At 39.9% G+C, this 144179-nt stretch overlaps 2 protein-coding genes and 1 pseudogene across 6 annotated transcripts in view; 2 read left to right on the top strand and 1 right to left on the bottom strand.

Annotated features, from left to right (window-relative positions):
- RPGR (retinitis pigmentosa GTPase regulator) overlaps positions 1 to 29533 on the bottom strand; it is a 73515-nt gene extending 43982 nt beyond the window's left edge. For all 5 annotated transcript variants that reach the window (XM_043459068.1, XM_043459070.1, XM_043459071.1 and 2 more), the window contains exons 1-11: positions 29348 to 29533; positions 26915 to 27040; positions 26382 to 26474; positions 24192 to 24254; positions 21587 to 21745; positions 20094 to 20243; positions 17046 to 17204; positions 11972 to 12127; positions 7287 to 7411; positions 4656 to 4841; positions 3457 to 3628 (exon numbers count right to left, since the gene is read on the bottom strand). In XM_043459068.1, the coding sequence (XP_043315003.1) occupies positions 3457 to 3628; positions 4656 to 4841; positions 7287 to 7411; positions 11972 to 12127; positions 17046 to 17204; positions 20094 to 20243; positions 21587 to 21745; positions 24192 to 24254; positions 26382 to 26474; positions 26915 to 27040; positions 29348 to 29510 (1552 nt within the window). In that variant the 5' untranslated portion in view covers positions 29511 to 29533. The remainder of the gene's footprint in view (positions 1 to 3456; positions 3629 to 4655; positions 4842 to 7286; positions 7412 to 11971; positions 12128 to 17045; positions 17205 to 20093; positions 20244 to 21586; positions 21746 to 24191; positions 24255 to 26381; positions 26475 to 26914; positions 27041 to 29347) is intronic.
- A 30469-nt stretch (positions 29534 to 60002) lies between these two features.
- On the top strand, positions 60003 to 126548 carry OTC (ornithine transcarbamylase). The gene is made up of 10 exons (XM_043460050.1): positions 60003 to 60289; positions 74788 to 74926; positions 77004 to 77085; positions 88181 to 88268; positions 107074 to 107227; positions 109217 to 109339; positions 116758 to 116811; positions 116892 to 117041; positions 119595 to 119732; positions 126380 to 126548. Exons 1-10 carry the CDS (start codon positions 60213 to 60215, stop codon positions 126437 to 126439), a joined length of 1065 nt encoding a protein of 354 aa, XP_043315985.1. The 5' UTR covers positions 60003 to 60212; the 3' UTR covers positions 126440 to 126548.
- Positions 90372 to 90493, top strand: LOC122434665 (annotated as a pseudogene).
- Positions 126549 to 144179: the final 17631 nt, after the last annotated feature.

Below are 144179 nucleotides of genomic sequence, written 5' to 3'. Positions count from 1 at the left end.
TCACAGTGATAGCAGGTTTTAAAATCTTTCTGAAAATTTAAAGACCCTGACACTGATAAGATAACAACTGCTTCATTCATATGAACAGAGAAACATTATTCCTTTGGGATAAATACTACGAGGTATCAAGCACTATGATGGCCAGTGCCCAAAAGATCCCCATCAACTTATACCCTCCTGCTATGCATACACTTGTGTAGTTCCCTTCCACATTTTACCAGGTTGGTCTGTATGGCCAATAAAATAAGCAGATCAATTTGATGTTACTGTGGCTTATGTCTCAGTCCTATCTCGCTCTCTCCACCTCCCCCCCTCTCCTCAGATCACTTGGCTCTGGGAGAAGCCATGCTGTGAGTATACCCAAGGAGAAGCCCATGTGATAAAGAAGTCCAGCCTCCTGCCAACATGAGTGAGCTTGCAAGAGGAGCATGAAATATCCTGACCCAGAATCACTGTTAGACTGGTCCTGGATTCTTGACCCTTAGAAACTGTGTGAGATAGTAAACGTTTGTTGTTTTAGCCTAAGTTTTAGGGTCACTGCTCATGTAGCAACAGAAAAATAGTACAGAGACCCAGAAACTTTCACAGAAAACCATAAGATTATTACATCATAAAGCAGATAATGGAAAGTTACAAGCTTCATTTGACCTTACATTTGTCTCAATTACTATATCCCCATTTAGCACATATATACTTATTTGAGAGGAGCTCCTTAATAAAGTCTTCACTGAAAATGCCAGTCCACAGTGCTCTCTCCCTTATAAATTCGTTCAATTCCAATGAATGAACAATCAGTTTGTCTTCATTCCATGTGAGGTATTAGGTAGGGGATACCAACTTAAGTAATTGCTAAATCTTAATGAACTTATAGTCTATAAGGGAATACAAAATATGTGATATAGGAGAATGAGAAATCCCATCCAAATGTGGGAGATGAGGAAAATTTTTCACTAAGGAGTTACAGGGAATGATGGATGAGTAGAATTCTGAGAGGTAGGGATGGAGGTAAATGGGGAAGAAAAGAAGTCTAGTGCTAACAGAAGCTGTGGAACAGCTGCCCTGAAAGCTTACCATGTGCTTGGGACAAAGGCTTTTATACATGTCAAGTTAACTTCATGATAATAAGAGAGGTAAGTGTTATATCCCCATTTCACAAATGAATACATTAAGGTTCAGTGACACTCTGCCTTCTGTCCTGATCTTTCCCTGGAACTACTCTTGTCAGGATCACCAAAAATGTCCAGGATGCCAGATCCATGGGATGCTTCTTTACACTCCTTTTTCTTGAGCTTTGAGCAGTACTTTGAATTTGTGACCCTAGTCTCTCATTTCCCTCCTTCTGCCCTACTGGCTGATAAGGTTGAGAAAAGTGGCTTTGCTGGTCTTCCCTCTCTTACCCTCTAAGCGTCAGACAGTCTCGAGGCAAAATGCTGAGTGCTCTTTTCTACTTCCATGAATTATAAATACCATCTCCACATTGACGGTTTCCAAATTTCTATTTCTTGTCCAGACCTCTATTCTGAATGTTATGCTTTCATTTTCAACAGCCTGCTTGATATTTCTACTTGGATGCCTCACAGGGATCTCAAACTCAGTTTTTAACTTTTTTCCTTCAAAGCAGTCAACCACCCTCCTGCCTACACATCTATGTGTAATTTATGAACAAGTTTAACAAGTTCACCTGGTTCTATGTGTAAAATATATTTCCCATGGGCTCACTTTTATATCTACTGTGAACACCTTAGGTCTGTACACCATCATCTCTTGCAAAAGGTTCTCAAGTTTTCTTCCCACCTCTAGTCTGGTATCCCTGCATCCACATGTAGGCAAAAATGATCATCTTAAAACATAAATGGGATTGGAGCACATTACTCCACTGTTTAAAATCCTTTAATGACTTTCTATTACACTTAAGAAAAACACTCAAATCACTTAGGCCTCTCATGGCCTATAAAACCATGATTTTTTTTTGCTGTCTCTTTTTCCAACATCATCTTGCCCTGTCTTTTCCTTCACTCTTGATTTTCCTTCACTCACTTTCTCTTCAACCCCAATGATCTTCTTTCCTTTTCCTATAGACTGCCTTTAACTACATTATTTTCTTTGCCTGGAATAGACACATCCTCTCTCTTTGTGTGGTTATTTTCTTACCCTTTGTTTTAGCTTAAATGTCACCTTGTCATCCATGTCTTCCCTAACCTCCTTATCTCCATAAGAAACACTGAAGTCTGCAAATAATTTAGAAAAAGTCACATTATATGTTGGATGTGTGCTCAGTCACTCGTGTCTGACTCAATGTGACCCCAAGGACTATAGACTGTCAGGCTCTTCTGTCCATGGAATTTTGTAAGCAAGAATACTGGAGTGGGTTGCCATTTCCTCCTCCAGGGATACAACTTACAAAATACTTATTAAGTTTGTTTTAGTAAACAGTCACAAGAAGATAAGGGATGGCTTTTCCTTTTACTCTAAAAAATTCTATCTTCACATTCTAATCTCTGGAAGTGGCAAACAACTTGCCCCAAACCATAAACTTGTCTTTTCCTTGCACACACTGTTGTCAGAATCTACTTTTCCCAGGTACAGGGCTGAAGAGTACCAGTGATTCTTATTTCCAAAGGAAACACAAAAGTTGTGGCAAGATGTAAGAAACCCTGCTCCTTATCAAGGTCCTGGATGTAGGGAATATTCCATTCCCATGGTCTACAGTCCTTGCCTGAGTTCCTGACCCTTTGTTACCTCAACCTTTTCTGTAGGTTCCTGAGCCCAAAGATATTAAAATGATCTGTCCCACTGTTTTTAATCCCAGATGCCCAGATTATCTTCTTAATTCCAAACCTACTGCTTACTCTGCTTTCCTAGTCCTGGCTTCCTGCCCCGTCCCTATCATCTGAGCACATGCCATGCGGCAACATAAACACATTCCTAAGATACATATAGTTAATAAATGTTGGCGCTGGCATCTGCTCCCAGATCAACTGGACTCTACATCCCATACTCCTAGCCATGATGCTATATTGCCTAAACACATAACTTCACATAGGGCCAAAAGACCTGTATGCAAATCCTGTTCATTTCATTTATAAAACTGAGTAACCTTGGGCAAGTCACTCAATCTCTTCAAAGCCTTGTTTTTCTCATATATAAAAATGAAGAATCTAACTCCCACCTATTTCGGGTTGCTTCTGGGTTTAAAGGTGATAATGTAAGAGAAGGTGATATGTATGTTATACACTGCTCTATAAAGATACGCTGCTGTCATCACATGGGATTTTTAAGGTCATCAGAGATGCTTTCTGTTAGTCAGAGTATTCCTGGATTTGAATTCGAATGAGATGTCAGTCTCTAACTAGGAAGAAAACAATTTAAGTGGAGAAAATATCTGAAGATGAACATGAAAACAGTAAGAATAAACGGTACATTTCTTCTGAGAGCAAGCAGAGCATCAAATGTTACCTGGCTCCATTGGGGGCGGAGAGTTTTCATTTTCAGTCATCATTTTCTCTAGCAGGTTAGTTGTAGACATAGAGAAAGGAACTAAGCGAGGCAAAAAACAAATGGGTTGTGGGGAAGTCCCTTCAACTGGAGGTAGTGTTCCCGTCATTCGAATAGAGTCTGGGGATTTCTCCTTTAAAGCAAACAGGTTAAATAGACTGTTAGATGATGTCATATATTTAATATTGATGTAAACTGCCCTGAGGTTGCAAAAACTATCGAAGAGAGAGACTTCAGATTGGCCAACATCCTACAATGTTCACTCTTGAATAATCCCCAAGGGCTCAAAAATGTTTTGTTTTGTTGCCTCTATGTCTAAGTTGCTCTAAATCGTCAATCTGGAGCTATGTTTTTCACCAGATGGGAAAAGTGTATGTGTGTTTTCTCTGCCTTCCCTGAAAGAAAACAGTTACTCAAGAAACACAAACCAACTACAAAATACTTACGGGATATTTCTTAATTTTTCCATATATACTTTTTCATAATAAAAAGCCAAATGTAACTTTTTACCTCTAAAGGCATACATTTGGGAATTTAAAGTAATTTTTATTTAAAAAGGAATGTCTCCTTTAAAAATTACTTGGGATTTTACTTTTTAAAATATAAGTGTCATTGTAATGATCATTTTATTTATTTTATTTTTTTTTGGTGATGATTTGTTTTTGTTATTATTACTACTTTTTTTCTTTCCATTTATTTTTATTAGTTGGAGGCTAATTACTTTATATAATGATCATTTTAAAGCACAGAATGAGAATCCCTAAATTTAATTAAGAAAGAACATTCCCTCTTTCAACCCAAAGTCCTTATTTTTTGTTTTCAACCTTTCATTACTTATACTATATAACCTTTCACTGCTCATGACGTATTAGCTTTAAAAGACAAAACCAAAATAGTAGTCAATTCATATACAGTTGAGACAACAATTTAGCAGTACCACTGTCTACAAAGGTTATCTATGATCATCTCAATTTTCTAATTTAACAGTTTAATTCTGAGTTTTCTTTAAAAGTTTGTAAGCCATTAATTCTAATCATTTTATATAGTAAATTTATCTAAGAAGATCCTTCTTTGGTTTAAAAAGAAAATAAATTTGTTTTCTTCCAGTTTTCTTTGCAGCACTAGACAGTCTTATTATATAGAACAGGTCACAAACGTACCCTCTCTCTACGGCGCACACGTGCTGATAAAGATCTCTGCAGCATGTTTTCTAAAGGTGGATCACTGATAGGCACAGATATAGCCGAAGGTAAGCAAGAATTATTTATTTCATCTGGCTCAACATCTTCTGCCATACCAAGTCGTGGAGTGGCAAAAACTAGCATGTGACATCCACCACAAGCAACCTGCAGCATAAATTCACCGATAAATTCATCGACATTGGCTTCAAACACAAATGGGTTTTTAGCAGTTTTTAGCTACAAAACATTAACTTAGCAGTAGACCTCCTAGACTGAATGATTGAATCTATCTCCTTCTCTCCCTCCACACACACACACACACACACACACACAACACACACACACACACACACACAAAACACACGAATTACAATATATATTCTTTAAAAACTATTACGGAAAATTAGACCAAATCTAATACATCATTTTACTTTCAACTGAATATATAGTATAGAGAAAAAACTATCTGGCACATTATATTTCTCTTCACAAGTTAGAAAATGCTATTTTAATCTGGGAGCAACACTAACAACTTGAAAAAAATCAGACAAGTTCTACTTAAATATAAGTGATCCATGGGTCATGTCATTGTACAACAAAAACCATCACAATATTGTAAAGTAATTATCCTCCAATTAAAATAAATTTAATAAATTTAAAAAAGTAATAAGGGACCCAAGAATACATCAGTCTCTTGGGATAAACATGTCTTCAAGCCTTTCTCTTTACGTGAAGGTTTCTTAAGTTTAATGCTTAAAAGCCCCAAAAGCAAAATGCAAGCATGCACAATGGTGAAAGAATGAAAAACGTAATCAACATCTTAAGGACTTTAAGAAATAAGTAGTTTTCAATAAAATGCTTAAAAAAACATTATGTAGTGTTTACAATATAGAGACTTTTGGTATCTTCATAGAGTTCTACATTGCAACATAGAATAGCATACCCTGAACCTTTCCTTCATAATATTTCCAAAGTTAAAATGGATCTGTTTTATGTATAACATTTAAAAAAATTATCTTCCCCATAAGATTATACAGGGGCTTCCCTGGTGGCTAGATTGTAAAGAATCTCTCTGAAATGCGGGAGACCCGGATTCAATCTCTGGGTCAGGATGATCCCCTGGAGAAGCGAGTGGCAACCCACACCAGTATTCTTGCCTAGAGAGTCTCATGGACAGAGGAGCCTGGAGGACTATAGTCCATGGGGTTGCAAAGAGTCGGACACAACTGAGCAACCAACACACACACCCGCACACAGGATTATAAGCTCAGTGAGTGAGAATCTGGTCTCAGTGTTCATCACTGCATGCTCTGTATTGCTCATCCTCAGTCCAGTATCTTGTACCAAGCAGGTATTCATCAAATAGGTGTCAAATCAAGAAATGGGAAGTGTTCCACAGTATGAGGCTCTGAGCCTCTGGGGAACAAATTCCAAGTGATATTGTTAGGGGAAGCACACTGACTGAAACTGTGCACCCTGGCCAGGCACCACAGTAACCATTTGCATGAGTTATTTTACGACAGGAGGTCCTGGTAAGGAACAGGGAACTAATAAGCTACCACCAACCAGAAGAGTTCAGGAAAGGTCAAAAGAAGACACCACATGTCCGACCACCTCCCAGAATCCTTCTGTCTGGCATCCATCTTGGCTGAACAAGGCATGCACCACTAGGAAGGACTCTGAGTCAGAATGACTGGCTAACGACAACTCGGAAACTAACCCCATCACCATAAAACCTGAGACTGCGAGCCACGTAGCAGAGCAGTTCTCCTGGGTTCCCTTACCCTCCTGCTCTCCACCCGGGCGCCCTTCCCAATAAAATCTCTTGCTTTGTCAGCACATGTGTCTCCTCGGACAATTCATTTCAGAGTGTTAGACAAGAGCCCAGTTTTGGGCCCTAGAAGGGGTCCCCCTTCCTGCAACAATATTATCATCAGTGTGTGTGTGCATGTGTGTGTGCCTGTGGTGTGTGTGCACACAGTTGCTCAGTTATGTCCGACTCTTTGCAACCCCATGGACTGTAGCCTGCCAGGCTCCTCTGTCTGTGGGATTTTCTAGGCAAAAATACTGGAGTGGGTTGCCATTTCCTCTTTCAGGGGATATTCCTGACTCAGAGATCAAACTCAAATTTCTTGCATCTCCTGCACTGCAGGTGGATTCTTTACCACTGTGCCACCTGGGAAGCCCTTACTATTATCACAGACTAAACAAAATTTTCATCTATCGTTCTTAATTGGCAAGTGTTAGAAACAACAGAGATATGGTGCCTAATGCGGACAATACTGAAACAACACTTAATCCAAATAGCACTTAGCTAAATAAAAGTATTTTCAAAACTCATTTATTATCAGCAGGATCTGAGGGTCTGAATGGTATCTAACCCAACAAACATTTACAGATGACTACTATGAGTGAGAAGAAACACTAGAAAAAGGACAGATTTTCAGTGTTGTGATGTCTGACATTTGGCCTTTAGGACACAAGTATATTCACTAGATAGAGCCATGATAATATTTCATCTAAATGTAAAAGGACTCATTTTCTATGAAATCCCAAAAGAATCAAATATAGGAATATGAACACGTAAACAGGGAAATGTGAAGCCCTTACCAAATGTACTATATACTTCAAAAAATTAGAACACAATGCGGGAACGAACTGATTGGTAAAATTCTCCATTCCGAGTCCCAGTTTTCCATGTCGACCGTCTCCAAAAGTATACAAAAGGCCTGATTCTAAAATGAAAAAAAGAGAGAATTATGAAAGTGTTACTTTGATGGATCTATTTGTAAACAGTAGATATATTAATTGACATTGCAATTTTCCCCTCATATTCTGCATTGAATTTACTCTGGTCCATTGATGTTTCCACACTATGGTTTCTGTTGTCCACACATAACATTAGGCAATAGATACCACGAGAATAAATCACTAAGCCCTTGGTGGCTTGTGAAGTTGAGACCCAGTCCTGCGAGGTGTTGTATGGAGCAGCAGCAATCCAGCATGAGCTCTCATGATAAATACCACCTTATCAAAGAGAAGGAGATTTTTGTATTCTGACCTTCTACATCCCAATTTATTTTCTTTTTCCCTCAGGTCATTGAGGGTTTGTCAACTCTGGCGCTACAGACATTTGAGGTTGGATAATTCCCAACTATATGGGTTTGTCCTGTGCCTTATGGAATGTTCAGCAATATCCATGGCTTCTATCTATTAAATGCCCGCCTCTGCAACTATGACAATCAAAAATATCTCCGATATTGCCATGTGTCCCCTGGGGAGACCAAAACACCACTAGACTGGATCAATCCTCTCTCTTACTTCTGCTTCGGGGTTGTGGAAAGCTCCTGAAGGAAATGCCATAAACCAACCATGCTGCTTGTTGGGGATACCAACATTGGGGGGAGGGTCCCCTGTACAGCCGGGCCCAAGATAATGATGAGTAATTTTGTCACCTCGCCAGTTAATCTTTTTGTCTGCGGCCATAGCAGCTAGTCTGAACCTTCACTCCTCAAGCCTTTCCTGCATACTCTCCATCTCAGGTGAGGTCAGTGCCATGGAAGCAGAAATAAAGGAAATGGTGCCAGTACAGGTACAGAGGAGGGGCTCTCCCTCTAAACCAGTGATTAGGAAAGGCTTTCAAACTGAAGCTGAAAGGATTAGGGTTTAGCTACAAGAGGGAGGGAGCAAAGAATTTTTCAGGCAGAGGCCAGCAGTACATACCAAGCACAGAAAGCATAACACAGTCAAGAAGCCGAGAGGCAACCAATGTGTGTGGAGCACAAAGGGGAGAGTGGTATGAGATGAGTCTGAAGAGGTAACAAGGAGCCACACTGCAGAGTATCTTATTAGCTCATATTAAGCATTTTTGAACTCTACATTATGAACAAGTAAAAGTGAAAGTCGCTCACTCATGTCCAACTCTTTGCAACCCCATGGACTATACAAGTCCATGGAATTCTCCAGGCCAGAATACTGGAGTGGGTAGCCTTTCCCTTTTCCAGGGGATCTTCCCAACCCAGGGATCAAACCCAGGTCTCCCACATTGCAGGCAGATTCTTTACCAGCTGAGCCACCCGGGAAGCCCAAGAACACTGGAGTGGGTAGCCTATCCCTTCTCCAGGGGATCTTCCCAACCCAGGAATCGAACCGGGGTCTCCCGCATTGTAGGTGGATTCTAAGGCAGATATTAAGAACACCAATAACCTAAATGAATGGTTTTAAGCTGGGAAATGACAAGATCATATTTGGGAACTTGCACTTTAAGATGGCAAAGTAACCGTATACTAAGAAAAACCAAGAGAATTTTCTGAAAAAATAACCATAATTCACTGAAGTGGCAAGTTCAAAACTTAATATATTAAAAACAAAAAGATTCCCTATAAATAACCAATAAACCAGCATTTAGATTCTCAATTTAGATTGTTATAATTCTTACTTTTAGGTATTTGTTTCCTTTCTTTATGTGTACTCCCTATTTTTGTTGCTTTCCTCCTCCTTTTTTTGACCCTGATTTCCTTATTCACAAGGGCTTCCCTGGTGGCTCAGCTGGTGAAGAATCCGCCTGCAATGCGGGAGACCTGGGTTCGATCCCTGGGTTGGGAAGATCCCCTGGAGAAGGGAATGGCTACCCACTCCAGTATTCTTGCCTGGAGAATTCCATGGACTTTGTAGTCCATGGGGTTGCGGAGAGTCGGACACAACTGAGTGACTTTCACTTCCCTTATTCAAAATGTTAAGGTTTTTTTTTAAACTTGAGTATCTTTAGCCAGAAAAAATAAGCTCTGATCAAGCTGTCCGATCACACTTCCAACCTCAGAGAGCTTTTAAAAACATGAACCACTGGCTATAATGGGGAACTGGTAAGAACTTTCTGATAACTCACTACATACCTCTCATTAGTCTTGAACAACAACAAAAAAATTCATAACATCTACTCCTGCGGAGGACTCACGACCAAAACAGTCAAACAAAATTAATAATTCAATTATTTGTGCTATAATTTCTTTCATCAGGAGGAAAGGTATTACAAAATTTTAACCAAATAACCTAATTACATGTTAAAGGATCTGTAAAAAGTGTATATTTACTATTGTGGTGAACCAAGGATGAAAGAGCAGATAAAACCAAGGAGGGTCTTGTAATGCAGGAATGGAAAAACCAGACCCTTATCGTCCTTCCCTCCTCCATGTTGTAACTATTAATGGAACAGTATAACCTGTCTCCCCTCCTACCCCATTCAGTTCAGTTCAGTCACTCAGTCGCGTCCAACTCTTTGCAACTTCATGGACTGCACGCCAGGCCTCCCTGTCCATCACCAACTCCCGGAGTTTACTCAAACTCATGTCCACTCAGTCGGTGATGCTATCCAACCATCTCATCCTCTGTTATCCCCTTCTCCTCCCACCTTCAATTTCCCCCAGCATCAGGGTCTTTTAAGTCAGTTCTTTGCATCAGGTGGCCAAAGTGATGGAGTTTCAGCTTCAACATTAGTCCTTCCAATGAATATTCAGGACTGATTTCCTTTAGGATGTATTGGTTGGATCTCCTTGCAGTCCAAGGGACTCTCAAGAGTCTTCTCCAATACCATAGTTCAAAAGTATCAATTCTTCGGTGCTCAGCTTTCTTTATAGTCCAACTCTCACATCCATACACTTCCCCCACCCAGTATACTGGGTGTATGCCTCATCCAATCAGCAAATGACCCACAAGACCCCATCCCACTCCTTGTACCCTGGGTATAAAAGTGTACTGAGGACCCCTATTCAACATCGGTTCTTCCTTGAGCTGGCCCACTGTTCTAACAGTGTCTCCCACTCTAATAAATTTTATTTTCCTCTCATTCTGTCTCATGTCTGGAAATTCTTTTCCAGTCTGCACCCAGACCACGACAACTATCAGTGGCAATTTAGATAGAGTTGATGGAAAATGGCAGTAAGGACAGAGAAACTGAGTTTAAGGGCCCAGCAGTAAGGCATACATATCAACAACTTTTCTGGGACTATGAATGAATAATTCTTTACATTGTGTATAGTTCAATTTCATGCTACATTAACAAGGACTTTAAGGTAGTAACAAGGATGTTCATTAACATAACAAGGATGTACATTAACAAGGACTTTAACGTAATGGGCTTCCTTTGTGGTTCAGATGGTAAAGAATCTGCTTGCAATACAAAGACCCAGGTTTGATCCCTGGGTTGGGAAGATTCCCAGGAGAAGGAAATGGCAATCCACTCCAGTATTCTTGCCTAGGAAATTCCACAGACAGAGGAACCTGGTGGGCTACAGTCCATGGGGTCACAAAGAGTCGGACACGACTTAGCAACTACACTTAGCGACTGTACTTTTAACAAGGACACTGATACTGGAAAACAGGCAACCAGTGCTCTCTGAAAGGTTCTTTGGGGAACAAGGGCCAGTATATGGCAGTACCTTGCATTTGCTGATCCCTACTTCCCCCAACCAGATACCATTAGATGAGCTCCACCATAGCAGAAACTTTTGTAGAGAAGGAGGAAAACACAGAAATACCAGTATCTGGATTATTTCAAATATTATATGAGTTACGACTTTTTAATGCTTTGCTTTTTCGATAGAACTGTGAGCTATAAATAAAAAAATTACAGAGCCTTTTGTTCCAAAGCAATTAAAATTGTGCAGTGTATGAATTATCTATGGGTGAGTCAGTCATTTTAGGGAAGCCCCTTTACTGAGTCCTACACTGGCAGCACCTAGTTTCTGTGGTTGAGAAGTAGGCCCAAAGCAGCATCTTCCCAGATAGAAGGAGAAACTACAGAGCAGGAGAGCGAGAACTGCTAGCACTGTGGAGAAAGTAGGAAAGTTACTCCTGAAAACACCTCCTAGTGGCAGAAGCATTCTAAGAATTTACTCAGCCTGAATGGTACTGTCAGATTGAACACGGAGAATGTTTTAAAATAAGTTCCTTCTTAGGAGATTTTCCTCTTGGTGTGAGCAGAGTTTAGAGCCTTCAAATCAATAGTTTCAAAAAGACTCCAGCTTTCTGCCAAAGTATAATACTATGGTCTCACCTCTGAGAGCACTGACGTATTTTGAGGCTCTAAATCTTCGGATCATTTACACTGATTTTAAATTGAACTAAAATATGAAAAAGGAGTTTACAACTTTATACATTGGCATATTAAACAAGGAATTACATTTTCTCACTTATTAATTCCTCTGTTTTAGTCAGATACATTCATTCTCTATAGTATTTATTTTGTAATAAAATATACCCAGTTCCATTAAGTATATTAACAGAAATTTGATCCATACCTGTTATCAAAGCTGTGTGATTTTCTCCACAGCAAACGTGACTTATTTTCTTATCCTTAACACTCTCAATGACTCTGGGTTCTGAAGTTTCAAAAATGAAAGTGCCAAGACCCAGTTGACCAAACTGTCCCAGCCCAAAGGTATACACGGCTTTCTCTGAAAAGGGAGAGGCAAATACCAGAAAAGGATTTCAGAGATACAGATACTGTCATCATTATATCTGGAAAAATGGTGATGGATCCTCTTCTATAAAGTACGTTAAGGGTCTCTCAAAGAAACACTCATGTAAGAATACCTAATACTTAACTATATATTCGATAAAGGAAGAGAAAAATGACAAGGTACACAGTTGTAACAATTATGTCATGGGCCTAATTCCATCTCTTACATATAATGATAGAAGGAACTGCTAAATACACAAAAGTCAGTGAAACCAAAAAAGTCCCTATAATTACCACTCAGTCAAAAAGCATCAGTTGTCATTAAGCTAATTCCTTTCACTGACTTAAATAAACGAATAGTGTTTCCCACAGAAAAGGTCCTTACTTTTAACAGTAGTTTAATGGAATAACCTATTTTAGAAAATAATCTCAGAGGAAAATCTGCATGAGAATTAAAACTTACAGCAGATATGCTACATTTATTCACAGGTAAAGCTCATTTAGAGCTTCCCTGGTAGCTCAGCTGGTAAAGAATCCACCCGCAATGCAGGAGACCCCAGTTTGATTCCTGGGTTGGGAAGATGCCCTGGAAAAGGGACAGGCTCCCCACTCCAGTGTTCTTGGGCTTCCCGGGTGGCTCAGATGGTAAAGCAGCCACCTGCAATGTGGGAGACCTGGGTTCGATCCACGGGTTGGGAGGATCCCCTGGAGGAGGGCATCACCACCCACTCTAGTATTCTTGCCTGGAGAATCCCCATGGACAGAGGAGCCTGGTGGGGGCCATGGGGTTGCAAAGCCTAGGACACGACTGAGCTACTAAGCACAGCACAGCACAAAGCTCATTTATTACGAAGTGCAATAATAATCAGAGGAGGGGAAAAGCCTTTCCTCTATATTATTTAAATTTTTAAAAAAATTTTATTGAAGTATAGTTGATTTACAATGTTGTGCTAATTACTGCTAGACAGCAAAGTGACTCAGTTATACATATATTCTTTTCATATTCTTTTCCATTATGGTTTATCATAGGATACTGAATATAAAATATGACCTTGCTGTTTATCCATCCTATGTAATATTAGTAGTTTTGAAGTGATTCCAAATGAACTCCAATAATTTAGTAAGTATTAGCTCATATAGTCTTGAGAAATGGAAAAGCCCAAGAACAGGATAAACAAGTGGCGACGTAAGTGTCCTTTTAGACACACAATGCTTCTGGGCCCCTGCCTCAGGAGGCACAGTGTCGACTGCATTGGTGTGCTTCTCCGCAGTGCAACACATTGCCTCTCCTGCTGCAGTTATAGAAGCGAGAGCTTCAGATTCAGATAGAAGCCCAAACCTTCATTACTACTAGCTGTGGCAAGCAGACAAGCTACTTAAATTCCCTAATGCTGTAAACTCTATCTAAAAGACCTGCTGCGAGGATTAAATGAGAAAACATACAGGAAGGTTTAAAAACACAATGGGACAGTCAGTAGTAAAAGAACAATTTTCTAAAAAGTAATTATCTAATCAACTCACCTTATTGGGACAACACAGGATACTGATGAACACATAACTATTGTCATATAGTTTTACATTTTTCTTTCTAATGTTTACTTCATGAATAAGACACAAAGATATTATTGCTTAAAGACAACACAGTGTCAAGGATATGAAGCCACACTGAGGCAATGGCAAAGAGACCTTTATTTTAGTGTAAAAAACACTATCTCTAGTAAAACTAATAATCACATAGCATATCTCCAATTCTAAACATTCAGCTTAATAGGAGGATGTTGGGTAAGTGAAAAAACTGTCTATCTCAAGCTGGCCAACAATTACTCCTAGTTTCTTGGGCTGTGAAATTAGGCTGTTCAGGCAGACTGAATCAAGTTACAAAAGTTTTGTCCTTATTCTGTTCCCTTGTGTGCTTGAATGATTAGCAATGACAATAGCTTCTATTATTTTTAAGTGACTGAAGACTCTTACCTAAGGACATTATATACAAAAATCAATATAATTTTTAGTCATCCCACCTTTGTAACATTTTTAACAATGTAATTCAATGTTAATAAATAATACCGTCTTAGGAAAACAGATTTGATTAGTTGGCTTCAGACAAATATTACTCTAATTTCACAGAATACATTTCATTTCACAACTAGATACTTGTGTAGCCCTGTAGAGATCTTAAGTTTGTCTAAATATAATCTGGAGAAGTTAAGTTCTTATTTTCTTTGAGGGTCCAGACTTCATTGTGAACCCAATCTAATAACCAAGCCTTTCTTGTCTTCTGATAACTGCTGTGGATGACATACAAAATGACATGGATCACTCGGTCTCACTTAAGTCTGTCCCAGTTCCAGTCTGATACTTTCTCAACAGCAATCCATCGTTTCCCTGACTATCACTACAACCAGTAGCTATATTGTGTAATCTATCGTAGTTATATAAAAATATCAAGTTTTAAATAAATTTATCAACAATGAACTAATTATCTTTAAAGTATTTTATTGACTTTAAGATCAGTAAAGTCGGATCTAAAGAGACTTTTAAGATCAGAATTACCGACACAAGAAAAAACAAAGCTGGGGAGGGCCTCCAGAGAATCATCTAATCCAAGCCATTCCCTTTAGTTAAGAGAACCATTTAGAACAGATGATTAGCTATTCTTGGCTTTATGATCTTGCAAAGTATCTGATAACTCTTAGGTATTTAACTTAGTACTTACTCAAACTGATGATCATACACTCTTTAGGTTCATTTCTTTATCAATTAGGACTAAATATTTAATATTTCTATCCATACTACTTCAGAACACAGGTTTCTCACCAGGACTGGCTCATAATAAAGCCTTCAAAGGTTCATGAATAAATTTTAAAAAATAGGCAAAGTAGTGAATCTTTCATACAGATAAATTTATACAATTTAAGGGGGTGTCTTTTATTATAAAATTAAGAGCTTTAAAATTTTTGTTTTGAAAATGACCCTTATTTTATGATATAATGGTGAAAACAGATTGCATTTTTCTTGCAATGTTCATATTTAGCCAAATGCAAACTGGAAGTTGGCAATCTTCTGTAGGTCCTCATATTTTCTTACAAAATAAAAAACTTAAAATATAAAAACTTTAATGATCTGTGAGATTCGAAAGTCTCCAAAAATCTGGAGAAAACAATCAGGTTCTGGCAACATGGCTTTTTACTTCAAAACAAAGCTCACAGAAAGCTAAATGTCTATTATACTATAAGAAACTATCACACTTATGTGCATATATGTGCATTTAAAATTTTAAGTATAATTAAAAGATTATCTTGAAAATATTTTATAATATATGGTTTAATGACACATTTTATATAGTCAACATTGCGTCCTTCAGAATAACTGTCAATTACCTAGTAAATTAATTCTTTCTATAATCTTGGTATAAACCTAGTAAATTAATTGGTATAAACCTTGGTATAAACCTAGTAAATTAATTCTTTCTATAATCTTGGTATAAACCAGAGAAAATACATGATGCAAGAATAAATTGCATTTCTGCCTACAGAATAAATTTTCAGATAATTTATAAAGATTAAAGTTTAATTCCTAGAATAAATCTTTCAGAAATTATATAAAAATTCACTTTATCAGCAGAAGTTTAAAAAAAATCTTAAACTTCAGAATTATTTCCAAATTTAGAGTGGAGGACCTGGAAAAAAATATTTCTCACATTGAAAATATTCCATCTGGAAATTGCAATTATGGGAAACCATAGCTTTATAAGCATGACCAGGACTAGAATAGGAAGTCAAGGAAAAGTGATGTAAGAGAGGAAAATCTAAAGATAATACACTGCTTAATCACCTTGCAACATTTAAGCAATATCTAAGAATTGGATGTTATTTAAAAATTTGTCTAGAACACTTCTAGCTTTGGGTTACTGAAGATTAAGTGGTGACTTCAAAAACTGTTTCTTTTTACTAAAAAGTATCATAATTATTCACTACCTAACTGCATTACCTCTATACTACTCATTTAAAATAAATCTAATGCTGAACAAATCTGGGAGCATCAATGTAAGCATATTAATAGGTAGTATATTTTAATTATATTGATTAGCATCCTAAGAAGTCACATATCATACCAAAAACAAAATTCAGAAGCCAAAAGGGACATTATCATTAAGGTTCTAACTCTGTATTCTTATCTGTCATTTAAAATCTTAACCCCCTTTAATGAATTACTGTAACAGACATAAAAATCACAAAGAAATCACCAAGTTAGATATTGTGAATATCAAAGAAAAGAATTACCAATGACAAGTAGAAAAGACTATTAACAAGGAGCTTCAAAATATACTTCAAAATACTTCAAAATAAAGTATTTCAGAAAAATTAATGTCAATTTTAAATATGGAATACATATACATGAGGAAAACAAAGTGTTCTTGAAAATAAGCTAAAAAAGTTATTTGCTTCCATTAAAGGTGTTAAGGTCATGAAAATGTCAATTATGTAAGCAAAAACGATTCAACAAGATTCATTTTTTTTCTACTTAGCAATATCTTCCATAGGCCAGAAATGTTAACTAACTATAGGAACAAAAAGTAGAGATCTTAACGGAAAAAGATGCAAAGTCAACTTACATGAAGTATCTGAAACATACAAACTCACTGAGGCAGAGACTTGAATGGTGGTTGCCAGGAACTAGGGTGGTGGAGAAGGGAGCTGCTAATAAATGGATTTCAGCTATGCAAAGGTGAAAGTTCTACAGACCTGTCATACCAGATTGTGCCTATAAGATAACATTACTGTATTATACAGTTAAAATTCTGTTAAGATGGTGGATCAGATGTTAAGTGTTCTTATCACAATAAAAATAAGCGAATGTTAAAAAAGGTTTTCATTAGGTACCACAGAAAGCAGGGAACGGAGCTGCACCCGTACCTGTAAGAACAACTGTGTGCCCTCCACCACAAGCAACTTGGATCACCTTCTCAGAAATTCCAGGCACCAGCTGGGGTACTTTGTGATTGACCAGGAGCTTTCTGGGAAGACCTAACTTCCCACTCTCCGGTTCTCCAAAGGTGTACAGTTCTCCCTCAGCTATTGAAGAAAAAAAAGAGGGATCGATGATGACAGAGACATGAACAAAATACTGGTCTTTTTGGTACATGTTCTTACGTTTGAAAAAAAATTTAGAAAACATAAACTTAATAAATCTGACCTTTCTTGAGATACTTAATAGTAAGGAATAAAGGTAGATTTTCCCTTCCTCTTGATTATTCTAATCCAAAATCTTCATGAAGAATTCATGACTATCACTACCAGTAACAACTAGAAAATTATTTTATCTGTTTCACAATACATAGACAAGATGATCTTACTTCTTCCACTTACTTTTAATAAAGAAAAATGTCTAGACATTAAATCCCCAAAAGGACATGGATTTTGTCTTGCTCACTATGATATTTATAGAACCTAGTAGTGTGTCTAGTCCATTAAATATAACACTTATTGCATAAATAATTGCTTTTCATGAAACTTTCTGTAGAAAACTCACTTATGTGTGAAGCAAATATGGTGAGTGAGCCTAAAAATGGCAGGTTTTACTCAGATGGCACTTTTTCCAGATAGACACTCCTACTAAGGAACTCATGTCATTTAATTGCTGCCTTGTCCATACCAATACTATTGATTTGCTTCTGTTATCACACTTAGCACACTATATTATGAGCTTCATGAAATCAGGAACTATTTTGTTCATTTCTATGAACTGAAGTGAGTCCTACAGAGCAGGAATTTAAAAACTGTGGTAAACACATAATCTAATCATAAGCTTCTACATCACTCATGCAGAAGAGGTAATACAGCACGTCTTGTTGTATTACTCGCATGTCTCCAAGAGAACCACACCACGACTGACTGCTGACTAACCCCTGGGAATGCGGCCCTTGGGTGTTTTCTTTAAGCTGGTGATAGGTGATTCTGTTACACACACCTGGAGAAATGAATTATGCCAGCTTAGCCAGAAGCTAAGAAAGGGCTGCTTTGCACAAACATCAACACTGATGATGTACACCTGGTTTCACTGTTGAAGGGCCTGAGCTGCAGGTACCATGACGAGTTGCTAGGAGGATGTGCCTACATGACCAGCCACCCACAGAAAAGCCTCAGACCCTGAGAATAGAACAGGGCTTCCCTGGGCAGAGACATCACACACACATCCCTGTAGTTCAGTGCCAAAGAGAAAACACATCTCGTGTGGCCCTGGAAGAGGAAGGACTGGGAAGTGCATATGGGACCTCTCTGAAGGATACGTATCTTTCCTTTGTTGTAATAAATCTTAGCTATGAGTATAACGAGCTGTCGAAGACAGAGCCCTTCTAGCAAATCAAAACCTAGGGAAGTTGTGTGACATCTAACACACAAGGTAGGTGTCACTTAAAACTTGGTCAAATACTGCAAACACAGCCAAACTCATTTTCTAGATTGATTTGCACAAAAGTGAAGTTTTCTGTACCACAACTTTTTCTGAAGTACTCAGCACGGAAGTGCTCAGTAAGTCAGCATGCCTCCCCCTTTCCCCATGCTTCTTGCTTCTCATATGAAAGGAATTTCTAAGTCTAGACAAGTCTCTTTCTACTACTGTCTGTAAATTCCTGCTGCTCCCCACATCTTCAATGGATGAATTGCATGGTATGTGAACTATACACCAATATAGCTACTTTTTTTAAAGGCATAAAACAGAAAACAAAACAAAAAAGTTCAATGTAATGCCTATCAGTTAAAATGATTAATTGCACTTGTTTCTCTAATGGCTAAAGCAGTAGTAAATAAAAATTGATACTGGCAATTTTATTAAGGCCTAAATATAAGACAATGCTTTATTTGTTTTTTCATGTGTTTTTTTTTCTATTTTTTGTTTTGTAAACAAAGTGAGCACAGACTATACCAATCTCAGGAGCCCTAAAGTTGGAAATAAGTTGGTATGTGGTATTGGCCCAAGGAAAACAATTTATCATTCATTCACTTATCTCCTTGTTCAACAAGATTTATTGATCGTCAGTTTCTTCAAGACACAAACTGACACAATAGTGAACAAAACTAGCCAAGTCAGAGTTTGCCTTTTCTTAGGGCAAACTACTACCAAGTCATTGGTAAAGCTGGGGGGCACTAAGATGGGACAATAAGCATTTTCTAAACCTGGATCTGAGGTGCGCAGAATAAGAAATAAATGTATAACTATTTAAGTGACATCTATACTGAGAGTTATAACTACTCTAAGTATAAATACTTAGAAAGATATCTAAGAGGATCCATAAAACTGTTTTCCTAGGGGTTTTTATTGTTAGAAAAACCATCAATAGGATGGAAAACCAAGATCATACTTTTGCTGTTACTGCTAGAGTAGATGGAGGTTGTAATAGAGTCTAGCATTTAAAATATTTTAATTAAGGTAAAGAAGGCTGCCAATGAGTCCAGGAAAAGGAGAAATTGGGGACCCTGAGAAAAGTCCCACTGAAGGAAAGCATATCCCATATTCCTTTTCCATCAAATCTTCAACCCTATTCCTACAATGAAAATCTATGACTTATGTGCTGAAATGATAAAAGCAAATTATCAGGCCAAGATCAGAATACATCAAAGTACAGAACCAAGCAGATCCAGAAAAAAGAGGCTCATGGGTCTTGTTTTTAATGGCAAAGAAATTTGAGAACCAACATTTAGAAGGGTTTTTTATATATGAAATTTATTTTCCTAATAGATCTAATTAATTCATTAAAATCAGTTAACATGTCAGATAGTTTGAAATTATAAACACTCATTATTAAAATGAAGAAACACTGTGACCAGAACAGACCAAAATTATTTCGTCAGGAGTACCATGACGATAGTTCTATAGAAATGTAGAATGTTATGTTATTTTATTATTAATTTAGTAATAACTTAGACATGGGAGATAACATAAGAAATTCAACTGTTCTGTCTTACTTGTTACAAAAGCTGAATGGTAATATCCGCAAGAGATCCAGGAGATAGGTTTTCCAATGGTCACTTGATGTGGGACACATATATTTGTTATATCTTGTAAACCAATTTGCCCTTCGGAATTGTCACCCCACATGAAAAGCTCGCCATCCTCTATAGATAAAACATGAAGAGGAAAAAACATTTTAAGAGGTAGCAGGGATAGCAAGTTATTATATTCCCAACAGAACATTTATTTTTTAATTTAGAAAAAAGATGTATCTTGAAAGAAAAGTACTAAAGACATTTACACCAGGGAACTACTTAACAGTACTATTTCTATTATGAAATGTTTCTATAATGATAAAGGATAGAGAATAACCTAAAGTATATCACTTTAGTCACACCCATATTTCTACCTCAGTAGCAAAGACAGAATATAATAACCTTTCCTTATTCTAAAGTCTCTAAACAGAAGATGGTTCCCTCCTTTCAAGCAGTCTACCTGTAACTGAACTGAATGCCGGCACTGCACATCTCCCAGACAAGCCCCAGGTCAGAAGGACTGGGACTACTCTGCTCTGAGAACACTGTGGGAATGACGCTTTAGAGGAAGAAAAAAATTAAATTTATTTTGCTAACTTTTTCTTGTACAGGTGAAAATACATAATCTAACTTCAGAGATTAGGAGATATATTAGCATACCTAACATCTCAAAACCAGGCTAACTTCTGTGCTTTCTAATAAAGGTTGTGTTGTCAGGGGGAAAAAAAACTAAGAGAAATATTCTGGAAAAGAATGATCAAGACTTATTCACTTGTATCTTTTAATTAAAAGTTTTAAAGTCTGAAGTGTTTCATGATAAAGCAAATAAAAGGAAATATGAAAATAAGAACCAAAAGGAGGAGGTCTAAACGCTAACTGTGTGGGTGAGAGAACTGAAAGGATGCAACTGCAGATCCGACTCTGGCTGTCCTGCCGGCCAGAGCGACAGTGCACCTCACACACCTCTCTGGACTGGAACAGAGAAGTACACGGCAGCTTCTTCAGTGAGACATGTTAATCTCGGCTCCAAATTTTAAAGAAATTTCTCATATGGGCTTTTGATAGGCAGAGCAGAGCGATGCAATGACCATTACAAACTATATTTTAGTAACATATATCCCGCAGATTTCTGGGATATTTCTGACAGCAACTTCACTAAAGCTGAAGTATAACTTTCAGAACATGCAACGAAGGTACCATTTAAGAATATCTAAAGAAACAGATGGAAAAAAAAAAAAGAAACAGATGGGTAGTACAGCTTAAAAGTTACTTAACAATTACCTTCTGTATGTATATAAGCATAAACTTGTAATATTTGTCATGATTTTCAGTTCTATTTTAAACGTCTTCTGAAAACACATGGTCAATGAAAGAAAACGAAACAGGACTGCTATCTTCAGTTTACTGATTTTGTATATCCTGGTCTGAAAAAAAGGGCTGTGTCCCAGTTTGAAATGGAAAAAGAGTCTTACCAGTCAGTGCAGCTGAAGAGTTAGACCCAGCAGACAGCTGTTTAATCTTATGCTGGGATGTAAAGAAACTAATTAGATGGAAGGCACTTCTTTCGTCAGTATCACCAAGTCCAAGCTGCCCTTCATTATTTCCTCCAGTAGCATATACTTTGCCTCCTCCTGCACATGGAAAAGAAAACATCAGTATATCACAGTCGTCATCTTTAGGAGACAGTCCAGTGTATACTAGATAGTCTATTACCAGTGAAGAAAAGTTGAAAGCTGGCATTATCCTACAATTTGGTGAACAGCTTCCTTTTGGTGTCAAAAATACAGCAAAACAAGCAAGGCTCTACATTTCTGTGAGATTTTATAAATTATTCTAGGGTTTAAGTAGCAATCGAAATGCAGAACTATTAATTCAGAGCAAAAAAGAGGAAAGTAATTTCCAAATTAGTTTATAATCCAAATCAAACCATTTTAAAAGAGATGTGGTTCATTAATTTTAACTTCCATACCCATTAAGGCTAAGATACAATAGGTAACAAATAAGTATTCAATAAAATGAGGCAAATACAAGAAGAATCTAATTAGAAGTGTGGAAACTCTATGTTGCATAATTGTTTTAATTTTCTATATTTAATTTTCTGCCTTCCTAAACAGGAAGGCAGTCCAGCACTGTGTCTAGGCAAGAGCACACAGGACCAGACTTTCTGGGTGCAAATTCTGGCTTGCCACTTATCAGCTGTGTAACTTTGGGCAAGCTATCCTTAACGTCTCAGTGTCTCATTTTCCTCATCTGTAAAATAAGATAATGATAGTGTCTACTTCATAGAGGTGTTATGAAGACTAAATGAATTAACATTTATGAAATTCTTAGAATAGAATCTGGGACACTATAAGCACTGCATAAATGCTAGTAATTTTCTTAATCACATAGTGTATCATTCCTAGATAATAAACACTGCCAGTAAGCTCTAAAGTAATGAAACGTAAAGATATACATATTAAAATGACTTGTATCTGTCATAAAAATGCACATGGCAGTAAAGCCTCACTAAATTATAGGGGAAACTGAGCACAAAACCATTCTGTATCAGTAAAAATTTTAAATTAGATATTATGTTAGAAAGAAATGACACCTAATTGAGGAAACAAGACTAGCTTTCAAACGGAAGAGGTTCGAAGGCCACAGGAAATTGAACCACACAATTTAAAACATATGGAGCATATCAGAGTTGGTGGAATGCTGAAGCAGTTCAGAGAATGACACAAGGAAAAAGTTGAATAGTCACAAAAAGCTCTATGGAAGAAGGAAGACTTACACTGGATCTTAAAAAGACAAAAATCTGAATAAGAGAAAGAGAAAAGACACTTTAGCAAAGGGAAAGTATTGAGTGAGGGCAGAGAGGTGAGGTGGGGGCTGAAGCAGTGAGAGCAGCCTGAAGACAGAAGCAGCTGTGTGTGCGGGATGGAGGTGGGAAAGACTGCTGGGTGGTCAGGGCCTGGATATCTAATTGCTCCAGCAGGATTTATTGGAAACTACCTTTCCTCATGGAATTGCCTTGGCACCTTTGTCAAATATTACTTGGGCATAAACATGTGGTTTTATATCTGGACTCTACTCCGTTAATCTTTGTCTATCTACTTACTAAGAGCACACTGTCTTGATCATTGTAGCTTTGTGTGTGTGTTAGTCACTCAGTCGTGTGTGACTAAGACCCCATGGACTGTAGCCCATCAGGCTCCACTGTCCATAGAATTCTCCAGGCAAGAATACTGGAGTGGGCTGCCATGCCCTTCTCCAGGGGATCTTCCCAACCCAGGGACTGAACCCGGGTCTCCCACACTGCAGGTAGATTCCTTACCCTCTGAGCCACCAGGGAAGCCCCACTGTAGCTTTACAGTAGGTCTTAAAATCAGGTAGTCCTCCATTCTGATCTTTTCAAAACTGTTTTGGCTATTCGAGGTCCTTGGCTTTTCCATATAAACTTTAGAATAACCTTGTGAATTTCTACACACACACACTCATACACACACACGGCCTGTTTGGATTTTGATTGGAACTGTGCTAACTCACATCAAAAGCCTTTTAGGAAGGGCTTCCACTCACCCTCTGAAAAGAAGAAGGAAGAGCAAGATAAGGAGCATGCGGCCCCTGAAGGTGTGCACACACATAAGGAGATGCTGTACCTTGACATCATCCAAGAAAAGAAGCTTTTTCTTCATCCACTTAACATTTATCTGCATATTTTCATAGGCAAACAAGTGTACTGTCCATTTCCATTTTTTAAAAATCCTAATCTTACTGTTACCAAGGTACCATTTCTATTAATTTTACAAAGTCACAAATGTTACTGGAGTGAGACCTTGGTCCTCAGACTGGACAGGAAGTCAAACAGATTGAATGAAGTGAAGTGAAAGTTGCTCAGTTGCATCCGACTCTTTGTGACCCCATGGACTATACAGCCCATGGAATTCTCCAGAGCAGAATACTGGAGTGGGTAGCCCTTCCCTTCTCCAGGGGATCTTCCCAACCCAGGGATCGAACCCAGATCTCCTGCATTGCAGTCGAGATTCTTTACCAGCTGAGTCACCAGGGAAGCCCAGAGATTGAATACTATACCCGTTAAAACCAGGGTGTGGTTCCTTCCGCAAGCAACAAATTTCACTTTTTCCGGTTTTAAAGCTAAAAATATAAAAATATGACAAGTAAGATATTTTATGATTATATGGAAATGATAAATAATCCAGGTCAAATGATGACCAAGTTGTAGAACAGATTTAAACCCAGGCCTGTCTGACTTCTAAGTTGATTTTCATAACTAATAAATCAAAAGTTTCTGGAGATAGTTGTGCATCATAATAACCAATGATGTTCTGAAAAAAAAAAATACAGATAGCTTAGCCTGACCCCTGGAGAATCTGAGTTAGTAGGTCTAAGGTAAGACCTAGGCATCTATATATTATTTAAAACTCCACAAGTAATTAGTATGTGCTGAGATCCACTGCATTGTTATACTGCCTTTTCTCCAACCTGATCTATTGCCTAATCTGGCATTACCATCATCAAGTTTACTTTCTACCTCACACAACAAAACACTAAGTTAACATTCATAGGCATTTGTTATTGTTTAGTCATACAACTACGGTAAAGTTCTTCATTCATTCATTTACATATCAAAAACATTTACAGAACATCTCCTAAGTGCTCAGCATAGGGGCTGCAAATAGCACTAAGACAGAGTCCCTGGCTCAAAGATCTCATAGTCTAGACAATCTTGTTAGCTTGTCTATTAGATATATTGGACTTCCCTAGTGGCTCAGATGGTAAAAAATCTGCCTGCAATGCAGGAGACCCAGGTTCAATCCCTGGTCAGGAAGATCCCCTGGAGAAGAAAATGGCAACTCACTCCAGTAATCTTGCCTGGAGAATGCCATGGACAGAAGAGCCTGGTGGGCTACAGTCCATGTGGTCTCAAAGAGTTGGACACAACTGAGCGACTAACATGTTCTTTACGTGTTAGTCTCAGATTTTTTACCATCTGAGCCACTAGGGAAGTCCAATATATCTAATAGACAAGCTAATAAGATTGTCTAGACTATGAGATCTTTGAGCCAGGGACTCTGTCTTAGTGCTATTTGCAGCCCCTATGCTGAGCACTTAGGAGATGTTCTGTAAATGTTTTTGATATGTAAATGAATGAATGAAGAACTTTACCGTAGTTGTATGACTAAACAACAATAACAAATGCCTATGAATCCACTTTCATCAGATTTTGAACAGTAAGCATAGTGGGCACTGTAAATAAACCCAAGGGTTTAGTAGCTTGTGCTCAATAAATATTTTTTGACTTAGTGTAATACTTTAAAAGTTCCACAACAATATCTACAAATAGCATGTGTGAGTATGTGTGTGTTCGTCACCCAGTCGTGTCCGACTCTTTGCAACCCCACAGAATCCGCCAGGCTCCTCTGTCCATGGAATTCTCCAGGCAGGAATACTGGAATGGGTTGCCATTCCCTTCTCCAGGGGATCTTCCTGACCCAGGGATTGAACCTGGGTCTCCTGAATTACAGGCAGATTCTTTACTGTCTAAGCTACCACGGAAGCATGGATATGATAAATTACACTGAAATTCTGAGCTCAAATAAAAAATCTGGCTACAAAGATAAAGAATCCTGCTCCTGTCAAGGAGTCTCTATCACCATTCAAGTATAGCTGACGTTCATGGGTTAAACCAGACAGAAGCTTTTGCACATAATGGCAAGAAAGCTTTGTAAAGGTATTATATTTTCTGGGACAATCCTGATTTGAAACATTTTGTCCTGTTGTTCTTGTAAGAACACTAGTACTAATCAACTCCTAAGTCTGATGTTTTCTTCAGCACATCTGCTAACTACATACAGCAGGGTAAAGTGTGTTTTATAAAAACCTGCAACTACATAGAACCATGATGTTCACAACTCGTAACAAGTGACACAGAACTCAAAATTGTTTGTTCTCTGTATATACAATAAGAGTAATATTTAAGTAGGTTTACAAAACAGGCAAAAAAAAAAAATAATGTTCAAGTACACAGTACTAAGGAATCATTATTCCCTTTGTGGTCTCTGGGTTTAAAATCAATGCAATTTTTAAATCCTAACATATAAAAGTAGTTCTGAATATCACATGAAAAATAAAGTTAAATGCCAATAATATTCAAGTAAATCTCAGTGAACAAAGAACTAAAGGCTTTATTGTTTATACTAAAGAATTACACAATCAATAGAAAAGTACTTTTAAAGTGATAAAGAAGAAAAGACCCCAAACCTTTGATACATGTTGGCTTGTTAACAGTTGCTTTTGATCCTAATCCTAACTGTCCCCAGTTGTTACTGCCAAACATGAAAAGCTTATTATTTCCTGGTGGGAAAGAAACAGAAATAATAAACTGAAGCATTTTCAACATAATGTGAGATGAAGTCATTAGAAAACAACAAAAAAGCTGTACTTAAACAATGTTATCGGTTTTACAGGTTAACTTGCCCATCTACCTATAGCTATATTCTGTTAGTTGTGAAGAGTTTCTAAGATTATACAGTAACAGTTTTTTGATGTTGTGAATATATTCAAATAGATTTATTCTAAGAAAGCAATACGCAAAGAAAATCACATGTCAGTATACTAAGGGAACTTAAAAGTCTTCCCTGATAAATCAATTTGTCAAAAATTCTCTGGCAAAGTAAAAAAACAAAAAACAAAAATTCACTTTCTATATATCTTCAACATGTTTCAAACAACATATCTACAATACTTAGGATTCTCTAAGTATTACTATCTTCATTTAAGATTTTAACACCTACCTGTAATAATAGCAGTATGTTCATCTCCACATGAAAGAGACATAGGTATATCATTTTTAAACCAAAATTTGCTGGGAATATTTCCAGCAAATCTGGTTTTTCCAAATGTAAACACAGCACCCGAATCTGCAAATAAATGAGACAAATATATGAGAGTTTTGATTTCACAAGTTTATGTTGCCCGTTAACTAAAATACTTTTCCAGTACTTTATCTGCTCCACACGGCCTACACCCTCCTTCTTCCAACTTAACTGTTTTACTCCCCAGACTTCATTCTAGTTTTATTTATAAGATCTAATAAATCAAGTAAATATTATCTGTTTACTGGTGTAAAGTAAGACATATACTGTCACAATGACTAAGAGTCCTGCTGCCACAAGGTGGACCATCTACTCCTTGGAAATAAGCTGATACCCTCAATCCCCCACTCACACTGGTGAACGTCGAACAGTCTAGCCTCTGACTGAAGGCTTTTCTCCACACACAGAAATAGGACAGCATTGAGTTTCATCAGTAACATTGTGAGGATGCAGGATGTTGAGATTTGGACATTCTTAAATGAAGTCATTAAATACTACCTGATAAGAGGAGTATTCACAAACTGGTTTACTCCAGTACTATTTTGGAGAGAGACCAAAAACTTCTATGAGATCCCAAAGGTATTAATATCTAAACACACACACACTATATGGGGAGAGAGACCAAAAACTTCTATGAGATCCCAAAGGTATTAATATCTAAACACACACACACCATCTAAACACACACACACACACACACACACACACACACACGCGAGACCAGATTCCGCTTTTGAGGAAACCTCAAGGAGGATGACTACACACAAAGAAACTAAACAGGTATCAGAAAGAAAGACATAACAAACCTAAGTATTAATAATAAATACTAATGCTCAAGAGACTTGCCACTGTGGAAAAACCTTTTGAGAACTGTGAGGTGTGTGAGTTCAAACCGATAATGATTTAGGAGGCCAGGTTCTAGAACAGGCTCTGACTTTTTAATAAAAGGAATAATTACAACTGTTTTGTCCTGCTCTGGCTCCCCAAGAAGCCTTCACCCGGTTACCCTCCCCCCAAGCCAGGGGGCCAGTGGCTCTGTGCTGGCCTGGCGGCATCTTCTGTCGATTGATACTGCCATTTTGTTTAGTTTCTTGTATGTCTCACTAGCTTGTGAACTCGAGGCAGGAACTGAATCACGTTTGAACCCAAGAGCCTGGCAGAAATGCAACGATTCTGCTCTAGTGTTTTTTTTTTCAAACTGTTGCTCCTGACCCATACAAGTGAAAGTCGCTCAGTGGTGTCCATTTGCCGACCCTATGGACTATACAGTCCATGGAATTCTCCAAACCAGAACACTGGAGTGGGTAGCCTTTCCCTTCTCCAGGGGATCTTCCCAACCCAAGAATCGAACCCAGGTCTCCTGCATTGGGGGCAGATTCTTTACCAGCTGAGCCACAAGGGAGGCCCAAGAATACTAGAGTGGGTAGCCTAGCCTTTAGCCAGACCTTCCTGACCCCAGGAATCGAACCGGAGTCTCCTAAATTGCGGGCGGATTCTTTACCAACCGAGTTATAAGGAGTGGGTCAGCAAATCAACTTAGTGGGTCATCTATAAAACTCCTAGAGGAGAACATAGGCAAAACACTCTCCGACATAAACCACAGCAAGATCCTCTATGACCCACCTCCCAGAATACTGGAAATAAAAGCAAAACTAAACAAATGGGACCTAATGAAACTTAAAAGCTTTTGCACAACAAAGGAAACTATAAGTAAGGTGAAAAGACAGCCCTCAGATTGGGAGAAAATAATAGCAAATAATGACCATTTTTAAAAAGTAAAGTATTACAGGAAAGATCTGAGCACATCCCAAGTGGCTAAAATAAGTACTGCTTCATGAAACGTCTATTTCTGTTACACAGAATGTACGTGGTACTCGGTCACAATGCCAAAGGTTATTCCTGAAGCTCAGGGGTAAAGTCTCCTAAAAACCACTCGCTAATGGCTCCCTCCTTTCTCCAATTTGTTTCCCCATCCTTTTACCGCACGTCCCCCGGTTAGCCAGTCTTTACTGCGTTCAATACACAACCGGGTTCTGAGAATCTCAAAGGAAGTACTTTGGGAAGATCATAGGGAGGTGAAAACTGCCCCTGCCTTCGAGAAACTATCTAAAACTTACTTTAAAAGAATTAGAAGAAAGACCGGCACCCCCTTCCCCCGTAGTCTCCCTCCTCTCCCTCCTTTCTTTCCCCTCTCAGTCAAGCGCAAGGGCGCGGCCAGACTCCGACCATAGTCGGGTGGCCGCGGCCCAGGCCTGTCCCCCGACGGGGCCGGCCCAGAGGCGGGGCCTGGCCGTCCGCCAGCCCGCTGACCCTCCCTCCCGGCCCGCCGCCACCGCCGCGGGCGCCACTCACCGGGCACCATCTCATCGGGTTCCCCCATGGTAATGGCGCTATGGAAAGCCTGCTCCTCGGCCAGAAAGTCGGCGGGGTCGACTCGGCTGGGCCTAAGGCAGTGCCTCAGCTCCCAAGCGGGCGCCGGGAGCCCCTTGGGCCCCCATAGCGACACTCCGCGCATCCGCGACGCCAGTGTTCCCGGAAGTCAACAAACGGCCGCTAGGGGCAACGGGGGCGGAGCGTTATGGCGCGAGGCAGCGTGGGCGCTGGGGGGAGGGGAGTGGAAGGTGGGCAGCCAGCGCGGCGCAGGCGCAGACTCAGCGGACGGTTAAGGTAGAGGCCGCGCGCCCTCTGGTGGCCGGAGCGGAGGTGTGGTCGCGCCGCGCGATAATCCCGGCCCGCGTCTGGATGGTGACCAACGTCACAAATGTCACACCCCGTCTCAAGCTACGTGACACAGGCAAATGTCAACATACAGCTGTGTTAATACTAGTACCTGTGACCATGTATAACTAAATGAGATAGGCGCTCTGCCCAACATCCTAAATCATATTTGTATCCCCATCGTCTAACCCCAAACCTGGTATATACTAGATGCTCATTAAATACGTATTAGATGAATGAGTCCTACTACAGCCCTGCAAGTTGGCTAATGTTACCCGTTTAGAGATGTGAGGATTATACGGTGGGAGAACTCGGGTCCAGTTTACCTAGTCCTGCTGGTAATCTGAACACTTCCTCCTCCACTACCACTACCCCCCCACCACACACACAGAAGGCTGAGGTTTCCTGAAATCTACAACTGACTTGAACTTGCACAAAGAGATTCACCCACACTAGAACACACACAGTCCTAGTATTAGCCAGATATGTCAACATTTTTCTCCAGTTTCTCCTGTGAAGGAGAAATGTTGCCAGTCATATTAACAAAGGATGGCCATCAAGCCATCAGGCACTTACCAGAGCCTCCAGTGGTGATCCCTGAGGGAATTTAGGATGGAGACGAAGGACCTACCCAGAGCTAAGCCCCGCCCCTCACTGCAGCCACCCACAAAGGTGCGCCCTGAGGGGCCTCAGCATGGGGAAGAACAGGATATTGGCCCTAGAGAGCTAAGGTGCATATCAAAGGAATGATTTCCCTGAGCACAGACTCCTGCATCTCCCCAAACACAGAAGAGAGCTAAATTCGTAAACTTGGGTTTCCCAGGTTGGCTCTAGAGGTAAAGAATCCACCTGCCAATGTGAAGGTTCGATCCCTGGGTTGGGAAGATCCCCTGGAGGAGGAAATGGCAACCTGCTCCAGCATTCTTGCCTGGAGAATCCCATGAACAGAGGAGCCTGGTGTGTTACAGTCCATGGAGCTGCAGAGAATCAGACATGACTGAGGGATTAAACACACACACATTAATTTGAGCTATCTAACAGTGAACTTTTGACTATCTGGTTTTTGTTATAAAACTCCTATATAATCCTGGCTCCTCCCTTACCTCTTTGGAACAGTCCTTCAGAGCTGAGAGGCTGTCTCCTGGGCTTAAGTCCTCAGGTTCATCCACCAAATAAAGCCTAATTCTCAACTTTTAGGCATGAGCTCTAAAATCAGACAAAGTTGGATTCAAGGATCCTGGACTTTCTATGTGTACTAGTAGAGTACCGACTTTCTCAGGGAGTTTGCCTGAGTTTTCTAGAGTTTGTAGATTAGGAGGGGGAGATTAAACTATCCAATATACAAATAATTGCTTACTTACAAAGCAAAGTGGGGGTTACTAAGAAAGTGTTTAAACCAGGAGCACTGACCTGGAGTAAGAGGTTAAGAAAAACTTAACTGGGTGAAACAGATCACCAGCCCAGGCTGGATGCATGAGACAAGTGCTCAGGGCTGGTGCACTGGGAAGACCCAGAGGGATGGGATGGAGAGGGAGGTGGGAGGGGGGATCGGGATGGGGAACACATGTAAATCCATGGCTGATTCATGTCAATGTATGACAAAACCCGCTACAATATTGTAAAGTAATTAGCCTCCAACTAATAAAAATAAATGGAAAAAAGAAAAACTTAACTGAAGAAAGGACATTGAATCTAAGAACTGAGGAAGGAGAAGCTGGGAGAGTAAGAGAGCTGCGGAGCAAAGAGGAAATCAGCTACCGAGATGTGTAAGGAGCTTGGCTTTTTCCAGGAGCTCAAAGAGGTAACACTGGCCCATGGCAAAGTGGCAGGATCTTGGGCCTGTTGCAAACCTGAGATTTTATCCTGAGGACAATGGGAAGCCACTGAGAGTTTGTAAAATGTGAATTGATGGAATCCGTTATATATATTCCTGCAATCACCCTACCTGGCTGCTTTGTAGAAAATAATTTGGAGCAGGGAGGAGGATTTGGACCTATTGCAGAAATTTAGATAATCGTCATGCGGGCTTAAAATTGGCACCTGAGAGGAGCAGACAGGTTCAAAAATATTTTAAGAAGGAGAATCAACAGGAAATGGTGTCTGACTATTGACTCCCAGGCAGGCCAGGGGCTCTTATAGCAACAGCAAAAGAAGGGCCCAAAATTATTTTGGAAAGAATTCAATATTCTGTTTGAAAAGCATCAGAATAGTCCCTGTGGGAAAATCAAAATTTAAAAGACTTACTTTAGTTATGATATGCTTTAGTTTGTTTTTTTCATTTCAAAATAGAGTTAAGCACATTTTTGTGCTGAACCCTCCCCAAAGGATTGATGCAACACTATTCCCAAGTTCCAACATAAGCAAATAGGTGGAGGATGGCGCCATTTACTGAGATGGGGAACTCAGAGGATGGAGCAAGAGGGGTTGAAATTAGGTAAGCAGAGGGTTTTCCCAGGTGGTTCAGCGACAAAGAATCCACCTTCCAATGCAGGAGACACGGTTCGATCCCTGGGTCGGGAAGATCCCCTGGAGGAGGAAATGGGAACCCACTCCCAGTATTCTTGCGTGAGAAATCCCATGGACAGAGGAGCCTGGCAGGTTACAATCCATGGGGCCACAAAAGAGTCGGACACAACTGAGGGGCTGACCGTCCAGCCTTGCCCACACTAAGACGTCAAAGTGGAAGCATGGAACTGAGCAGGCAATTGGTGAGCAGAAGCTCCAGGTGGAGTCACCCACTTGAGGGATGCCTGGGTCTGCATAGTGATAGCAGCCTTAGCAAAGACTGCTAGGTGAAAGTGAATACAGGATGAGAAGAAAAGAGAGGCTAGGATGAGTTGTGACAAAGGCTAAAATATAATCACCCAGCACCCAATGATGAAGCTGCAAAGGAGTCAGTGACCAGAGAGAAAGAGCATGAGGTTTCATCAGGAGGCTGTGGATAATCTTGTCACATGATGCTGAGAAATGATGTAAGGTGAAAACCGTCCACTGAATTTAGCCAAACGGAGATCATCATCGGGGTTGAAAGTAGCTGTTTGGTAGAGCGGTGACAGAAGAACGGTTATCGTAGTAGTTGGAGAGGGGGGACCCTGAGGGAAGGAAGTGAGGGTGAACACTTCAGAGACAGGAGAGGAGGAAATGAGGTGGATGGTGGGCTTTTGTGAAGCTTGGAGAGACCTGGGAATGCTGAGGGACAAACTGAATAGAAGGGGGGAAACCACAGATTCGGGAGAGTGAAGGAATAATCACTAATGGAAGGGAGGAAGAGACAGCATCCAGATCTCATGTGGAGGGACTGCCTTACTGAGAAGAAGAGACACTACTTCTAGCATAACGAGAGGAAAGGAAGAACACATCCTTTCACAATATACTACAGCTACACATGGTGGCTCAGACGGTAAAGCGTCTGCCTACAATGCGGGAGACCCGGGTTCAATCCCTGGGTCGGGAAGATCTCCTGGAGAAGGAAATGGTAACCCACTCCAGTATTCTTGCCTGGAAAATCCCATGGATGGATAAGCTTGGTAGGCTACAGTCCATGGGGTCTCAAAGAGTCGGACACGACTGAGTGACTTCACTTTCACACATACATCTACCATTCCTTGGTGGCTCAGATGGTAAAGAATCTGCCTGCAGTGCAGGAGACCCAGGTTCAATCCCTGGGTCTGGAAGATCCCCTGGCAAAAGGAATGGCAACCCACTCCAGCATTCTTGCCTGATTTGGGCTTCTCAGGTGGCTCAGTGTTAAGGGATCCACTTGCAAGGCAGGAGACGTGGGTTCGATCCCTGGGGCGGGAAGATCCCCTGAAAAATGAAATGGCAACCCACTCCAGTGTTCTTGCCTAAGAAATCTCATGGATGGAGGAGCCTGGTGGGCTGTAGTCCATGGGGATGTAAAAGACACATGACTTAGCAATTAAACAATAACAGCCCATATATCTATATCTACACAGTAATGATATCAAATACTATTGATACATATGATATAGATATCTCTCATATAGGATAATACTATGGTCTATTTCAGTCTCCTGCATTGTAGGCAGATTCTTCACTGTCTGAGCCAGCAGGGAAGCCCAAGAATGCTGGAGTAGGTAGCCTATCCCTTCTCCAGGGGAATTTCCCGACCCAGGAATCAAACCAGGTCTCCTGCATTGCAGGTGGATTCTTTATCAGCTGAGCTACCCAGAAAGCCCAGCCACTCATCCGCTCCTTAGCAAATCACGCTGATATACACAAGTCATCACACATCTGATAATAGGTACAACTCTTGGCAAGTTCTCCTATTAATTCTTGCTGTGACTCATTTATGGAGCATTTTGTGTCAACTAAAAATAGACACATCTATGAACAAGGAAGACATTTGATGGATTATACATCCTAGCTAAACTAGTTCCTTTCTCGACAGCATTCAACAAAACTTCCAAAGCCTGCATTTTGAACGTTATCACTACTCGGCTACTATCGCTGCTTATCTCTCTCTTTGGAATCAGATAAACAGATGTGTCTCCACTTTGAGAACATCACTATGAAATCCCATAAACATGTGAATTTACAAATTAGATTCTAACAGCTTCTTTTATTTCTGAAATTTTTGTAGTGTCCTTGGTAGCTCAGATGGTAAAGAATCCACTTATAATGCAGGAGACCCAAGTTTGATCTCTGGGTCAGGAAGATCCCCTGGAGAAGGGAATGACAATCCACTCCAGTATTCTTGCCTGGAGAATCCCCATGGACAGAGGAGCCTGGTGGGCTACAGTCCATGGGGTTGCAAAGAGTCGGACACTACTGAGAAACTCAGCACACACACACACACACTCCAAGATATATGAATTGAGGACCTACAGGTCCAAGGCTGGACTTTTATTTATAAAGAAGAAACAGAAAGGTGGGGATTACTGGGCTATTACCCCAGGGAAGAAAATTTGCATATTTCTTAATCATTTAATCTAGTATTTAAAAATCATTCACACACATACAGATCATCTACTGGTCTTGTTAAAATTTAGATTCTAATTTAGTGATCAGAGTGGGTCCTAGGAATCTGCACTTATAAACAAGTTTCCAGATGCTATCAATGCTACTGGTTCTTGGATCACACTCGGGGTAGCAAGGGATTAACTTGTGGAAGAGCATAAGTAGTTTATAGAAGCAGTAAAGGAAAAGGCTGATAAATTAGATTTTTGCTGTTCATTACTGAGTTGTAGCTGACTCTTTGCAACCCCATGGACTGCCAGGCTCCTCTGTCCATAGGATTTTCCAGGAAAGAATACTGGAGTGGGTTGCCATTTCCTTCTCCAGGGGATCTTCCCAACCCAGGGATCAAACCTGCATCTCCTGCACTGGCAGATGGATTCTTTACCTCTGTGCTACCAGGGAAGTCCCTGGTAAATGTAATTATGGACATTTAATGGATAAAGGATCTAGTATTCAGAATATGTATAGAATACTAACAAATTGATAAGAAAAAGACAAAAACATAAGAAAGAAAAAATGAGCAAAGGGCATTATATTAACAGAGATAAATATTCAAGTGGCCAATAAGCATGTAAAAAGATGTTTAATCTTACTGGAAATGAGGAGAATGCAAAATAAGTGATAATGAAATGATATTTTATATTCACATTATTGGCAATATAATAATATTGATAAGTGTTTTTAGGAATACAGGTAACTTGCTAGTGAGAGTGCAAATTAGTACAAATGCATTAGAAAATAATTTGTCAAAACTGAAGTTGAAAAGATAACCTGTCCCAAAGAGGCATACATGAGGATATACATCTCAGCATTGTTTATCCTAGAAAAAAGTGGAAACAACCTAAATGTCCATCAGTTGAGGAATGGATACTATTTATTCACACAGAGGACTATCATACAGCAGTTATAATGTCTGTACATGAGGTTTTATATGTCTGGACATGAGGAATTCTAAACAATTTCTCCGTTGAGAAAAATTTTAAAAATACAAAATATGTGCTATGTCATGCTATTTTATCTTATAAATTTTAAACACATGATAACTAGAATATTTGTGTAGAGACATGCAACATGATCGTTCATGGGAAGGACAAACATCATTTTAGGAAGAGTTATTTCCTCTGAAACAGGAAGGAAGGGTGAGAGATGAACAGTGAAACTTCACAAGTTTCAATCATGGTTTACGTCTTTCAAAAGAACAGAGATCTCAAACAAATATGGTGAAATGTTAACGTCTTTTCAATTAGAGTGGTTATGTGTGAGTGACTATTATATTATTTTCTGTACTAATTTCCTGTACTTTAATGTACAAGTGAAATGTTTTGATTCAGGAACAAAACAACTTATTTCTCTTAAAGTCAACATGATTGAGGCATAATTTACTTAAGAATGGATACACCCATTTTAAGTGTATACTTTGATGGGCTTTGACAAATGTATATACCATTATGCCATTTAATTACCACCCTAAGCCAGATATGTGTTTTCCTCCTCCACTTCCACCTTCTAGGAAAAAAACCACCATTCTGATTTTTCATCATGCACAGATTAATATTATCTTTTGTACAATTTCTTTTGTGTCTGGTTTCTCTCAGGAAAATGTCTTTGAGAAGATATCATCATATATTGGTAATTTGTTCATTTTTATGGATATACCTTTATTTCTCTGTTTACCTATATTGATGGACATTTGGGTTGTTTCCAGTTTGGGTCTCTAATAAACCAAGGTGCTATGGATATGCACAGGGTTTTTTGTGGACAGATGCTCAAACTTCTTTTGGGTAAACATCTAGTGACATTTGTCAATTTATGTATTGCAAATATTTTTCCTTAGCCAATGGCTTGCCTTTTTTCAAATTTTAAAGACAAGAAAAGGAAAAAATAAATAAAAGGAATTCCAGCAATGGACAAAAGTAGGAAGCTTGTACCAAAAAATCCAAATTTTAAACACATGAAAAGATAACTTACTATTAAAAGTGCAAGTAAAGCAATAATATTTATTTATTTTGCCTATTAGGCTGGCAAGGATTAAGAAGATTGCCAGGACCTAGTCAGCAGGAGAAATGAGCATATTTATTCACACTTTGTGGAAATTTGAAAAGGTGTGACCTTTTCAAAGGCAATATAAATTAAACATATTTTCTTAAAAGCATACAATTCTTACTCATCATACTCACTTCCGTAGATATGTGGTTCCAGAACTTTTTTTTACAGAAAGTTTGTTTTTTTACAGAATTTACAGAAATATACAAATTTGCACCAAAAATATGTACCAGGGCATTTATTACAGCATTGTTTAAGAAAAATTAAAGACACATAAAGTATGTCAATAAGCTAATGAATAAGTAAATTATCAGGCTTCCATACAACAGAATACTATGCAACCATGAAAATCAGTATAATGAGTTTGTGTGTATTTATGTGGGAAGATATCTAAGATCACATTTTTAGTGATAAAAACAAGTTGTAAAATAATATGCAGAGTATTACCCTACTATATAAAAGCAAATTAATAGATATAGCTACATGGATAGGTTTGATATACACATAGGTAAATATCTGGACCAACCTTTACGATGCTATGCAGTAGTGGTTACCTCTGGGGTGAGGAATTAGAGGGGACTTCTAATTTCTAATTCACCTATATCTGTATGGCTTTATTTTTTTTAATAATGAACAAATTTGCTTCTTCAATCAAAATAAAAGGTTTGAAATGAAAAATAATAAATAGAAAAGCTGATAGAAGCTGACAATCATAACAGCTAACATTTAATGATTATTTATGATGTGGTAGGCATATTTCTCAGCACTTTACATGTATCAACTTATTGAATCCTCACAAAACTCCTTGGGGTATATTTTATTGAGTCCATATTACAGATGAAGACACTGAGGTACAGAGAGATTAAGCAACTTGCTTATGATCAAACAGCTAGTAAGCAGTGGAGTCAAGATTTGAAGTCATACTTGTCTGTCTACAATACCCTAACTCTCGGGACTATGCCATTTGTCTACTGAGGAAAAATTAAAATATGTTAGGAAGGAAAAGGATATCTTAGAAGATCCTAGTTCATAACAGTCCTGAAAAACTGGCTACCCATTGACTACTGTACAAGTTGTGAGCATAAAGTAATAATGACTGTGTCTTTTTTTATTTTATTTATTTATTTATTTATTTTTGACTGTGTCTTTTTATTGGTTTCAATGTATACCAGATACCTTATTGGGGCCTTCTACTTACATTATTCTGTTTGGCTACAAAATATCAAAATATATCTGCAAATTCCTCATATTTTATCATCTTCAAAATTACCTCCCTGCTCCAAAATACCATCACCTCTCATCCGGGGTACTGCCATCATTTCTTTCTTTTTTTTTTTAATGGTCCAAGTTTTTATTTGTAGCACTAGAGTACAACATACATTATCAATTATCTGTTAAAGTCAAATATCACTGTAATTAGTTTTTTTAATTGAAATATAGCCGATCTACAATGTTGTATTAGTTTCAGGTTTACAGCAAAGTGATTCAGATGTGTGTGTGTGTGTGTGTGTGTGTGTATTCTTTTTCAGATTCTTGTCCCTTATAGTTTATTGCAAAATATTGAGTAGAGTTCCCTGTGCTATATAGTGGATCTTTGCTGGTTATTTATCTCACATATAGTAGTGTGTATATTTTTCTAATTATCCCACCACACCCTTTTCCTCTTTGGCAGCCTTAAGTTTGTTTTCTTTATCTGTGAACCTAGAGATTATCATACTAAGTGAAGTAAGCCACACACAGAAAGACAAATATCATATGATATTATTTATATGTGGATTAAAAAATAAAATGATACCAATGAACTTATATACAAAGCAGAAATATACCCTGCACATCACAGTGTCCTGCCTCCACCATAACAGTTTTCACAACCCAGGAGTCAGAATGATCCTTTTAAGGGAAATGCCTTCCTCTTTTCAAGACCCCCCAATCGCTTCCCTACTCATTCAAAATAAAAGGCAAAGTCCAGCCAATAGCCTACATCATTTGGCTCTCTACCTCAATGAGCTCATCTCCCATCCCAGACTCATAAGCAAGGAATCATTAAATCACTCTACATGTGTTAATGATCTGTAAGTGATTCTATTAGTAAGTATTGAACCAGTAATCAAGCTGAGTTTTGACACTGGTTACTGGACTCCCTACATTACACTGTACTTTGATAAAATGGTTATTTTTTTTTTTGCAGGAATATGAGACATAACATAGATATCCAAATGAAATTTCTCCTTCTCTGTGCAGCCACTTGGTCTAGCATTGCTGAAACTGCTGGGAATGTGCTTTGACTCTTTTGGAAGAGACTCTGGAGCCTGAGTTATGTTCTAGTAAAAAGCCATGGAGGTGAAAATCCGAAATCTCTGTACTTGTACTAGATTCATAAAAGAGATTTATTTTGAAGAACAATTTGGAACTTAAATGGATGAAAAATATTAAAGATTTTCAAGAAAAAAATATGCTTTGGGGTGACAAAGAGTGGCTGTAAAGAAATGGACTTGATGATCTCCTGTGACTCATAGACTAACTCAAGAGACAATTCGACAAGAAGAATTATGAGGGGTATATGGCAGTAGTTGTATGACTAGGTTATTTCCTAGATGACTACTTCTAAGGCTCGTGTGATGCAATGATAATGCCTTAGATTATGACACTCTTGTTTGTGCCAGACATTGGTTTAAGCACTCTATGTATTAATTAAGTTTGCCTATCACAGAAAACTGAGGTACAGAGAAGTTGTGACCTAAAGTTAGCTAAAATGTGGTAGGGCTGAGGTTTGAATACAGAGTCTAGTTCCAGAATCTAAGCTCCAAAAACTACACTATGTTGTTGTTGTTGTTCAGTCACTAAGTTGTGTCCGATTCTTTGTGACCTCGTGGACCGTAGCCCGCCAGGCTTCTCTGTCCTTCACCATCTCCTGGAGTTTGCTCAAATTCATGTCCACTATACTGCCTTTTGAAAGAGCACAGAGTAGGGGTCTTCAAACTTATAGATCACACATCTCATTCATAACCAACCAGAAACCAGAAAATAAAAGAGCTCGTCTATTTACCCATGCACCTCAACTTTCCTAGGTAGATATCTAGCATTTGAAGCTCTCAACTGGTAACAGAATCAGTGAAAAGTTGGAGTAATGAGGCTCAGAAAAAATAAAGGCAGAGATCGAGAAAAGGTACACAGCAGAAGCAATACGTGTGTGTATGCATGTACCAATATACTGTGTATATTGTAAAACATACACAAAAACTTAAATGATGAGATAAAGAATGCTGCTGCTGCTAAATCACTTCAGTCATGTCCGACTCTGTGTGACCCCATAGACGTCAGCCCACCAGGCTCCCCCATCCCTGGGACTCTCCAGGCAAGAACACTGGAGTGGATTGCCATTTCCTTCCCCAATGCATAAAAGTGAAAAGTGAAAGTGAAGTTGCTCAGTCGTGTCTGACTCTTAGCGACCCCATGGACCACAGCCTACCAGGCTCCTCCATCTATGGGATTTTCCAGGCGAGAGTACTGGAGTGGGGTGCCATTGCCTTCTCCAGAGATAAAGAATAAACATAACTAAAAGCTCTAATATTTGGTTTGCTCCACCAAGATGGATTATCTTGAGCATCCCCTCGGTGGGGGGAGGGGAGGATCACACACCTCAATTGAGAAAATAGGCTTGCAATTGCATGGTTTTGAATTCTGGCTTTACCACTTGTTACCTGAGTCATCCGGGCAAGTTGCTTATTCTTAGCCTCTGATTCTTTATCTGTTAAATCAGCATAATAACTCCTAATGTGCTTGAAACCTGTAGTGCCTGGCTTTCAGCGAGTTTTTTCCATATGGTTTACTTTCCCTCATAATACAAAATTCCCCTTATTTGCTTTATGGTCTGTGTCTTAAAATTCACTATTCCACTAATGAAGTTGGAAGCAGCTCTGCAGTTTGATTTGGTGTGTCTAGGTGGCGCTAGATCAATAGCTTTGTCATGCTGCATAATTCCAAACATTGTACTGCTGTCTGACAGCAAGAAAACTGTTGGGCAGAGACATGGAGAAGAACCAATGTGCATTTTAATTTGCACAGAACACTATAGGAACTGGGAGGAAGGAGGATTTAACGACTGTCCAGACACTCAAAAAATGAATGGCCCGACTGTTCAGTAATTGTGTATCTGTGAACAAAAGTTCCCTTTTACATGTGCTATTTGTCATTGCCCTTTTGATTGGAATCGGGCTTGAACTATAAGAGCATTTTGAACTATTTTTATCTGTGCCTTTACATGGGTACCTTTTCCTAACAGGGTCCCTTGGCTACAGTCAGCGACTGAAAATTTCACCTTTGACCCCAACTCTGGGCTTTTGTTTCTTCTTTCCCCTCCTCCTAGATTGCTAGGACTGTAGGGTTTCTTTGCAACAAAGCTAACCAGAAAATAAATATACTTGAAGGCATGTCAGTCAGGTTTCTGACAAACAGGTGAAACCTTCTTATTAGAATAATTTGAAATGGGTTTATTGACAAAGGAACAAATGTCAACGGGCTGGAAGGGGGTTGGGGCACAAACACAGGTATAGCCAAGACCCAGGGCTAAAGGCCAGGAACTGTTGCTCTTCCTTGGCCCAAAGAGATGGAGCGAGGGAGAGTTCATTGGAACTTGGAAGGAGCGTGGTATAAAGTAGGTCACCTTGATAGGAACATGCATTTCTATCAAGGAACAGCCAAGCTGGATGGACACCTGCTCTCACTATCCTTCTAATCTCTTCCTTCATCTTTCAGTTACATTCTTGAGAGCAAAGTCCTAGATGGGAACATCCAATTGGCTGAGGTTAGTTCACCTGCTAGATCACCCTCTTTGCTAAGAGGTGGGGACAGGAAATATTGTCTCCTTTGCTTCATCAGGGGCTTCCCAGGTGACTCAGACAGTAAAGCGTCTGCTTGCAATGCAGGAGACCAGGGTTCGATCCCTGGGTTGGGAAGATCCCCTGGAGAAGGAAATGACAACGCACTCCAGTATTCTTGCCTGGGAAATTCCATGGACGGACAGTCCATGGGGTCACAAAGAGTTGGACATGACTGAGCAACTTCACTTTCTTTCACTTTGGCTTCCTTGATGGGAACTGGACTGCTACCTTCTTTTAAGACTCACACACTTGGGAATTTCTAGATATTCAGAAGGGCTCAAAAAACAAGGCAGTTTTCTGTCTCCTCTAAAAAAAGACAAATCTCCATTAACAAATGACCTCCTAAATATCCTTTGTAATCTGCAGCAGTAAGACTGTCAGACAAAAGTAGAGATTTGGTTTTTATTTCCAGTTCTCTGTCTTTTCTCTCTCATTTCCTTCCTTCCCCATTTCCTAATCTTAGGAAGTTCCCTTTATCTCTCTAGATCTTTCTACAAGAAACCAGGACTAAGATCCTCAAATCTAATCAGGGGTTCAACTGTTGGACAGCCAAATAATATAATCAGCCCACCCAATAGAATGCCTTAATCAATGATTTCCTGATAGAACACCTAAACCCGTTGTGCTGTTAATATCTAAACTTTATTGAGCATGTATTTCTCTCAATACAATGTTGAGATTTTTTTTTTTGCAGCTGCTATTTATATAGAAGGGCTTCCCTGGTGGCTCAGTGATAAAGAATACTCCTGCCAAGTAGGAGACTCAGGTTTGACCCCTGGGTTGGGAAGATCTCTTGGAGAAGGAAATGACAACCCACCCCAGTATTCTTGCCTGGGAAATCCCATGGACAGAGGAGCCTGGTGGGCTACAGTCCATGGGGTCACAAAAGAGTCAGACACGACTTAGTGAGTAAACAACATTTACATAAAAAGTGTTTATGTTTATGTCCGTAACATGCAGTGTAGCATTTTTTTTAACAGATACAGTAATAAATGAAACAGACATAAGAGACTTTTGCTTTTTTGTGTGTATCACAAGGAACATCAATATTTCCTCTGAGAAACCCACTCACAATTTTCTTGAGACTTCCTTGTCTCCAGTCTTGAATCGTATTCCTTCCATGCACCTAATCATTTGGCCAAATTAACTAGTGTTTATGAATCAGAATAGACCCATGCCTCAGGGCTTCTCTCCCTCCAGGTCAAATGTCAGGAGGTATAAGGCTTGATACCTGGGAGCATTTTCCTTCTTCATCCCTTGGATTCAATATAGCTGTTCAATCTACAGTGAATCTTTCATTATTGTATCCAGACAATCCAAAATCACATTTCTCATCCTTGATCAAGCATCCTTAGGCTTTATTCTCACACACACTTCCCAGAGTTTTTCAACATAAACTAGATATCTGGGAGTTCTTTGGCCTTCTCTGGCTTTGACTTTGTCATTGCCAGCCCACTCCAAGGGCCATGCTGGAATCTGACAATCTTGGAGGTTGGTGGAGAAGGATGAAGTGAACTGACTTCAGCTTGCAAGGCAACTCCCTTAAGTAATAGAATGTCTTCAATCAAGAAAAGGACAGTTTCATCAGACAAGCTAAGGGAGATTTCTTGAGCTGACAAGGGAGATTCAATGAGACTTAAGGGTTCAGCACTCTTAGGATTCTCTAAATCCTCTCATATATTTCCATGTCAATTTTCCAGCATTCGGTCTAACCCAAATAATGCCAAAATGTGCACCTCAGAAACCTGTCAGGGTTGTGAATACCACTGACACTGTAATTCATCAGCACCCAGGATCAGACCAAAGTTTGAGTTTATCTTTGACCATCTCAGATCAGTGCAGGCCAATGACTTTTTCCCGCCATTAAGCCATACATTATAAGAAGCAGCCATTTCATTGGCTGTCATTGAACTCTTCATGCCCTTCATGCTATTCTTAAATCATATTCTTCATCAGCATTCCAGGTGGCCATAAGCAATGGTTTAAGCAGCTGTTTTGCCACTGTATTTCCGAGGGGGAGTTTTAATGTCATTTAATCATTCTAGATTTTTTTTTCATTTATTTTTATTAGTTGGAGGCTAATTACTTTACAATATTGTAGTGGCTTTTGTCATACATTGACATGAATCAGCCACGGAGTTACACGTATTCCCCATCCCGATCCCCCCTCCCACCTCCCTCTCCACCCAATTCCTCTGGGTCTTCCCAGTGCACCAGGCCTGAGCACTTGTCTCATGCATCCCACCTGGGCTGGTGATCTGTTTCACTATAGATAATATACATGCTGTTCTCGCGAAACATCCCACCCTCGCCTTCTCCCACAGAGTCCAAAAGTCTGTTCTGTACATCTGTGTCTCTTTTTCTGTTTTGCATATAGGGTTATCATGAAGCTGTGGTACATATACACCATGGAATATTACTCAGCCATTAAAAAGAATTCATTTGAATCAGTTCTAATGAGATGGATGAAACTGGAGCCCATTATACAGAGTGAAGTAAGCCAGAAAGATAAAGAACATTACAGCATACTAACACATTCCAGATTTTTTATCACTTTTCCCTAAGGGTCAGTTGCCTGCAGTTCGCTTTGTGGTACAGATTTCTGAATCAGTCAGAGTTCTTGGGGTTAAAAAAAAAAGACAGTGGGAAATCATCAGGAAACTCATAGAATTCCTGGAGAGGAATGCTTGATTAAAGTATGGAAAGTAGCGAGGCAAGGTAGCAGATTGGGTTAGGATGGTACTGCTGACTCTGCTGTAGTCCACGGCCACTGCTGGCTCTAGTCACTATGGCAAGAGTGTGCCAGTCGCTAGACACTGCCAGAAAGGCTGGTAGATCACAGCATTGTCGACTCATCTCCCAGGCTCTTTTTCCTTAGTCCTTCAAGATTCAAAGCCCCAGGTGAGAGAATCTGCTGGATCACGTGCCCATGATCTGACTTTGCAGGGGGTGGAGAGAGGGAGAGAATATTTTAACACCAAGGCTCTACACTAACACTCACACAATGAGAAATGGAAGGGGTTTTGGAAGCTGAGTACAGTAAGTCCCCTACATATGAACCTTCAAGTTGAGAACTTTCAAAGATGTGGACGAGCCTTCGCATGTCTAATCATGTAAGTTAGTGTTCGTGTGTGGTATATACATTGTCATGTGCATGCATCCTTTATGCTTTTGTGTACTTTACTGGACAAGACGGTGTAGAGTATAGTATCTTTATTTCAAGCCCAGGAAGTCTGGAAGCAGGTATAAAAGCAGCAGTGATGTAGCTGGTACTGCTAAGAAGTGCCAAACGATAACAATGGAAATAGAAGAGAAAATAATTGAGAGAGTGGAGTGAGGAGATAAGATGGTAGACATTACTTATTTTGTGTTTGCTTTTTATGTATTATTTGTGTGAAAAGTATTACAAACCTATAACAGTACAGTACTGTATAGCTGATTGTATTAGTTGGGTACCTAGGCTAACTTTGTTGGACTTACAAACAAATTGGATTTATGAATGCACTCTCAGAAGGGAACTCGTTTGTATGTAGGGGATTTACTTGGTGAAAATTCCTCCTACTCAATCATGGAAAGAGCTTTCACTAGGAGTCCACAAGCTGTTTTCTATTTCTCATTCCCTCACTGGCTTTCTTTTTCCCTCATTACCAGATTTTGAGAAAATCAGTGTACCTCTCTGGTCCTCTGGAGAAGAAGTGAAGTCGCTCAGTCCTGTCTGACTCTTTGCGACCCCATGGACTGTAGCCTACCAGCCTCCTTGTTCCATGGGATTTTCCAGGCAAGAGTACTGGAGTGGGTTGCCATTTCCTTTTCCAGGGGATCTTCCCGACTCAGGGAATGAACCCGGGTCTCCCGCTTTGTAGGGATGCTTTACCATCTGAGCTACCAGGGAGGCCCCTCTGGAGGAGAGAGCTGGACTAAGATATCAATGGTCCATCTATGTCTAACACTCTATGATCTCAGATCTCTGAAGAATCTAGTAAGAAAGGTGCTATGATTACATTAAAAGTTTAATAAAGGCAGAATCTAACATCTTTCCTTTTATCTAATGAGTAGTTTTAGAAGATCATTTTTGACACTGTTTCTCATTGTATGTGAAAGTTCTACATATGTCAACAAGCCATAATATGTATAGAATTCCTCTTATAATAGTAGATATTGAAGAATTTTGACCATACTTGCCTTTTGACATTTCATTTTTATTTCAATAGCTCCCTCAGTACCTGTCTCCCTCCCATCCCCCACCCCATGATCCCACCCAAGTTAAAATGTATATAAAAATCAAGGTGAACCTTAGGGAAAGCAGTGATAAAGGAAGTTAATATTCCAAGAGGCCTTAGGGTCTTATCAAGGTTGAATCATCAGTTTTACTTTAAATCTCTTATCTATCTAATTATTTCACCACTTTGATTAAATGAAGCTAAAATTGGTATTGATGAAAAGAGAAAGCACAATCAAAGAAGCAGATAAGCAAATAATTGAATGCAAATAACATTTAATTATACTCACTTAATAAAGTTAAGGAATAGTGTCAGGTGCCAACATTACTTTGTCAAATCAAAGGGCAGTGTTGGGATAAAAATAAAATCACAGATGGATTTGAAAATTGTAATCAATTTCAAAATCATTAAATAATACTTTTATATGAATTTTTTAAAATTAATTAATTTATTTTTTTTCAGTGGGTTTTGTCATACATTGACATGAATCAGCAATAGATTTACACGTATTCTTTTATATGAATTTGGTTCGAAAACAACCCTGGATCCTGGGTTGTGAATATGTTCAGAGCTTCTAATAGAAACCCAATTCTTTTCATCATGCCACATGCATTATTCATTTGTCAAATCCTACTAAAGTCCCTAGTCTTCCCTAAACACAAAGAAATAGGTGGGCTTCCAGGTAAGGCAATTATACTTAATTTAAACCACTCTCTATAGATAACCAACAAGAACCTACTGTAAAGCATAGAGAAATATATTCAATATCTTTTAATAACCTATAATGGAAAAGAATCTGAAAATACATATTTTATATACATATATATAAATCACTTTTCTATGCACCTGAAACCAACACAACATTATAAATCAACTATACTTCAATAAAAAAAATTTTTTTTAAGCTGTCCTATCCCAGGTAGCTCAGTGGTGAAGAATCTGCTTGCCAATGCAGGAGATGCGGGTTCGATCCCTGGGTCGGGAAGATCCCCTGGAGTAGGAAATGGCAACCCAACTGCAATATTCTTGCCTGGAGAATCCCATGGACAGAGGATCCTGGCAGGCTACAGTCCATGGTGTCACAAAGAGCTGCACACGACTGAGCGACCAAGCATACACATGCACATAGGTATCATAATAGGAAAATGAGCAAATAGCTTTTCTGTAAGTTGATTAAACAGTGTCTTCTAAACTCAATAATGTGTTTACTCTGTCCTTTACCTAATCCAAGGTTACCTGGATGATTTCTTCTCTCTGTCCGGTTCCCTGCTGCTCTGAAGCAGGGTGCATAAGAAACACCGGGTAGTGATATAAACTAACAAACACTTGCCGAAGAGATGTGGACTGCACATTCATTGCAGACAAAGAGCTCGCAGGTAAGGGAAGAGTCACTGATGTCATTAGAAACTGAAGATGATCGTGATGTGTTATTCTCATATGGATGCTGCAAAATGAATTTGCTCACATCTCCAGAGACATTTTATGTTCAATTGATTAGGGACACTGACACCAACTTTAGAAAATGACGGGGTTGTTTTCATGTCCCTCATGGCTTTGAACAAACAGGCTATAGTTGTAAATTTTAACTGGCAAAAAAGAGTAGGGTCCATGGTAGCAAAGAGATTTTATGATCCATTTTTATGATACCATTTTGCTATACTGGAAGGCAATAATGACTCTTGGCATTTAGAGAGTCCTTCATATCTTCAAAGCACTTAGTAATCAGTAATTCCTTTATCTCCCTTCCATCTCAAATGGGATAGGCTGGTTAGCTGGCAGGGTTTCAGAAGGAAAATACTATCAGACAATAAGAGATTAGAAACCTGAATAGTTAGGCAGTTGAAGTATTAAGGGTGAATAAGTCCCTGGTTTTTTCACCATTTAAGGGGAAAAGGGAAAGAGAGGACAACACATCACAGGTCTTCACTGAGAAACATTATCTTTGTTTCTTTCTTATTTCTGATTAGTTTAGAGCATAGCAATGAAAAAAAGTAGGGCACCTCCATACTTCCATTTAGGAAAGCAAAAATCATAAGGCAACAACTAGGGCAGGCATGGGGTCTCTCACCACATGTACTGATGCTAGTAACTAATAACAGCTAACATCTATTAAAAACTGAGAGAGGTGCTGTACTACAGGACTCTATATCCATCACCGCACTTCATCTAAACAACAAAACCAAGGGATGGGGCTGCTGGTACCACCAGTTAAAGAAAGGGGAAATTGAGGCTTAGAGAGAAATTTGCTCACAACAAAGAGCTCTCCAACAGAAATGGAATGACTCCCACATCCCTAGATTCATTCTCCTTCTATTGCTTCCCAGGTGATTTGTTTATCCCTTAGTAATAACATGGGCTTCCCAGGTGGTGCAGTGGTAAAGAATCTGCCTGCCAATGTAGGAGAACTGGGTTCAATTCCTGGGTCAGGAAGATCCCCTGGAGGAGGAAATGGCAACCTGCTCCAGTATTCTTGCCTGGAAAATCCCACAGACAGAGGGACCTGGTGGGTTACAGTCCATGGGGGGTCACAAAGAGTGGGACAAGATTGAGGAACCGAGCACTAGTAGAAACACACTGTAACAATTGAGGATGACCTGGGAATTCATGAACTCCAGTTAATGAATGCTGGAGGATGAGGGACTTCCCTGGTGGTCCAATGGTTAAGACTCTTCATTTCCACCACAGGGGGCGTGGGTTCAATCCCTGGTCCAGAACTAAGAACTCCCACTTGCTAGGAGGCAAAAATGAAAAAAAAAAAATGCAGGAGGAATGAAATCGGTATTGGTAAATGCCCAATCCCCAAGACCTAGATGCCAAATACTCAGAAAAATTCCAGGAAAAGGGCTTGTTTCTCTCCTGTTTTGGAGGCAAGATTCCCATAGTTAATCTTCTGGACGCTGGGTAGGTCCCATCTTTAGAAGCCACAGAATTATTACCAGTGGAGCAGCCTTAAGAGAAGAAGGCTGCGATTTCCTGTTGGCTTAAGGTGAGGACAGAGCCCTTCCTTAGCAGAGGTGGCCAAATACAACAATCATAATCAGGTCAAGTGAATTTTCCAAGTACTATCTAGAGGGAGACACCAAGAACTAGAAATGGGCATGGAAGTCGTTCACTAAGCTGTAATTTTTGAGAACATACAGTATATATGTCCTAAGCTCAGGAGAGAATATCCCTGTGGAAGTTATTATTGGGACAGTGCTTCTTTTGGTTTTGTTGTTGTTTTCTTTGCTTGTTTTTGGTCACGCCTCGCAGCACATGGGATCTTAGTTCTCTGACCAGGGATCGAACCCATGCCCCAGGCAGTGAGAGCACAGAGTCCTAACCACTGGATCTCCAGGGAAATCCAAGACAGTGCTTCTAAGCCAAGTCCTGGGCAGCAGTAAAGTGATCCCCATAACCTCACAGGGGCCCCACATCACTCAAACTCTAGAAAGATCTGGCTGTCCTAGGGAGCATCACGGATGATTGTTGAGACAGTGGTGAACTTTGAACGTCTGTGATTTCCCTGTTTGCTTAATGCCTGATAGCCTCTGGTCTGCTAATAAATCTCCTTTATGCACAGCTTGACCTCTATGCTTCTGAGGGGAGGAATTGGAATCAGCCTATGGGGGAAGAGAAGGCTGTAGGATTCTGGGTGGGAGCTTGAGTAAACAATAGTGCACTCCTGAAAGATAACCTCACCTTTTGTATCTCATCTGCCATTGACATAAAGGTTGGATCAGATTTATTTACCCTTTATCTACCTCCTGAATTTCGTGTGAATTTCCCAATCTTGTTTTCTAATGCTGAAATTTACCAGATAACAAAATAAAAAGCCCCAGGCTTGAAAACTTGAGATTTTTATCCTTATCTAAGCTCTGAAAAATCCTAGACTCTGCTTAAAATCAACAACTGCCAGAGTAAATGATTAACAGAAGAATGACTTCAGTGGAAATATAGTTTATAAGACAACAGAGAAGAGAGATTACACTTGAATTTGATGATCAGCATTTCGCGCTCTGGTTCAGAATTTTGGTCCTATGTTGGTCTTCATGTAGCACCCCGTCTACCTTCTTCATATGCCTTGGTTGAAAGGGTATGGTGGGAAAGGGAGTGGAGAGGGGATCAGAGATCATCTTCACTGATTTCACAATCTCCCTTAGGGCCTGCATGTTTGAACAAATACTTAGCAGTGAGGTAGCAAGAAAACACCCCCGAATCAATATTTCAATATTTTGACGAAGTCCCATTACCATCTGTTAATTAAAAAGTAATTTTCAGATTATCAGGTGCTCTGTGGTTGACATATTTATGAGTGGAGAGGAATATAATAGTAGCCAGCTGATGGGTGGTTTACTTCATAATTCTGATTTGTTTTCTTTTGTCAAGTCCTATGCAGATCCAGACCTCATAAGAATACATTTTTACAGTAGGGCACAGGTTTATATTTTATGATATAGTGGCTCAGATGGTAAAGCATCTGCCTGTAATGCAGGAGACCCAGGTTCAGTCCCTGGGTCGGGAAGATCCCCTGGAGAAGGAAATGGCAACCCATTCTAGTACGCTTGCCTGGAAAACCCCATGGACAGAGGAGCCTGGTAAGCTATGGTCCATGGGGTCGGTCCATGAGGTCACAAAGAGTCGGACATGACTGAGCAACTTCACTTCACTTACAGTTTATGAAGCACTCCAGGGACATTAATACAAAAGGATTTTTTGGATTCTTCAGCAAATTAGATATGACCAAGGACATAGAGAGCTCTTCATAAAAAGGAAGCTGTACATCCTTATGCCCCAACTGACCCTGCAAATCTAAACCTCTTACCTTAGATAAGACATCTCAAAATGGATCATAGATCTAAATGTAATTTATAAGGCTATAAATTTTCAGAAGGCATAGAAAATCTTTGTGACGTTGGGTTAGCAAAGAGTTCATAAATATAGCAGCAACAGTGTAATCCACAAAAAGAATTTGATCAAAATTTAAAACTTCTGCTCTGTAAGAGAATGAAGAGACAAGCTACAGTCTGAGAGAAAATATTTGCAAGTCGCATATCCAATAAAGGTCTTGTATCCAGAATATATAAAGAACTCTCAAAACTAAAAAAAAAAAAATCAGAAAACAAACAACTCAGTTAAAGAATAAAGTAGGGCAAATAGGCACATGAAAAGATGCTTGTTTCACTAATTATTAGAGAAATGCAAATCCAAACTACCTCACATTGGTCTGAGTGGCCATTATTAAAAAATCTACAAATAATAAATGCTGGAGAGGGTATGGAGAAAAGAGAATCCTTCTACACTGCTGGTGGGAGTGTAAATTGGTGTAGCCACTATGGACAACAGTATGGCAGTTCCTCAAAGAACTAAAAATAGAGTTGCCATATGATCTAGTAATCCTACTCCTAGGCATATATCTGGACAAAACTATAATTAAAAAAGATACATGCATCCTGACATTCACAGCAGCACTATTTACAATAGCCAAGGCATGGAGACAACCTAAATGTCCATTGACAGATGAATGGATAAAGAAGTGTGGTACATATACATACACAATGGAATACTACTCAACCATTAAAAGAATGAAATAAAACCATTTGCAGCAACATGGATGGACCTAGGGATTATCATACTAAGCAAAAGTAAGTCATAAAGAGAAAGACAAATGCCATATGATATCACTTATATGTGGAATCTAAAATATGACACAAAACAATATATCTTTGAAACAGAAACAGACTCACAGATATAGAGAGCAGACTTGTGGTTGCCAAGGGGGTGGGGGAGGGATGGATTGAAAGTTTGGGATTAGCAGATGTAAGTTCTTATATATAGAATGGATAAAAAACAACATCCTATAACATAGCATAGGGAACTATATTCAACATCCTGTGATAAAGCCATAATAGAAAAGAAAATGAGACTATGAAAAAGAGTATGTATATGTACAACTGAATCACTTACTGAACAGCAGAAATTAATACAACGTTGTAAATAAACTATACTTCAATAAAATTTTATAAACAAATAAAGTAGCCCAACTTGTTAACAGATACACCAAAGCTTCCCAGATAACTCAGGTGATAAAGAATCCGCCTGCAATGCAGGAGACCCCGGTTTGATTCCTAGGTCAGGAAGATCTGCTGGAGAAGGGATAGGCTATCCACTCCTGTATTCTTGGGCTTCCCTTGTGGCTCAGCTGGTAAAGAATCCGCTTGCAATACGAGAGACTTGGGTTCAACCCCTGAGTTGGGAAGATCCCCTGGAGAAGGGATAGGCTACCCACTCCAGTATTCTGGCCTGGAGAATTCCATGGACTGTATAGTCCATGGGGTCACAAACAGTCGGACACGACTGAGTGACTTCCATTTCACTTCACCAAAGAAGATACATGGATAGCATGTGGAAAGATGCTCAACATCATTAACCTTTAGGGAAATACAAACTAAAACCACAATTAGAAACCACTACATACCCATCTGGGCAGCAACTATGAAACATACTGATAATGTCAAGTGCTGACAAGAGCACAGAGCAACTGGAACTCTCATGCTTTACTGGGGGAACCACAAAATGGCACAGTAACTCTGGAAAATATTTTGGAAGTTTCTTCAAAAGTGAAGCATGTACTTCCCATGTAACCCTGCCATTCTACTCCTAAATATTTACCCAAGAAATAAAATTTCTGTTCACACAAAATCCCATACATAAATGTTTGTAGCAGCTCTGTGTGTAAGTTCCAAAACCAGGAAACAATCCAAATGTCCCTTAATGGGGAATGGATAAACTGTGATATACCCACACAATGGAATACTAGTCAACAACCAAAAGAAAGAAACTAATGATAAACACAGCAATACAGATGAATCTCAAAGGCATTATGCTGAATGAAAGAAACCAGTCTCAAAAGATTACATAATGTATAATTCCATTCACGGTACACTCTGGAAATGGCAAAAGTATAAGGAGAGAGAAAGCTCAATATGCCAGGAATTAGGGATAAGAGGAGGGTGTGACTACAAAAGGATTTAAAGGAAGGTTTTTGAGGGGAACTGTTTTGTATCTTGATTGTGGTGGTGGCTACATCAATCTATACATATGTTACAACTCATAGCACCACACACACAGAAGTTATTTACTGTGCTAATTCTAAAAGTTTAAAAATTACAAAGCATATTAAATACATTCATTTAACCAGAAAAATAGAGGAAAATAATATTGTTTTCATTGGCAGATAAGGAAAGTAACTTATGATGTCCAAGGTCATTCAACCAATAAATAGTAAGTTCTGAAGTAGAACCTGGACTTATGAAATACATGATTTTTTTCCTGTTTTTACACGAGTATTAAATTTCAAAAATCTAGCCAAATTTTGTATTAGTTAGCATGCATTTGGTTGTGTATGTGTGTGCTAAGTTGCTTCAGTCATGTCTGACTCTCTGCAACCCTATGGACTGTAGCCCGCCAGGCTCCTCTGTTCATGGGGATTCTCCAGGCAAGAATACTGGAGTGGGTTACCATGCCCTCCTCCAGGGGATCTTCCTGATCCACGTCCCTTATGTCTTCTGCATTGGCAGGCAGATTCTTTACCACTAGCACCATCTGGTTGTTGGTAACAAAAATCCCAATTTGGAGGGACTTAAACAAAAAGATCATTTACTATTTTATTTATAATTTTATCATTTATTTTTACTAATTTTTTTGAGCTGTGCTAGGTGTAGACTTTCTCTAGTTGCTGCAAGTGGGGGCTGCGCTTCCTTGCAGTGCTTGGGCTTCTCATTGCAGTGGCTTCTTTTGTCACAGAGAGTGGGCCCTAGAGCGCACTGGCATCGGTAGACTTGGCTCCTGAGCTCTAGAGCACAGGCTCAGTAATTGTGGCACACTGGCTTAGGTGTCTCTCAGCTTGTGGGATCCTCCTGGACCAGGGATCGAACTTGCGTCTCCTGCATTGGTGGGCGGATTCTTTACCATTAAGCCACCAAAAAAGCCCCTATTATTTTACTGAGTTGGCCAAAAAGTTCATTCAGGTTTTTCTGTAACATCTTATGGAAAAACCCAAGCAAACTTTTTGGCCAACACAATATTCAGATGGTAAAGAATCTGCCTGCAATGCGGGAGACCTGGGTTTGATCCTTGAGTTGGCAAGATTCCCTGGAGGAGGACATGGCAACTCACTCTAGTATTCTTGCCTGAGAAATCCCATAAGAGGAACCTGGTGGGCTACAGTCCATGGGATTGCAAAGGGTCAGGCACAACTGAGCGACTAAGCAGAGACAGCACAGCAATGCGTAACAAGGTGTCCAGTGGTAGGGACAGTTGTGAGATTGGTTGATTTTACAACTCAACGATGTCATAAATGATCAAGATTCCTTCCTTCTTTCACTCTGCCAAACCACAGTTTCATTCTAAGGCTGCTTCTCCTCATGGTCACAAGATACCTACTGGTTTCAGGCAGATATATGCTTCTTTATTCATATCTGGTGGAAGACAGACTACCAGCAACAATCCAACAGAGCTTGTAACTGAAGTGTGTCCTGCATGCAAATACTGTGGTTTCTTAGGATCTTAGAGACTCTAGACAACCTGCCATAAAAAGTATTTATGTAAATAGTAACCCTTTGAAATAAACAGAGCCTCTCACTGCAATTAACAGCCATATGTCTTATTTGTACAGAGCTCAGATTTGCAATAGATCTTTGGCAAAATAGCTATGTCAATGCTCTTAGACACTGCACCCCATGTTTGGTTGAAGCTGAAGGTGAAAGTCGCTCAGTCATGTCAGACTCTTTGCAACCCCATGGACTGTAGCCTGCCAGGCTCCTCTGTCTATGGAATTCTCCAGGCCAGAATACTGGAGTGGGTAGCCATTCCCTTCTCCAGGGGATCTTCCCAACCCAGGGATCGAACCTAGGTCTCCTGCGTCACAGGTGAATTCTTTACCCTTTACCATCTGAGCCACCAGGGAAGCCCATATTTGGTTAGCATGTTAAAATTTCCCAAGCAGTGTCATAGCCCATGTTGATAAAACCTTTAGTTGAGCAGATGAGGACCCTGAAGGTCTTAGAGGAGTCAAGCGACTTGGCCAAATTCACCATTAGTTAGTGACTCACCCGGAGATCACATTTGATCTTCAAACGTCCTTCCCATAATTCTTTCCTTTACGTAACATTGATTCCCTCTTCAGTGCTTAGATTTCACTAGGGAAGTGCCGTAGCACTTGCAAAGAAATATTGCAAGTTCATATATGATACTTTTAAGCTCTAAATGTCAGGAAATGATTTTTATATCCCTAATGGTGACATTTAGCTATTTGGAATTTTAGACCAAGTGTGATAGAATACACTTGAAATCCTGGAGTCTATGTAACTTCTCCATCTCTCTTCCCTTACCATCTACCCAATTGTCCTGACAGGTGGATTCTAAGCCCTAAATCTCTCTTGCATCCATCTCTAGTTTTCTATTTCCACCGCCCTAGTATGTTCTCAGGCCTTTATTATTCTATTTATTTACCTTCACTTGGAGGATATTTGCTTTACAATGTTATATTGGTTTCTGCTCTCCAACAAGGCAAATCAGTCATAACTATATATATAGTTATATATATGTATATCTTGTCTGTCTTGAGCCTCCCTCTGACCCCCTCAATCCCATCTTTCTAGGTCATCACAGAACACCAGGCTGGGCTCCCTGTGTTATACACCCGCTTCCCACTAGCTATCTATTTATACATAGTAGTGTATATATGCCAGTGCTACTTTCTCAATGAGTCCCACACAATAACCTCTCTTTGTCTCAATTTTCTCCCCACTGTACTTCTTACACAGTACTGCTGGATTAAAGCTTTCGAAACACAATGCAGACAATGGCATAGGTCCTCCTGTCTGCCTCAGCTCTAAAACTTTAATAATCTTCCTCTGGCTATAAATTCTTAATTCCATAATCTGGATTTCAAGGCCCTCAAAAATCTGGTTCCATTATTCCTTTCCAGTCTTGAGAGAATCCTCCTTTCTGGGTGGGAGTTGTCAGCTCACAATGACTTGCAAGAGTCAATCTTACACCTCTCTTCCCAACTCTGTGTTCAGTGATGTCACTTTGTAGCTTGAAGCCGTCCATGGTGGGACCATTTATACCACACACATTGGTCAATGCCACAAGTCAGAACTTTTTTTCTTTTTTGAAGAGCTGGTTATTAAATATTTAGCAGCATACCACCACCATACAGGGTAACCAGGACCAGACCTGAGAGTGTTTGAAATGGTATAGGATACAAAGATGTTGACACTGAAAGCCCAAATCAGAGATAGGAGGGCCGTGGGGAAACGAGTAAGAAGCAGAGCACTGAAAAACTGTTAAAAAGGTAGACCTGGGCAAAGGCTGGGTTCCCATAGAAGCAGATATTGAGAAAGGGATTTGGGTTCAAGTAGTTTATTTGAGAGATGATCCCAGGAAGCACTGGTACAGGATGGAGGGAAGTAAGACGGTGAAGGAAAGGCAGTTAATAGAGGGTGAATCGATAGGCAGGTGACTACTGTGGGCAATCAGGGCTTAGTCCCACTGGGGACCTATGGAAGGGCATGTAAAACATGCCTCACGGTTGCCCACACAGGACTGAGGAGTATGAGGACTTTATCCTCAGCCAGACAGCTGTAGGCCTGTGCAATAAGAAGTGATAGGAGTTCCCTGGTGGTCCAGTGGTTAAGACTCTGTGCTTCCCCTGAAGGAGGCCCAGGTTCGATCCTTGGCCTAGAAACTAAGATACCTGCATGCTGAACAATAAATCCAGAATTAAAAAAAAAAAAGTGGCAGGTATGCTTCCCCAACAACAAAAGTCATCACCCCCTCATCATGATCTCTGTCCTAGGAAACTCTTACAAATGATTTTTTTTAAGTTCATTTCTATGCCAGTATTATTATTGTATGCCAATATTATCCTAACCAGTTGCTGTTTTATGCATTTTATATAGTAAATTTCATCTGAAGTAATGAGAATCACTGCAGATGGTGATTGCAGCCATGAATTTAAAAGACGCTTACTTCTTGGAAGGAAAGTTATGACCAACCTAGACAGCAGAGATATTACTTTGCCAACAATGATCTATCTAGTCAAGGCTATGGTTTTTCCAGTGGTCATGTATGGATGTGAGAGTTGGACTATAAAGAAAGCTGAGCGCAGAAGAATTGATGCTTTTGAACGGTGGTGTTGGAGAGGACTCTTGAGAGTCCCTTGGACTGCAAGGAGATCCAACCAGTCCATCCTAAAGGAAATCAGTCCTGGGTGTTCATTGGAACGACTGATGCTGAAGCTCAAACTCCAATATTTTGGCCACCTGATGCGAAGAGCTGACTCATTTGAAAGACCCTGATGCTAAGGAAGATCGGGGACAAGAGGAGAAGGGGACGACAGAGGATGAGATGGTTGGATGGCATCACCGACTGAACGGACATGGGTTTGGGTGGACTCCAGGAGTTGGTGATGGACAGGGAGGCCTGACGTGCTGCAGTTCATGGGGTCGCAAAGAGTCGGACATGACTGAGCAACTGAACTGAATGCTTAATCCCAAACAATGATACTATGGATGAAAAGTTCAAGTAGAAGAAGAAAACTTTTGGGGGCAGGAAGGATTTTGTACCTGAAATCACCAAATAATAAGTGATTATTATTATTATAAGTGATTATTATATTAATCACTTATTATTATGGTGTGATTAATAATATGTATCAATAAATGTAATCACAATAATAATCATTTATGGGAAAAAAGACGATAAAAAATAGTATATTCCAATTATAGACTTATTCTCTATTTCCTTCATTTTGAATAAAATATTATGTCAGGAAATTTAAAAAAGAGTCGGCAGGTATGTAGGGGAAGACCAAATACCAAGGGGATACAAACAGGACATGGATGCTCATGCTTTTGTGTTTTTCATAGTGGGCCTGGTGGTGGCAGGGCTTCATTTAAATGGTCAAGGATAGAGTGGATCCACTCCCCTAATTCTTGTTACCCCACACACCCTATTTGTTCCTTTGGGTCTATCTTTTGTAGCCCCCCTCCAGTTTTGACAATTCCCTAATTCATTCCAGTTCATCAAGGATCAGTGCTACTTCCTCCAGGAACCCCACCTAATCCCCAGCCACCAGTAATGGAAGCTGGATGAGAGACCCTCCAAACTGGAGGTCCCAAAAGGCCTGAAGCAAGGGCACACGGGATAAGCCCTACTCTCTTGGTGAGGATGCACGAGGTCAGGGGACAGAGACAGAAGTTCTGCTCTGGAGTCATTCCAAGTGGTGAACTCCCTGTGGGAAGGGACTCATCGTTCCTGGTTTTCACTGTATCCCTCAGAGCCCGCCCAGCACAGAGCCCCGGCCTACTGGTGGTGGTGGCAAAGGAGAAGGGCTGGGTGAACAAAAGAACTAGGTCAGGAGTCAAAGCCGGCAGTTGAAGTGGAATTAGAGGAGTCATTGGGTTGGTCCATAAGAGCGCCTGGACGAATTCTGAGGACTGATGGCAAACCCTGTATGCTGTCTTTCCACCTGTGACCCAAATGTTCTTTGAAACAGCTTGTCTTTTGGGATTCAGTGAAATGACCTTTACGTTCATCACACTTGTGGTACAGCACCTCTCTTCCCGTCTCTCTGGGGGTGAAGTGGAGGGTAAGCTTCTCTTAGTCCTTTCTGGGAGACTGAACTCCTACCTGCACAGAAGGAGTGATTCAGCTTGTGAGTCACTTTGGCATCTCAGCAGTGCTGCCCACATTCTCTGCTGTGTGGCATGGCAGACTGCGTAGTTTCTCCCCGAGCTTTGTTCAGATGAATTGTTTGTGTAGGTAGCATCCTTGACTGAAGAGGTGGGCTTTACATTAGCACGCAGTTGAGTGCAGTTTGCCCACTTCTCTTCGTGTCTCCCTGCAAGCATCCAGTTTCCTTCCCTGTATTAGGTAGATCAAATTTGTTCACTAAAAGCTCTCCAACAAAAGGCCAATTTCTTCGCTTCAGCAACGCTTTTAAAGTGATCTTTTCAAACAGAGCTGCCATCTCGTCTCCCACGTGATGCATTCACTATCTGCTTTCTCACCACCACCACCACCCCCTCCCCGCCCCGCCTCTGCAAACAGTCTGCCTGGAATAGTCTTTCCAGAACAGAAGATGTTACAGAGGTTTGGAGATTTCAGTCTTTTCCTCTCTATCCCACCTCATCCTCTGTGAGTAGAAGGGAATTATGTCAATAAATTTCCCTGCTATTAATTATGACATCACATCACAACCCTCCCTACCCCTGAAGTGGCCATAGTTGGTTTTAAAATGACATTTTTTTTTGCATTCCACAAACATCAAGAAAGTGTTTATCTTGCCCTCTTACTCTGCTTCCCACCCTCCCCAGCTCAGAGTTCTCCCTTCTCTGTGATGAGGTTGCACTTTACCTGGACATCTCCAATAAGGCATCCCCTATAGGCGTCTATTATGGGTATTTATTTACAGATCTGTGACTTTTACCAAATTCTTAAGTCTGCCAAGATGAGATCATCTTCCTTCCCTGAAATTCCAGTCTCGCCCAGTATCCGCCACAGAACAGATTTTGAAAACATCCGATCTACAACTACGGATGAATGACTGAGTGAGTGTGAACCTCTGGATGGCCCGTTAGTGGTCCAGAGAGGCTACAAGGGGAGGAACATTTGGTACCCCACCTCCTCACTTATGCAGACGATGGGTTTCTACAGGAATTAATAGGCAGCTCCTTACTTATTGAAGACCTACTGTGTGCAAGGCACAATGGGAGCTCCAGGCTTGAGATCTTTTTACTCCATCTCCAGCCCCTCTCCAGCTTTTTTGCCACCAAAACAAACAAACAAACAAACAAATCTTCCAGGGCACCTCCTTCTGTTTGTTTTTGTGGATAGGCTGAGGCTTAGAGGGAGGAAAGTGCTATCACTGGAAATACTCAGGGATGTCATGTCTACATCTGGGGTTTTGCATTGCCAATTCGCATTTTCTGAATGAGTTATTTCTATGTACCTTCGCAGCAGCCAGCCCTGCAGTCTCTTGCATATATTATACGCTCAATGAGTACTTGTCAATTGATTTGGTGCAAGTATGTGACAGAATAAATATATTATGAAAAATGAGGAGTCTGAGCACCAAAAGTGTTAGGATTCCCACCCCCTCCTAAAAAAATACACAATGGTGGAGATTGGCTTAAAGTTCAAATGCTCTTGGACCCTGCCCTGCACTATCTCTAGCCTGGGGAACTTGATAAGATAGGTGAAGGGCAATATTACCTTTGCTCTCTCACTGTGATCGAAAGCACTCTTAGCTTTCAGGTGGACCCCACTGGCTACCTTGGTGTGGCGTTTTCAACAGCACAGAATCACCCTTTACACAATCAAAAGAAGATGCTGTTTAATCTAAGGACCCTGTTGAACAATGCAGCTCTTAGACATGGTCACAATTTCGTGGTTCGAAATTTTCGGTAAGTGATGGCCAGAGATTAGAGTCTGACTTAGGAGCCGTGGTGATAAATGAAGTTCTATTCTGCAGAGGAGTGCCACCTCCTAAAGCCGCTTTCGGCTATAGTGTTTCTGTTATAGTGGTAAGGTCTATCCTTATTGGAGACAGCTGTCTCTAATTCCAGCCGAGCTTTCATTTCTCAATCCCCTGTAATCAGATTTCACGGGGTGCTAGAGGGTGGGGTTGGGAAGGGGGGACTGTGGCAAGTATAACAGACTAAATGTTCTTGACATCTTCCATTTGTGTACATTCTAAGGGAGCAAGCGGCTGAAGGAAATGAGAGAAACTAATTTCCACGGGGCCTTCTGCTTGTATTTAGGTTTGCCTGAAAACAATATATCATTCTAGAGCATGGGGATTGATTCATTCTTTAAAAAAACAGACCCCAAAAGAATGATAAATACTTGCAAGCTGCTGGAAAGGAGCCTTGTATGTGATGATGATAATGATATTTTTAAAAGAAAATCTAAATTTGAAATTGATTTCTGAATTTTTTGTTAGCATGTGAAAGGAGGCTGGCTCTAATGAATTCATTAAAAAGCTACACCCTGGGACTTCCCTGGAGGTCCAGTGGCTAAGACTCCATGCTTGCAATGCAGGGGGTCCAGGTTCAATCTCTGGTCAGGGAACTAAGATCCTGCATACCTCAGCTAAGACATGGTGCAGCCAAATAAATAAAAATAAATATTTAAGAAAAAAAAGCTACATCATGCTCAGAATTAGTCAATTGGCCATGCATGCAGTCGAAGGCAGCGTGGAGCCTGTCCCCCAGGAAAGGAGACAGGGGTGATGGGTTAATCGGGGAAGCAATGTTATCAAATTTGGACATTGTTCCCAGAAGACTTCTGGAGTAGTTGCCTGTTAACATTCAGAATTTTCCCAGTGCCTCTTGACAAGCTAAACCAACCTCAAAATGACCTCAATGACTTCCTAAAGTTTGAAACTTCTAGTCTGAAGTTTTCTCCCACTGTTAGGAACTGACCCTGGGCCTCCCCTCTCTGGGCCACCTGACTGCTCTGGACTCTGTGGACTCTACCTTTAGCACCACTCATAAGCCAGAACGACATAGTAAATGATATTGTAAATTACACCCATAGAATTAGATGCAGTTGGGACCTCAGAGCTACAGAATAATGCCTTCTCTTATTTTATAGATAAGGCAAATGAGGTCCAGAGAGATAATGAGGTTTACTAGTTAGTGGCAGAGCTAGACAATAGAAGCCAGAGGAAAGCTCAGGTTTAGAGTCTAAAGAACTGGGTTCAAGGCCTGTTACCACCACTCATTGGCTATATGACCCTGAGCAAGCTACTAAAATTTTCTTTGATGTTGCTTCACTTACAAAATGAGAGAAAGTGTAATACATGTTCTACCTACATCACAGTGTGGTTCAATTATTTATTTAATAAATAGTTATTGAGCACCTACTTTGTGCCATGCTCTAAGCAAGGTGTTGGAGATACAGTGGTAAATAAGATAAAAAGTTACTTCATTCCAGACACATGAATTCACAGTCTAGCAGTAATCTGTAAGATAATTTGTGTGGAAACTGTAAAGTGACAGGCAAGTGTTCATTATTTTATCATTCCATCCCACTGAGTTACATCTATTAAGAGTGTGATGAAATTTTATTCCATACTTTTTTTTAACAAAGACTCATCACTGAGCTAGAAATAATCAACTGAATGAATAACCAAAGCTTGGAGCTTAAATTTATACTTTTCTTTGAAAATCACAATGATGATTTTTTACCATTGAAAGTGTTAGTCACTCAGTCCTGTTTGATTCTTTGTGACCTCAGGGACTGTAGCCCTCCAGGCTCCTCTGTCCATGGAATTCTCCAGGCAAGATACTGGAGTGTGTTGCCATGCCCTTCTCCAGGAGATCGTTCTGACCCAGGGATAGAACCCATGTCTGTTATGTCTCTTGCATTGGCAGTTGGGTTCTTTACCATCTGAGCCACCAAGGAAGCCCCCCTTTTAACATTATTACAGGTTAAATTTTTGCTAGTAAAACCTCTTCAAAGTATTTAGGTAGGAAATTTCCTGGTGGTCCAGTGGTTAAGACTCCACACTTCCATTGCAGGGGACACAGGTTTGATCCCTGGTTGGGGAACTAAGATCCCACATGCCACACAGTGCAGCCAAAACCAAAAATAAGAAACAAATATTTAGGCACTTTTGGGTATTTATTAACATTCTATTTTCTATATCCAGTAGCCAGACTATGACTCTGAAAATCCTGGCTAGCTGTCTCTCACAGTGAGTGGGGGCTGAGGCAAAAGTAAGACTAAATCAGCTCAAATCCATACTGGCTATTTGAAAATAGAAAAGCCTTGACTCACCCATGTTATTAGAAACTATAGAGAATGAGTCTTTGTTGACTTAACATGGAAATGCTGTTATTTTCATGTGGCGTGAGTATTTTTCTTTCCTACTCTTTTAATGAGCCACACTACCAGTTAGATGAATTCAGACTTGCTGATCTCCAGTAATACCTACTGGGGCTTCCCAGGTGGCACTAATGGTGAAGAACTTACTTGCCAATGCAGAAGACATAAGAGAAACAGTTTCAATCCCTGGGTCGGGAAGATCCCCTGGAGGCGGGCATGGCAACCCATTCCAGTGTTCTTGCCTGGAAAATTCCATGGACAGAGGAACCTGATGGTCTACAGTCCATAGTGTCGCAAAGAGTTGGACACAACTGAAATGACTTAGCAAGCACTCAATAATACCTACAGTCTTTGATGACCCATTAACACAGAGAAAATCTTCCTGTCATCTCCACCTATATGGTATTTTTACTTTGATTTTCACCCTTCTTCAGAGATTCAGGTTTTTTTTCAACTCCCCCCACCCACCTCTTACCCATCTCTCTTGGAACAGTGGAGGGTCCCTGTTATGAAATATAGCACATGAGTTTAGCACTAGAGAATAGTAGGAAGTACGTGGTTAGGGTTTGGTAATGCCACAAAGTAGGGGCCTCACAGTTTTGAAGTGAGCAGCCATATGGCCATGGACGTGATAAAATAACCACTTGAGTGAGGCTGAAGCCATCTACACAGTCTCCCAGATCAATCATTTTTAGTCAATTTTCTTTTCTTTTTTTTTTTTTACAAAATCAATAAGATCAGACACCAAGACTGCCAAAACCACCCAAATCCACAGGCTTTTCATCTCACAAACAAGGCTCGAGAGCCTGGCTGTGTTTGGATAATAGACAGTATTCTATGATTTGTTGCCTATTATGGGAAACACAGCTTTTAAAGAAACCACTAAAAAAAATATCTTTCTTTATCAGAGAAGACCCATTTGTAAGTGCAGTTCAATTTCATCTCACAAATAGAAATTTCTTCAGAGAATATTGAGCTAAGCCACCCAATTCTGTGGAGGTTATGGATTGGAGCCGGAGGTGACTGGTTTTCAGGTATTTCATTCCAGACCTCTCTAAGGGCTTACAGAACTCATTAAGTTTCCTTCATCCCACACACATGCCCATCTACACACACGTGGACACACAGACACAGACACAGCCATTACAGGCCATCCATGCTCTCATGTCGTGGAGAGAAAACAGTCCTCTTTGATTATTCACATTATCCTTCATAACTGAAAATAAATGCCTTTTTAAAAACATATTTCTTGACTTCAGAAAACTCTGCAAGGCAAGAGACCAAGAAAGGAATGGGGTCGTGATGTTTCCCTTGGCCAAGAGTAGAATTGGGGTTTTATTTTTAGTTTGTTATTTTTGGTAATTTAATGATTTAACCCATATAAAAGGAGAGGTGGCCACAGATTTTCAACAGTTTCTGGTTTCCAGTCCTTTAATAGTAAGTCTACATGAAGTTAATCCTTATCCTAGTCTTCAATTTTCAGATGGGGGCTAAGTTTTGCAGTTTTAGAATACTGACAATTTAAGTTAGCTTTGACATCCTTTAGTCACCCAGTTATCAGTAGTAATTTATACTGCATACGAACATGTGGCAACAGTGAGCAAGGCTGCAAGTATATTTTTATTAATGAATTATCATTATGTTTAATAATAGAGAAATTTGGAAACAATTTGTGCTTTGATTTTCCAGATCAATAGGATCATATTCAAGGGTTTTGTGAAAAAAGAGTCACTCTCCCTGGCATGCATTGCAATATGCAATATGCAATGCATATTTTTTTTCTGAGATGGAAACAACGGGACGAAATGAAAGTTTGGCCGCTGAGAATTCAGATGGCTCCAGTGTGGCCTGTGGGAAATCTTGTATATATGAACTTCACGAGTGTTGTAGAAGACAAAGACATGAAGGATCACTGATTTGTAGTTCATTTTCTTACTTTTTCAAATGAGGATTTAAGGCCAAAAATGGAAAATGATCATCCCAAGGTCATAGTCAAACTAGGACTCAAATTTGAGTATTTAAAACCACTGCTCTTTTCATTCCATTGCTTGATGACTTTGATCCTTCCAAACTGATCAAATTGGACAATCTACCCTTATTCAATATTCCCCCCCTTTTTAAAGATAAGCCAAAATATCTCAATAAAGAAGGAAAAAAACACCAAGAAAGTATGCCTTTTGTATCAGTCTGTAATGTTAAAGAAACCAAAAAATCTCTGCCATATCATCCATTGGCCCTCTCTTATGCCTCCAGAAGCTAAAGTCTTTATCTCAAGTTCTCCGTGGGGATCAAAATATCATTTAACACTGAGTTTTTTCCTACTCAGGCAAAGTCTGTTTCTGACTGACCACATTTTACTCAAATTAAGCACTTTCTCTTCCAACAAAATACAATTATACAAGGGAACACATCCAGGTCTTCCCCCATGCTCCAAACAATTTACTAGAGTTGGAAAATGCACTCTAGCAATGAAAGGTTTCTTTCTGCCAATAGAGAATTCGCTTCCATTTTTTAGCTAGGAAGATATTTGGGTAAACCTAACACAAGGGTCTACTATTACCTTGGCCTAACTTCTTAGCATTCAGTGATCTAGGGTTGAAAAACCTCTGTAATTATTTTTTGAAGGGATAAAATTAATGTAATGAATGAGTCTTGCCTTTTTTCAAAAGCTCTGGCTTTAACCCGATTGCCATGACAGTTTTGATGGAAAAATCTATACATGCTTCTCATTGTTTTCTCCAATACTATATCCTCCCTGTTATGTGTTGGCTGAAGAATGATAATGTGGTTTAGGTCTGGTTTACCAAGGAGACACACTTGAGTACAAAGAGACCAGGCATTTTATGGGAACACTGAAATAGTGATTCTGGCCTTGGTTTGGGTGCTCATGAACCAGACTGGGCTGCTTCCAACTGAAGCACAGGGTCTCTATGAGAACTTAAAAGCCATTTAGGTCAGCAGTTTTATCTGGCTAACCAGAATGTGGGTTTATCACCAGAAAGCAAGAAATGCTTAACATGAACAAGAGGAAAAAAGGAGGGTGCCTGTCATGGAGGCATTTTAACTTGGTACAATTGTGGAGGATTTCAATTTTCCTCTAATTTTTAAGTAGCTTAGGAAAGAGGTGTGGCAACTCCATTTTGGAGCCAAGGGAGGTCTATGAGGAGACAGTAAACAGGATAGGAATTTAAACTGGAACCATTGTGTTTGCTTTCCTTCCAGTGATAAACTGTCCTGGTTAGCTCTTGATATCTGTGAAAAACAGTTCTTTTTCCCAAGCCAACATTTCCTGCCCCACCTTCTGGATAGAACTGAGAAAAGGTAGTGGCTGCTCTAATGGTTTTTCAATGGTGTAAACATTATGAACCCCTTAACAAGGTGAGATATAACTTTAAAAAATTTTTCCAGTTAATCACTCAAACCCTCTCAGGCTGATATGACAGATGGACAGGATCTCCAACCTTTTTGTCCCCAGGAACCCTGGGAACTTATTCTGTCCAAAAGGGGTTCATGGAGAGAGGTAACCAAAATATTGGTATAGTTCATTATTAATATATTTTGGATTTGACCCTCATGGTGCTATGGACAAAAACTCATCCACCAGGTACTCTCACCAGTTTGCTAGTTTTTGCACTTGTCTCAGGCTACTATCTGTAGGATTCAAAGTTATAATGCTTTTTTTGGTTTCATGTGTGTATGTCCAACTATTCTTCCCAGCAGTGCAAATACTGTATTGGAATGGCTGAACTGTAGGGCATTTCAGCTTTAGCAACAGACCAGACCACAATCAATTCTCCTCCATGACTCTTAGGCCTTGTGTTCAGCCTGGACCACAGCCCAAACCTGCTCTTGCCTCAACATTAATTCTTTCTGGGGTGGGGCACTTTGGGTATCTTTTTTGGTCATCAGACTTCAGTCAGGGCCTTAAAAATCCATCATGGAGAATCTCTCTAAATTCATGCCCAGAAATCTGCTGAATTTCTTATACAAATTGATTTACTTCTACCTCATTTAATCATTCATTTACTTAAGAAATATTTATTGAAGGCCTACTATATTCCAGGCATTGCAAGCAGCAGTGGGATATATTAATGAATAAAACAGGCAGGACCTCTGACATCGTGGATCATGTAATTTAATGGGAAGATTAAAAGTAAGCAGTGAACAGGGACTTCCCTGGTGGCCCAGTGGTTGAGAATCCGCCTTCCAAGGCAGGGAACTTGGGTTCAGTCCCTGGTTGGGGAACTAAGATTCCAAATGCTGCAGGGCAACTAAGCCCAGGCACCACAACTACCAAGCCCAAGTACCACAACTAGAGAGAAGCCTGCATGCCACAACAGATCCCATGTGCTGTGACTAAAACTCGATGCAGGCAAAAATAAATAAATATTTTTTAAAAAGACCTTAAAAAAAAAAGTAAGCAGTGGACAGACACAAATATATTGGGTTGGCCAGAAAGTTCCTTCTGGTTTCCAACTTGAACAAACTTTCCGGCCAACCTGCTGTATTAAAAATTGTGATAGGTGTTTTGAGGAAAATGAAGGCAAAGCAGAAATTACTTGGTACAATCAGGGTAGGAATCTCATAGGAGGTGGTATTTAAGCCCCCAGCCTAAGGATGAGAAAGAGAGCTTGATAGCTGTGGGGAGAGTGTTGTGGACAGAGGGAGTAGTAGTATGTGAAAGGAAGCCTATGATGGGAATGTATCTGGAGTACAAACAGTCATTCCTTTGTATGGTCCCCACACACAGGAATTTTAATTACCACAGTTTAGTAAACAACACCAGTTTCCCAAGTACACAGTTCAAATTTCAGTTGCCATGGGACATTAATTGGGTTTAGTTGCCTAAAGTAAAAATTTCATTGCTGGCTCAGTTCAGCTCAGTTCAGTCGCTCGGTAATGTCCAACTCTTTGTCACCCCATGAACTGCAGCACGCCAGACTTTCCTGTCCATCACCAACTCCCGGAGTTTATCCAAACTCATGTCCATTGAGTCAGTGATGCCATCTAACCATCTAATCCTCTGTCGTCCCCTTCTCCTCCTGCCCTCAATCTTTCCCAACATCAGGGTCTTTTCAAATGAGTCAGCTCTTCGCATCAGGTGGCCAAAGTATTGGAGTTTCAGCTTCAACATCAGTCCTTCCAATTAACACCCAGGACTGATCTCCTTTAGGATGGACTGGTTGGATCTCCTTGCAGTCCAAGGGACTCTCAAGAGTCTTCTCCAACACCACAGTTCAAAAGCATCAATTCTTCTGCGCTCAGCTTTCTTTATAGTCCAACTCTCACATCTATCCATTGCTGGCTCTTCAGTTCACAAATCACTGTGTACGTAACAGATGCACTTCATGATCGGTGACCAATCACATCACTTCTTTCAAAGTCGGTTGCTGATTGCTCACTGTGCAGCTGTTACCCAGTTCACCTACAGACATTAAAGAGTATAGTTCTGCCCTCTTTTCTTCCAGTGATAAGCCCATGTGACATTTTAATAAAAAATGGATAATTAAAAGACAGAGTTGTCTGAAAGAGGTAAAAACGCAGCAGAGAAAGAAAAAATGATAACATTGACAAGTTAAATGTGAATGCAAATGTATTTATAGAAGAAATAGCTGACTGTGGGGTTGTTGACCCTGCTACTATTTGAGAGGTTCTAGCTATGTAGCTAGAGAAACTTAGTGAAGACAAACTTATCGACATAAACGAGTACAGTGGTGTGACCAAAAGTATGAAGATATTCTACAGGAAGTGATACCAGTAAAACATTTCACACTAAAGGAATTCTCAGGACTTCCCTGGTGGTCAGGTGGTTAAAACTGTGCTCCCAGGGGGCCCAGGTTCAATCCTTGGTCAGGGAACTAGATCCCATGTGCTGCAACTAGAAGATTCCACATGCCATAACTAAGACCCAGAGCAGCCAAATAAGAAATATTTAAAGAATTAAAGGAATTCTCAGAGAGATTTCACAATATTAAGAGTTCAAAGGATAAAATGTTGGAAGTTGATTCAAACTTAGAAGTACAACAATTCACCAAAGCATAACAAATGTGATAAGAAGACAGCATACACTGTTCAAACTACCTGATAATTTTTACAAAGAAATAAAATACTGTAATTCTTGATGTTTCTAATGTTTTAAATGACAATGTACTAAATATATATGTTTTACTTTTTTTTTCATTTCCTTAAGCCTTTATAACTGACTATAAGAGAGTGTGTAATGTTTTGCCAAAAAAACTTAAGTCACAGAACAATTGTGATTTCCCCCATTGATTATTAAGGTTGCTTTACATGGCTTCAGATTTAATAGTTATTTACTGTCCCTCACTGTTGTGCAAAGTCAGAACTGTTTTTTTTTTAATAGCTTATCTGTTAAGATTTATTGGTTTATTGGAGGTGTGATTCCACAGTAACAGGAAGGAGGGCAACATATCAGCTGCTGCCCTGTGGAGACTAGAGGCACAAAGAGGTATTCTTCTGATCTCTTGTGGTCTAAGGAAAAGAATTTGAAATAAGGCTTCCGTCACTATATAAATTTGAAAATGAAGGGTCTGGACAAGAAGGGAATATTCGAGCAGGATGTTGGTGTCTTCTATTTTTAAACTCAAATCTGTCAATGGAGAAATAAAAAGAGCCTCTCACAACACAATCCCAAAAGCAGAATATCAGTCCTAACTCTAACCCTACCTCCAACTTAGAAATTTCTTTTTTTTTTTCTTTTTCTGTTGCTGCTAAGTCGCTTCAGTCATGTCCGACTCTGTGCGACCCCATAGACGGAAGCCCACCAGGTTCCCCCGTCCCTGGGATTCTCCAGGCAAGGACACTGGAGTGGTTTAGAAATTTCTTAAAGTTTGTAAGGACAAACTTGAGAAAGCTTCAGAGACCTTTTACCTCTTCCAATCTGTTTTCTGTTTGGCCAATAAAGAGCTGGAAGTTGAAGCTCTTTTGAAGCAGCTAAAGGTGTTGCTGGCCCTCCTCTTTCATCATTATTTTGCTATTTCCTTTCGTGGGAAGGGAGGAGAAAAATCAGTGCTCTGCAAAATTTCCATTTCCTTTTCATTTCCAATTATTTTTCTCTGAGATTCAACCACACCACCACAATTCTAAAATCTATGATATTCATTCAATGAAGCATATAGTCCTGTGAGTATTTACAGCAGAGTAAATGCAACAAGGGCTTCCCAGGTGGCTCAGATGGTAAAGAATCCGCCTGCAACGTGGGAGACCTGGATTCAGTCCCTGGGTTGGGAAGATCCCCTGGAGGAGGGCATGGCAGCCCACTCGAGTATTCTTTCCTGGAGAATCCCCCTGGACAGAGGAGCCTGGTGGGCTACACTCCAGGGTGTTGCAAAGAGTTGGACACAACTGAGCGACTAAGTGCACAAATGTAACAAAACCCTATAGGGGCTGAAAGTAAGGGAGGACACTGAGTCCCTTAAGTGTTGGAGTTTGGCAACTCAGCTTTTGTGGGCTCCAATAAAGCCAGGAGTCAGAGATTGAACTCTAGGGAATTCAAAAAGGCCTGATAATTAGCTCATGGTTTATTTTTCCTGGTTTTGATGGATGCAGATTCAACAACTATAGTGATATTTCCCAAATTTCTTGAACCTAGGGAGTGGGGTTTTCCAGGAAAGTTTTTTTCCTCCCCTTTTAATATAATATCAGGTGACATCTTAACCCATGGAATATTAATGTGTTATTGTAAGACATAGAGTCAAGAAAGTTTATCTTCTGTGATTTTATGTTGTTTGGACCTTATTCCAGAAGAATTAATATTCTCAAAGCTGCCCTAAATGTTGTTGACTTAAAAAAAATGCACAACATGAGAGTTGCGAGTTAAGTTTTACTGGGGGCAAAGTGAGGTGCGGACTGCAGCCTGGGAGAGAGCACCTCAGATAGCTCTAAGAGACTGCTCCAAAGAGACAGTGGGAAAGGTCAGTATGTATGAGATTTTGGTAAAGGGGAAGTACATGCAATAAAGCACATATTTTTCCAGAAGGTTTCTACTAGTCTCAGGAAGCTTTTGCTAGTCTCATGAAGAAGAGTCATCACTGTGAAGGATTTTAGTGCTTTTCTAAATATGGGGAGATACAGGAATTGGGTTCATAAAATCATCTCCTGAATATATTTAACTATCTAAAGATCTGTCCTGCCAGCTTTTCCCCTGAGCACGGAGTGCCTCATTCCTGCTCTCCACCCTGAACTCCTTTCATGGAGTGTTGAAGGTCAGCAGCTTCAGTAGCTCATGATTTAATCCTTGTCGAGGTAGATGGTAAGTGTCCATGGCAAGTGCCTATTTGTAGTTGACAGTGTGAATTGGGAAAGATTAAGCTGCCATGCCTCCATCCCAAGCCAGACATGTTAAACCTGTTTACAGATCGCTAGAAGGATCTAACTGACAGAGAAAAATGCATGAATACCAGACAAAGGATTTACTTCTCAACAATCTCAGTACTTGTATATTCCAAGCACTAATTAGTACTGGATAATATCACTAGTTAATATTATCAAAGCCAAACATAAAACCAACATACACACATAAAATTAAATTTCCTGCACAAGTTACCAAATTGTTTTCTGTTACTACCCAGATCTTGGAGACAATTCTGTAAGCTTTTTACTAGGGTTCCAGTAAAAGGAAGAAAATGAATAGCTATTCTAGAAACTTCTCTAGCTAGCAATTTTTTTGTATACTTACAAATTTATTTTTAAAATATCTGAATCTTATTCTACACTTTAGAATTTTTATTTCTTTATGTTTTGTTATGTGCATTATCTATTAAAATAGTAATACATATAAGTAAGTAAACATTGTAGATCTATCCTCAAGATTTTTTAATGTTTTGCATCTGTAATAAAAAAATTGAGACAATTGCTTTAAAGAAATTTCCATCTGAAGAGTGTTTGAATCACATATTTTTAAAAGCTGAAGACAATGGTAGGTCTTAGGAATGTTAAGCAAAATTTTAATGCACATATAAGCTGAAAACTCTAATCTTTATTAGAGTTGAATATATCATTAGATCCTGTATTAAATCTATCAATTAATCATTAGCCAGCTAACCCACAAACTCTCCATCTTTATGGAAACCCCTTTCTTTACTAATTAGAATCTCTGAATGGCTTTATCTCATAAAAGGTCTACTGAAAAAAATCTATTCACCTTCTGAATAATAAACAAACTCTGCTAGAAAGTTGGATACTTAGTAAAATATACATTTGTCTGAGTTATTTGACATCATGCAGTGAAAACAACAAATTAAGAGAATTTGTTATTTTCTTATTTATTACCTTGTTATCAATTCAAAAAGACATAAATTCCACCAAATAAGTTACTCTTCATCTCAAGTAGCACAAGCTTTTTTTTATTAGGCTGGAGTTCAAGCATGATTATTTTCTGACAGTCATTTTACTCCAAGTAAAATAAATGCTCGATATACCTGGTAAATCACAATATGACCTTGGTTATTCATAATTTCTAATGGTATACAATACTAATTATTATTAAATAGAACACTGAGAATAAATGCTGTCCATTTTATATACTGATTATCCCAAATAACAATTACTGTCATCATAATGTAATAGAATGTTAAAATGGGACTTGGTCTCAGTTTCTGCCCAGGCCCAATAGGTTCTGACTCTTTCCTCAATCCAAAGTGAGATGCTAGACCACCAAAACAGAGTTTGCAAAGGAGGTACACAAGAATTAGTTTTGCAACCCACTGGTGATTGCCTTCAGCTTTTAAAATGGATTGTGGAAACAAGGAGGAGAGTTGCAGGTTTGAAGAGGATTTTAGCTATGTACCATTGTATATAAAAAACTAAGATCGTGGCATCTGGTCCCATCACTACATGGCAAATAGAAAGGGAAAAAGTGGAAGCTGTGACAGATTATATTTTCTTAGGCTCCAAAATCATTGTGGACAGCGACTGCAGCTATGAAATTAAAAGATGCTTGCTCCTTGAAAGGAAAGCTATGACAAACCTAGATAGCATATTAAAAAGCAGAGACATCACTTTGCCAACAAGAGTCCATACAGTCAAAGCTATGGTTTTTCCAGTAGTCATGTATGGACGTTGAGAATTGGACCGTAAAGAAGGCTGAGTGCCGAACAATTGATGCTTTCAAACTGTGGTGCTGGAGAAGACTCTTGAGAGTCCCTTGGATAGCCAGGAGATAAAACCAGTTAATCTTAAAGGAAATCAGTCCTGGGTGTTCACTGGAAGGACTGATGTTGAAGCTGAAGCTACAATACTTTGGCTACCTGATGAGAACAGCCGACTCACTGGAAAAGACCCTGATGCTGGGAAAGATAATCTGAAGGCAGAAGGAAAAGAGGCAGCAGAGAATGAGATGGTTAGATAACATCACCAACTCAATGGACATGAATCTGTGCAAACTCTGGGAGATGGTGAAGCACAAAGGAGTCTGGAGTGCTGCAGTCCATGGAGTTGTAAACAGTCAGACACAACTTAGCAACTGAACAACAACAACCATTGTATATGACGTGCCTCACATGAATGAGAATTATTCCCTCACCTCAAGATTAGGGCAAGTGGCTATGATGGCACTAATATCTTTAATAGGAGAGCTTGGAGACACAGTACAGTGATGTCAGGCATATAAGTGGAAAATATAGAGAGGGACTGGCTGGCTAGCTGTTTTGATGGCAGAACAAGAGTCTATGCTGGGATGGACTCAACTCTAGTCAGAGCAAAGAACATGTAGGGCTTCCCAAGAACCAATATGGATGAAGAAAGAGACCTATCATGCTGCTGTGTCACATTATGACCAAAAGACTTCCTGAAGCATTCAGGTTGGGGAGATCTCAGCAAAAAGAGTTTGGATATGTTTCCTTGAATGGCAAAGACAATGTAAATGTCCGCCATCAAGAACTGCTATGAGAAATTCCCAGTGATGAGAGACTTCTTCCATGGACCCTCAAAAGCACCCCAGAAAAGAATCATCCTCAAACATCTATACCAATGCTAGATTGCTAGAACAGAACCAGACTTTGCCTGGCCCTTAACTCCTCACCTTCCCTTGACTTTACTTGGAGGAACTGAAGGCAAGGAAACAGAGGAAACAGGTCATGGTTCCCCTCCCCCTGTGGAGGAGGCCAGCTTAAATTAGGCATGAGCTGGAAGGAAAAGGGTGTTAACCTGCAGCACGTTTCTTAAAGTCAAAAAAATTATCATTATTATTATACATTCTTTAACTGAGACTCTTTGAGGGAGTAAAGTAAGCAGAGAACTTTTTCTTTCCCTGAAAGTTACTAGAAAAGCCACAGGGTCCACTGTAGCTGACTGGGGAAAACAAAGAACAATTATTCAAGGATAGATTTGAAAGGCAGTAGAGGAAACAGAATGAAATTGTTTTCTCTTGTATGTACATACAAATTCTATTTGTACCATCTAATGATTTCAATTATGGGGCTTCCCTGGTGGCTCAGTGGTAAAGAATCCACCTGCCAATGCAGGAGACATGGGTTCCATCCCTGAGTCGGGATGGTCCCCTGGAGAAGGGAATTGGAACCCACTCTAGTACTCTTGCCTGGGAAATCCCATGGACAGAGGAGCCTGGCGGGCATGGGGTTGCAAAGAGTCAGACTCAACTTAGCGACTAAACAACAATGATTTCAATAGTACTAGCTAAAATTGATCAAATACTTATTATATGCCAGACACTATCTGATTCCCATGTATCGAATAATTTCATCCTCACAACAACTCTATAAGCTTATTATACTCATTTTCTAGGTGAGAAAATTAGGTGCAGAGAGTTTGGGTAACTTGACTAACTATGAAGTAACAAAGCCACTTATGATTATTTTCAGCAGAGAATTCAACCTCTTTCCTCAAGTTTTTCTTTTCTCTCAACATTAAAAAAACTGGATATCTAAAATGTAAACCACAGCCACATCAATTTGAAAGCATTAGCACTTTGCAGAGACGCATGAGTTTGCACATGATTTGCTATATTTTGTTTCAAAAATTAAACAATGAATTACCATAGGACATGGGTTTTGTTTTCTTAAATATATATTTTTCTTTTTCTTTTTCATAGATGTGGGCAACCACTGCAGGATAAAGTACAGCTGAAGGGCCGTGACCTCCTCACTCTAAAGAATTTTACAGGAGAAGAAATTAAGTATATGCTATGGCTATCAGCAGATCTGAAATTCAGGATAAAACAGAAAGGAGAGGTATGTTGTATTTTCATATTACCTTCCACTGTTACCAATCAGTCTTTTTTTTTTCTTTTGGCTGCAAGGCATGGCATGAGGGATCTTAGTTTCCTGACCAGGGATCAAACCCGTGCCCCCTGCAATGGAAACATGGATTCTTAACCACTGGACAACCAGGGAAGTTCCAATCAGCCTTTTGAAAGACAGCCTTTACAAAGAAAGAGGAAAAAGAAAATACATTAAAATTCCTAAACAGTAGCTAAGTAATGAAATCACACAGGCAAGGTAATTGATTATCACTGAGTGCACAGGCATACAAAAAGCATAAAAATCAGTTATTCAATGACAAGTCATTGCATTTCTTTCATGTGAAATGTTGAAAGTCATTATTAACTGAATCAGAACCTAAGGAATCATTTCTCTGGAATGATTTTATTTTTACCCTTACCTTCTTTTCTGTTTTCTAGCAGATTTAAAATAAGGATGATACATTTTTTTTCCTAGCAACAAATTTCAGTGGTGGATGAAGATCAGATATTTCATCATTAGGATAATTTCAAAAAATTCAGGATGATGTGACAGTGTTAAAAATTTAGATTAGCAAAGAACCAATTAAAAGGTAACCAAGTAGGAGAAGAAATGGGATATGGTGCTTAGCTGGAAGCATTATTCTGCATTTTGAGCAATTTATGTTTGAAACACAATTAATGCAGCAGCTTTATTTAGACTGCTTAACTGTGAAAGTGTTTTGATATTCCAAGCTTGTTCAAAAGCATTTGAAAGAGCTGGTTTCAGGTTGAGAAAGTTATACACAACCTTGATTCTCTTATGTAGCTCACAAACTCTCCAAGTTCCTAAGAATGAACCAAAAATGGGTGTGACTCCAAATGCTATTGATTTCTATAGAAGACCTTGAAATAAGGAGAAAAGCCCCCCCACCTCAAGACCCCAGGCTTTTGTTCTACACACTTTGTGGTGAGGAAGGTTAGCTGGCAGGAATCTATTTGTTCCAGAACTCATCCTATCAGGAAGTCCATCTATAGCAGAGGAAGGAGAAAGAGCCCCACCCCACACCCAAACTCAGATTGTTTCCACATGACTTCTAGAAACAAAGCCTTTGCATTCTCCCAAGGATTCATGATGAAAGTGTATTTGAAACTCTGGGGCATCATCTTTAGGAGTCTGAGTGCCCCATGTTATGACAGAGAAGCATATTCCTAGCTGAGAAGACACTTCCCAAACAAGCATCTTCAAAGTCACTGAACACTGGTAGAAGTTTCTTTTACTGAGTCTAAGCTTGCTCTGCTTGCCTCATAATAGGCCAATAAATCTGAGAGACAAGGGTTGAGGAAAAGAATACAACTTTATTCAGAAAGCTTGGCTGACCAAGAAGACTGCAGACTAATATCTCAAAATAACCATCTTATCAGGGTCTGGATGCCAGGCTCTTTTATAGAACAGGGATGGGGGAGGTGAGGAAGTAAAGTAAACAGGACATTAATCTTGCAAATATGTCCTGGAATAGCCAGACTTAGGGATAGGATATGTTAATCTCTTCCTTCCTGTAGCCATCCACAGGTGGAACAGGGTCCTGAACAAAAGCATTTTGATTTAACATTCAGGAAGATGAGCAGGTTTCACCAAGGCAGGCCATTATATATGGACAGTATCTTTTTAGTGAACAAAAGCAACTGGAAGCAAATGTTAAAGTAAAAGAAACAGATCTAACACGGAGTCAGTTCTTCCCTGTAACGTTTCCACAGATTTAAGTAAGAAGATGGTTCCAGTATGAAATATTAATACATTTTGGAACAAGTGTTCAGGTTGAACCCAGAGCAACTAATATTACTTTCTCATTACATGTCAATAAGCTGTGGGATTCCTCTTTCCTTCCCTTATTTGTATACAACAGGAAAGAAATTCTTTAAATTCACTTTGTAAATAACATATGAATGCTTATTTGGGAATAGTGTTAATTATTCTATAGTTTCTGATAATGTAAAGAATAAATCTTAAAACATAAGCCTTGCTAGTAGATATGAAACATATATTTCATTTTAATTAGTTTAATTGTATTATTATCCTTGACTTTCAGTATTTGCCTTTACTGCAAGGGAAGTCCTTAGGCATGATTTTTGAAAAAAGAAGTACTCGAACAAGATTGTCCACAGAAACAGGTGAGTTCACAGACAAACTTGGACTTGTGCTGAAGAGAGGGCCAATGGGTGAGGACCTGGGAGGAGGAGCCCAGTGGTGGGATTTATCTGTCTCTTTGGCAACAACAAAGGGAAAACAATGTCACCAAGAGTAGCAATGGAAGCTTCTGAATGTTCTTTCTGATTCTCACAGCAGCTGCAAGCAGGAAGATGAGCCTCATCTGTAGAGATTCCATGAGGACTTGAGTAGACATCTCAAATAATTCTTCATATTCAGTACAGAATATTAGTGGTCATAAATTCTCAGGCTGTCACTTCAACGTCAGCAAGAAATGTGCATTTATCTAATGTGTAAAGAGCTTTTCCTTGTTTATATCCATTCTGCTGGATGATGGAAAGAATCTCTGCAATCCAAATCCTGTCATTTCATTGTTTACTTTGTCAGTTTAGGGTCTCTTCACACTTTCCCCACAGTCATGGTTAAGTCCTAGAGAGAATCTCAATGTCAAGGCATCTAGGGCTATAGGGATCTGGTCTTTGATCATCAGGACATCATCATCAAATGTCTATGTTGGAATCTGCTGGGACTTCTGTATCCCTACTGGACCTTGACTGGTTCCCATTCACTGCGGAGGAGTTTGCTTTACTCTGATCACAAGATCTGAGATAGCTCTTGGTTTGGCTCGCTTGTTGACATGAGTCTGTGTGCCTGACTTCCATTGAGGCCAAACAAACTGAAATGTTGAAGTTTGGAGCAGAGAAAGGTTTACTGCAAAGTCATGCAAGGAGACAAGATGGCTTAAGCCTTAAAAAGACTTGAGCTTCCTGAAGATTTTCGATAAATCATTTTTAAAAGCCAGGTGAGGGGGTGGGGGTAGGGGTTGCAGGTACTTGATCAGTTTGTGCACAATGATTGGCTGATGGTGAGTTAGAAGGGTAGTGTCACAGGGGTTAACATTATCAGTCCTTAGAGTCCAGGAGGCCTGGGACTAGGTGATCAGAGTCATCAAGTAGTTAACATCTTCTATTTGGTGGGGATTTTTCACATTAGATAAACAACTCTGGGAATTTATTATACCAAATACTATTATCTAGGTGTCTCTGAGAGGAGCTGAAACAGAGGATATGTCCCTGTCCCTGAGAAGATCCCATAGGGTCCTGCTTGGTTATACTCTCAAATTCTTGTCAGCTCTCCATGCCACAGTGGGCACAGAGATATTGCAAGACTCTCTCTTGTTCCTTCCTCTTTCTGGGTGCCAGGGAGTTCCATAATATTTGCTCCTTTCTTGAACTCTGTCTTAAAAGAGACAGATGTTCTCAGCTCTGGTGTCCCCCAAACTCATCTGAAATTTCCACCATACTTCCCACCCTTCAGTATGTGGCCTGGGGGACAGACAGCAAAGTACAGTGTCAAAGGTCCACCAATGTCTGTTTCTGTTGCTTCTTTGCTCCTGCTCTTCATCTTCTTCCCCTCCAGTTCCCAGGTGATAAAGCAGGAGGGAAAATCTGCCTTTAACTACCTATGCATTCTTCCAAGTCTGTTGTTTGTACTTGAAATCCTAGCTGTTGACACTCAAAATATCTTTTTTCTCAAACTATGATTACTGTAATGAGTTTCAAAAAACCTATTTTGAAATACATCACCTCTTTTTTCTCTTTGCATTTCTACTCCATCTGACCTCCCTTGAATCAATAACATGACTGCCCAAAAGGGGAAATGGATAGGATCGAGGAAAAGGTACCACAGACAAAAACATATTGGTTGATTCTTTGTGTATCTTATCCTACTTACAAGCATTAGAGCTTTCTAGGGCTCAGAAGCAAACAACTACTTCATGCAGTTCTTCCATTGTAAGGACCAGTAATGAGGTATCTCAAATACATAACAAAATGGAATTCAGAGGGATCAAGTGACTTGCTAAGTTCTTGCAATTAATACAAATAGTACCAGGGTTCAGATCTCAAGTTTACTGTTCTTATTAATGCACTCTCCTTGCCCCTTGAGAGAAGGAAGGAGGAAGAAAGGAAACATATAAGGTGTCACCTAATCTTTAAAGTCCTAGGAAGAAAACCGATGAGAACATTTGTTCTTTAAAGCTGGGTCCTTTAAAAGGTCACATTGACATCTGATGTCCAGCAATGGAAAAATGAATATTGCATAAACCAGTCAGTAGTTCTGAAATTCTGCTCCTTTTCAACACTGGTTATCATTTTTAAAAAATCATTAGTACTTAAGAGAGGTATTCTTTTCTGAAGCCATCAAAGAATTTATTAAATACATACAATTTTCTCAATGTTAAGTTTTTCTCAAATTATTTTTTTCTTAGTTGTTGATGTTGTCTACCATGTTTCTCCATTCAAATGTTATTTTTAATTTCACATATCCCTGAATAAGTGATCAGTTTTACCATGCACATGTCATGTGGTAGTTAAGCTACTAATAAAACCAAGAGTGAAGATTTAATACGCTTTTGGGCACAGACCCTACACTAAGTGCTCTACATTAATTACATGGATTATCTCACTTAATCCTCAGGACAACTCCATGAGGGTGAGACCACTGAGGAAAATAGACTAAAATAGGTTCAGCAAAAGGCCCGCAGACATATAGCTAATAAATGACAGACCCAGGATTAGAAGCTATTATTAAACATATTTTTAAACGTCTAATTTAATTTGAGCACGTGCTAGTCATGTTTTATTCCAGTAAAACTGTTTCTACAGGTGGCATTAAGCATTTTGTTAAATGATGATTTTCTATAAAGAAGTGCTCTTTATAGCAATCTGCACAAAATTACAAACAACAAATACATGAGAAAAGGAACATATGACCATAAAAGTTATGGTTCAGAGTATTCATCATGATCTTCAATAAATACCCATGGGTTTCACTGAGATGGCATCCTGCCAAACTCAACAGTAGGAGAATCAGTCAGAGTAAGCGCTAATTTCAATGCATATAGCAATGGTAAACCTCAACCCAAAACATGGCAGTACATTTCTATTGTGTACATGTGCATCTTAATAGTTGTCTGTTGGCACAATTTTTCATCAAAACCTATTACCCTGGTATTTAGAATGAAAATAGGATGTAATTAAAACTGTCTATTTCTACCCCAGATCTATGCCAGCCTCTGGGATGGGGTGATCCCCACCGGACAGTCCTTGAGGATTCCATCCCAAACCTGAGTTGCAACGATACAGCAGTATTAGCTTGTTAGTTGGTCAGTCGTGTCTGACTCTTTGCAACATCATGGACTATAGCCCGCCAGACTCCTCTGTCCATGGGATTTCCCAGACAAGAATACTGGAGTGGGTTGCCATGCCCTCCTCCAGGGGATCTTCCTGACCCAGGGATCAAACCTGGGTCTCCTGCATTGTGGGCAGATTCTTTACTGTCTGAGCCACTGCAGTTTCCCTAGTATTATCTTGGGAGACAAAATAAAATTCTCCACCCAAATCAAGCCATATTTATTACTCATGTAATATTTTTATTAAAATGTAAGACACATACAGAAAAATGCACAAATCATTAATTATACAGTTCAGTGAATTGTTACACATCCTTGTAACCAATACCCAAATAGAGAAACGATGTGAATAGCACCCAGAAGTCCTCCCTTGTAGCTCCTTCCATTTGCTATTCTCTGCCCTACCCCCCAAGGGTAATCATTATCCTGGCTTCTAACCTCACAGATTAGTTTTGCTGTTTTCGAACTTTATAGAAATGGAGTCATTCAGTACCCACTCTTTTGTGTCTGGCTTCTTTTGCTCAGCATTATGTTTGGGAGCTGTATCAATGTCTCTGCGTGTAGCTGTAGCTCATTCATTCCTCACTCACTTTTTGTGTATGCCTGCCTGGCAAACCAGACAATTCTCCTGTGTGACTACTGATGATTATACTCCTTCATTGCAAATTAATTGAGCAGATAGACGGATACATTTATTAATCTCAGTAAGTGCAGTATTGGATGGAAAAATGCACAGGGCATCCTAAGAGATGGTTCTTTTCATTATTTAACACTGGTATTTGACTTTCAAGGTAAAATAGAAGCTAGTGCTTTCCGAGCTCTTTCAAATTCGTCATTTTGCAAAGGTGGCAATGTGGAAACTGTGATACTATGCCATGGGTATGAAAGTAAAGGACAGAGAGGGTAATAGTTGCCTTATCTCTACCAGCAAAAACCCTTGGAGCCCTCACATTTCCTATGTGAATTCTATTTATACCCCTTCTTCCAAAGCTTGCAGGGATCCCTGAAGAAAAGAAAGAGCAAAGTAAGATGTACTTTTATTTTCTCAGACAGAAATTTAGATATTAACAGATGAAATCTTTGGTTCAAAAATATCTGATATGTATGCACAAATGAAAGAGATAAAAATAAACCCCCTCTGGATGAACAGTGAAGAGATCTGCCCCTCTGCCCTCCTCTCCTCAGCAATGGCAGCTCCTGGTAGCTTCTCAGAATGTCTGACATCTTCCATAAGCGTGCTGCATGCTAAGTCATGCTCAGTCGTGTCCCACTCTTTGTGACACATGGACTGTAACCTGCCAGCCTCCTCTGTCCATGGGATTTCCCAGGCAAGAATACTGGACTGGGTTGCCATTTCCTCCTCCAGGGGATCTTCCCGACCTAGGGATTGAACCTGCGTCTCTTGCGTCTCCTGCATTGGCAGGCATGTTGTTTACCACTAGTGCCACTGAAGCACTTAATGCCATCCAGGTCAGATAAACTGGCAAATGCTTGGCCTGTGCTTTTGGACTAGGATCTGAGGCTTCTTTCTGATGGGTGACCAAAAATTGCAGAGGTAATTCCTTTTTGGAGGCAATGGCTTCCCATTTTTTCTCCTTCAAGAACTGCTGAAGGCTTTGTTGACTGAAAAACATTCCACAAACTGAAAGTTGAGAATTATGTTTTATTCAGTGGACTTGCTGAGGACTGAAGCCCGGGAGGCAGTCTCCCAGTTAGCTCTGAGGGATTGCTCAGGAGAGGTAAGGGAGGAGCCAGGATACATAGGAATTCTGAACTTAAAACCAGGTAGTTGGAACTTGCAACCCCATGGACTGTAGACCACCAGGCTCCTCCGTCCATGGGATTTTCCAGGCAAGAATACTGGAGTGGGTTGCCATTTCCTTCTCCAGGGGATCTTCCTAACCCAGGGATCGAACCCAGGTCTCCCGCATTGTAGGCAAATGCTTTTACCGTCTGAGTCACCAGGGAAGGTGGTATCAAAAGATTACCATTAATGAAAGAAACCAGACATCTCAAGTTAATGAATGTAGTGCTTTTCTATGTATTGGAAGATACAAGAATCTGGGCTCATGGAAATCATTCCTTTGATATGCATCTTAGTTATCCAGTGCCAGTATCCTGTTCTTAGGCTTTCCAGGTGGCTCAATGGGTAAATAATCCACCTGCAATGCAGGAGACACAAGAGACACAGGTTTGATCCCTGGGTTGGGAAGATCCCCTGGAGGAGGGCATGGAAACCCACTCCAGTATTCTTGCTGGAGAATCCCCATGGAAAGAGAAGCCTGGTGGGCTACAGTCCATGGGGTCACAAAGGGTCGGACACGACTGAAGTGACTGAGCACTCATCCTGTTCTTTCCCATCCCGCGTCCCCTCAGGGTCCACCATTGGTGTGGCTGCAGTGGCTGAGGGCTTGGGAGTGGGCAGCCCTTTTGTCTTCATCCCAAGTTTCCTCAGGGCTCACACTCGGGGCAGTGGTAGTGGCTGATGGTCTTGACAGCCACAGCATCCTTTGTTGGCTGATATGGCAGGCTACATTTTTTCCACCAGAGTTTCCACTGCCATTTCTTAACACTTTCTGTAACCTCTCTTCCTACCCCTTTCTCCTAAGTCCAGATTTGATGTGAATCTTCTTTATAGCACAAAGGAAAAAGTGAAAACACAACAAACTAAACCTGGATTGTTACAGCAAAATGACTTCTAGTCCAAATAAGTGTATGACTTCAAGTAGGTCTGCCAGGAGGTCTTAAACTGTTTGAAACCTTCCTCCACAGCCCCCAACCCTCAGTGGCATTTTCCTATGTCAGGCACATAGTAAGGGCATAATAAATACTTTCTTGATGAGTATGCAGTATTCATATTTGTTTAGGTGATTTCCCTTGTTTAGAAACAGATTAAGTGCTCAAGAGTGATTAATAATTATAGTCATCACAAAATCCTATTAGCTCACTTAACAGGTAATAGAAAAGTCCATCAACAAAATTAGGAGATGTTTGCAAGTAAGAAGAATGGGTCCTCTCCCCAGAGTCAAAATCCTTCCTACATCTGTTCAACAAGTTTGTGTTGAATACTTCCCATGTGAAAGAAAAAAGTGAAAATGTTAGCTGCTCAGCAGTGTCCGACTCTTTGCCACCCGCCAGGCTCCTCTGTCCATGGGATTCTCCAGGCAAGAACACTGGAGTGGGTTGCCATTCCTTTTTCCAGGGGATCTTCTCAAACTAGGGATCGAACCCAGGTCTCCCTCATTGCAGGTTGATTCTTTATCTGAGCCACCAGGAAAGCCACTTACTATATACCCATATTTATTCTAGGTTCTTGAGACTGATATTGTTAATGCAAGTTTGTGTGCCCAATGCACAGTGAGGCCAAACAAACTGAAAGGTGAGAGTTTGGAACAGAGAAAGGTTTATTGCAGAACCATGCAAGGAGAAGGGTGGATGATGCCCTAAAAGCCCCGAGATCCCAGAAGGGTTTCAGCAAAGCATTTTTAAAAGCCAGGTACGGAAGTGGGGGTCACAAGGTCTGTGATCAGCTTGTGCAGGGTTCTCTGACTCGCTGATGGTGAGGGAGCAGGGAGATGTGAAAAGCTTTATCTATCTTTAGGCTCCAGGAGGCCTGGAGCTTTGTACTCAAGGTCTTCAAGTACTTAACATCTTCCCTTTGTTGGAGAGAGGATGGCTTTTTACATCTGCCAAACAACTCAGGAAATGTGCATCGAATACTAGGTACTTCAGAGAGGAGCTAAAGCAGAGGATACAGGGGAAGGCTTGTCCCTGAAGGCCCCATAAGGGTTATTAACATATCAGTGAATAAAAGATAGGAAAATCTCTGCATTCATGGAGCTGATTCTAGTTGGTACACAGACAATAAACAATAGACATAATAAATTGCAAGTGAATGATTTATCATGGTGGATGGTGATCAGTGCTCTCAACAAAGACAAGACTGCCTGCAAGTGAGGGAAAGATATGTATCCTATTATTTGGACTTTGCCTTTTACTCTGAGTAAACAGGGGAATCTTTGGAGGGTTTTGAACTGAGGAGGAACATGGTCTAACTTGCATTTTATTTATTAAATTAAAAAGAAAATTTATTTTCTTGCCCATGCCACACAGCATGTGAGGCCTTAGTTCAGCATATGAGCTCTTAGTTCCCCAAACAGGGATCAGACCCACACTTCTCTCATTGGAAGTGAGGAGTCTTAACCACTGGACCACAAGGGGTGCTCCTAACTTGCATTTTAAATGGATCTCTCTGCTCTGTTGAGAATAAACCGGGGCGCTAGGGGTGGAGAATTCCATGGACTATACAGTCCATGGGGTTGCAAAGAGTCAGACATGACTGATAGACTTTCACTTTCACTTTTCAGGGGTGGAGATAAGATAGAAGCAGTGTAAGCTGTCAACAGGTAGGTACAGTACATAGAGGCTGGGGCCATGGTGATGGCAGATTTGGGCCAGATAAGAGGGCTAGATTCGAGAAATGTTTTGAAGGGAGAGTCAACAAGATTCCTGATGTATCGGGTAAAAGAGAGGTGTGAAGGATGACTTCAAGGTTTCCATCTGAGCAACTGTCAGCAGGATAGAGCCAATCAGGCAGGATGGAGATGAAGATCAGGAGTTCAGTTTTAGAAGTGTTGAGTTTGGGATGTCTATTAGACACATAGCAAAGATGATGAAGAGGCCGCTGGGTATTAGTTTGGAGTATGGGAGTGAGATGTGACAGAGATACCTAGAAGTCAGTCAGTCAGTTCAGTCACTCAAGTTGTGTCCGACTCTGTGACCCCATGGACTGCAGCACGCCAGGCTTCCCAGTCCATCACCAACTCCTGGAGATTGCTCAAACTCATGTCCATCGAGTCAATGATGCCATACAGCCTCTCATCCTCTGTTGTCCCCTTCTCCTCCTGCCTTCAATCTTGCCCAGCATCAGGGTCTTTCCCAATGAGTCAGTTCTTTGCATCAGGTGGCCAAAGTATTGGTGCTTCAGCTTCAGCATCAGTCCTTCCAATAAATATTCAGAACTGATTTCCTTTATGATGGACTGGTTTGATCTCCTTGCAGACCAAGGGACTCACAAGAGTCTTCTCCAACACCATACTTCAAAAACATCAATTCTTCAGCACTCAGCTTTCTTTATGGTCCACCTCTCACATCCATACGTGACTGCTGGAAAAACCATAGTTTTGACTAGACGAACCTATGTCGGCAAAGTAATGTCTCTGCTTTTTGCTTTTTAATATGCTGTCTAGGTTGGTCATAGCTTTTCTTCCAAGGAGCATGCATCTTTTAATTTCATGGCTGCAGTCACCATCTGCAGTGAATTTGGAGCCCCAAAAAATAGTATGTCACTGTTTCCATTGTTTCCCCATCTATTTGCCATGAAGTGATGGGACCAGATGCCATGATCTTCGTTTTTTGAATGTTGAGTTTTAAGCCAGCTTTTTCACTCCTCTTTCACTTTCATCAAGAGACTCTCTAGTTCCTCTTTGCTTTCTGCCATAAGGGTGGTACCATCTGTATATCCGAGGTTATTGATATTTCTCCCAGCAATCTTGATTCTAGCTTGTGCTTCATCCAGTCTGGCATTTTGCATGATGTACTCTGCATATAATTTAAATAAGCAAGGTGACAAGATACAGCCTTGACATACTGCTTTCCCAATTTGGAACCAGTCCATTGTTCCATGTCCGGTTCTAACTGTTCCTTCTTGATCTGCATACAGATTTCTCAGGAGGCAGGTAAGGTGGTCTGGTATTCCCATCTCTTGAAGAATTTTCCAGTTTGTTGTGATCCACACAGTCAAAGGCTTTGGCGTAGTCAATAAAGCAGAAGTAGATTTTTTCTGGAACTCTCTTGCTTTTTCTATGATCCAGTGGATGTTGGCAATTTGATCTCTGGTTCCTCTGCCTTTTCTAAATCCAGCTTGAACACCTGGAAGTTTTCAGTTCATGTACTGTTGAAGCCTAGCTTGGAGAATTTTGAGCATTACTTTGCTAGTGTGTGAGATGAGTGCAATTGTGCAGTAGTTTGAACGTTCTTTCTAAAATTAAAAAAAAAATCACTGGGGAATGCAAAAAAAAAAAACAAAAAAAAAATGCATTAAGGCTTCACTGGGTTGTTTCATGAGACTTTGGGTTGAGTTTCCGTTTATAGGTCTAAAGCTCCTTATCACCCAATCCACTGTGCAATTAATGATTTCTCTCTTTCTCACAGGAAACAGGTAGGATTAGAAAATTGTGACTGCTGCATATTTCCCAAAAGACAAATTAGGTAAAAAAGTAATGTTTCCAAGGAGGGAAAAAGTAATGTTTGCAAACTCCCTCAGAAAAGTCTCTATCTTGTCTTTACATTGTATATGTACATATACATATTACCTTTACATTGTATATGTATATATATCTAAGAAAGCCCGCCTATTGAACCTGTCTCAAATGAGAGAGTAAAGTTCCGATTGGATGTCATCATTTCCCATAATTTTGCCCCAGGGTGTGTGATAAAAGGGCTCTCCTTGTTCCCACAGAGTTTAGCTATGGCTTGGGGCAGACCCCTGTCTGTCATCCTCCCAGACCAATGGGATGTGCTATGAGGGTGGGAAAGGAGCCAGCTTCATCTGCTTAGATATCTGCAGTAATCTCACATTCCATGGAAGGTTGAAAACTGGTGAGGGTAATATGTAAGTGGTGCTTAGCTCTGTCTTGGTTGGAGGATAAATAAAACAGTTGAATGACCTTTGATCGCACTAACGTTTGAAATCTTATTTATTTTTGGCTGGGCTGGGTCTTCATTGCTCCATAAAGGCTCTTCTCTAGTGGCAGAAAGCGGGGGCTACTCTGAAGCTGTGATGCGCAGGCTTCCCAGTGTTGTGGTTTCCCTTGTTGCAGAGCACAGGCTCTAGGTGCATGGGCTTCAGTAGTTGTGGCACACGGGCTCTAAAATGCAGGCTCAGTAGTTGTGGCCCATGGCCTTAGTTGCCTCACAGCATGTGGGATCTTCCCAGACCAGGGATTGAAATCATGTCCCCTGCATTGGCAGATGGATTCTGAATAACTGGACCACCAGAGAAGTTCGATCTTGCTGATTTTTAGAGAACTGAAACTGCCATTTCAATGCTCGTTTATTTTCAATTTTTTAAAAAGGTATAATTTATATATAGGAAAATGCACAGATCTGAAGTGTGTGCAATTCAGTAAGTACTGAAGAATACATATACCCATGTATTGGTATGTAACCTTACAATCTCTGTCAAGGTATAAAGTACTCCTGTTACCCCAGAAAGTTCACCAATGTTCCTTCCCAGCCAATCACCCTCTCCAGAAGCAACAAGTGTTTTAATTTCAGCCACTCTATGTTTGTTTCACCCATTCTAGAACTTCATATGAATGGAATTATACATTATGTTCTCTTTTGTGTCTAGCTTCTTTCATTCAGCATAATGTTTGTGAGATTCATCCATGCTATGTGTATAGTTCATTTCTTTTAATTACTGAGCAGTATTCCATTGCCATTCATGACATCCCATACTGCAGTTGATGTTCACATTTTCCTGGTGGACATCATTATATATTTTAAGAATAAAAATGAGGTATAGCCTCTGGAAAGGAACAATGGCCCATAATCGCACAATTCTGAAAAGATGGTGGAGAGATGGTCACATATCTGAAGGAGAGTTAAGTGCTAGTACAGAAAATCTCATATACTTCTCTCAGTTCCTCATTTTGCTTTCCCTGGGAATTTCCTATTAGAGAGGCTGGTGAGATTGAAAGATTTTGACTTTTCAATTGAGATGGTGCTGATTCCTCATGATTTTGTGTGCTACTTTAATTCTTTTTTTTCAAACAGCCTTTCTTCTCTCTCTTTTACTGCAGGCTTTGCACTTCTGGGAGGACACCCTTGTTTTCTTACCACGGATGATATTCATTTGGGTGTGAATGAAAGTCTCACAGACACAGCCCGGTTTGTAAATCTTCTCTTGGAAGCTTATTTCAGAATTTATGGATACCTCTTAAAAAGAAAATATGCTTCTCTTTAAATAGTGGTTTTCCCTCTCAGCATCTTTTGGACTGTTCTCTGTTTTCATTCTTTACCTTTTTACCTGATATCCTAAATGAATTTCTCTCATCTTCTGGCCATTTTCCATGGGTTAATTTTTTTTTCTTAGCAATTTGAAGAGGCTTCTGATTATAGAATTTCAAACTCCAGGAAATTTAGTCATCAAGCATGACTCTTATATTTTTCAGTTGAAGAAACAGAAGGCCAGGGAAATTGACATGTTCAATGACCTGCTAGCATCAGCACAGGAAGTAATATTAATAGCTACCATTTAGTGAACATTTATTATGTATAAGGCATTGTTCTGACTCATTTAATCCTTATAAAAACCCAAACCAATTGGCATAAAGAAGTGAAACAACTTTATTAGGGACATACTAGCTACTATAACACAAAAATCTTAAAATGTCAGTAGCTTAACATAGCACAAATGTTCCTGATTGATAAGATGGAAGGAGTGATTATTTATGTGGCCATTTAGGGACTCAGGATGAAAATGGCTCTGCTGTCTTCAACATGTGGCCTCCAAGGTTATCCTGGGTGTCAACATTCAGCCAGGAGCTAGGGAAGAGTACCTCGGGACAGGATGCTCACTTCAAAGCCACCTCAGCAGGGAAGCAGCACAATCACTTCCACTTACATTCTGTCAGCAAGTACTAAGGAGCTCAGCCCTACCTGGATGAAAGTAGAGGTGAGAAAAGGCTCTGAATCACTATACGATAATTAGAGACTGAAACATAGGTCCCCTGACCCCCCATGCAGTGCTCTCCCCATTGTATCATGCCTGATAGAGAAATACAGAGCAAATGTCTTTGTTTAAATATCTCACCCTTGATATCAAAGACTAATGATTATTTTCTGAAAACGATATGTCATAAAGCAACTCCCTACAGACACTGCCTGCTTTTTATGGCCGCTACCCTAGTACGTACTAAAGAATCCACCTCATTTGAATTGCTGAAGAGATTTGAAATAACTCATCTTTAAAACTTTTAGTTATGTTATTTCAGATGGGACAGTGTTAGTATTAAGCCGTGTTGTGTTCATCCTCTGGATGCAAGGGACAAGAAGAATAAATAGACATAAAAGAGTTTTTCTTCTAAATATGCTGTCCAAATATGTTGGAATTCTATTTGCCTAATAATTCTGTTTCCACCAGAGTGAAATATGCTTTATTCCAGAACAAATATTACAAGCTGGTTAGGGGATGAAGCCAGGGATACAATCAGGAAAGAAGTTTCAGTGGGGATCCTCTCTATAGGACCAAGTGAATGATGGTGAGTGGCACGTGTGAGCTAGTGATTGGAAGAAGGTACAGTTAGAGAAACAGATGATCATTCAATAGAGAGTGAGGTAGTGCAGAAGTGCAGATTGGCAGCCAGAAAGAGGTCAGGGCCCAGAAATCAGGGGAGTGGGCAGGACACCCAAAGCAAGAGACAAATAGCCAAGCATGGGTTGAAAACTGAGGACAAGTATAAACATGTTCTTTTCTGCGCTTACTCTCCACACAACAATTGCCACTGGAAGTCCTTCGTTAGAGGAGCTCTACACAGATCCTGGGTAAAACAATTTGCTCACAAGTTCCGCTAGTGGTAAAGAACCCATCTGCCAATGCAGGAGACGTAAGAGACGTGGGTTTGATCCCTGAGTTGGGAAGATCCCCTGAAGGAGGGCATGGCAACCAACTCCAGTATTCTTGCCTGGAGAATCCCCATGGACAGAGGAGCCTGGCGAACTACAGTTCATGGGGTTGCAAAGAGTCGTACATGACTGAGCAACTACACACCATCTCATTGTGGGAGAATTGCAGAAGGCTAAACCTCAAGGACAGGTGCAGTTAGGGAGGGATAGGAGTAAATTGTTAAGATACAAGGAAAATTAGGGTAGTGCAATATCATAAGAGGCTGGAATGGGTGATGGAGATGTCAGAAATGGGGGGGTAGAGTAGATACTGTGGAAATCTGACTTTCTTTTGTGCACCCCATCACTGCTTCATCTGCCCAAATATCTGACAAACAAGATATGGCTGAGATTCAGAAATTCAATAAATCTAAATTGAAGAAGACAAGAGAAATCCACCACCTTGAACAGAAGTAATTGAACAGGAGAAGCAAGGAAGTGAATCTTAATGGTATCGACCCTGCCAATATGCACAGTACAACCCACCGCAATTGCCTCCTTACTTTTTGTAGCAGTTAAATTCTGTAAGATGAAAAGAGATTGGATGATGTTTAAATGATAGTGTTGGCCCTTTGGAATTGAGGCAAGCGCACACCTGACATTGATTGACGGTGTTGCTTCACTAATCTGCCTGTCTGGCTGCTTTGGGGGCCTGGTGGAATAAAAAAATAGTGACTGCCCACTGGTGAAAAAAAACCTGATGGGGAAAATACTGAATGTGGCAACAGAAAAAAAAATAAAGCAGATTGGGCCAGTGTCCTGAAAACTGTTAAGTGCAATTTCCAAAATATCACTTATTTAATCAAATGATTTAATTATTCATTTATTCAAAAATATTTACCGAATGCCTGATTTTTCTTCCAGGTGTTGTTTTAGCACTGAGAATAAAATGCTAACCAAAGTAAAGAAAATACTTTTTCAAGTGGAAATTATACTCTAGAGGGAGGAGGTTTTCACTAAACAAAAAATAAAGCATGAATACAATAGAGGGTTGAAGTAAGTGCTATGATGAAGTCAAAGCAGGAGCATCTGTGGGTAGAGTGGGGGCTCCTTTAGATTGGGTGGTCAGGGAAGGCCTCTCTGAGGAGGGGACTGTTAAGGGAAGTGCTCACTGAAAAGATAGAGCAAGGTATTCAAGGCTACAGGGAAAGCATCTCAGACAGGAAGAGCTGCTGGTCTAAAAGCTTAAGGCAAGAACAAGAAGAACAAGAACAAGTTTGATGCACAGAAGGACAGCCGGCAACGTTTTTATATCAGCAAATAAACATATTTTAAACTTGCAAATTTAAAAAACAATGTACCCTTACAAGCTGGTCCTGTCTCAGCCACCAAAAGAAGGAAAAACCAGATCAAGAAGTAAAAGACCTAAATACACATTCAAGATAAAATGTATTGCTCTTTTCTTGCATGCATGCTATGTTGCTTCAGTCGTGTCCGACTCTTTGCAACCCCATGGACTGTAGCCCGCCAGGCTCCTCTGTCCATGGGATGCTCCAGGCAAGAATTCTGGAGTGGTTTGCCATGCCCTCCTCCGGGGGATCTTCCCAACCCAGGTCAAACCTGCATCTCCTGCGGCTCCTATATTATAGGCCAATTCTTTATCACTGAGCCACAGGGGAAGCCCCATTGTTCTTTTCTTACTTGATTACAATAATTAAACCTGTTCACTTGTCAAAATATAGTGGGTGAGGGGGACAGGGGACTTCCCTTGCAGTCTAGTGGTCAAGACTCCAGAGGCATGGGTTCGATCCCTGGTTAGGGAACTAAGATCCCTGCATGCCATGTGGTATAGCCAATATATATATACAGCTGACTCATTGGAAAAGTCCATGATGCCTGAAAAGATTGAGGGCAGGAGAAGAGGGCATCAGAGGATGAGATGGCTGTATGGCATCACTGAGGCAATGGACAAGAACTTGGGCAAACTTCGGGAGATGGTGAGGGACAGAGAGGCCTGGTGTGCTGCAGTCCATGGGGTCACAAAGAGTCAGACATGACTGGGCGACTGAACAACAACAGCCAATATATACAACATATATAGGTGAATTCTCTTTAGCTAAGTCTCAGTTGAGTATTGTATAACCTGAGGGCACCACTGGGAAGTGAAGGGGAGTGCTCAGATGGAGCTGTTGACTGATATTGTGGAGGAGCTGGTATGTCAGGGTCCCAAGACCAACCCCAGGTTCAATGATTCATTAGAAGGATTCACATGACTCAGGATATGGTCATGGCTAAGATTCACTACAAAAAAAGGATAAAAAGCAAAGGGAAAAGGCACATGGGCAAAGGCCAGGGGAGACCAGGCACAAGGTTGCAAGGGTCTTCTGCTGGTGGGGTCACACAGTTCATGCTTAATTCCCCAGCAATCAGCTGTGGCCACATGTGTAAAATGCTATTTTCCATGGAAGCCCATTAGATACAGAGTGAATAAGATTTTTATTGGGGACTGGTCACATAGGCACTGTCTGCCTAGCATGAAGCCAACTTCTAGACTCCCAAAAGGATTCTGTTCAGCATAATCCATAGTATTTTTACAAACAGTTTAGGGAGTGAGCCATCCTTATTGTTTCCGGGAATGGTGGAAACCCTTCCACCAAAGTTCAAGTTCCCAGATGCCAGCCAAGGACCAATCTAGGAAGCAGGCCTTTTAAAGATAGCCATCTCAGGACTGCTGTGTTAACTCTCTTTTTTTTTTTCCCCCCCAAATGGCCTATGATCTCTCTTCTGAATTTTGCTAAACTAGTAAGGACGTGTATCCTACACCCATGGAAAGACAGCCCGAAGATTCAGTGTGGATCCTCAGTTCAGTGTGGATCCCTGTAGGGTCAGTCTCCCATTGGTGAAAATTGACCATTGCTCACTTCCCTCTTTAGAAAAGTCTCTCTTAGCGACTCTTTTCCACCCCTAACATATCAGAAGCCACAAAAGATATACATATGTATTCCATTACATTGGCTTCAAATTTGAGGTTATTTTCAGATTTTGTTAATTCTCAGGTACTCTACCAGGGTCAAAGGTTGGATGTTCTATTTTTCCCTTCACTCCGGGCTTTTTAGATACGACACCTTAGCATGACTCAGATCACTTATTCTTTGGAAGTTTAAAAATGGATGAAACTTAGCAACAGCAGTGGGACATTATCACTTGAGTTTCAAGCCTTTCTGTTTCTTCCATAATGACAGCTGTTCATGCCTAATGCTCTGAGTCCACTATTGAAAGGTTCATAATACAATAGCATCACAGTCATTTTCACTTTAACACAGTACTTAGTAAAACAGCTTCAGGAAACCTGTGTATGAAAGGCACCATATAAAACCAAATAATGTAACATTGTTCTACTCTAATTAAGTCCCCTATAGAGGTAATATACTTATGGTAGTGATTGCTGAAGTGTTTTCTGCCAGTGTAAACCAGTAGGAAAGAAACTCAGCATAAACCACTGTAGTAGTTTCCTAGGGCTGCCATACAAATTACCACAAACTTGGTGGCTTAGAAACACAGATCAAAAAAAAAAAAAAAAAAAGAAAGAAAGAAACAACACAGATCTATTCTCTCACAGTCCTGGAGGCTAGAAGCCCCAAATCCACATGTCAGCAAGGCCATGTTCTCCCTGAAGGCTCTAAGGGAAGAATCTTTCCTCACCTCTTCCTAGCTTCCGGAGGCTCTCAGCAAGCTTTGGCACTCCTCAGCTTGTAGCTCGGCTTGTAGCTTGTCACTCCAGTCTATGACTCCACCTTGATCTTCTCTGTATATCTCTGTGTTTCTTCTCCTCTTCTAAGGAAAATATCTGTCACTGGATTTAGGGTCCAGCCTACCCCAGCATGACTTCATCTTAACTAATAACATTCGCAAAGACCCTACTTCCAAACTCGGCCCCATTCTCAGTTTCCTGGTAGATATGAATCTGGGGGACACCGTTCAACCCATTGGGCTTGGGGGTGGCTCAGTGGTAAAGAATTCACCTGCCAATGCAGGAGGCATGGGTTCGATCCCTGGGTTGGGAAGATCCTCTGGAGAAGGAAATGGCAACCCACTCCAGTATACTTGCCTGGGAAAAATCCCATGGTCAGAGGAGCCTGGCAGACTACAGTCCATGGAGTTGCAGAGTCAGACATGACAGCAACTGAACAACAACATTCAACCCACTATATAACTACAGATCCACATGGCCCTCCAGCAACGTGGAAGGGTTTCAAATCATTGTCATTCTGGTAGTTCAAATAATGGAAGTTATAAAGGAATTTGTGGATGAGACACAGTCCTTAAGAGTAGGAATGTGAAAAAAAGAGGAGTAAACTATTGTCATATTGAAAGGAAAGTTTTGAAAAGCTGGAATACTGTACCTGAGATATTTATAGTAATGATTTTAGGACCAAAAAAGGTAATCTTATTTAGGTTTCTTGGTAAAATGTTGGCACATAATGGGAAATATGTACCGAATTGGATACTAATAAATTTGTATCTAAATAGGAAATGTGATGTCCCCATGAATCTTTACAGAGGCCACCAAGCAGCATGGAAATTTTATGCCCTTGGGTAAATAGTAAGAAAAGCCAGTTGTTCACAACATGAAATATGATATAGTTCAGAGGCAGTTTGCCATAGTGTGAGAGTAAGGGCTTTGAAGCAGGGTTGGACTTTAGGTCATAGCTCACACCACATTGTCCCTGTGGTTTGGACCAGTTGCTTCTGAGACTTAGGTTTCTCAAGTTGTAAAATGGATGTACAAATATGTATCCCAATGAGTTATATGAGGGTAAATCACATAGTGCTTTTAAAGGACAGGAACATGGGAGAAATTCATATATTTTTCATTGAATCAAGTTACAGTCTAATTCAATCTCAGGACAAGCTCTGACTCAATTCTGGCCATCTTCGTGGTCTCCTAGCCAGTTTACACTGACTCAACACTCAAATTCCTATAGCACATTTTGAGGAGGTCGTTATGAATACCATTATGCCCTAACCATTTATCTCCGAGGTCTTCAAAACTAGGAACTAACATATACATCAAAATAGTCTCCCCATCATAGAAGCCTACCTGAATAAATTGCTTATGGCAATTTCATTCAACTTCCCTGGGCTTCTATCTTTGAGGTGAGCCAATCTAGGTGTGCTGAAGGTATTATTTTGTTTCCTTATCATTCTTATATTGATATAACTAAAATTATAATGTGGGTAGAGAATATCAGAGCACTGGAATATTCTCCATCCCAGAAGGAGACTCAGTCAGCAAATTTATTCCTTGGACAATTTATACTGGAGTCTATGCCTCCTCTAGGGCCTTAGCGGGTTTCCATAAAAAATAAAAACAGGAAATGCCCATTTTTAAATGATTACAGGGTTCTCAATGGTGTCATTATACACAGTCCAAAATTCCTCTCACTGTTGGCCAATCAGTTATTCAACTGGTTGGAGAGAGACATCATTGATAACATACTGGAAATTAGGGGTGAGAAATGGAATATTTCTTGCCATATCAGTAAACAAGGAAGTCACAGTCATCAGCGACTGCAACCCTCCAATGTGAGTTGGTGAGCCCTAAGGGCACTCAAGAAGGAGAATACCTGTGATCTAGCAGCCATCACAATGGTGGCCACTACCTAGGTGAGCCCTGAGGAAGGAAGCTCAGGATGTGAGAACAGGATACTGGCCCCAGATAGCTGAGATGAGTATGAAAGGAATGATTTCAGTGAGCCCAGACTCTTGAATCTTTCCAGACAAAGAAAAGTGAAGTTAGGTTAACTTTTGAATTAAGTTAACTGAATTCCTTGTTAGGTTACCTGGTTTTCTTTAATTAACAACAATCTTCAGATGTTCAGACTACCTGCCCTTTGTTAACAAAACTTCTATATAACCTGGCTCCTCACCTCCTTGGAGCCGTTCTCTCCAGGTTACTTGAGATTCTGTCTCCCAGCCTTGAAGTCCTAAAAATTCCCACCGAAGAAAACATAACTCTCAACTTTCAGGTTGTTAATATTTTTTAAGTCAACACTAGGGCACACAGTAATTCAAGGCAGGATAGGGACGTAGGGAAGAATGCATGGCATGACTCTATGAGAAAACAACCTCTGCCTGCCTTCAGCTTTTGCAATGCATCCACCATGTTCTGATAGTTTAGGAACTACTCAACTCTTTCTAAACATATCAGGATTGTTGCGTGATTGCCCATCTTATCCATATACATGTATGCTCTTAAGATCTGGCCCGCCACACTATTTGGGTTTGGGGTTTTGTTTGTTTGTGTTTTTAGTATCTGTTTACCCACGCACAGGGACTCTGCATCAGGTCTTCCTGTGGCCATAGGAGACTTTGTTTACAGTATTTATTGTTTTGTTTTTTGCTTTATTTTGGCTTTCTGGGTGTTTTAGTTAATTCCTAAACAAGTTTTGATTTCATACCAAAGGGAAAAATATTAAAGAATAATATAAACTTGAGACTTCAAAGATTTTTTGAGCTATTTTATATCAACCATCCTTTTCATGCCTCCTCCACACCATTCCTTCAAAATCATTCTTGAGCCTGCAAGAAAATACCCAGTATCAGGGCATTCTTTATAGACAGAGCTATCTTGTTCCATTTTTATACAGTCTGACTTTTCTGACCAGAATTCATAGAAACTGACTGAGTGTTCTCTTTTACATTGAATTAAAATAGATCTTACTATGACTCTTCTCAATGTTCCTCTGTTTTGTAGTATCTTCATAAACTCATACATTTTAATATATTAATACTTGAAGGTTTCAATTCATTGCAGTTAATACTCTTATTGGTGCTTAAATTGTACCCTATTTGGCCAATGTGATCTGTCTTCAAGTTGGCTACTGGGTCATTTTGACATAACGCTATTAGTCTCTGATAACTCCCTTGCACATTTCTTCACTAAGGCCAAGAATTAGCCATTACTCTACGAAGTCCTATTTCATTTTCAATTACTTTCAAAATCATGTTTGGGAGAAATTTCCTTCTTTGAATGGTATGTTTTTTTCTGGTTATTACAGTCATACTCCTTTTGGTAAAAAAAAAATACTAAAAGAGATTTTTAAAATAGAACCACCAATACGCCATCATCCAGAAATAATCAATGTTAACATTTTATCTCCTCAACTATCTTCCCATTTAAAATCCTATGTCATGCTCCTCCTTTTTCTAAACAACAGGAAAAGAGATAATGGCGGAAAATAGTTGCCATTTAAAACATTTAGGCAAAATCAAGTTGAATAAATATTTTAGCTTGTTGACTATTCATTTTAAATCCTCATATAGCTAATTAAACATTCAGAGCAAATTGATCAGTGTGAGAAACTTTAAATTTGGGTACTTTGGATTTTGCAAAAGCTGTTTTGCTACCATTGTTGACAGATTCTTAAGACTGCAAAGCTGCAGGAATCCACCGGAAGGCAAACAAAACTATATGTTCAACGGAAATGAAGAGGGACCAAAATGAAAAGTCATTACAGAGCCAGAGAGTATTTTTAACTCTGTCAACCTTTCACTTGTAACACATAACACAGCTCTTACAATATTTAAAGCTGGGATGTTAAATTTCTGGAGGGCTATATAGAAAGCCCAGTGAATCCATGGTAAAGAATTCTCCTGCCAAGCAGGAGACCCAGGTTTGATCCCTGGGTCAGGAATGTCCCCTGGAGGAGGAAATTGTAAACCACTCCAGTATTTTTGCCTGGAGAATCCCATGGCCCAAGGAACCTGGCAGGCTACAGTCCATGGGGTCACAAAAGAGTCGAACGTGACTTAGCAACTATACAACAACATAGAAAGCCCAGATTACTGTTAGTGGGCCTGTAAGTCCAGCTCAAATTACAGGTTTGTCATTGTTTCCAGTGAAAAGTTTTTTTTTTTTTTTTTAAGATTTTAGTAGACTGGAAGGAAAATAAGAATGGTGATTTCTCTATGATTTATAGTGCCTTTAAACATAAAGCAGAAAGCAACATTATTGACAAAATAATATTGACTATTTAAAGATCTTTAATATCTTTGTTTTTCCAAGTGATTCCAATGTGAAAACAGCTTAGGAGTTGCTCCTTCCCCCATATCACTGAATCCATTTCACCTGCAGCTTCTGTGGCTGAAAGATTAAAGTGACATTTTCTATTAAGCTTTGTCATGCTCCCCCTTGCTCATAGATTCTTTAATGTCCAAGAGGCTTTTATTGTCTATAGAAATATTCCCTATTCTTTGTACTTTTGTTTACAGTTCAATATCTTAATCTTATGATTTTAGCATTTCTATAAACATAAAAGGGCTTCCCTTGTGGCTCAGACAGTAAAGCGTCTGTCTGCAATGTGGGTGACCTGGGTTCGATCCCTGGGTTGGGAAGATCCCCTGGAGAAGGAAACAGCAACCCACTCCAGTATTCTTGCCTCGAGAATCCCACAGACAGAGGAGCCTGGTAGGTTACAGTCCATGGGGTCACAAAGAGTCTGACACGACTGAGCGACTTCACGTCATAAACATAAAAAGAGTAAACATTAGAAAAAAGAGCAAATATTTTTGTTTGTTTTATTTAGTCACTCAGTCATGTCTAACTCTTTGCAACCCCATGGACTATAGCCTGCCAGGCTCCTCTGTCCATGAGATTATCTAGGCAAGAATACTGGAGTGGGTTGCCATTTCCTCCTCCAGGGGATCTTCCTGACTCAGAGGTCAAACCAGTGTCTTCATGTCTCCTGAATTGCAGGCAGATTCTTTACTGCTGAGCAACCGGGGAAGTCCAATATAATATTCTTATGAATTTAGCATTTCAATAAACATAAAAAAGCAAACATTAGAAAAAAGAGCAAATAATTATGGACTTAACAAATATTCACAACCTAAAAGTTGAGAGTTATGTTTTATTGTGCAGGAATTTTTGTGACTTCAAGCCCAGGAGGCAGCATCTCAAGCAACCCCAAGAGAACTGCTCAGAGGAGACAGGTTATATAGAAGTTTTGCAACAAAGGGCAGATCGTCTGAATGTAGAAAGTCAGAAATCCCAAGTTAAGGAATTTAGTGGTTTTCCATGTATGGGAAGATGTAAGAGTCTGGCTCACTGAAATCATTCCTTTGATATGCACCTCAGTTGTCTGGGGCCAGTACTTATGTTTTCACATCCTGAGTTTTCTCAGGGCTCACCAGCTCACCATCCTTGGTAGCTTTAATCACTGACGACTGTGACATCTTTTGTTTACTGATATGGCAGGGAATATTCCATTTCTCATATTCCTCAATGGTTCTCAAAGTGTGGTCCCCAAACGAGCAGCATAAGCAGTACATGGCAGCTTGTTAGAAATGCAAATTTTGGGGGGCCCCTAAAACAACAACCAGACCTACTGAATCAGAAACACAATTGGCTGTGTTCTAATAAGCCCTTCTGGTGATTCTGATGTTGTGTTTAAGTTTCAGAGCAATTGCTTTAAATGGTCACATATTAACTTATACAGCCATTAAATCAAATACATATTAAATGAACAAAACAAGTCTCATCAACCATTTAAACACTGATTGCAACTTAATCAAATGCTTTAAAACATTTAACTTAATCACAAGCCTAGCATTTTAAACTTCCTTAAATGCTCTAAATAGTTTAAAAAGGAAAATATACACATAAAACACCACATTGATTAAAGAGCTGATTAATTTTTTAACAGTAAAACTAAGCACAATGGTATTAATATCATAGATTTAATTTTGTTTACATTTTTGCCCCTACTTTTATTCTTATCCTTACACGATCCTGGAATTTAAATGCGTGTGTGTAATTCTAGCAGACTGGAAAGAAGAAAAATCATCTCAAGAGGCTAGGAATGCAGGTTAAGCAGATTGGTGACCACTTAATTTTGGTTGGGTTTGGGAACTACTTGCTAAGTTCAAGATGAATTAAATTCAAGCTGCCATCCACTAGTTTGAATATATTTTTATCACCTAGTTTTCACTTTTAACAATGGGATCTGATACTGGTTTCCTATTGCTGCTTTAACAAATTACCATACATTTAGTGAGTTAACACAAATTTATTGTCTTATACGTCTGCAAGTCAGAGGTCTAAAATGAACCCCCAGGGCTGTGATCCTTCAGGAGGCTCCAGGGGAGAATCCAATTCCTTGATCTTTCCGGCCTCCAGTGGCTGCCTACCTCCTTTGGCACATGGTTCCCTTCTTCCATATCAAAGCGAGCAACATAGCTAGCATCTTCTCTTACTTCTAACCTCTTGCTTTGCTTTCTCTCTCTCTCTCTCTCCTTATTTATTTATTTATTTTTGCCTCACTGTGCAGCTTACAGCGTCTTAGTTCCTCAACCAGGGATTGAACCCGTGCCCCCTGCAGTAGAAGCACAAAACCCCAACCTCTGGACCACCAGGGTTGTCTCCCTCCTGCTGCTCTCTTATAAGGAACCTCTCTCTTAGATTAGACCCAGCCCAGGATAATCTCCCCATCTCAAGATCCTTAATTGAATCACACGTGGAAAATTTCCATTGTCACGTAAGGTAACACTCACAGATTCTGGGTATTAGGACAAGAACATCCTGTGGGGGTAGAGGGGTTTATCCTGTCTTCCATAGGATCCTTGCTTCTGTTTTTCATATGAATTCTCATTTATTAAAGAAGTTAAAAGATGGGGTATCATTCAATTTTTATTTGTTTTCAGTCTCTGGCAGGACATGACTCATTGTAATATTTTTATGCTATATTAACTATATAGCATAAAACTGGCCTGGTTTCAGTATTTTAATATAAAACAATGATTGGCACTGTTTTAGAATTAATTGGGTCACCAAGAGGTTTCACTCCCAGAGTGACAGGAAAGTGAGTTTGAAAATTTAGATTTCTTCGTCAGGACAGTAAACTAAATATTTATTTTGGAATAAGTGGTTATATCATCTTTCTAATTGGAAATTGTGTATGACAACAGGTGCTAGTTAGCTGCAGGATTCTTCTTCTACATCACTTCATGTAAGACTGCAAATGCTGATGGGGATTTTCCATTCATGTGATAGCTTCTACTATTTCTGGGACAATTTGACTTCTAAGGTGTCTTAATTATTTGTGGTTTACACACACTAAAAATGGCAGATATCTATACTTTATGAACAGAAATATACTTAACAAAAACCCACAAAATATCTATCTGTATCTATACAGTTACATATAAGCATTTTCCTACTTACTTGAGTAAATACATTTAAATGTAATGGTAATAGTCATCCTTCTTTGACATTACAATTATATTTTTGTACATTTTCTTTATATTCACTCTTTTCTTATGAGCTTCATGGCCTTTTTATAAGCACAGCTTGCTTTACTTAATGACTTTTGCTATAAACGCTCACAACTTGACAAACAGTTAAGCTGGTCCTTTTTCCTTTCAGCACTGCCCCTGCTATTTTAAAAATATCTTTGGCTTCCTAGCAACAACAGGGTGTTACTGACTATACTGATTTTATCCTGCCGAAGGACATGGAATTAACTAGCCTCTGGTTTGTGGTTCCTTTTTTAGGTCTAGCACAATATTAAGACCAAAATTTGGGCACTAGGGATGCTTACAAATGTTGAGGGGAGAAAAGGTTATAGCTACTGCCCCTGCCATGGCACTGCTCTTGGTAGTGACTGACCTGAAAGGAAGATACAGCAGACCCTGAGCAACACAGGAGTTAATCCACATATAACTTACAGTCCACCCTCTGTATCTGTGGTTCCTCAGAATCCATGGATTCAACCCACCATGTACTATATTCCAGTATTTACTATTGAAAAGATGCACTTACAAGTGGACCTCTGCAATTCAAACCCATGTTGTTCAAGGGTCAACTGTACTTCTTTTATGTGTATGAGATCTTGTTCTTTCCAGCGTAACATATTGTGTTGTTATCTCTTACTTTTCTTAAAGTCTGAGAGTTCAGCCACTACCAAGACTTTCTTCCTCTACACTGATCCACTGTTCCACCCAGAAGCAGAGTATCCCACTCTCCTACCACCTCCTCACTATCTCTGTTTTCTAGGACAATGGTTCTCAGCCTTGTCTGTAGATTGGACTAACTTGGAGAGCTTCACAAATATGGATGTGAATCCCCCACCACAGCTTCTGGTTTAAACTTCCAAAGGGCTGAATATGGCATCAGCATTTATACAGCTTCATAGGTGATACTAGTGTGCAGCCAAGGTCAAGAACCTCTGTTCTAGGAGGTGTTGGGCAACCTCAAAAAGCAGACCGGTCACTATTCTATGAGACTATACCATAAAGGTCCCAGGGATACAAAGTCCATGTTATAAACAGGGCAAGTAAATACCTGCTTGCCTGTTGGCTTCTTTGCTTCCAGAACTCTTGGGATTGTTCAAGGCAGGGAACAGTAACTGCCCTTTTTCAATATTCTTGAAAATTTCAAGTGTATAGGGCATTGACTTCTCTAATTGCTCTCCCAGTGTTTCCCTTTGTCAGCCTCACCTTTCTTCAATCTTTCCTAACCTTGCTGTAATTACTTCAAGGCTTTCAAAAGCCTTGGTTTTCTCAACTATGAGATTAAGATAACATTTACAAAACAGGGCATTGTAGAGTTCATGAACCAAGAGGTTGGCAGCCCACAGTACTAGCTCCCTACAACTATCTGAGAGACTACAACGGAAGTCAGATCAGTTTTTCTGACTGGGAGATTCCAGAAGGTCAAGGGCAATCTGCTAATCCAGATTTTTTTTTAATCCGATCTCTACACACTGAGGGAAGTGATGCATATTTAAAGATGTCCTTTGGGGTCAAACACCCCTTTACTGCTCTCTCATAGGATTTTAACTATCATAAAATTAACCAATTCTTCTGAAAAAGGAAATTGATAATTATTTATAATTATAGACCTTATTGGGATATCTACCACAATCTAAATAACTTTCCCAATGTAGAGTTAAAAAACCTGTATTCTGTAGTATGAAATGTCAGTATATCTGTACTGTGAAGGAAATTTGTACTGTGATCTTGAAAAAAGGGGAGAAGATCTAAAATTCCTTTAATATAATAGCCTATGTCTTAGGACTGTGGTTCAAAAACTTTGGAACGTTATCTGAGTTACTTGGGGAACTTGGTAAAAGTACAAAGACCCAGTCTACTCTATTTCAGGAGCTTGAACCTCTGTGGTTTATTAGTCACTTAGTTCTAATATACACCTAAGTTTGGGAACCATTGCCTTAGGGCATGAGATTGATCAAGCTAGGTGGTTGCTCTAAAGATGGAGGCCTTAATGGAAGAGAGTAAATGATTCATTTTTCAGGATTTGAGATGCTTTTCTCTTTCAACTAAACTAGAAAGCATTCTCTGCCAATGAGATTGTGGACAAAGTCCTCTGTCACTGTGGGCTGCCATCTCTTGATCTCTTGATTTCTGTGGAGTGGGGTGAGGCTGGTTAGGTTTCAAAGAAAAGAATGGATGGTACTTTTGAAAATATGGTGGCATCAATTTCCTCTTTATAAGAAGTCTCAAACTTTAAAATGCAAATGAATCACCTGGAAACCATGTTAAAATACAGATTTTGATTCAGGGTGGGGCCTGCGATTCTGCAGTTCTAATAAGCCCCAGGTTAGATGCTGATACTGTTTATTTGAGCAGTGAGGTTCCAGCTTTGGTTCTTAACCTTGGCTGCACACTGGGATTTCCTGGGAATTTTTAAGGAAAATTTTTAAGGAAATTTTTAAGGAAAGCCTTAAAAAATGCTGATCAGTAGGTTGCACCTCTAGAGTTTATATTTTTCTGACAAAATTGATAGAGATTATGGCCTGGGCCTCAAGAGTATAAGAAATTCTCTGGGTGACTTTCATATGCAGCAAAAATTAAAGATCCTGACCTTAGTCAACAAATATCACCTGTTTCACAGGAGAAACTCTAAAGTGGCTCTTTCAGTCACCTCTTTCAAACTGCAATGTATGATGTGCTTAGACAGCTCAGAGCACTGGTTTCCAAGTCTTGACCCCCTCCCCTGATGCCCTGCCAGAGGAATTTTTCATCAGACGTTTTAAAATGAGAAAATAGACAATAGACTCAATTTCAAAAAGCAAAATTAATTCAAGCTCAAGGATGATTTTTGAGATTAAGTCATTCACACATTTTTTTTGTTGTTAAAATGTCTTCTTTTACAAAATGAAGATATTAACATATTTTATATGTTTGTTTGTTTCTCATGTCCTTAGTTTTCTAAACAAAAAGTTAGAAATCTTATGTTGATTGCCATATGGCTTGAGAAATTTTGCTGATCCATGAAATCTGAAAATCTGGAAGCTATGGGTATGAGAAATTATGAAAATATGAAAAAAAAATATGAGTCCAAGGACTTACGGTGGTTAGGACTCTGCACTTCCACTGCAGGGGTCATGGGTTCCATCTCTGGTTGGAGAACTAGGATTCCGCATGCCACATATCTCAGCTGAAAAAATAAATCCAAGTCTAGAAAATGTTGTTGCAGGAATATGATTTTTAATCTTTGATTATCTAATCCCTGTGAGAAAGGAATTTTTTTAGTGGTGCTTGAATTTTATAAGCACCAACAGTTTTCTATGGACTGAGTAAATAATGTCTCGGACATATCAGTTCAGTTCAGTCGTTCAGTTGTGTCCAGCTCTTTACGACCCCATGGACTGCAGCACACCAGGCCTCCCTATCCATCACCAACTCCCGGAGCTTACACAAACTCATGTCCATTGAGTTGGTGATGCCATCCAGCTATCTCATCCTCTGTCATCCCCTTCTCCTCCCACCTTCAATCTTTCCCAGCATCAGGGTCTTTTCAAATGAGTCAGCTCTTCGCATCAGGTGGCCAAAGTATTAGAGTTTCAGCTTCAGCATCAGTCCTTCCAATGAATATTCAGGACTGATTTCCTTTAGGATGGACTGGTTGGATCTCCTTGCAGTCCAAAGGACTCACAAGAGTCTTCTCTGACACCACCGTTCAAAAGCATCCATTCTTTGGTGCTCAGCTTTCTTTATAGTCCAACTCTCACATCCATACATGATTACTGGAAAAACCGTAACTTTGACTAGATGGACCTTTGTTGGCAAAGTAATGTCTCTGCTTTTCAATATGCTGTCTAGGTTGGTCATAGCTTTTCTTCCAAGGAATAAGCGTCTTTTAATTTCATGGCTGCAGTCACCATCTGCAGTGATTTTGGAGCCCAAGAAAAGAAAGTCTGTCACTGTTTCCATTGTTTCCCCATCTATTTGCCATGAAGTGATGGGATGGGATGCCATAATCTTAGTTGTCTGAATGTTGAGTTTTAAGCCAACTTTTTCACTCTCCTTTTTCATTTTCATCAAGAGGCTCTTTACTTCTTTGCTTTGTGCCACAAGGGTGGGGTCATCTGCATATCTGAGGTTATTGATATTTCTCCCAGGAATCTTGATTCCAGCTTGTGCTTCACCCAGCCCTGCCTTTCGTATGATGTACTCTGCATATAAGTTAAATAAGCAGGGTGGCAATATACAGCCTTGACATACTCTTTTCCTGATTTGGAACCAGTCTGTTGCTCAGACATATAAAAAGGATTAATTTTCCAAATATATGATGATTTAAATATAAATCCATGAAATACTTACTAACATACTAGCTTTAGTTTTTATACATTTTCTTTTGACATGGTAATATCATCAACTACTTTTTGATCTTTCACCATGAACAAGGCATCATACTATGCATCTTATATAGGTTATCTCATATAACCCTCACAATACCACAATGAGATAGATACCATTATTATGGCTTTACAGATGAAGAAACCAAGTTATAGAGAAATTAAATAACATGTCCAAGGTCACACAGCTAGTAAGTTAGAGAGTCAAAATTACAAAGTCTACCTTATAATAATAACTTATTATAAGATTAACTTATAATAATAACTTATTATAAGACTAACTTATAATAACTAACCTATAAGATATAAGGATACCTTATAATAATGACTCTATATTTAATAAAACTACTATCATGAGCAGTTTTCCCTTTTTTGCCATTGTAAAGAGTTCCTTAAAACTGAAATGACTAGAAGCCTCTGCTGTGGGGTTTCCCTTTAATAAGAAATAAGACATAATAATGAAAAAAGCAAGATTTTAAACAAAAAGCCATCCCTGTTATTTTTGTAAGGCTAAAACTTTAGCTGAGGGACCACCATCACTCTGACACATGGAGAGAACTTAAGCTCTGGATCCCAGATCCTCATTCCAGGTTTTTATCATCTGCACATTTGAGGCAATGTATTATAATGGTAAGAACATGGATTTTTGAAATTAAACTGACTTTGGTTTGAAGATGAGTTCTTCCAATGTAATTAGCTGTGTGAGCTGGGGCAAGTTACTAAACTTCTTTGTGTTTCAGGTCCTTCAGTGATAAAATTAGAATAATTATATCCATCTTCGCTGCCCAACAGAGACGTCCCATGTCAGGCAGAATGGCCCAACTCTGGGGACCCCACTGTGCTTGGCCCTTGGTGGGAACAGGCTGGGGAGGGTGTGGCTTTGGCAGAAATGCTGTGGCAGATCCCAAAGGTGCAGCAGCTGGACGCTGTCAGCTAATGGCACTCCTTCCAGAAGGTTCTCTCTTGAAAAACATTCTGTGTGTGCACCTCTATGGTTGCCACCCTGCTACTTTCCATTTTATAGTGAAACTGCATACTTGAGGGGTGATGTCCCCCATCCCAAATGCCACAATCCAGTTTATTAACTTTTCTCTATATATCTTGTCTTTGGTCTTGTCCCTTTCAACTTTACCAACTGCCATATATCAATTATAGTTCATCATTGCAATTGACGAGCCCACAATTGGCTTCTTAGCACCACAAAAAATACTAAAATCAGGGGTCACTGGCTAAGACATCAGGGGAACAACATCTGGCTTCTGTAATGACTACATATTTATCATTAGCTTTTAAACCTGTCATGTTGATAGGTAGTTTTAACAGTAAAAATTCTCATGTATTAGCATTTCTTATGACTCTTTAAGATCCTAAATTAAGAAGGAATTATTAAGCCTAATCAACTTGGATGATCTTTTCTTGGTTTGCCACAGTGTGTTGTCTAGCATGACAGATGCCGTGCTGGCGCGAGTGTACAAACAATCAGATCTGGACATCCTGGCTAAAGAAGCATCCATTCCAATTGTCAATGGGTTGTCGGATTTGTACCACCCTATCCAGATCCTGGCTGATTACCTCACGCTCCAGGTTGGCTTACTTCTTTGCCTCACACAAGAGCAAAATCAATAAATAATTCCTAAGTAGCTCTAAATGGAAGCATTTAAATTGTGGTATTGGTGTTTTGTTTTCAAATAACATCTTGGCAGAGATGCATAGCATATGTGTACAACTTGATATCCAAGGAAGATAGGGCATTACTGAAAACAGATTAGAAGACACTTCAGTTCTCAAACCTTTGCTTTTTGGGTGCCATATTTACTTAACACAGTGGATGAACAGGGAGTGCTGGAGCCCAGAAAATGGAAACATCTTTATGTCATGCATAATATGTCAGGTTCTGTGATTTGGGAGTGAAGACTGATGGAGAGTGCTTTGAATATTCAAAATGGCCAATTACTAAATCACTTTCCAAGAAAAAGGCCATTTACTATTATTTTAATAAACTGCTTAAGACTGGAGTTAAGAGCATGCAGAATTCATAGAATGGAGGTGCAGATTTAGCCATGTCCCTTCAAATTATGAACCTGAATAACTTCGAAAGATTCATCCTGTTGGGTTTGCCACAGCCAATCTACATAGTCTTGCCACTGGGAATCCTAACAACCATGGTTTCTGCATCTATGAACTATTCTGGGAGACAGAGCAAACTGGACAGGTCCACCTTGCTCCTCATTTGAATATGCTACACACATGTAAATGTGAGGTTAAACTCAAAATGAAACTCTTTGGTGATGAAGATAAGATGAATGCAGAGAGGATATACTATGTTAGACACCAAGCAGCTGTTTGTAGGTATGGCTTTACATATATGCCAGATAATTTAATGCTTCTTTCTGGGGTTTCATCATTACTAGTTTATATATTCATGAGGGACAGTGAAATGTTCTATTCATCATATTGTCCCCTGCAGGACCTGGTGCAATGCCTTCATAACAGACATGCTCAAAGTAGGAGTTGAATGAATAAATAGCAGCTTGCTAAGAGCATGGAATTTAAATCAGATGGACCTGGATTTACATCCTAGCTTAACCACTTAACTAATTTGTGATCTCCAAATTAGTTAGCCTTTCTCTTTTAAAAATCTTAAAATCTTTACACTTACATTTAAATCTCTTTATATAAATGTATACAATATATGAAACCTACAGACACTTCAAGAAAAGTAAAACAAACACTCACGTGCCCATTATGCAGTTTTGGCAAGTCTTACTTTAGAATTTTTTGTTTTTAAGTAAAATATTACAGGGACTTCCCTGGTGGTCTGGTGGTTAAGACTCCAGGGTTCCACTGGAGTTCCACCAGGTTCAATCCCTGGTCAGGGAACGAAGATCCTGCAATCCCATGCAGCGTGGCCAAAAAATATTACAGGTAGCTTTAAAGTCCGCTGTGTAACTATCTTTGATCCCATTTCCTCCAACCCCTCAAAGACATTTTATCTTGGTGTTTGTATTTATGATTTCCAAGCATGTGTTCATACTTTAACTGTCCATGTCAATATCCATAAGAAATCAAGTATATTAATGGTTTTTCAGCTATATAAACAGGAACATTCTCAATACCCATGCTATATTGTTCTAGGTGCACTGTATTTCCCCTCTCTTATTCCAACAAGTATAAGCTTCATTAAGGCAGAGGTTTTTGTCTCCTTTGTTCATTGTTATATCTCCAGGGCCAAGGACAGTGTCTGGACATAGATGGTTCTCAATTTGTTGAATGAAAGAACAAATGCAACAAAGATTCAGATTTGCGATATATGAAAATATGAGTCTTCATATGTTCATATGATGTCTTGGCTTAAGATATTAGGATATTTTTTGGTGATCAGGACTTCTTTTTGGTGATTGTACCTTCATGTTATCAAATTGCTCTGTATAATGCAAAAAAAAGTAGTTTTTTCATTCCAACAAAGCATTTAAAATTGAGATGTGGACTGTTTCTTTTATAGTAGCTCTAACAATTGTTTCACAGAAGTGGATTTTCTCCTGGATGTAATTTCTTCCATCCTTTGCCTTTCAGGAACACTATGGCTCTCTGAAAGGCCTTACCCTCAGCTGGATTGGGGATGGGAATAACATCCTGCACTCCATCATGATGAGTGCGGCGAAATTCGGGATGCACCTTCAGGTGGCTACCCCAAAGGTAGGGAAACTTTCTGCCTTGAAACTAACCCCCCTTTGAAATCATTCCCAGATACAATTACCTAGTGAAAAACAAACCTCTCTTCCATTCAAGGAGAGCACAGTTGAGGCCACAAAATTTAGGTTATGTTGCTGTCCCTACTATAATAGCTATCTGGCCTCTTGAGTGTCCAATTTCCCATCTCTACAAAAAGAGATAATCTTGGCTGATGCCTTTCATCTTGTGAGTTTCTGTGTTAAAAGCATGTCTGAATTATCCCTTTGAATGCCCTGAAACCAGCCATTATGATGACTGGCTTTCTTGTGTATTGCTACCACAAAGGCTGAAGAAAATAATGAAATCCAGACAGCCTAGAAATCTCAAGGCATGGGGAAGATGCTGTCATTGTTCGAATATTACAGTTTGGTGAAAAAAAATTCAATCTAATGTGAAGGACACAGTGATGGCGTCTGCATCAGCTTAGTGTTTCAAAACTCAAATCCAAGGGTCCTTCAGTCTTTTAAATCTGAATCCTGGCTGTGAAGCTGACCCACCCTACTTCCTATCCTGCTGTAAATCTCTCACAGGATGTATGGGAATGGGAACGTGCCTTCTTTTATAGGTCCAAAGTAACCCTTTTGATATACAAGAAACTAGTAATAATTGTTGTCTGTGAGAAGTGAAGCTGGGAGGTTCAAGGTTAGAGGTAGGAGGGAGACTTTATTTCTGCAATATATCCTTTTATATGGTTTAAATTTCTTAACATGTAAATGTTCTATGTACATAATTACATAAGTCCATAAATAAATACACTAAAATAAAAAAGTGCAGATCCTCCTAAGAGATGCCCTGTGTTACAATACTCCCAGCTTCGAGTATAGGATTAATAGATGCAAACTAGTATATATAGGATGGCTACACAATAAGGTCCTACTGTCCAGCACAGGGAAATATATTTGCTACCCTGTGATAAACCAGAATGGAAAAGAATATGTACATTATATGTTTACATATGTGTATGTATGTTCTTTTTATATATAATGGAGTCTCCTTGCTGTGTAGCAGAAATTAACACATTGTAAATCAACTAAACTTCAAAAAAATTAAAAAAAAGATACTCCTAGCCTCATACAGAATGTGTAGGCCTTTTAGAAGATAAAAACTAATCCTACAAGTGACTCATACACAAACCAGTTCTGAGCGATCCCCACAGAACCTTTTACATAACCCATCTCTACTAAATTTTTTTGTTACGTTTCTTATTAGTTATGATTTCTGATCAGGAATCTTTTGGAAGGAAAATGCCCCTAAATAGAAGCCATTGCAGAAGCAAAGGACAGAACTGACCTTTCCATTAAAGGACGATGATTTATAATATTGTGCACCAATGTGTTTCTGGCTGAGCATGTGTTTGCTGTTATCTCAGTGGTCACTGCCATAGTTCCCTCTGATAACCTAAGACATTCAGAGGTGAGTGTGTGAGGCCTGAAACTCACTCTCTGCTTCTGCTTCTTGAGTTTGAGATTGACTAAGGGATTTCTAGGGACATGGGACTATCAGTGCTAAAACCAGGAAGGCCGCAGGCAAACTAGAGTGATCTGGTCACCCAAATGCCATGTCAGGCACAGTGCTTCAGGCTGATCCAACAGGCGAGCTCTGGAGTGAAGGTTATGCCCCACTGTTGTCCCAACCTGAGACAGGGAGGATGGGCTTTTATCCTTGGAACCCACTGCCCTTGGTCAAGGGCAGTGTGGAGAGGTGGGTGGTGAATCCTCTGGAACTTTTTTTCTTTGTTTTTTACTAGTTTCAGATTTTATCTTTGGATTCTTTTTTTTATATATAATTGGAAGATAATTGCTTTACAATATGGGCTGGCTTCTGCCATACAACAATGTGAATCAGTCACAAGTACACATATGTTCCCCTCCCTCCTGAACCTCACCCCCCACCCCATCCCACCCCTCTAGGTTGTCACAGAGCACCAGGATGAGCTCTCTGTGCCCAATATAGCAGCTTCCCACTTTGGCAGGAAGAGCAGCTGGGAAGTCAGAGGGCCATCTCCTAAAGAAGAGCTGAGTGTTAGGTATTAAAAGCACACTGATGGGGACTTCCCTGGTGGTCCAGTGGTTAAGAATCTGCCTGCCAATACAGGGGACACAGGTTCGATCCCTGGTCAGGGAAGATCCACATGCCGTTGAGCAACTAAGCCCACAAACTGCAACTCCTGAAGCCCATGCTCTAGAAGCCTGCACACCGCAACTAGGGAGTAGCCCCCACTCATGGCAACTAGAGAAAGCCCTGGTGCAGCAATGAAGACCCAGTACAGCCAAAACTAAAAATAAATAAATAAGTATATTTAAAAGCACACTGAAAAGGGGAGAGGGGGCAAAAGATGCAGATCGGGGTCCTCTGAGGGCCTCTGGGTAGAGCACCAGCATTGTCCGCCGCATCTTGCCAAAACCAAATGCAACAAACAAGGCAAAAGAAAATACTTTCCCCTTGTGTTCTTGCTGAACCAGTTCGAGTCAATGTACCCTGCTGCCTTAATCTCCCAGGACTGCCATAACAAATTCCCACAAACTGAGCGGCTTAAAACAACAGAAATGTATTCTCTCACAGCTCTGGAGGCTAGAAGTCCAAAATCCAAGTGTTGGCAGGACAACACCCCACCACCACCACACATACACACAACTCACAATACCTCTAGGGGAGGATCCGTCCTTGTCTCTTTCCCACTTCCGGTAACTTCAGGCATTCCTTTCCTTGTGGCTGCATCACTCCAGCCTCTGCCTCCATCATTCTTAATTTAGGCCCATTTTCTCTGTCCACATGTTCCTCTTCTTATGAGGATAGCAGTTATATTAAACTTAGACCAACCCTAATCCAGTATCAGTTCTGTTATTTGCTCAGTCGTGTCTGACTCTTTGCAACCAACCCCATGGACTGCAGCACACCAGGCCTCCCTGTCTATCACCAACATCCAGAGCTTACACAAATTCATGTCCATTGAGTCAGTGATGCCATCCAGTCATTTCATCCTCAGCTGTCCCCTTCTCCTTCTGCCTTCAATCTTTCCCAGCATCAGGGTCTTTTCCAATAATTCAGATCTTTGCATCAGGTGGCCAAAGTATTGGAGTTTCAGCTTCAGCATCAGTCCTTCCAATGAATATTCAGGACTGATTTCCTTTAGGATGGACTGGTTGGATTTCCTTGCAGTCGAAGGGACTCTCAAGAGGTCTTCTCTAACACCACAGTTAAAAAGCATTAATTCTTTGGTGCTCAGCTTTCATTTTGGTCCAACTCTCACATCCATGCATGACTACTGGAAAAAACCATAGCTTTGACTAGATGGACCTTTGTTGGCAAAGTAAAGTCTCTACTTTTTAATATGCTGTCTAGGTTGGTCATAGCTTTTCTTCCAAGGAATAAGCGTCTTTTAATTTCATGGCTGCAGTCACCATCTGCAGTGATTTTGGAGCCCAGTATGACCTCCTTTTAACTACGTACATTTGCAAAGACCCTACTTCTAAAAAAAGGTCACATTCTAGGACTTTCCTGGTGGTCCAGTGGTTAAGAATCCACCTAGCAGTGCAGGGTACATGGGTTTGATCCCTGGTCAGGGAACTAAGATCCCACATGCCTCGGAGCAAATAAGCCTCTACTAGTGAGCCCACATGCTCTGGAGCCTGCACACCGCAACTATAGAGACTGTGGCCTGCAATAAAAGATCTCACATACTGAAACTGAAAGGTTGTTGCTGAACGATAAGACGCGGGATTCTTGGCCTCCGGAGGAGACGAATTCAATCCGGGGCCAGAGACGAGGCTGGATCGCTCAGAGCTTTTGTGTAATAAAGTTTTATTAAAGTATAAAGGAGATAGAGAAAGCTTCTGACATAGGCATCAGAAGGGGGCAAAAGAGTACCCCCTTTGCTAGTGATAGCAATGGAGTTATATACTCTCCAATGAATCAAAAGAATGTCTGGAGGTTGTAAAGACCTCACCAGACCTACTCCCATAATTTACATTTTAAGATAACAGAGTTGGCCAGAAGGTTTAATCCAAAGATCGTCCTCAGGCAGGATACATCCTTGTAAAGACCAGACCTACTCCCATAATTTATGTTTTAAGATAACAGAATTAGCCAGAGGGTTTAATCCAAAGACTGTCCTCAAGCAGGATACATTATTGTTATATAATCCTAAGGAATGTAGAGGAAAAAAAGTAAAAAAGTTTGTCCTTTCTTCCTCCTTGAATATCCCAGACCTCTCTCTCCTTGGGGACCCGTAGACTTCTTATCAACCTGCCTAGGAAATGACTCTCTCAAAATTAAGATCCTGAGCATGCAACTAAGACCCGACACAGACAAATAAATAAAAATATTTGTAAAAGGTCACATTCTGAGGTTCTGGTGTGGAATAAATGTTTGGAAGACATTCTTCTACCTAATACACTTGCCATGGAAGAAACGCCAGGTAGGCAGCATAGGGTGCCACCCTGTTATATATAGTAAACTTTGGGGACTCAGAGAGCTAACTCTTATAAGAGAGAATTCTCTCTCGTTCAGCAAAAACTGAGATAAAAGGTCAGATCTGACATGTGAATAAGGTAGTTCTTCATTTTATGGGAAAACTTAGCACACTCTTGTTGCAAATCTAGTCTGAGGAAGGGCTCTATATTAATACAAACAATTTTACAGATAAAATATATATTCACAATGATTGCTCCCTGCTATAAGGTGTTTTTGGAAAGGTTTTAATTCTGTTGGAGAAATACATGATTTAAACATTTTATTGCATGTCCAAGATGTTTTATTAACATCAAAGGGAAAAAATTCCAATGTTACAGAGTAATTTCAGTATTGTTCTTATGCAAAAACTCATTTAAATGATAACAAGTACTAAAACCTGGTTAAATCTGGGTGGGAGTAAGAGTTTTTAAAAGTCTTCTGGAAAGTCTGAAGTGTAGAAGGTGCTCCATCAATTTATAAGCAGACTCATTTCCTTTAAAGATAAAGCTAGCAGGTTCCCCATCCTTTAACCAAGAATAATTTACATGTTTGAGAATACATAATTTTGTCCTGGATTGTAAAGTTGTTCCATAAACTATTGGTGGTAATGATTTTAACATTGTTCTAGGTGAGTATTTAGACTGAACTGGGTCTGTTAATCATCTTCATCTGGTTTTAAGATTTATGTCAAAGCCAATGAGTGATTTAGTACTGAAAGCTTAGCTGTGAGTAAAGAATTCCTCTTTGTATTCTCAGTCATGGCCCAATGCATGCAAGGTTGGGTGATTTTGTAATTTCCAAACCACTCTGTTGATTCTCTAAGTACTTATTCATTCCTTTCCTAAGAATGATTATACTTGGAAGTATAAAACCTGCTTTCCAGAGGGAAGGCTGAATTTTCAGGGCAGGAGGTACCTGGGGTAAGAGCCAAGCCTCTTCATTTATGTTTACCAGTATGAATGGTCACAACATGAGTTACTAAATTAGCAAGCCTTTATTAATTACCTTCCCCAAATATCGATAAACAAAGCTCCAGAATTTATGGCTATTGAGGGTGATAAAGCTGTGAAAAGATCTGCAGGAATCATCACCATCTGATAGCTTCTATCCTCAAGAATTTTTTTATTGAGAGAAGGAACCATGATAGATAAACACGTGTAAATAAACACAATTTCCAATGAATAAAGCTGACCATCCCTGTTGTGGGCTGAGTTTCCTGAGAAGCAGACTCTTGAGACAGAGTTCAGACTGCAGGTTGTTGATGACAGCGTGCCCTTGAGAAGGGAGAGGAAGAAAACAGAAGTCAAACTGCAATGCAGGCCCGAGAGCAGCCTCAGCTGACCTGATAGAGAATTCTAGATCTGAGATGGCCATTTAGGGTTGTCACAGGTTGGGAGGAGGGAGTCAGGTTTTCATGTCCCCCTGTCAATCAGTCCCTGAATGCAGGTGGCCTTGGAAGGGTGTGCGACCTTGGGTGCATTATCTCTGCAGCTGCGCCAGTGCCCAACTAGGGCTGACGGCTGAAAGCCATCTTCCAGCACATGAGCAGCAGCTGGCGCACAAGTCCATTACTCATGAAGGCGATCTGGGTGGCATACCACACCCATCACTGTGGCCTACTGAGAGTTTATAAAAATGAGACATAAATCAATTCTAAGAATTCAGGAAAATGAGAAGGATGGGGAAGCTGAGAGTAATGGTGGTGTTTTGACTGACGAGCCTTCCACTTGGAGGGTCTGGAGGTGGGGCTGGCCCAGGGTTTTGACAAAGGAGGAGCTGACATGTTCCAATAAAGACGCCCAGGAGGGGACAGAGCGGGAAGTGTTCAAGGGTGAAAGGCTGTGACAGCAGCAAAGGGCAAGACGTGTACAAGTATGACAATGAGATTGGCTTTCCTGCAGCAAGATGTTGAGAAAAATTAAAAGAGACAGAAGCAAGAGATGTCGGCAGGGAGCCTTGATACCCTTAATCAGCTTCGACTTATAGAACAAGTGGTAAACATTGAAGGCTTTGGAGATAATTCTTGCTGCTGTGTACAGCGCAGATTGGAGGTTGAGGATGGAGGCAGACAGGCTACCTATGGGGTCTAGAAGAGTTGAGGGGACTTCAGCTGTTCCCACAGCATCCCCTCACCTAAATTTGAGACCAGAGCGAGCAAGCAAGGAACGTAGGGTGCAAAATTCATGTTTGCACGACTGTCAGTGAGTGAGTGCCTCACTCAAGTCCTGACCCTGCCCTCACCAAATGAACCCAAACACATAGATTTCAGCAAAAACAGTATATTTGCTATGCAAAGGCCATTTCAAAGCTAGCTCCCTGCCTGCAGAACACTGGCTGGTGAGACTAAGATGTGTGCGTGGGCTCTTAGTATTTAGCTGAGATGCTGAGGGAAGGTTTCTCTGAGGAGGAAACATTTGAGCTGAGAGCACTGAGACTTGAAAGCATTAACCCACATGGAGTGGGTGGGAAAAAGCATTTCAGACCAAAGGAAAACAAAAGCATTAAAAAAAAAAAAAAGAAAAAAACAGCTTGTAGAAAGACTCTGAGACAAAAATGCAGTAAGTTGTAGACTTATGTATACAATCCTCTTAAACTATTAGAGGAACAAGAAAAGGTGCTACCAAGAGCTGGAAAGCACCACACCCCATTTATCTTTAGGACTAAAGAGGTCAAAAATAATCAAAGCAAAATGGGGCAACTGATTACCTTTTTAAATTCCCCAAAGCACTCTTAAGCTTTGAAATTCTAGATGTCAAGATCATATTCTACTGAACATGGGGAGTAGGCATGTTCAGTAGGTTGGGCTACGACTTAAAGCAGAAACAGGAAAGAGAGCAGGAGAATTGTTGAAAGTGATGCATATATAAGAAGGCATATATAATTAAAAAAAAAAAACAACACCAAATAACAGTTAATTCTTTCCCCTGCAGGGTTATGAGCCGGATCCCAGTATAACCAAGTTGGCGGAGCAGTATGCCAAGGAGGTACGCTCCTTATATGTAAAGGTGTCATTGTCTTTCCCTGTCTCGTGAGGTTCTTTAACCAGCTTGCTTGTGTATGCCAGAACGGTACCAAGCTGTCGCTGACAAATGATCCATTGGAAGCAGCTTGTGGAGGCAATGTATTAATTACAGACACTTGGATAAGCATGGGACAAGAAGAGGAGAAGAAAAAGCGGCTCCAGGCTTTCCAAGGTTACCAGGTTACAATGAAGGTACAAATTGATGTCTCTCTAAAGGTTCATTAATCCCATTCATAAAGGCCAGAATCAGCTAATCACTCAATCACTTTTGGGAGAGCAGACCGTCCTTTCCTTCCCTATCAAGGACACGCTGACTGTATCCCCCAGTGATTTCTCTCCTCCTGAAGATGAGCTCTGCCCTTTGGAAAGACACTTTTGTCCAGGATGAAGGAATTGAAACCCAGGCAGAAGAGAGAAGCAAGCCTTTCCCTCTCGCAACAGCAGAGGCATCAGAATGCTTGACGATCTGTTTAGATATACTAGGCGACTTCTGTTGCAAGCAGTTTCTTTTGATTTCTGCTCTAAGAAAAGCCCCATAGTCCTGTACTTCAGGCTAGCCCTTGCCTCTACTTTCCAAGGACTCTTTAAGTCCAGTTTAGTTTTGCTAACTGCCTCCAGGGCACTCCCAGGGGAATTCCATCTATTCTGATGCCTTTCATTAAGCTCTGAAGCATGGCTTGTCAACCTTGAGCGTGACTGAGAATTGACTGGAGTTGTTAATACACAGCTGGCAGGACCCCACTTCTCCAGGGATTCTAAATCAGTAGGTCAGGAGTGGCACCCAAGAATTTGCATTTCTGCCAAGTTCCCAGGTGGTGCAATGCTGCTGCCCCAGGGTCAAGCATTGAGAACCACTGTTCTGCAGGAATATCCTAAAAGTCAGGTGTACATTGGGATTCTGTCTGCACAGCAACTCCTTTGTTTGGTGGAGAAAGGGATTAAGCAATTGCAATAGATGTTTTATTGATAAAATATTTAAAATATAAATACAAGTCCCTTATTTATACATGACAATATAATAAAGGTAGAAAAAGAAAATGAAAATGTATTTGTATTTGCCCTAGCCCCTTAACGTGACTATTCCCAGAGGTAGCCACTGTTTAACAATTTGATGTGTCTCTTTGCAGACCTTTTCTGTGTATTTACATATTCCTATACACACTCACACACACACCCCTACACCTCTAATGCTTTATCATAAATGGTAGATTAGACATATTATTCTGACTTATTTTTTCCACTTAACAAATCTTAGATTTTTTTGTCCATTCATTTAGACATTTTTCCTTCTTTTTAATGACTGCATAGAATTCCAAAGTATGAGTGGGCCTTATTTTATCTGTTTCCTGTCAAAAAATTAGGCTATTTCCAATTATCCCAATTACAAACAATGCTGCAATGAAGATCCTTAATATATATATTCCTTTGTGCAGGTATTATAGAGAATAGAATTCTTTTAGGGAGAAGAATTTCTGGGTGAAGTAGTATATACTTTTTAAAATATGAGAAATGCTGCTAAACTGCCCATCCAAAAAGAATTGACAATTTATAACTTCCACCACTCTCTCCATTTCTTATTTGCTATTTACATTTGTAATTTTTAAAAATCTGTATCTCATGCTTTTTAAAATTTGTGTTTCTCTGATTACTGATGAAGTTAAACATCTTTGTTTACTGGCCATTTCTATATGTTTTTCTATAAACTGCTATCATATTCTTTCATATTATAACATATCATATTCTTTGCCCATTTTCTATTGTGTTTTTTTTTAACAAAACAAAAAAGGTTTAGCACAAAGGCAGTAATTTTGAGGGAAGAATTTATGGGGGAATGTAGTTTTGAATCTGTAAGTGAACAATGAAAATGGATGGGAAAATGTAATTTTTAGGAATTAACTGTTAGAGAAAATTAAAATTGTTAGAACATTTACATGAAGAACGAATCACCTAGTGCACAGTGCCCATAATCCTGTTTAATAAACTCCTATCTCAGAGCTCTTTTCCAACATTGTTTTAACCAGTAATTAAATTCGCTTCAAGTGCTAAAAACCATAATTTGGAGGCAGGTTAAAAAGTATAATACAATCATGTAAAGGCAACCTTTAATATACTGGGTTGGCCAAATTTTTAATTTCGGTTTTTCTGTACCATCTTATAGAAAAACCCATATGAACTTTTTGGTGAACCCAATACATTGGGATGTAATTGGTGATTTTGCTCTCATCCGCATCTTACCCTAGTAGAATTCTTTACTGAAAGGTCCACTATCTCACTGGACAGAGTACTAGAAAACTGAATTAGTGGTTTTGTTTGGAGTGGTGATCTTCCAAATTAAAAAAATGACTAGAAAGTTTCAAAAGCTGAAAGTATCATATACATTTCTGCTGGGTGCCGTGAGCTGAAATCCTCAGTCTGCCCCTTTATCTCTCCCTTTGCATGGACCTTTGAGGTTCCCTGGTGGCTCAGACTATAAAATGTCTGCCTGCAGTGCGGGAGACCTGGGTTCGATCCCTGGATCAGAAAGATCCCCTGGAGAAGGAAATGGCAACCCCCTCCAGTATCTTTGCCTGGGAAATCCCGTGGACGGAGGAGCCTGGCAGGCTACAGTCCTTGGAGTCACAAAGAGTCGGACACAACTGAGTGACTTCACTTGACTCCAGGTCAGAGACGCTGACTCTGAAGAAGACAAATGTGATAGCTACATATAAGAGTCAAAACACAGTCTTATCTCCATCTCTTCTGTAGACTGCTAAAGTTGCTGCCCCTGACTGGACATTTTTACACTGCTTGCCCAGAAAGCCAGAAGAAGTGGATGATGAAGTGTTTTATTCTCCACGATCTCTTGTATTCCCAGAGGCTGAAAACAGAAAGTGGACAATCATGGTAAGCAAGAAATGGGGATTGGAGGATGGGGAGTTCTCTGTGTGGCCCCAACTTGGTCATTCACGCCTTTTGGTAAACAATAAGCAGCTGGTATTACCCACATACATTACTTGCTCATATGGTATCTGTTTTTTTTTTCCAGAAAGTTCACAATAGATCATTAGTGCTTAAAGCATGTATAGTGTATTTTTAATGGAGTAAGACTGAACCCCCACGTAAATATATCTATTTTAGTAAAAATTCTTACCGTTGTTGATCAGCCTGAACACCAGCCACCATTGCCTGTCAACCATGATAGGTTGTATAATTCTTATACAATAATTTTATAATCCCCTTGTTAATGTTTACAGAAGTCCCTAATTCAGTGCCTGGCACAAAATGGGCATTCAAAGAAATCTTATTTCCTTCCTCCTCTCTTTCTTCCCTTCTATCATTGCCTAGGTAATTGTTTGGTTCTCTACTGGCTTTAGACAGTAGAGAAACGTTTGTTCTTAGGTATAGAACATTACCAAAATTGCAGCAAGACTAATCTTAAAAATTATTAGTCCCTTTAACAAAATGCCACTAGTTTCATCTTCACCACCACTATTCTTGGAAACATTAACCTCACATCTCTGCTTTACAATATCTCAAATACCACGTTTTTCTCTGGAAAATGGAACACTCCAGTGCCATAATTTAGTACCACCATTTTTTAGTTTTTGGTGATTTAACTGATCTCCATTACTATATCAGTTAGGGTCTTACTGGAAAACAAAAAAAGTCTACTTCAGGTAGAGAAATAAAAAGGAATTTGTTAAAAAACATTAGGCACTTCCCAGAACAATTCATTCTTGTATATCACATATTTAGAAACAGAGGTAGGAAAACTGCCCAACAGCACTGTGCTTCTTTGATAACCAAAGCACGGCTGACACAGCTTCCCATAGCCTGGTACCTAGTGCCCTGGAAACTAAGTGCCAGATAATCCATTGTAGCTTTCATGGAGGAGAAAATGGCAACTGGCTCCAGTATTCTTACCTGGGAAATCCCATAGACAGAGGAGCCTGGCAGGGGATTGCAAAGATTCAGACATGACTGAGCACGCACATATACAAAACATTTAGCATGTTATCTAATACACTGTAAATATTGTTATTGTAATTATCATCACCACTATCATCTTCATTGTTGATCTAATGCAGTGACCAGCAGAGATTTGAGCTCCAGGATGGCTTCCCTGCTGGCTCAGATGGTAAAGAATCCGCCTGCAATACGGGAGACCTGGGTTCAATCCCTGGGTTGGGAAGATCCCCTGGAGAAGGGAACGGTTACCCACTCTAGTATTCTTGCCTGGATAGTTCCATGGACAGAGGAGCCTGGTAGGCTATAGTTCACGGGGTTGCAAAGAGTCGGACACGACTGAGTGACTTTCACACACACACATGACTCCCTTTGCAATGAAAAGTGGTATATCAGGCCCAAGTTTGTCATATCTAATAAGAGAAATGACTTTTTTTTTTACTGTACCTTTCAGCTTATAGCATCAGGACACTAACTTTGGCCAAAATGGCAATTATCATGTCATTTAGACCAGTGCCTCTAAAGCTTTTGATCCATTTGAATCCATTTGATCCATTTGAATCACCTAGGGACTTGTTAAGTGGAAATTTGGATTTGGTCTGAGATGTGGCCCAAGATTCAGCATTTTTAATAAGCAACCAGGTGATGAAGATGCCGCTCTCCTGCAGACCACATTTTGAATAGCAAAGATCCAGATGCCAAAAAATAAAATGTGAGCTCTCCAACCATATACCCCAGGAAGAAACATAGCAATAAATTTTCCTCAAGCTCTACCCTTTATCAGAAGATGACGGCAATGACAAAGATAGATCAACCCAAATCTGTTAAAATAGATTCTTTTGTAGAAATTCAGGGGCTGGAGGGGGAACTAAGTTTTCTAAAATATAATTATGAAGATGCTCTGTACTTCTGAATTTTTAAAGAGCTTATTATGCACTTGTGTGTATATATATTATACACACACACACACACATATATATACACACATATTCACAGTAAAGTCTTATGCTCACCCATTTTCCACCATCTAAGTCCTACCATCCCCTCTCCATCTCCCATGTTCCTGAGGTATCCATTTCCCCTAATGGGTAAGTATATTTAAAAAAAAAACCAAGATGCACGGCCATATTAAAATGAAAGTAAAGAATCTAAAATCGAAAGAATGCTTGACTGGGAGTGAGAAGACTTGAATTCTGTAACTGTCTTTGATACTAGTTAGCCATATTATTTTGGATAAGCGTGACCTCTCTGGTTCTCATTTTCTTTCCACATAAAATAAGCAGGTTGAGCTATCTAGATGGCAAATGACTTTTAATCTTAGGTCCTCAATCTCATCAGCAGGCTACATGGAGTCCTATGTTCAGAAGCTTCTAAGCCTGCCTGTGGTCTTGGAAGGAAAGAGTGATATAACTAGTGATACCCAACATGGATTCTGGAAGGGGGTTGGTGACACACATGCTGTCCTCTTTCTGTCTCCAAACCGGATGATGTGGATGTCCCACTGTGTTAAGTTCATTTCAGCAACCATATACTGAGCATCTACTGTGTGCCAGGTTCTCTGCCAGGCACTGCAGATTAAAAAAAAAAGAATATTGTTAAGTCTCCACACAGTCTGTACAATTCATAGAAGCATGGCATTTTCAAGTGGGATGAGACCTTACAGATTATCTAGTCTAAATTCCTATTTTATAGGCAAAGAAATTATTCTTAGAATGGCATTTAGGCTCAGCACTGCTCTGCTAGATTCTTCTGGAATGTTCTAAAGATATAATACCTGTTTTCCTCTAGAATCTCCCTATCCAACACAGTAGCCACTAGTGGCTATTTAAATTTACACTTCAGCTAACTAACCGGAGAAGGAAATGGCACCCCACTCCAGTATTCTTGTCTGGAGAATTCCATGGACAGAGGATACTGGCAGGCTACAGTCCATGGGGTTGCAATGAGTCAAACACAACTGAGCAACCCAACAACAAAAATGAACTAAAAGATAATAAAATATAAGATTCAATTCCTCAGACATACTAACCACATTTTTTTTTCCCCAGTGGGTTTTGTCATACATTGATATGAATCAGCCATAGAGTTACACGCATTCCCCATCCCGATCCCCCCTCCCACCTCCCTCTCCACCCAATTCCTCTGGGTCTTCCCAGTGCACCAGGCCCGAGCACTTGTCTCATGCATCCCACCTGGGCTGGTGATCTGTTTCACCATAGATAATATACATGCTGTTCTTTCAAAACATCCCACCCTCACCTTCTCCCACAGAGTTCAAAAGTCTGTTCTGTACTTCTGTGTCTCTTTTTCTGTTTTGCATATAGGGTTATTGTTACCATCTTTCTAAATTCCATATATATGTGTACTAACCACATTTTAAGTGTTCAATAGTCACATAGGGTTGGTGGCTATACTATTTGTATTTGACAGCATAGACAGGGAATGTTTCCATCATGACAGAAAGTCCTACTGGGCAGCACTACTGTCTGGAGGGGGATTTCCACACACACAGTTTCATTTACAGTCAGGATAGAAGAAGGAAGGAGAGACACAATCAGCCTCAAGTTCTGAGGCGCCCATAATGACTAATGTAATAACTAAATAGGTGAAGGGCTTGTTCTAAAAGCATATAACGTTTTTAAAGCAAACGTGTACTCATTCAACACTCACACTAGCTTTTTAAGGCCTTCATACTGGGAGATTTCCAGCAGTGCTTTTCAGAACACTCTGGTAATCACATCATTCTCTCCATAGTGCACAGGCCTTTGGATCTCTTTGTAAAAAAAAAGAAAAGAAAGAAAGAAAACAACACACACACACACACACACACACACCCTCTCCTCACCACAAATCTTGCTTTTATATTTTTCAATAATTACTAAGGCTATAGGACTCACGAAACGTGAGGTGGGTTTCTTCCTCTGCCTACGAATTTTACTGTGGAGCTAAAGAAACCTAAAAGGACCCTGCAAAAAATCTGCCACTTCAAAGTACTACTATCAGGATGACCTTTAGATATACAACACCATTGCAAATGTAGTTCACAGTATTTTACCATGTCTTCTCTCCAAGTGAGGGGTGCCAGATAAAATACAGGATACCCAGCTACTTTGGAGTTTCAAATGTGGTGTGGTGTTTAGACAATTTATTAAGACAATAAATAATTGTTTAGGATAGACATGTCCTAAGGGCTTTCTTCATAGCTCAGTCAGTAACGAATCTACCTGCAGTGCAGGAGACCTAGGTTCAATACCTGGGTTGGGAAGATCCCCTGGAGAAGGAAATGGCAACCCAGTCCAGTATTCTTGCCTGGAGAAAACCCCATGAACAGAGGAGCCTGGCAGGCTACAGTCCATGGGGTTGCAAGAGTCGGACATGACTTAGGGACCAAACACCACCACCAATAGACATGTCCTATGTAATATTTGGAACATACTTGCAGTTTAAGAAAAATTGTTGTTGACCTGAAATGCCTACTTATGTATGTATGTATATATGTATGTCTGTATCAACTAAATCTGGCAGCAGCTCTACTCATAATTAACTTTCTAAGATTTAATATTTGAAAATAAATTTGACATATGCTATGACCATTAAAAATAATACCAAACCTAAGAGGTGACCCCGGGAACCCATAAAAAAGCTTAAAATATTTTACTGGAAGATGTTCTTATCCTAGTGTTTGACCTTTCTGTCTTCTTCTTGTCATTCAGATCTCAACTTTAAATGTCAGTCTTTAACAAGATTTTCCCTGTCCACCCTAAGTGGTTCCCTGACCTCCTTTATCCTGTTTTGTTTTTTTTTTTTTTTGAAATTTTTCTAGTGACATTTATCACTTCTTGATATTTTATTTTTTATTTGTTTCCTGTCCTCTCCCTATAATGATATGTGCTCAATACATTTTTGTAGCCTGAAGGCAGTACAGAATACTGTTTGGTTCTCGAACATGGGCTTTGGAAATCAAGTTAAAATTCTGGCTCTCTGTGTGGTCTTGGGAAAGTATCATAACTCCTCTAAGTCCAGTTTATTCACATGAAAATGGTGGTCAAGCAATAGGACAGGCAGGTACAGATCCACGCCTCACTGCCACCACTCAGGAAATACCTGTGCTTCAGCCTCCTCGTCTGTATTTCATTTCTCTTCCTACTTAACACAGTAGGAAAGGATATTACATAGTCTGGTCAAAAAGCAACAGCACTCAGACATAAAAAGAATGAATCTGAGTCATTTGTAGTGATGTGGATAAACCCAGAGCCTGTTATACAAAGTGAAGTAAGTTAGAGAAAAACAAACATCATATGTGAATGCGTCTATATGGAATCTAGAAACATGGTACTGATGAACCTATTTGCATGACAGGAATAGAGATGCAGATGTAGAGAACGGACTTGTGGACACAGGGAAAAGAGGGTGGATGAGCTGAGAAAGTAGCACTGACATATATACACACATATATACACCGTGTGTAAAATACATGGCTAGTGGGAAATTGCTATAAAGCACAGGGAGCTCAGCTTGGTGCTCTGTGATGACCTAGAAGGGTGGGATTGGCAAGGATGTGGGAGGGAGGCCCAAGAGGGAGGGGATATATGTATACTCAGAGCTGATTCACTTCATTGTACAGCAGAAACCAATACAGCATCATAAAGCAATTATATTTCAATAAAAATAAAATAAAAGGAAGAATGCAAAAAAAAAAAAAAAAGCAAGAGCAAGTACCTGAAAGGCAGTAAAACTACCTCCTAAGAGTGGAGTCAGAGAAACTTGGGTCCAAACCCAGTTCTGTGTTGTTTCCAGGCTTGAGTTTCTCATCTATAAGTGATAATAGCAGAGATTCCCTTAGAAGGTTGTGTTACACGAGCTAATTTACAAACACTTCTCTCTACCTTACTGCAGTACCTAGTTCAGTGATAATATCAGCAACAGTGATGCCAACAAATGTTGATGGTAAGACACTTAGTCTGGTACGTAGTAAGCACTCAGTCAGCATTTGTCATCATCACTGTTTCTGATATAATTACTATCGTCATTTTGGAAATTGGGAAGAGTAAAAGTGAATATTCCTGTTTGCCACTGATGGCCAGATGGGAAGCTATACTCTAGCTTATAAATATTCTTTCAGGAGAACCCAGATTCAGAAAGACATTATTCATTAACCTAAATAATCTACATCTGATTTATTCTAAACTTTTCTAGGTTAAAAGTATCCAAACCACAGTGTAAACACAAAGATGGGAGGAATTCTATTTCTCTACAACCAGCCAATAGTAGGCTTCAGTTATGACTAGAAAAGCCAATCATGGCTACCACCTTGGTACCTCCCTTCGGCTCTCACCCCCACTGGTCCTGGAATGAGGCCTAAAAAAGCATGGTGGTTGTGTATATATTTGGGTCAGCATGATCCCTCATGAACTCCCTTAATAAAAATAAGTATTAGTTTGGAAGTGACCCCTTATCATTTCCTTAGGAAAACATGTCTGCCATAGGCCTTCAAAGCTGTAACCCGGATCCTCTTCCATAGGTCCCTAAGCAGGATCTTGCTAATGTTTACCCATTTCTTTCTTTCTCTTTCTCTGTCATTCCAGGCTGTCATGGTGTCCCTGCTGACAGATTATTCACCTCAGCTCCAGAAGCCAAAGTTTTGATGCGCTGATGCTTCTCAAGAGAGAAACCATGTTCTTCAGGAACAGAATAAGTCAGTTTATGAGGGAAGAAGAGAACAAATCACAGAAATAAACAAATTCTAACACATGCTATAGGTGAATGGTATGATATTGCTTTGCCACCGTGAAACCTTCCTGATGCACTGGAACATGTCGCTTAACTTGGTTTAAACTTTCTAATTCACAATTTCTGAGCTACATTTGGGTATGATATTAATAATCATATACATTTGCTTCAACTAAACATAAAATACTGCATTCATAACACATAATGCCTATGCCATTAAAAGTAATCTATGCTTATTGCTCTAATAAATTATCACCCACGCTAATTTATAAGTAAACATTTACCAGGAAGTCAGCTGCTGGCAGACCTGTGGGCTGTGCTCATATCCCCTAGGACCAACAAGGAAGCCAAATGATCCATCTTGCTGATGTAACACAATTTGCAGGCAAATGGGGTAGACAGACATTCACTTACGGAGGCAAAATGATGAAATTCTTAGAAAAACAGCTATAATTGTGTCCAAACTCTGGAGTTTTTTCTAGTCATTTGTGGAAGGAGGGTCCTTCGAGAGCACATATCTCTCTTCTGTAATAAATACTTAATACTACAAGCCTAAAGAAGCCTGTGTGAACAAGTGGTAAAACCACAGATACCTAAGTAGGAATATAATGTCCATTAGTGACATTTTCATAGGTTCAAATTCTCCAGCAGGAGCAATTTAATTTTTTTTCATGTTTGTGCTTGTCATGCAGCTCATCATACCATGCACTGGATATTTCCATAAATCTACTGCTTGCCACATTTTAGTCTATATTTTCCTCTAATTTTTCTTCAAGCTAAGAACAATTTGCACCACTGGATTATTATGTAATTAGAGCTAGATGTCTCTTGTGGGTGAACAAAACATGTAGTATTGAATTATTATGATATAATTTTAAATCTTTAGTTCAAATGTTAAATAAATGAAACTTTTCGAAAGTAATGTATTTTACAGAGGACAAGAAAAGTAATTAACTTGACATTCCATTTCTACTACTGGAAGAATGTTTCCAGCCTAGTTGACTGATATTCTTCAGCAGATAGCTATGACTTAAACAAGTGAGTACGAGATGAATTACAAATTAGATCTGCGATGAAGATGTAATAAAACATATTTAGTAGGGAGATGGGGGAAAGCACATAATATTACAGGGGGAAAATTCAATTTTTCTTGTAAATAACAAAGGTGACTTTCACGTTGATGGCGATTTATTGGGAGCACTTAAGAGAGAAAGAGTGGAGTTTTGTAAACTGTCTTCTTTCAGCAGAGAGTATAAGGACAATTTAACCAAGAGGTGCTGTGTGGGTTGTGGGGGCTTACCCTTAAACTGCCTCCATACAAAGGACATGATTCTGAGTAATCTTCCACTTTCTAAATGGTCCCCTATGGCAGGGGTCCCTCAACCTTGGAGATCTAATGCCTGGTGATCTGAGGTGGAGCTGATGTGATAATAATAGAAATAAAGTGCATAATAAACGTAATGCACTTGAAGCATCCTGCAACCACCCCCCACCCGCAGTCTGTGGAAAAACTGTCTTCCACGAAACCCATCCCTGGTGCCCAAAAGGTTGGGGACTGCTGCCCTACAACAATGAACTCTCATCTCTTTATTGGGTATTCTTGGAACCACAGAGAAGGTATAATCTTCTTCCCTCAAAGGGAAAGAACTTGTGTCATTCCCTTGTTAAAATGTAGTCACTACCTCAAAATGTCCCAAAGCTGTCTTTTTTTATGAATACACCATTTAACAGTGCTCTCAACCCAAACCAGTAAGCCTATAGGAATTTATTTGCTTTCTTAACTTTTCCTCTTAAAAAGACATTATTTATACTGTCAGGAATAAAGAAAACCAGGGAAGGAAGACTTAGTATTATTTTTTTTCCAAAACTATTTTATCTCCTGTTTCATTTTACCCTTTGCTCCATTCCCTTTCCTGTGTAACTACTGCAATGACAGAGATGAACAAAAACTCCAGCAATGACCTTTGGGTCACTGGTGCAGTAGATCCTATTGACTTAATTAATATAACTAGTCAAAGAGTGCCTTTCTTCCAGGCTTTCTCCACTGTAACACTGGAAGTAAAAATATCATATGATTATACAGTAATGGGGGCTTCCCAGGTGGTACTAGTGGTAAAGAACCCCCAGGCCAATGCAGGAGATTTAAGAGATGCTGGTTCAATCCCTGAGTTAGGAAGATCCCCTGGAGAAGCCATGGCAACCCACTCCTATATTCTTGCAGTGATGAGTTTCCAGGAACTTTGGAAAAATAATTCTACATCAGATATTTTGAATGAATATTGTACGATTTGACTATTATAATGTCCCCAAGCAGAAAGATCTGCCAAGATTAACACGGTAATGCCACATTTGACCTCCTACATAAATAAGTGACTCTAGAACTTCAGTTAAAATGGTGAGAGCCTCATGATCAATGCTAAAGATCTAAGGCAAACCTTGTCACATAATAAAAAGGTATAAAGAATACATACAGACAGGGTGTCCAGAACACAGTCTTTCTTTGGGCCTTTTTGTTTTGGACATTCTCATCAGTGAAGATGAGCTGCAGCATGTCTTGAGACATGGCATCAGTCAGCAATTTTGTAGGCTTGATGACAAACATGAAAGGTCATATCAAAGAATGGAAAACCAGTCTGGTTACAATGATTGGACACCTAAACCAGGAGCACCATATACTGACATCCAAGATGTACTCTGTGCCAAGGTCTCAGGTAAAGGTGTGTCTAAAGAATCTGCCTGAAATGCAAGAGACTTGGGTTTGATCCCCGGGTTGGGAAGATCCCCTGGAAGAGTGAATGGCAACCCACTCCAGTATTCTTGCCTGGAAAATCCCACAAAGAGAGGAGCCTGGCGGGCTACAGTTCATGGGGTCGCAGAGTTAGACACGACTGAGCGACTAACACTTTTACTTTTTCAAAGGTGTGAGTAAGGGCTAAACCCTGGTCTACACTTCAGATACCAAGGCTTGTGCTTCCTTAGAGCCTTACAGCCAGGAGGAAGGAATGACTTTTTAAAAGTTGCCCACCTAGGGATGTTTCGAGAGAACAGCATCGAAACATGTATATTATCTAGGGTGAAACAGATCACCAGCCCAGGCTGGATGCATGAGACAAGTGCTCTGGCCTGGTGCACTGGGAAGACCCAGAGGAATCAGGTGGAGAGGGAGGTGGGAGGGGGGATCGGGATGGGGAATACATGTAAGTCCATGGCTGATTCATGTCAATGTATGACAAAAACCACTACAATATTGTAAAGTAATTAGCCTCCAACTAATAAAAATAAATGGAAAAAAAAAGTTGCCCACCTAGAGGGAACACTTTTCAGTGTTTTATAAGCCTGAATAGGTGCTTTAAGTCACAAAAAAGGCACACAAAAGTATCTGGTAGGGTTAACCCTCCTTTCAATCATTTACATCAGAATTTTTTTCAATATCACCTTGTACTTGTTAAAGTGAGACATATAGGGATACTTTGGTGATGCTTTTGGTGTTTTGCCTCAATTTCTGCCACAGTTTCAAGATTCCAGAATGGAAATGATAGCATCTGTCCATTTTTGTGTGGCAAATACATGACACATCATGGAGGCAGGAATCTGCAATCAACTCTGAAGTTCTTTAATTAAAAAAAAAATTCATCCCTAATAATTGTCCAGAAAATTTAGTATCAATTATTGAGAAAAGAATGTTGGTCAGAGCAAATGGAAGTGCTTTCCTTTATATGAACTAAATCTTTTCACAGACTGAGGGATGCCTGACTTGTATCAATGACACTAGACTTGGTTTCTAACTGATGTTCTTCTGGAGCTCATTCCCAGAGGCAAGGCGAGCACAACAGCTGCCTTCTGGAGCAAAATCATTAGGTAAATAAATTTTTAAACTGGAATGAGGCTTAGAAGTAATCCAGATTATCCCTTCATTTTACAAAAGAAGGAAACAGGAAACAGCAACAAAATGTTCCTAGGAGAGAAAGATATTCGACAGGGAGGGATTATGCATGTGTTCAACACCCCTTCACAAACTATCTGGGATCCTTCAAAGGCTGAATGGGGAATAGGGAACTGGCTGGTCTGGGACTGTGACTCTCTGAGCCCAGCAGATGAGAGGAGAGCTCACACCTAAGCCGAGATCGATACAGACATTCCGGGATGTGAACCAAGATCCAAAAAGCATTTATGGAGTCGATGCTGTCGGAGTCCCATCCAGATGTCTATTACCTGGGCTCACCCATCCCCTAGCTGCCATCAGGGCTAGATACTGATGGCTCACAGCTGCTCATTTTTCTGAAACACCATCCTCAACCAACCAGGAACCACTTAGCCCAGGAGGTTAGACTCTTGCTGTCATCCTACTACTGGCAGTTCACAGCCAATGAGTAACTGAAGGAGAGGCTCTCTTCCCTCCAAGCAAGACGAACCCAGTGGTGAAATTCATGCCCCAGAGCTTCCCATGGGATTAGGCTGAAGTCAGTAGCTGTTGGAGACCACATCCTTGGTGGTTGTTATTTTTGTTGTTTCATTGCTCAGTCGTGTCCGACTCTTGTTTTCAACCCCATGGACTGTAACCTGCCAGGCTCCTCTGTCCATGGGATTTCCCAGGCAAGAATACTGGAGTGGGTTGCCATTTGCTTCTCCAGAGGATCTTCTCAACTTAGGAACGGAACTTGTGTCTCCTGCTTTGGCAGGAGGCTTCTTTACCACTGAGCCACCCAGGAAGCCCAAGTTAATGCTTAACCTACTTCCCTTGTTCAATAAATAAACTTCCGCTCCTTCAATAAATCATTTGCATGAGTCCCCATCTCAGGCTCTGCTTCTCAGGAATCTGATCTAAGAAGATCCATGAATAAGATTTTTCAGAGGTCTGCACTGTTTTGCTGATCCTTCAGGTATCAAGGGAGGAGTAGGAAGCTAAGTGGCCATTAGACAAATGGTGAAGAGCTCAAACTTCAGCAAGCAAAAATGTTTCCGATTACCAGGATCAGTCTTCCTTAAGAAGGAAGCAGACCATTATAAATAACAAATATTTTCCTATCACATGTTCAAATTCATAATGAGGGATTTATTAACTGCATGGAATAGACCAATTTTCTTTCCCCAGAGAGGAGTACCTCTGAGTTAACTGACACAATATTGCAGGCTTATTTATGTGATAATTTAACACCTTTAGAGGTTGTTGCCTCTGGCACCTCATTTGTCCTTGGTCCTGCCTTCCCCTCTTCCCACCAAAGCTACTTATTCAGCAGGTCTGGACCAGGGCCTGAGAATCTGCATTTTTAACATGTCCCCAGGGATTTCAATGCTGCTAGTCCAGGGACCACAGTTTGAAAACCATTGGTATGAGGTACTGCTCAAGAATTATTGGAGGTGTCTTTATCTCCACATCCATAAAGCACCACCATAAAGCATTTGACATAACCCAGACCCTCTATTAATCTGCCTTTGGAGCTACTGAGGCCTGGATTTTATCCCTTCTCTGCTACATAACAGCCATCTAATCCCACTTTCCTTATCTGTAAAATGAGAATTATAATGCCCATCTCACAGTGTTGCTAAAATATTTAAATGAAGTAACACATACAAGAGTATTTGGCTTAGAGCCAGTGCTAAATAAATACCAGCCTCCTTTTATTTGATTGATTGTTTCTAATACTTTTATATTTTTTCCTTTGCCTTCATAACAAAATTATATCCCACCATCAGAAACATTGAGTTGAACAGCTGGTGTCCAAAAAAGGGCAAAGAATGAGTTTGTCCTCTGAAGTTGGCAGAACCCAGCAGTTGATGCTTCAGTACAGCTATATCTTTCTAGAAGCTGGTTTGCGAATACATATGCTACCCAGGTGAGTGGCCTGGCTCTTTGCCAAACTGAATCATGGAAGCCAATAAGTCCCAAAATCTAATCAAACTGACAACTCTTTTGCTTAGGGAAGCATGACAGGAATGTACATTTATGTGAAATAAATCCAAGGCATTTGGCTTGGGGTCTAGCTGATAAAAGGGGAAAGGGATTAGGAAGCACTCATCAGGGTTTATTTATCTTTGTTTGAGGCTAGCAGTGCTCAGAGGAAGAAATTTTCAAACTGTTCTTAAGGCAGCAGTTCTTAAGCGTTTTGTTCTCAGGACCTCTTTATGATCTCATAAATTAGAAAGATCTCATGCATATTCCTTTATGTGGTATATATCACATTAGAAATTAAAGCTAAGAAATTTCAGAAATATTTATATATTGATTAATTTACAGTTAACAATACTAGACCTATAATAATTTATGAAAATAACCATATTTTCCTAAACAAAGTTCATGAATAGAGTGGATGACATTGATTTGTTTTTCGCATATCTTTGCTGCCTGCCTTAATAGAAGACATCTGTATTCTCATATCTGTTTCTGCTTTCCATCCGTGGTACTATGTTAGTTTGAAGTAAAGGGAAATGATCCAATCTCACAGATATAAGCAGTTAAAACAGGAAGTAGCTTTTCAAATAATCATCAATATTCTTGGATGTTACGCTGAAACTCTGCAAGTGATAGCTCCTTGGAGATGAGTTGCAATGTGGGATCTGACCACATCAGTGAACTTTTCTACACTGTTAGGTGAAACTTCACTTTGAATAAATCTTTTGCACATGTGTGGTTCCACATCAGTCATTTGGAAAATATTAGGTCACTGATTCATGCAGATCTTCCAAATAATGCTGTATTACATTATGGAAAATAAAAAAATTGCATTTGTTCACACCACCACTGCTTTGGCCTGAATGTTTATGTGCCCCCAAAATTCGTATGTTAAAATCCTAGCCCCTAAAGATTATGGTATTAGTGTGTGGGGCCTTTGGGAAATACTTAGGTTATGAGGATGGGGCCCTCATGAATGAGATAAATGCCCTTGTAAAAGGGACTACCCAGAGTTCCCTAGCTCCTTCTGCTAGGCGAGGACACAGTTAGAAGGCACTGACTATGAACCAGGTATAGGGTCCTCAACAGAGCATAATCATACTGGGTACATTTATTGTGGACTTCCCAACCTCCAGAACCATGGGAAGTAAATGTCTACAGTAGTCTGAACAGGTTAAAACAACGACCTTTCTCATTAGAAAAGTATTTAAGTATCGCAAAGGGGATAAAAATTTTACAGAATTCTGATTTTCTCTTGAAGGCTCAAATTTTATCTTTGGCAACAAATACCATCAGTTACTTTGCTTGACAGGTTCACCTTGTTCATTTTCAAGATGTCTGCCAAACAACCATAGTTTGTAAGTTTTCTTTTAAAATTAGAATTTGTGTACCACACAAAAGGCAGCTAGTTTGACACACAACTCAAAGAACTGCACATGTTATTTTCTTCAAGACAATCATCACATTTTGTTATGCAACAGAAAGGCTTAGTGCTTACTTCTCACGTCATCACACAGAATATTAAAGAGACATGTATTAAAAATTTAATATTAATAATTTTTACTGCTTCATCAAGGGCATTAATAAGTGAACCTTTTAAAAAAATTCTTGGATGTGATACGAAGAATAAAATGATTTTTGGTTCTATTGCCTTCATTTGTGCTAAGGTGTCAGCAGTCTTGCCTACCCTTCCTTTTGTACCATCTCCTGATGCTGTTGATGCAGGGACCACCCACTGTGAAGCAAGGTCATGTACTGCTTTTAGAGAACCATGGGAGGCCAAGTGGAAAGAGCTCTAGAACATTCATTTCTGATTAAACCAGAACAGCCGACTCAACTCTAATTTTATCTAATTTAATATTTAGCAGCATTCCCCAAAGGGCTTCCCTGATAGCTCAGTTGGTAAAGAATCTGCTTGCAATGCAGGAGGCCCTGGTTTGATTCCTGGGTTAGGAAGATCCGCTGGAGAAGGGATAGCCTACCCATTCCAGTATTCTTGGGCTTCCTTGTGACTCAACTGTAAAGAATTTGCCTGCAGTGCAGGAGACCTGGGTTTGATCCCTGGGTTGGGAAGATCCCTGGGGAAGGGAAAGGCTACCCTACCCACTCCAGTATTCTGGCCTGGAGAATTCCATGGACTGTATAGTCCACGGGGTCACAAAGAGTCGGACACAACTGAACGACTTTCATTTGCACTGTAGTGTTCCCTAAAAGGATTCTTGAGAAAAATAGTTTGTGACTCACTTCTATAAAGTGAGTCTTGGGTTCATTATGAATAAAAATTCATTTTATTCATCCTATTGAGAGTGTTAATAGCCTTGGTAGGGAGGTCCCCAAGCAGCAGCAGGAAATAAAACTCCAAGTTTCAAACATTTTTTTCTTTTCTCTTCTAATCCTGTGTTGTCATGGCAACACCTGGTTCCACCAGAACTTAACTTTATCTAAAACCTTGAGCTAACCAGTGCATATTTCTCATGGAAATGTCTTCCTTAAGCTATGTTAATGAACTACCTATTTGCTTGGAAATCTGCCTTTCTTCAAGATTCATGTCAATTGTTTTATGGCGAGGGTGACTCACCTTGTGCCAATGCTATCTCAAAATGCATGTTGTGGGTGAGGGACCTGGTGCCACTCCCTCAGTTTTGAGGCCCTTCCTTCCTCTAATTAGCAGCTTGCTAATAGACCATCCCCATGGAAAAGAAAAGCAATAAGGCAAAATGGTTGTCTGAGGAGGCCTTACAAATAACTGTGAAAAGAAGAGAAGCAAAAAGCAAAGGAGAAAAGGAAAGATATTCCCATTTGAATGCAGAGTTCCAAAGAATAGCAAGGAGAGATAAGAAAGCCTTCCTCAGCGATCAATGCAAAGAAATAGAGGAAAACAACAGAATGGGAAAGACTAGAGACCTCTTCAAGAAAATTAGAGATATCAAGGGAACATTTCAGGCAAAGATGGGTTCAATAAAGGACAGAAATGGTATGGACCTAACAGAAGCAGAAGATATTAAGAAGAGGTGGCAAGAATACACTGAAGAACTGTACAAAAAAGATCTTCACGACTCAGATAATCATGATGGTGTGATCACTCACCTAGAGCCAGACATCCTGGAATGTGAAGTCAAGTGGGCCTTAGAAAGCATCACTATGAACAAAGCTAGTGGATGTGATGGAATTCCAGTTGAGCTATTTCAAGTCCTGAAAGATGATGCTGTGAAAGTGCTGCACTCAATATGCCAGCAAATTTGGAAAACTCAGCAGTGGCCACAGGACTGGAAAAGGTCCGTTTTCATTCCAATCCCTAAGAAAGGCAATCCGAAAGAATGCTCAAACTACCACACAATTGCACTCATCTTGTTGCAGGAAGGGGGACCCCTTCCAGGGCCCGAAACTGGGCTCTTGTCTAACACTCCGAAATGAATTGTCCGAGGAGACACATGTGCTGACAAAGCAAGAGATTTTATTGGGAAGGGCACCCAGGTGGAGAGCAGGAGGGTAAGGGAACCCAGGAGACCTGCTCTGCCGCGTGGCTCACAGTCTCGGGTTTTATGGTGATGGGATTAGTTTCTGGGTGGTCTTTGGCCAATCATTCTAATTCAGAGTCTTTCCTGGTGGCGCACGCATCGCTCAGCCAAGATGGATGCTAGGGAGAGGGATTCTGGGAAGTGGACGGACAGGCAGTGTCTCCTCTCGACATTTCCCGAACTCTTCCGGCTGGTGGTGGCTTATTAGTTCCGTATTCCTTATCAGGATCTCCTGTCATAAAACAACTCATGCAAATGGTTACTATGGTGCCTGGCCAGGGTGGGCGGTTTCAATCAGTGTGCTTCCCCTAACAATCTCACACACTAGTAAAGTAATGCTAAAAAGCAGAGACATTACTTTGCCAACAAAGATCCATCTGGTCAAGGCTATGGTTTTTCCAGTGGTCATGTATGGATGTGAGAGTTGGACTGTGAAGAAAACTGAGCACCGAAGAATTGATGCTTTTGAACTGTGGTGTTGGAGAAGACTCTTGAGAGTCCCTTGGACTGCAAGGAGATCCAAACAGTCCATCCTAAAGGAGATCAGTCCTGGGTGTTCATTGGAAGGACTGATGCTGAAGCTGAAACTCCAATACTTTGGCCACCTCATGCGAAGAGTTGACTCACTGGAAAAGACCCTGATGCTGGGAGGGATTGGGGGCAGGAGGAGAAGGGGGCGACAGAGGATGAGATGGCTGGATGGCATCACCGACTCGATGGGCATGAGTTTGAGTAAACTTTGGGAGCTGGTGATGGACAGGGAGGCCTGGCGTACTGTGATTCATGTGGTCGCAAAGAGTCGGACATGACTGAGCGACTGAACTGAACTGAACTGAATAGGTTTTTAACTCTTTGCTAAAAAACTAGCAAGGGGGCACTCTTTCTGTCCTTTTCTGATGTCTCTGTCAGAAGCTTTCTCTATCTCTTTTATACTTTAATAAAACTTTATTACACAAAAAGTTCTGAGCGATCAAGCCTCGTCACTGGCCCTGGATCAAACTCCTCTCCTATGGAGGCCACAAATCCCGGCATCATTCAAGGCTCATAGCAAGCTTGTCGTTCAAGCTTGTAACTTGTCACTATGCATACTGAGCCTATTGTTTAGAGTCCCAGTTTTGTGCCCAGCACTTGTTATATGTTGGGAATAGAGCAATTGACAAGAAAGACATGATCCCTGCCCTCATGGTGTTAATAGTCTAGTAGGGCAGACAGACAACCACATGGAAATAGATACTGTGATAGGAGCTGGGAGAGAAACAAACAGAATGCTCTGATATAGAATAAAGGGACAGAAGGAAAAAGCACACATTTATATCAGTAGTTCTCAAACTTCAGTGAGTATCAGAATCACTTGGAGAGCTAACAAAGATTACAGAGACCTTGGCTTTTTGAAATATGGAGGGCCGTGGTTTATTGAAATAGGGAGGGCATGGTCTTCTGTAGTTTCACCAAATTTTGAGTGGTGCTGCTTTAGATACAGTACTCAGAGAAAGCCTCTCAGAGAAGGTGACCTTAAAATGGAATCCTTAGTGCTGAGAATAATGGCAGGGTCCAGGCTTTTAACTGGATTTGGATCGAATCTGTCTGAGGTGATGCCAGATCTACAGCTATAGGTTGAGCCATAGGGCTGGTAAGTTCATTTACTGCTTAAGTGAGCCCCTTCCATTTATTATTACAAAATTATGTTATCACTAAAGTAAATAACTACATGCTCCTATAAAAAACATGTTTTATAAGCAGAAGTGATTACACTAGACATTTTGTATTTACAAGTCATATCATAGAACATCTCATCTCATTAACAAGGGACATAGCATGTATCTTTATATTTAAAAACTTATGTTCTTACTGGCTATTTTTCCAACAGTGCCCTTTTACATGGTCACCAGAATTTAAATGTCCTCCGAGTTCTCTCAATTATCTTCCTGAGAGTTGTACCAACCATTGTGACATTTTGAATTAATTCTCAAAGTACTTATGCTAATAAGATTAGCTCCCCTCAAGACTTTTCATTAAATCTAATTGTAAAAATTACATTTCTTTAACTAAGGTCAGTAAAAGAAATTAAGGTATTTAATTTCTGATCCTCACGTAATTAAGTGAAGAATGGAAAAGAGTATTCCAGCTAGAGGGAATAGTGTACAGGTTGGTCCTGAGGTGAAAAGGGGCTTGACTTCTTGAAGGAACTGGATAAAGGTTAGTAGAGCTAGAGTTTAGTGAGCAAGGGAGAGAGGAGCAAGTCCAGAAATTCAACAGGGATTAGCTTTTGAGGTCAAAGCAAGAATTTTGGTTTTTATTCTAAGTGCAATGGGAAGCCATTGACAGGATGTACCCATTAGGAGTGTTTTTTGAAGACAGCTATGAGTTGATTGTATTGTAAAATAGTGTCATTGTACATGAATATGGGCTTCCCAGGTGGCTTAGTGATAAAGAATCTGCCTGCCAATGTAAGAGACACAGGAGATGTGGGTTTGATCCCTGGGTTGGGAAGATCCCCTGGAGAAGGAAATGGCAATCCACACCAGTATTCTTGCCTGGGGAATCTCATGGACAGAGGAGCCTGGTGGGTTACAGTTCATGGGGTCACTATAAAGAGTCAGACACAACTGAGCAACTAAATAACAACAACAACAACATTAATATATGCTATCTGGCTTATCCATCAATCTCTTAGACATTTGATTGGTATGAGTTAGCCCCCAAACTTTACACAGCTGCTGACAAACCTGGAAAATGGCGTTTACACAGCTTTAAAGCTGAGAACCAAATAGCTGACTAAATTTGAGCCATTTAAGAATCTACAAATCTACAATTTTTTTTTAATAAAAGGAGGACCCTGGAAGACAAATGTTAACAAAGCAAGCTCCCAAATCCTAAGCTCCATTGTATTGGTTTATGCTTCAGTCCATCTTTTCATTGCTCTTTTGTTAATTCTTGCCCTCCTCTGTTTCTCTGTATTCACCTTCATTGTACTCTTCCATTGTATTATATCCCTTCAATCTCCCTCTCTTCTTCCTGGAGAAACTGCAACTTGGGATCACATCTTAAGTGCACTATACTCTAAGGGATAAGAATATGGGCTATTCAGATGCCCCTCTCCTCTTATTAGTTGGATGATCTTGGCTATATCCTATAATACATCTAAGCCTCAGATTCCTAATCTGGGAACAGAGAATAATAATAGTGCCTATTTATAGAAATAAATGTGCAAGTCCAGGAAAAACAATGCATGGACTGCTGTATAGAAAATACTTAAAATGTTACCAACATGTATTTCATTTCCTAATTAAACTTTCCACTTCTATTGTCATCTCACATTTTGTGTTCTTTCAGTTTAAGGAGCACAAAATTTATTTTCAAATCTATCATGCCACTTTCATCCTGTTGTTACTCTGTTAGTAATTTGCTGTCTCCTTAATACAACTGAGACATGTCGCAGGAGTTCATAGAAGGGAGAAAATACGTGATAAGGTCAGTGGATGGGTATGACTTCATCACTGAAGACCTGGCAATATTTGCTTAGACAAAGGAAAAGGAGAAGGGAGTTCAGGTTGGCAGGTCTGTGAGCAAATGTGTGAGAGGGAATTCTTAAATGATGATCAGTAAGTAGTTTATATTGTTTGAAATGGAGGATTTCTGTATAGAAGTGTTTGGAAAATTTGTTGGTACAAGACTGAGGAGTGCCTTCATCAAAAAGCTACTAAGTGTGGAATTTTTCCTGCAGGCTTTGGGAAGCCAATGAATAGTGTGGCAGGAGAGAGGGATATAATGAAAGCATGTTTCATCAAGACTGGTATGGTGATTCGGTGTAGATTTATTTGGGAAACCAGTGTTGAGGCTACTTTGTTCCCTGAACAAGAGTAGCAGTTGTGGAGATGGAAGCCTTGATCCAAGAGGAAACTGACAGGGCTTGAAAACTTGAATCTAAAAGTCAAAGAAAGAGAATAAACACTTTGAACTTGAAATTATAAGGAAGCATACAAAAGCAGGCCGTTTCGCCTCTTTGCCTTAATAGTTCTATATTTAAAGCAATGTTAATAAAATGAAACATAAATATAATATAAAATATAATCTTTTAGCTTCACAGGGATGAGAAGAACTTAAGCAAGATACTTGGTATGAAGCGTAAATGTGATAATAGATGCAGGAACCTCAAGCCATTTACCTAGCACAAAGAAAGTAATTAATAAACGTTTGTTCATTTTTAATTATTTTGAATCAAAATAATTTAGGAATAGAGCCCCACAGACATATCAAGGCTGTTTTAGAGGGTAAGAATAATTAAGGGAAATGATTAAAGGAGATGATGGATCTCTATTTCTTGTCTTCAAATCTTGGTTTACAGATTAATAGATCAAACAGACATTATTTCCTGCTCAAGGATCTGAGAGTAGAATAGAATGAAGTATGGAAAATACTTAGTTATAACTATTCATGGCTTCCTTGTCCTTCCTCTTTCATCAGTAAAAGCTCAATAACAGCAGAACCTTATCAACGTGAACATCTTTCTCTGACCTAAGAAAGTCCAAGTCCTTTGATGATCAAATTATTAATCCTTTAAATGCCACTAAGAAGTTATGCACATTTAAGCAAGAATAGACAGTTGTTCTAAGTAATAAAATGCATGATCCATTCCTTCCTCTGCAGCCAACAACTTCTCTGGTCCCTGAAGTGGCCATTTCCCTCCTTGTACCACTTTAGCTTGGGGCACAGACTCAACTTTCAGTTTTCAGGAATCATTTCCAGTGGTTTTTCCAAAGGCGTCTGAAATTATAGAACTGTTTCTTTTGGTACTTCTATAGGTCTGCTTACAAAGAACCAAGAATGCTATAATAAATAGTCAATAAAAAAATATATATATCACAACCTTGTGTATCCAGTGGTGTAAAACCATCCCAAGCTCTTTGGGATGGTTTTACCATCCCAATGCTCAAAGGCATTGACATGCCTTTGTCTGACTGATAATGGCTCAGTTAATCTTACTTAAAAGTGGAAAGTCTCCACCAGAATGGCCCAAGTTTAAAGGAATTACAGTATCTACCATCTGTTAGGCCAGGATAGGATAGGAAACAGCTAAAACTCCTTACTGATGGGAATGAAAACTGGTAGTACAACCAAATTATAGAGCTATTGAGTAATATTTAGCAAAGCTGAACACACATATTTCACTGACCGAGACATTTCACTCCTGGATGTGCACTCAAGAGAAATGAGCACTCGTGTCCATCAAAAAACATCTTCAAGAATCCAAGCAAACACCACTATAAATAAAATAGATAACCAACAAGGGCATACTGTATATCACAGGGAACGATATTCAATATGTTATAATAACTTATAATGGAAAAGAATCTGATAAAGAATATACATATATATATATATATAAAACTGAATCACTTTGCTGTACATGTGAAACTAACACAACTATAAATGAACTATACTTCAATTTTAAAAATTTTATAAGAAAACAAAATAAACAAAACCAAACAAAAAAAGAACCCATAGCAGTTTTTTTCATAATAGTTCCAAATTGGCAACAATGCTAATATCCATCAATAGTAGAATGGGCTAGTAAATGATAATTGTGCAGTGGAATACTACACAACAATGAAAATAGATAAAGTACAGTCACCCACAAAAGCATGGATGGCTCTCAGATATAATGTATAATGGAAAAAACCAGAAACAAAGGAGTTCATGAAGTTTAAGGACAGGCAAAATTAATCTATGTTTGTAGAAGTCAGAATAGTGGTTACTTTTATGTGTGTGGGGGATGCTGACTGTGAAGGAGCATGAAGGAGCATTCCGGAAGCCCTAGAAAATGTTCCGTATCTTGACCTGATTGGTGGTTACATACATGGGTGTGTAAAAATTCATTGAACTGTTCTTTTAAAATCTGTTCATTGTGAATTATGTAAATTTCACTCAATTAAAGTGATAAATAATTAAAAGTATTGGTAAACATTTAAAAAGGTAGGGAAACCTCAACACACAGAGATCAAATGAATTGCACAGGATCACTCTTTGCCAGGATTTGTAAATGTATTTCACTCCACTCTTTCAACTGCACTGCTTACCAAGAATGAGTACCATACTGAAAATATTTTATTTGATTAAAGAAATTGGGCATCTTGTTTAATAGAACAGAGGTCTGAAACTGGTAGATTCACCAAACTTCTGCTCTGCTAAATTATGAGACAGGAGAGGGTTTCAAGATTGAAAAGCCTTCCTGGCTTCCCAGTCCCACTGTTAAAAAACTCTCCCCAAAATGGGACTATTTTGGCTTGGATCCTTATATCCAGTCAAGATATTCAGATTATCAGATTATAGAGTTCTGTACATATTAAGAGGCTATAGGCATTCGTTTTAATGAAGAGGATACAATACATCGTTAAGGAATCTGTGTCTTTTGAAGATATGCTGCTTATTTTTCAGATAAAAACCCACAGCAGTCTATTCTCATTAAATGACATCAGCAGTAAATTCTGAAAACAGGTGTTCTTAACCACCCATGCAATCCAATGAATGGACTTGAGATGGTCCATGAACCCCATGAAATTGCACACATTTTACATGTGCGTATTAGTATTCTTTTCTGTGAAGGGAAACAAAGCTTTTGTGGCAGCCATGAAAATAGGACTCTCAGATCCCCTAGTGCAAGGACCATAAGTGACTGATGGTCCCAGCTGCTGCAGTGAAATGTATCATTGTATAGATGCCAAGGTCACGCTTCCCACAGCCTGTTCGAAGCCAATGATGCAAGACTTTTCTCTTGTTTTGTTATATTCATTACTTTTATTTTTTTAGATTCCATGTATAAGTGATAACATAAATATTTGTCTTTCTCTGACTTATTTCACTGAGCATAATATTCTCTAGGTCCATCCATGTTGGATGCAAGACTTTTCTGATAAAATCTCTGGCTTGGGACTTTCTGACAGCCTTGCAGAACTCCTTCAGAACTGCATTGCAGTCTAAGATGCTTCCACCCAACTGTCCTACTTTCTTCCTCCCTTCTCTCTCTCCTTCACACAGAGTTGAATCTGTTTTGAGGTCTCCATCCAGCATCCCTTGGTTCCTTCCCCATTTTTGGTCTTAGGCCCTGTCTCTAAGATATCTCTTGCATGCCTAGTTCTGTTGTGGCATCTACTTCCTGTAGGATCTGGACTATATAAGTGGTACTGGAGTGGTCTCAGAATATAGGCACTCAGATGTGGAGTTGGAACTTGGTCGTTCACTTGCCTGCAGGTGAAGATGACACTGTTCTGGTTGGTAGGTGAGACATGCAGAGTCTCTGGCTCAGAGTCATAGTAACTTACTTGCCAAAGGTTTCACTGGTGGTGATCCCAGTGGAGGAGTCCAGGGTTCAGGGGTGTGCTGGAATACTCACTCTAAAGTGAAAAACAGTGCTGAATCTTACATCCCCTACCACAGACAAGAAGCACAGCATCTGGTCAACCTCTTTGGGTCCTGGAGGCAGGACATTCTACTCCTAGGAATATTACTCTGGTAGTGAAGGCTTCCAGCTTTAAGTAGGGGCCAGAGGAGGAAAGTGTTCTGCAGGAGGTTCAGGTTATGGTGCAAGCAACATGGCCATGTGGGCCATACATTCCAGCAGACCTTAGGGTGTTCCAAGTGTCAGTGGTGGAAAATGATACAGTGTGGAATTTATGGCAGGCTCCAGTGGGAGAAAAAAAATGTAAGTCCTTGGAGTCTGGAGCAAGGGTATGCCATTCACAGCAGAAAAATAATATGCCTTTTGAGAAACAGGTCCTGGTATGTTAGTGGGCCCTGGTAGGGATACAATGTTTGACTAAGGACACCAACATGCAGCTGGAACCACGCATTATGAGTTGGGTTCTTACTGAACTGTTAAGTCATAAAGTAAGACAGGCCTTGCATCGGTCTATAACAACATGGAAATGTTACATCCTGGATAGGGCTTGAGCAAGACCACAGGACTCAAGTTAATTGAATGAGCAGGTAGCCTAGATCTGCATGTCATCAACAAGAGTTATACCAATGCTCCAGCAAGGATCGAACATTGTAGACCCAGGGGGAGGGTTCTCATACACACAGCTGAAGGAGGAGCCTAAAGCTGTTGCTCAGTATGTGAAGGAAAGCTAAAAATGAATGGTGGCCACATTACATCACATTTGAGAATGGCCCTAAATGAAAACAGGAAGGATGATTTCCCAATGGGTAGAGCCAAAGTGGTACATCTGGCCATCCAGTTTGTGTAGAAGG

Source organism: Cervus canadensis, chromosome X (assembly GCF_019320065.1).
Source record: "Cervus canadensis isolate Bull #8, Minnesota chromosome X, ASM1932006v1, whole genome shotgun sequence".
Lineage (NCBI taxonomy): Eukaryota > Metazoa > Chordata > Mammalia > Artiodactyla > Cervidae > Cervus > Cervus canadensis.
The sequence above is the reverse complement of the archived record's forward strand: the minus strand, read 5'-3'. Positions and strand labels throughout refer to the sequence as shown.

What these genes read in the sequence shown, in the direction of transcription:
- OTC (XM_043460050.1), top strand. Translation starts at nt 60,213, where the DNA reads ATGCTGTTTAATCTAAGGACCCTGTTGAACAATGCAGCTCTTAGACAT. An exon ending in TTCGTGGTTCGAAATTTTCG is followed by an intron (nt 60,290 to 74,787) that starts GTAAGTGATGGC and finishes TCTTTTTCATAG; the next exon opens with ATGTGGGCAACCACTGCAGG. An exon ending in ACAGAAAGTGGACAATCATG is followed by an intron (nt 119,733 to 126,379) that starts GTAAGCAAGAAA and finishes CTGTCATTCCAG; the next exon opens with GCTGTCATGGTGTCCCTGCT.